Source organism: Podarcis muralis, chromosome 4 (assembly GCF_964188315.1).
Source record: "Podarcis muralis chromosome 4, rPodMur119.hap1.1, whole genome shotgun sequence".
Classification (NCBI taxonomy): Eukaryota; Metazoa; Chordata; class Lepidosauria; order Squamata; family Lacertidae; genus Podarcis; species Podarcis muralis.
Genome location: NC_135658.1, coordinates 17876544 through 18015574, shown reverse-complemented (window position 1 = coordinate 18015574; position 139031 = coordinate 17876544). Strand labels below are relative to the sequence as shown.

At 44.6% G+C, this 139031-nt stretch overlaps 8 protein-coding genes and 8 non-coding genes across 24 annotated transcripts in view; 12 read left to right on the top strand and 4 right to left on the bottom strand.

Annotated features, from left to right (window-relative positions):
• Positions 1–17874, top strand: part of LOC114595292 (transmembrane 4 L6 family member 1-like) — a 23969-nt gene extending 6095 nt beyond the window's left edge. Inside the window, exons 2-6 of the mRNA XM_028725596.2 lie at positions 168–350; positions 8459–8524; positions 12888–13033; positions 14321–14501; positions 16111–17874. Of these exons, the coding sequence (XP_028581429.2) occupies positions 180–350; positions 8459–8524; positions 12888–13033; positions 14321–14501; positions 16111–16131 (585 nt within the window). The 5' untranslated portion in view covers positions 168–179 and the 3' untranslated portion in view covers positions 16132–17874. The remainder of the gene's footprint in view (positions 1–167; positions 351–8458; positions 8525–12887; positions 13034–14320; positions 14502–16110) is intronic.
• A 5350-nt stretch (positions 17875–23224) lies between these two features.
• On the top strand, positions 23225–30951 carry LOC114595630 (high-affinity choline transporter 1-like). Its single transcript, XM_028726069.2, has 7 exons — positions 23225–23634; positions 24563–24718; positions 25357–25505; positions 26287–26430; positions 27229–27382; positions 27650–27867; positions 30348–30951. The coding sequence occupies exons 2-7, from the start codon at positions 24586–24588 to the stop codon at positions 30852–30854; spliced, it is 1305 nt and encodes a 434-aa protein (XP_028581902.2). The 5' UTR covers positions 23225–23634; positions 24563–24585; the 3' UTR covers positions 30855–30951.
• A 4363-nt stretch (positions 30952–35314) lies between these two features.
• VSTM5 (V-set and transmembrane domain containing 5) lies at positions 35315–47118 on the top strand. Of its 2 annotated transcripts, none has more exons than XM_077927001.1 (4): positions 35315–35710; positions 38980–39312; positions 41712–41795; positions 44880–47118. In XM_077927001.1, exons 1-4 carry the CDS (start codon positions 35620–35622, stop codon positions 44921–44923), a joined length of 552 nt encoding a protein of 183 aa, XP_077783127.1. In that variant the 5' UTR covers positions 35315–35619; the 3' UTR covers positions 44924–47118. The 2 variants fall into 2 exon arrangements, with proteins under 2 accessions (XP_077783127.1, XP_028581901.2); XM_028726068.2 differs by having other exon boundaries at positions 35321–35710; positions 41658–41795.
• MED17 (mediator complex subunit 17) lies at positions 46527–57511 on the bottom strand. The gene is made up of 12 exons (XM_028726067.2): positions 57073–57511; positions 56089–56255; positions 55411–55627; positions 54334–54470; positions 54166–54250; positions 53650–53802; positions 53151–53281; positions 51199–51383; positions 48988–49125; positions 48490–48607; positions 47347–47506; positions 46527–46943 (listed from the first exon to the last, which is right to left on the bottom strand). The coding sequence occupies exons 1-12, from the start codon at positions 57317–57319 to the stop codon at positions 46735–46737; spliced, it is 1947 nt and encodes a 648-aa protein (XP_028581900.1). The 5' UTR covers positions 57320–57511; the 3' UTR covers positions 46527–46734.
• Positions 57512–60271: 2760 nt separating this feature from the next.
• On the bottom strand, positions 60272–71226 carry BKGD (beta-keto-L-gulonate decarboxylase). The gene is made up of 9 exons (XM_028726061.2): positions 71078–71226; positions 69313–69407; positions 68787–68885; positions 67038–67111; positions 65447–65548; positions 63363–63539; positions 62386–62535; positions 60975–61091; positions 60272–60658 (listed from the first exon to the last, which is right to left on the bottom strand). Exons 2-9 carry the CDS (start codon positions 69368–69370, stop codon positions 60485–60487), a joined length of 951 nt encoding a protein of 316 aa, XP_028581894.2. The 5' UTR covers positions 69371–69407; positions 71078–71226; the 3' UTR covers positions 60272–60484.
• Positions 71227–71273: 47 nt separating this feature from the next.
• Positions 71274–84986, top strand: TAF1D (TATA-box binding protein associated factor, RNA polymerase I subunit D). Of its 3 annotated transcripts, none has more exons than XM_077927000.1 (13): positions 71274–71375; positions 73372–73781; positions 74476–74651; positions 75417–75474; positions 76878–76939; positions 78937–79090; positions 80051–80096; positions 80627–80729; positions 81946–81979; positions 82927–82994; positions 83781–83837; positions 84367–84438; positions 84830–84986. In XM_077927000.1, the coding sequence occupies exons 2-6, from the start codon at positions 73419–73421 to the stop codon at positions 78950–78952; spliced, it is 675 nt and encodes a 224-aa protein (XP_077783126.1). In that variant the 5' UTR covers positions 71274–71375; positions 73372–73418; the 3' UTR covers positions 78953–79090; positions 80051–80096; positions 80627–80729; positions 81946–81979; positions 82927–82994; positions 83781–83837; positions 84367–84438; positions 84830–84986. The 3 variants fall into 3 exon arrangements, with proteins under 3 accessions (XP_077783126.1, XP_077783125.1, XP_077783124.1); XM_077926999.1 differs by having other exon boundaries at positions 78922–79090; positions 82940–82994; XM_077926998.1 differs by having other exon boundaries at positions 78922–79090.
• On the top strand, positions 78521–78594 carry LOC114596663 (small nucleolar RNA SNORD5). The gene has a single exon (XR_003706605.2). It is a non-coding gene; the product is annotated as a small nucleolar RNA SNORD5 (small nucleolar RNA).
• LOC114596659 (small nucleolar RNA SNORA40) lies at positions 79706–79831 on the top strand. The gene has a single exon (XR_003706602.1). It is a non-coding gene; the product is annotated as a small nucleolar RNA SNORA40 (small nucleolar RNA).
• Positions 80180–80318, top strand: LOC114596651 (small nucleolar RNA SNORA8). Its single transcript, XR_003706594.1, has one exon. It is a non-coding gene; the product is annotated as a small nucleolar RNA SNORA8 (small nucleolar RNA).
• On the top strand, positions 80804–80937 carry LOC114596652 (small nucleolar RNA SNORA1). The gene has a single exon (XR_003706595.1). It is a non-coding gene; the product is annotated as a small nucleolar RNA SNORA1 (small nucleolar RNA).
• LOC114596650 (small nucleolar RNA Z40) lies at positions 82565–82639 on the top strand. Its single transcript, XR_003706593.1, has one exon. It is a non-coding gene; the product is annotated as a small nucleolar RNA Z40 (small nucleolar RNA).
• LOC114596656 (small nucleolar RNA SNORA18) lies at positions 83583–83713 on the top strand. The gene has a single exon (XR_003706599.1). It is a non-coding gene; the product is annotated as a small nucleolar RNA SNORA18 (small nucleolar RNA).
• Positions 84138–84257, top strand: LOC114596654 (small nucleolar RNA SNORA32). The gene has a single exon (XR_003706597.2). It is a non-coding gene; the product is annotated as a small nucleolar RNA SNORA32 (small nucleolar RNA).
• Positions 84987–86966: 1980 nt separating the features above from the next.
• Positions 86967–130101, bottom strand: CEP295 (centrosomal protein 295). Of its 6 annotated transcripts, XM_077926994.1 has the most exons (31): positions 129981–130076; positions 129551–129676; positions 125250–125382; positions 124325–124525; positions 123186–123310; positions 121524–121617; positions 120641–120775; positions 118823–118963; positions 117151–117334; positions 115594–115743; positions 113009–113233; positions 111714–111820; positions 110046–110255; positions 109469–109584; positions 108339–109356; positions 105570–105747; positions 104940–105092; positions 104366–104581; positions 102590–102696; positions 101547–101694; positions 101116–101352; positions 99398–99531; positions 98835–98979; positions 96084–96742; positions 95557–95730; positions 93397–93517; positions 93202–93288; positions 89346–89546; positions 88774–88873; positions 88085–88184; positions 86967–87289 (listed from the first exon to the last, which is right to left on the bottom strand). In XM_077926994.1, the coding sequence occupies exons 3-31, from the start codon at positions 125355–125357 to the stop codon at positions 87245–87247; spliced, it is 5619 nt and encodes a 1872-aa protein (XP_077783120.1). In that variant the 5' UTR covers positions 125358–125382; positions 129551–129676; positions 129981–130076; the 3' UTR covers positions 86967–87244. The 6 variants fall into 6 exon arrangements, with proteins under 6 accessions (XP_077783120.1, XP_077783121.1, XP_077783122.1 ...); XM_077926995.1 differs by lacking the exon at positions 129551–129676 and having other exon boundaries at positions 129981–130101; XM_077926996.1 differs by having other exon boundaries at positions 93397–93514; positions 129551–130077.
• LOC114596658 (small nucleolar RNA U2-19) lies at positions 101990–102073 on the bottom strand. The gene has a single exon (XR_003706601.1). It is a non-coding gene; the product is annotated as a small nucleolar RNA U2-19 (small nucleolar RNA).
• A 76-nt stretch (positions 130102–130177) lies between the features above and the next one.
• Positions 130178–136650, top strand: CMTR2 (cap methyltransferase 2). The gene is made up of 2 exons (XM_028726060.2): positions 130178–130403; positions 132147–136650. Exon 2 carries the CDS (start codon positions 132166–132168, stop codon positions 134446–134448), a length of 2283 nt encoding a protein of 760 aa, XP_028581893.2. The 5' UTR covers positions 130178–130403; positions 132147–132165; the 3' UTR covers positions 134449–136650.
• The last annotated feature ends 2381 nt before the right edge of the window (positions 136651–139031 follow it).

Sequence of the window (139031 nt, the reverse complement as noted above, 5' to 3'; positions counted from 1 at the left end):
TGTTGACAGCGCCTCACTCCTGTCAGCAACCGCGGTGCAGCATTCTGCACTAACTGCAGCTTCTGGATCAAAGGCAGCGGAAGCCCCATTCTTCATTTTATAGGGATCCACTTTTATGCAATGCATCTACTCAGCCTTCTCTTTTCGTTCCCCATGTCCTTCCTAAGAAGAGATACAGGATGTGCGCTGGAAAATGCTCCAAATGCATTGGGATTGCCCTCCTGCCTCTGGCTGTCTGCGCTATCGTCTCCAATCTCCTCCTCTACTTCCCTAACGGAGAAGTGTTGGAACCACGCAGGATCACGGACCTGGTCTGGTTCTTCCACGGTATTCTTGGAGCTGGAATATTGGTAAGGAAAAAGCTTGCACTGTTTCTCTTATTCATGTTTTCAGCTTTATGTGAAACGAACCTAAAGGGAACCTAACGCAGGGCAGATCTGAACTAGAAAACAATATTGATTTATATATATAAAGAGAGAAATAGAGAGAGAGAGATGATAGATAACAATTATTTATTTGGTTTTTCAGATTAATTTTTTGCAGTCACATATCCAACATACAACATAAAAATAAGATTCCAAGGAATCTCCTCCCATTTGTTGGTCCTATTGTTAATCATTTCCTCCTGAATCTTTTATGATAATCCGAATCTTTTACCTCTCCATTGTATCCAAAATTCACCATTAAACTACAAGTGATATTCCAAACCTATTAATGGTTTTAACTGTTTACAATGGTCTTTACGATAAGTTACAAATTTTCCCCATTCTATATTAAAATTTTGGTCTTCCTGATTTCTGATTCCTTCGGTCATTTTAGCCTTTTTGGCATAATCCATCAACTTGATCCGCCATTCTTCTCAGGTAGGGACTTTATCTTCTTTTCATCTCTGGGCTGATAACATAAAACGGAGTTGAATGTATGTTGGAAATATAAGGAAACAGAAGGCACCTTTTATCATATGTGATGGAAATGTAAGGTGGTAAAAGAATTTTGGGAAATGATATATAATGAGTTGAAAAAAATGTTAAAATAACCTTTTCTAAAAACAAACAAACAAACCCAAAGACTTCCTTTTAGGAATTCTAGGTGCTGAAATCCCAAGGGAGCAGAAAAGTCTATTTATGTATGTGACCATGGCTGCGTGGATGTTATTGTCCCAGAAATCGATATTGATTTTATACTTTATGCAAGATGTAATGATGACCAGACGCGGGTGGCGCTGTGGGTTAAACCACAGAGCCTAGGGCTTGCTGATTAGAAGGTTGGCGGTTCGAATCCCCGCGACGGGGTGAGCTCCCGTTGCTCGGTCCCTGCTCCTGCTAACCTAGCAGTTCAAAAGCACCTCAAAGTGCAAGTAGATAAATAGGTACCGCTCCGGTGGGAAGTTAAACGGCGTTTCCATGCGCTGCTCTGGTCCACCAGAAGCGGCTTAGTCATGCTGGCCACATGACCCGGAAGCTGTATGCCGGCTCCCTTGGCCAATAAAGCGAGATGAGTGCCACAATCCCAAAGTCATCTGCGACTGGACCTAATGGTCAGGGGTCCCTTTACCTTTACCTTAACGATGACCACCAACTTGAATGGTTTCAAAAGTGGGTTAAACAAATTAATGGAGGATAAGAATGGCTACTAGCCATGATGATGATTAATAAAAGAATACACACACACCCCTTTCGTTTCTAGAAGAAATACTTAGGTTGTTTGTTGGCTTCTGTCAGTCTTGAGAGACAATAGAGTGCGCCTCCGGGGGTGAAGTCAAACTGCTGCGTTAGCAGCACTGAAGTGAGCTCCTGGGGCTCAAGCCTGGGCAGTGTGTATGGAGGTCTGGACTGATGTCAAGACCACCCTCTTGGCCTCACTGATGTGGTCCAAAGGAAAGCAGAGCAATACATTTGGCACCAGCTTGGCTGTAGGAGTTGCCAGAAGGAGGCATACAGGACACCATCCAACCATCTTAGGGACTCCACTCCGAATTTGTGTAGGGTTTACTCCTTAGCCTTTTCATCTCCCGAAGATATCCCGCAAGGCAGCGGAGGTTTAGGTTCAGAATTTCCATTCTCCTAGAGGGGAACCTTCCCAGATTGATGAGCCCCCATCTGCCCCTCACTTCTCGCTGGCCGTTAGAAGACCGTTAGAAGGACAAAGGCCAGAGTTGTGGGTTTGTGAACTGAGTTAGAAGCAGGAAGGAGGCTATGAAACCGAGGCTGAGGCTATGAGAGAAGCAGGGAGGAAGAGGACAGTCTGCCGAGACCCAGCCGCCCCATGTGATGAACTGGCTCTAAGGCATGAGTAGGCAAACTAAGGCCCGGTGTCCGGATCCGGCCCAATCGCCTTCTAAATCCGGCCCTCGGACGGTCCGGGAATCAGCATGTTTTTACATGAGTAGAATGTGTCCTTTTATTTAAAATGCATCTCTGGGTTATTTGTGGGGCATAGGAATTTGTTCATTCCCCCCCCCCCAAAAAAAAATAGTCCGGCCCCCCACAAGGTCTGAGGGACAGTGGACCAGCCCCCTGCTGACCGTAGCTGTCAACTTTTCCCTTTTCTTGCGAGGAATCCTATTCGGAATAAGGGAATTTCCCTTAAAAAACAGGAAACGTTGACAGCTATGCCCTGGACGGGAAGAAAGAGGGAGCGGTGCGGAGCAATAAGGAATCTTCATTAAAAGAAGAAGAAGAAGCTTTGTGCGTTTGCATCTAATCTTGCCCCTTTCTAAAATTTATTTATCGGTTTGTGGTTATTGTTTTTTTGGTAAATCTACCAAAAATTAAAATAAAACTGGAAATAAGAGGTTATCTTAGGACAGCGGAGGGCCTGTGTGCCAATCACCCTATTTCTAATAGGAAATGTTCTGGGTGTGGGTGGTGTGACAAAAATGGGGGGTTGAGGAGGGGCAATTGGGGTGGGGAGTGAGAAATGCCCCTATTTTCATGTGAGGAATGTTGCAGGGTATGAGATAAGAGACATATGGGAGGCCACAACCAGCCCCCTTCAGGGAAAACAGCTGATTTATGATGCGTTGCTTTTTAAAAGAAGCACCCAAATGTCATCATCAAGGGAAGGCATGAGCAGAGAGGCAGTGCGGTTTGTGTTCTCAGTCAGAATATAACTTCTTGGGAAACATTTAAATAGAAATAGCCTCAGGTCAGATTGGTTGGCGTCAGACATGCGCATGAAGAACAGCGAAGGGGGAGGCGCTCCCATCGATCTTCCAAATACCGACAACAGCACTTTGAGAGTAGATATTGACCCTTAATGCAGACTGCTGCAATTAAAGTTTATGTTTCCCCGTGAAATGACATATGCGCTGACCGTTGGCGGGTTGTTCATTCCTGCAACCACCGTTGTACTGTTTGCATTTTGGACACCATCGGTTGTTAAATAACGGCTGGTGTTTTACTGCTGCTTCCCTGGGGAGCCTTTTAAAACGTTTACCTTCCTCATGATTCCAGAAACAAGGGCTTTACTCTCCATTCATCACTAGAATGAAAACGAAATGGTCACTGAACACGCTACATCCAGAAAAGCTTGATTCAAATCCAGAAGAGTATCTGTCTGTTAAGGCACCATTGCTTATTTTTCAGGGCTACTTTCCCCTCACTGTGTTTATAGCTCTTTTGGTGCTGGTGTCTTACTGTAATGAAAGCCAAAATATTGAAGATTGCTTCCCCATCTTGCATTGTACGATAGCCTTTTTGAAAATTTGATGTGAGGTTAACTTATCATTTGGGGCAAAGCACATATTGATTTAAACAAATCCGTCAACGAATGGCTCAAAAGCAACTGGTTAGTGGATTTAAACTCTTAAAATGGCAACAACTGTTAGTTGGAGGGAATAATAATAATAATAATAATAATAATAATAATAATAATAATATACACTGCCCATCTGGCTGGGTTACCCCAGCCACTCTGGGCGGCTTTCAACACACATAAAAACATAAGATAACATCAAACATTAAAAACCTCCCAATACTGTACAGCGCTGCCTTCAGATGTCTTATAAAAGTTCTGTAGCTCTTTATCTCATTGAAATCTGATGGGAAGGCATACAAATGGTTGTTGTTGGAGGCTATAAAAATGTCCCTTAAGCAGATGGAAGGTTTTTTTACGGGGGGAGGGTTGTGTGAGGAAAAGTGACTCACGTAATCAATATTAAGAAGTGCTTAAAATTCCTGGGTCAATTAGGAAGTTGAACCAGAGGGCACCATTCTGGGCTGTGCTAACTGAACAACCGAGAACATCTCTCCATTATGCCAGCCTTCTGGCAAAGTTCCACTTTAGCTGCAAAAGATAGAGAGAGTGAGAGAACAAATACACCATGTCCTCTATGGCACACAATTGTCCTTGGAATGAGGCTAGATAAAATAAAAAGCAAATGTGCAGATTGTGCAGAAGGGCCTCCAGGAATTAGTTGGCTTTGGGTGTCGCAAGAAATGAGAGGGGGAGCACCAGTGGGTTGCTGAACTTCCATTTTCCGCCACCAGTTCCCTTCTGCAACCGAGATAAGAAACTTCAGCAATATCCTTAAAGTCTCAGGTGTTCTGAAATGGAGTGTCTGGCCTAGACTTGATGTGGTGTTATGGTTAGAGTGTTGGGCTATGACCTGGGAGACCAGGGTTTAAATCCTCACTCAGCCTTATAAAAGCTCATTGGGTGACCTTGGGCCAGTCAATAATTCTTAGCCTAACTTACCTCACAGGATTGTTGTGTGGATGAAATGGGGAGATAGAGAACCATCAGGACCACCTCGAGCTCCTTGGAAGAAAAGGTGGTGTTTGTGTGTGTGTATTAGCAAATCAAAGTGGTGCACATAACTCTACTCATTGATGTATTCAGTTTCCAGTTAACCCTCCTCACCCCCCAAATGACAATTTATTATGGGCTCTGTGCTGTTCATGCCTACAAGTTTTGTGCTATGTCTACAGGACGTCACCCTCAGCGAAATGATATCATTTCCCTATTTAATCCAGATTTACACCTGCAGAAGCTCTTCTGGTGAGGAGAAAGAAACAACCAACAAAATACCATATTTACTTGAAAGTAACACACACCTCTTTTTGGCCAAGCGACGTCGCAAAAATTAGGATGTGCAGTAGATTTGATGGCGCATTTACATCTGCCGGCGAATACTTTTTTGGTTTCAAGGTTTTGAAAATCTGAGGTGTGTGTTAGATTCAATGGCACATTAGAATTCATGTAAATACAGTAGTAAATCTGAATTAAGGGGTGGCACCATTTTTATGTGAACTTGCATGCACAAACAGCACCACAGCTACAATAAACTGCTGCATATGTGGAAGTGTCCTGTGATAAATTGTTACAAAACCGCTCTGGAAATTGGGGCAGGGAAGTGTAGTTATGATGTTATAGGCACTACCCAATAGACACCTTCCACAGAAGATCTTTCCCGCATTCAAGCGAAACCACTCTGAAATCCTTCAGGGCTGTTCTTGTCCCATCCTTTGTTGTTGTTGTTGTTGTTTAGTCGTTTAGTCATGTCCAACTCTTCATGACCCCATGGACCAGAGCATGCCAGGCACTCCTGTCTTCCACTGCCTCCCGCAGTTTGGTCAAACTCATGCTGGTAGCTTCGAGAACACTGTCCAACCATCTCATAGAATCATAGAATCATAGAATCATAGAGTTGGAATAGACCACAAGGGCCATCGAGTCCAACCCCCTGCCAAGCAGGAAACACCATCAGAGCACTCCTGACATATGGTTGTCAAGCCTCTGCTTAAAGACCTCCAAAGAAGGAGACTCCACCACACTCCTTGGCAGCAAATTCCACTGTCGAACAGCTCTTACTGTCAGGAAGTTCTTCCTAATGTTTAGGTGGAATCTTCTTTCTTGTAGTTTGGATCCATTGCTCCGTGTCCGCTTCTCTGGAGCAGCAGAAAACAACCTTTCTCCCTCCTCTATGTGACATCCTTTTATATATTTGAACATGGCTATCATATCACCCCTTAACCTCCTCTTCTCCAGGCTAAACATGTCCAGCTCCCTTAGCCGTTCCTCATAAGGCATCGTTTCCAGGCCTTTGACCATTTTGGTTGCCCTCCTCTGGACACGTTCCAGTTTGTCAGTGTCTTTCTTGAACTGTGGTGCCCAGAACTGGACACAGTACTCCAGGTGAGGTCTGACCAGAGCAGAATACAGTGGCACTATTACTTCCCTTGATCTAGATGCTATACTCCTATTGATGAGGCCCAGAATTGCATTGGCTTTTTTAGCTGCCGCGTCACACTGTTGGCTCATGTCAAGTTTGTGGTCAACCAAGACTCCTAGATCCTTTTCACATGTACTGCTCTCAAGCCAGGTGTCACCCATCTTGTATTTGTGCCTCTCATTTTTTTTGCCCAAGTGCAATACTTTACATTTCTCCCTGTTAAAATTCATCTTGTTTGTTTTGGCCCAGTTCTCTAATCTGTCAAGGTCGTTTTGAAGTGTGATCCTGTCCTCTGGGGTGTTAGCCACCCCTCCCAGTTTGGTGTCATCTGCAAATTTGATCAGGATGCCCTTGAGTCCATCATCCAAGTCGTTGATAAAGATGTTGAATAAGACCGGGCCCAAGACAGAACCCTGTGGCACCCCACTAGTCACTCTTCTCCAGGATGAAGAGGAACCATTGATGAGCACCCTTTGGGTTCGGTCAGTCAGCCAGTTACAAATCCACTGAGTGGTAGCATAGTCAAGACCGCATTTTACCAGCTTCTTTACAAGAATATCATGGGGCACCTTGTCAAATGCCTTGCTGAAATCAAGGTAGACTACATCCACTGCATTCCCTTCATCTACCAGGCTTGTAATTCTGTCAAAAAATGAGATCAGGTTAGTCTGACATGACTTATTTTTCAGAAATCCATGCTGACTATTGGTGATCACAGCATTCCTTTCTAGGTGCTCACAGACTGTTTGCTTAATTATCTGCTCCAGAATCTTCCCTGGTATTGATGTCAGACTGACTGGGCGGTAATTATTTGGGTCCTCTCTTTTCCCCTTTTTGAAAATAGGGACAACATTTGCCCTCCTCCAGTCTGCCGGGACTTCGCCTGTTCTCCAGGAATTCTCAAAGATGACTGCCAGTGGTTCTGAAATCACATCTGCCAGTTCTTTTAATACTCTTGGATGCAGTTCATCTGGCCCTGGAGACTTGAATACATCTAGAATACATCTCGTTCTCTGTCGTCCCCTTCTCCTTGTGCCTTCCATCTTTCCCAACATCAGGGTCTTTTCCAGGGAGTCTTCTCTTCTCATGAGGTGGCCAAAGTATTGGAGCCTCAGCTTCAGGATCTGTCCTTCCAGTGAGCACTCAGGGCTGATTTCCTTCAGAATGGATAGGTTTGATCTTCTTGCAGTCCATGGGACTCTCAAGAGTCTCCTCCAGCACCATAATTCAAAAGCATCCATTCTTCGGCGATCAGCCTTCTGTCCCATCCTTACCACTACAAAAATGTCTATTTGCAGACAAGAAGAATAACTATCAGACCCCGTCCGGCACTCCTGTTTAGAATTCTATCGCTTGCCTTCAGCTTGATTTCTCATTTCTCAAGCATGTCAGCTGCCCTCAACACTGAATACAATTTTGTCTTGGCAAAAGCCTTTGCGTGGCTATTCCCTCCCCCTCCACAGATGGAATAAATGAAGACACAGGACACCAGAATTTTAGGTTAATGGGCGAAAATGGCCACAACTTTATTGATTACAGGCAAGAGTGGTATTGGCTTTAGGCATTGGCCCTACCAGACTAACCGGTCTAACCGGTGAGGGTTAAGCACCAACAGGGGGAGCCACCCGAGATGCATATCCCTAGGCGCTCCCCGAGGGGTTACCGCTCGGAGGCGCGCTTTAGGCCCTAGCCTCCGTAGGTTTCGGACGAGGCGACGCCCCTCGGAGTCCTTTAACGAACTACCCTCCAAGCCTTGGGGGAGGTGATGGCGTTCCTCCCCCCCGATCTCATTTGCATGACAATACCCCGGCCAATGCCTACCGCCAAAACCCAGGAGTTGTGACGTTTTGCTACGAGGTAGGCGAAAAAACCAAGTGGCTTCAAATTCCAGCCAATTAGCCAAATGGAAAAACTCCTACCAGGCCCCTTGCGGCGACCAGCCGAAACCCATAGCAAAGTCAAGGGCGAACCTAAAGGGCGGGTGGGTGGGAAACCGCGTCGGGTAAGCGGAGAAAAGGGGCGAGCCAAGGGCTGCCCCGACCTTAAGTGGCCACTAGACGGCCCGCCCCCGCCGCCAGCCCATTGGCTGGCGGTGCGTGGGGATGCAAATTGAGGGAATCCCTGGCTCCCGCGAGGCTGGGGCCAGCCCCGCGGGAGTTTGGGCGGGGTCGTGAGCCCGCAACCCCCCCCTCCTGAAGTTCGGTAGTGGCATTGTTTGTTTGGGTAATAACAACTACTGCTTTCTCCCACCACCATTTAATGTGTGCTTTCCTTTTCCTCCAGGTTTTCTTGCCAGCGTTTATGATATTGGGTGCGGGTGAAGCCAAATGCTGCGCTAACAGATGTGGGGTAAGCAAAGCCTTGTAAATTGGGGGGAGAGAAATGCCCCTTTCTGTTTCCCCTTCGCCCCAGTTTCTCCACATCATCTCTTAGTCAGCATTCCATGGTCAATGAGAACAGTCGGTCCTCGCTGGGTTGTTTTGAATTCCCTTCCCCTTAATATTCTTCTCTACTTCTTCAAACGCTGGGTGAGTAATACAGAATCTAGAGAGAATAATGAAATTTAAAGAAAAATCACCTATGAAATTTAAAGAAAACCGAGGAACTTAAAGCAAAGCAATACTTATAATGGCACAAACTAACAGCTATATTGACAAAGCGATCAGTTGCAGTAAGTGGCACAGTTAATATAGTCTCCTCCTTACTTCCTCCAGCCAGCCAAGAGATTTTCCTATCAGGAGAAGGATGAGTGCCTCCCCACCAGCACATGCCCCCCCCCCATCCTGAGAAAACCCCTTACCCCCCCTTTAAATTATTTGGTATACAGTCATACATCGGGTTTCAGACGCTTCAGGTTGCGAGATTTCGGGTTGTGCACTGAGCCAAACCTGGAAGTACCGGAACAGGCTACTTCCGGGTTTCGGCACTTGCACATGTGTAGAAGCGCTAAATCGCGCTTTGCACATGCACAGAAGCGCCAAATCGCAACCTGTGCATGCGCAGACGCGGCGCTGCAGGTTGCGGACGCTATGGGTTGCAAACGTGCTTCCTGCATGGATCACGTTCGCAACCCGAGCGTCCACTGTATTTACAAAAATAAAAACGCACACCAATAAATAAGTTTTAGAAAGGGAGAAGATTAGACCTGGACACACAATTCTTTTTATTAAAAAATAATAATCCTTGCGCTCTGCTCCCCTTCCCCCCCCCACCCAGAGCGGCCCTGCCCTCTGCCCATGGGTGTAGCCAGAATTTTTGTTAAGGAGGGGGGGAACAGGACTTCTGTTATGGGGGGGGGCACAGCCAACGTGATTGGTCAGTTAGTTAAGTATTTCTATTGTTTAACTTGATCTAGGGGGGCAGCTGCTCCCCCAGCCCCCCCTTGGCTATGCCCATTTCCTGTGACTGCCCCTCGGAGCTGCTAAATGACAGCAGCAGCTTCTCCTCCTTGCCTGCTCTCCAGCAGCTGCTTTGAGCTGCCCAAGGCAGGAGGCCAGCAGCAGCAGCCACGGAGAGGTTATGGGATGTTTCCTTGCTGTTGCTGTTGCTTGGGACAAGGGCCAGCTCGTTTTCCTCCTTGAGCCTGGCGACGGCAGCAGCGCTGGCAAGGGAAATAGGGGCATTCTAGGATCCAATCAGAATCTGGTATGGCTTTTGTAATTCTAGGACTGTCCCTGGAAAATCGGGACACATGGAGGGTCCGCGAGAGTACAGAAAGATGATATATAAGCAGCAGGCAACAAAAAACAAGAAAAGTTGCCTGCGGATCATCTGTACAAAAATTACACACACACAAACACCATATACAGTGGTACCTCTGGATACGAACGGGATCCATTCCGGAGCCCCGTTCACATCCAGAGCAGAATGCAACCCGCGTCTGCATGTGTGTGGGTCGCGATTCGCCGCTTCTGCGCATGCGCATGACATCATTTTGACCGTCTGCGCATGCACGAGCGGCGAAACCCAGAAGTAACGCATTCCGTTACTTCCGGGTCGCCGTGGAGCGCAACCCGAAAACGCACAACCTGAAGCAACTTCAAGCCGAGGTGTGACTGTACATACCGTAAATTTCGCTCTATAACACGCAGATTTTTTCTCCTAAAAAGTAAGGTGAAATGTCTGTGCATGTTATTGAGCGAATGTGTGGTCCCTGGAGCTGACTCTCCGGAGCTAAGGGGCAAAATAGGCAAAAATAAGGCAAAAATAAGATCGGGTGGCGGGCGGGCGGAGGGAAGGCGGAAGCTGTTGCTTTCCTGCATTCTGCCTCAGGGTCTTACTGCCCACCCGCTTCTGTTGCTGCGTTTGCTCAAACTCAACAAAGAGCAGGGAATCCCCTGCCCTCCTGGCAAGCAGAGGGTTAAGGAAATGATCGAGTCCTTCCGTGCAGGCTCCAGCCCACCACCTCCTCCTCGTGCTCTAGGGACTCGCAGGCAGCTGAAAAACACGCAAGTGGGAGAGAGAGAGAGAGAGGGCTGGCTTGGGTGGGGTGGAGGGGACTTTTGCTTTACAATGGTAGGTTTCTCATTTCTTTTCCAAAAGCAGAGAGCCCTGCCCCCAGGCCCCCTCCAAATTACAGCTTCTCCAAGCAATGTACTGCTGGAGGGAGACAGTATGCTTGTTTGGAAGAGAAACCCTGCTTCCCTGCTCGTAAGTAACAGCAGGCTGGATTGCAGAGTGAGACATGGAAATCTCTGGATTTATATGCTGTATATCAAATATCTTAATCTATACTTTCTAACGCGGCAGGTAAATCAGAATCTCCTGAGCCAGGAGGATTATGTGGGGGAGGAAGGGAAAGGAGAATGTTAGCCGCTTTGAGACTCCTTAAAGGGAGTGAAAGGCGGGATATCAAATCCAAACTCTTCTTCTTCTTCTTCTTCATCTCTCCTCTCCCCTTCATTAAAAGCCTAATACTCTTCTTTGAAGAAGTATAACGTGAGAATGTTTTTTATATATATTTTTTAAAGTTCATTTCCTCATTGTGCGCTATACACTGATAATTGCTGCCACAATAACAATTGATTGAAAATGGAATTTAGTCCCCCCCCCATAGAGAGCTGTTCTTCAAACGTTTAGCCTTAATACAGTGGCTGATGTAATACCCTTCTGCTTCACTAGGCATTTTATATAGGGACATTAAAATTGATTTTCTACATCTTGGCAGATGAAAAAAAGTGTGTTACATGCCCTATTGCCCAAAAGTGTGCAAGCACAGAGCAAAGGTTGCAGTGACAGAGGTGGCCAAAAAAGAAATACCGTAAATAAAAAAGAAATCATACTTCGTATATCCTGTCTGTTTTATCCTTAATAGGGACTTTTATAAGCATGGATCCACAGGATCTTTGCATTGGGTCACCCCAAATTCACCATCAGATAACATAGCATGTCCATGGCTACAGCCTGCACCAAAAAAATCACGCACCCACTGTTGCCTAGGGTCGCAGTGGTGCAAAAACGTGGTTACAAAGCATGGATCCACATGGATCCTCAGGATTTTTGCATTGGGCTACTCCAAACTCACTGTCAGATCACATGTCTGTGGCCACAGCATGAACCACAAAAATCATACATCCACTGTTTCATTTAGAATATTTTTTTTCTTGTTTTCCTCCTCTAAAAACTATGTGCGTGTTATGGTCTGGTGCGTGTTATAGAGCGAAAAATACGGTATATGGTTTTTTAATTTCGGTTTGTACCGCATATGAAACACAGAACACTTATAACAGCAGACAAAAATTAAAAGATAAAAACAAAACTGGGCACACAGAATGAGTACATTTGCCTGTGGGTTAAAATGAAGTCGAAGAAAAGACTATTGGTGTGAGATCAGATTATCAGTGTACGCTTTTTCATATTGATCCGGAACTGGGCCAGGGTTTGGACTTCTCTATATTTTGCATAAATTTCATTACTTGTGTTCATAGTCTGATTTACCACAGTCTGGGAGGAGGGATAGCATACGCAAGGGCCTTTCTTCACCAGTGGTTCTTTGTGCAGGCACTTTTGATCATTTGACTCTCTCCAAGGCCTGTTTTTCTAAACGTGTTATGGTTTCGCTTTTGTTTTGCTTCCTCGCTGTTCTTCATGTTGGAGACGTCTTGTTCTGGTGATAGCACAATGCTTCCCTCTAATCTCATCCTTCAGAATGCCAAGGTCTCACGTAGGAGGCTGCCGCCTAGCACAAAACTGCAATCAGTTCACTCAGAGATGATTCAGAGTTGCATATTGAATCTATCTTTGATCCATCATGGCTTCTTTGCTGTGTGCCTCAAAGTTGCCCGGAGGGTTCCTCCAGAAAACCTGTTTATTAAGCATCTGTCCTGATTTGTTTGCAGTGAGATGGGACGACGTTGGTTAGTTGACGAGCGTTTGCTCTCGTTATCCGCTTGCAGACAGGTTAAATGACTGTGTTATGTCACAGCAAATTTTACCTCACAGTGTTTTCTCATAACTTTCCTTATCGCCCGCCCAACTTTTGGGGAAGCTGCTTCATTGAGCAAGGTCTCTCAGTCAAGTATAATTGTGCAAAACTGAATTTGAAAATGTGGGATGGAATCCCACCTGAGAATTGCAACTGTCTGGAAGTACCTGTAGTTGCTGGTTCCACGGGCCTATCTAGGTTCAGGTGAACAGGCAGGTCAGGTCGATATTACATACACCTTTTGGAGTTCCAAACGGCTTTGATGCTAATGTGTCTATTGCCTTCCAGATGGTCCTCTCTCTCGTCTTTGCTGTGCTTGGAGCTCTCGGTGGACTGTACTGTGTGATCATCTCATCCTTGGGGTTAATTAGCGGTCCTCTCTGTGATATTGGTGACGAAGTATACATCTACCCTTTCAGGAATGACAGCTTAGTGTGAGTAAAATGGAGCCCCTCTACCATCAACATCACCACTGCAAAGTTTGTTCAAAAAAATGGTATATACCGCGGCAGCAAGGACATAGCTGCCGGGTTGCCCAGTTTCCCCCTCTCCCACTCTTCTGTCCACTTTCCCATTTGCTGTAGCAAGGGGTCTGTTGGGGGGGCACAACACGCTTGATGGAGAGGGCAGAGCCAGGAAGCACAGCCTGCCCTCCCTTCCCCCCAATATGATGACAACCATGTAAGCTGCAGATGATTATAAAGGGCCTCAAAGTAAGAGCTGGAAACCGTGGTTTGGAAGTGCGTTTTCAACTTGGAGGCAATCTTATGGTCACTATAGTTTGCTGTCTTCGGATGCAACAAGAAACTGTGGAGGTTTCTTGGAAACCAGGAAGAGAGAAAACTAGTGTGCTTCAGGAGTGAAGGGGAATATGAGAGCCTAAGCCATGGAATATGAGAGCCTAAGCCTTTGGGATGCAGGTGGCGCCGTGGCTTAAACCACAGAGCCTAGGGCTTGCCGATCAGAAGGTCGGCAGTTCGAATCCCCGCGACGGGGTGAGCTCCCGTTGCTCGGTCCCAGCTCCTGCCAACCTAGCAGTTCAAAAGCACATCAAAGTGCAATTAGATAAATAGGTACCGCTCCGGCGGGAAGGTAAACGGCGTTTCCGTGCGCTGCTCTGGTTCGCCAGAAGCAGCTTAGTCATGCTGGCCACATGACCCAGAAGCTGTACACTGGCTCCCTCGGCCAATAAAGCGAGATGAGCGCCGCAACCCCAGAGTCGGCCACGACTGGACCTAACGGTCAGTGGTCCCTTTACCTATGCCACCTTTTAGGCCAATTGCCTCACAAAGTGATCATAGTCACAACCCATCAATAAACAATTGCTTTATATATAGATTAAAATCCTGTAACACTTTATACCAAGTTCCCCATGAGCCATGCCTTAAAATGAACTAAGACTGTTAGGAAATTAATGCTACACTAGGAATTTGGTTCATTTCAGACAAGCCATAGTTAAGATCAACTATAGTTTCTTGGGTTCAGATGATGTTGCAAGGTGTGGTTAATTAAAAAGGGAAGGAAAAGTTTCTGAACTCCTCTTCCCAGCTGCACCGGGGAAGCGGAAGGAGTCTGTGGACCAGATGGAGGCTAGACTTATTCCTGTTATGATAAACCATTGTTTACTATAATTCCTGAATGCAGCCTTTCAGTCTGATGAAGGAAGTATTTCTCAGCTGAAAGTTTGTAGCAAAACTCAATTTTGACCTCTCCCTTTGTAGGGACAATTATTTGTTTAACCAGACAACCTGGAGCATCTGCAAAAAACCCGAAAATATCATCCTTTGGAACATTGTGTTGTTTTCCCTCCTGCTGGCAATCGGCCTGGCTGAAGCCACCCTCTGCCTCATCCAAGTGGTCAACAGTCTCATCGGGTTCATACGTGGCTTGAGGGAAAGAAAGGTGAGTGCACGAGAGAAAATTGGGATGCGCACTTCAGATCTTCCCGCCTCCAGTAAAGTGTAGCAGAATGGGGGAAGATAGAAGAAAAGGCAACGCAAGCATTACTGGGCATAGAATATATTCCTTATAAAACAGTTGTGCGAATGAGGTCTAGAAAACCATGAGCTACATTTGAGAGAATGAACTGGTTTATGAAGGAACGAAACTGGTCGGCCATTTTGTATTTGGGTTTTAGCTGTGAAACGTTTTCTTTCCACTCAGGTCGGATATTGGGAACCTTTGGCCCACCTTTGCATGGCTACTGCTACAGTTACCCATTTGTATTCAATGTAGGTAGGTTGCACAGTGGTACCTCTGGTTGCAAACAGGATCCGTTCCGGAGGCCCGTTCGCAACATGAAAAGAACACAACCCGTGTCTGCGCACGCGCGGGTCGTGATTCGCCTCTTCTGCGCATGTGCATGTTGTCATTTTGCACGTCTGCGCATGCGCGAGTGGCGAAACCCAGAAGTAACCCTTTCCGGTACTTCCGGGTCACCACGGGACGCAACCTGAAGCAAACGTAACATGAGGTATGACTGTGTTCCTATTTGGGGGAATCTCAGGCCTCTAGGTCAACTGTGGCCCTCAGGCCTCTCTCTTAGGTCTTAGGACTCTTCCCAACCTCTCTCCAGGCCTGCCCCTCCTCATCCGTGCTCTAGGCCCTCCTGACTGGAATGTGTCTTTGAACAGTGATAATTCCTCTTGGCTGACTGGCTGGAAGACAGGAGTCTGTGTGTGTGTGTGTGTGTGTGTGTGTGTGTGTGTGTGTGTGTGGAAAATGGCCTACTGTACAATGATAAAATTGGCATGGTGGGAGGCAGCAATGCTTCTGAATACCAGTTGCTGAAAACCACAGGAAAAGATTGTGCTATTGGGCTCGAATCCAGTCACTTTTATTGTATATAGCCAAAGGCCTTTACAATGGACGACAGGGAATAAAAGGAAAACTTGCTGCCGGCACAAATTTGGCTACCTGGAGTGTAATATATAGATGTTTATCTGCCAGGAGTTGTGCTCGAATCCTGCTTGCATGCTTCCCACTGGTACCTGACCACTATAAGAACAGGATGCTAGATTTAGATGGACCATTGGCCTGACCTGGCCTGCTGTTATATAGCGTAGGGTTGCCATATTTCAAAAAGTGAATTTTGAAATAGTTTTTTAAAGGAAATTCCCCCAAAGCTTCCAACATGTGTTGCCATACTTCCAGATTTTCCAGGACATTTCAGCGCTTTCCGTCCGGACCCTGCTTCTGACGGCCGAATCCTAGCTATGTCCAGGAATTTCCGGGCATATGGCAACCCTAATATGGTGGTTCCCCATAGCTTGGGTGCACAACCTGTATCCACCAGAACCGTGTGTTCTGTATTGCAGGCCCAAGTTCATGGAACTCCTTTCCAGTTAAGGTCAGAGATGTCTCCTCCCTATTGAACATCTGGGACCAAGTGAAGACTTTTATTGTTGTTATTATTTAAACTAAATTCTGAAAAAGTAAAATGAAACTATGCTATCCGATTGCGATCTTGACTTATTTTGTTAAGAGAACTCATCCTTTCGCTTGCTTGCAGACGGATATTGCAGGAATGTGACCAGCCTACGAAGAAGACAAAAGACAACCAACCAACAGCCAACATGTGTAAAGTCAGGATAGTGTGTGTTGTATATTTATAGCTGTGGTGGGGAGCCTGGGGCCCTCCAGATATTGCTGGACTCCCAACTCCCATCAGCTTCAGCCAGCATGGCCAATGGTCAGGAATCATGCGAGTTGCATGTAACCTGGGAATATCTGGAGAGTCACAGGTTCCCCACCTCAGATTTATAGGAACCAGAAACACAGCGGATTCTTATAACCACAGAAAGAATCCCAAAACGTTCTTTTTTATATATAAACACTATATAGGTAGGGGGAAAGGTTGTGTGTAATTTATTTAGGACTTTTCTGAGATTATACTAGATGGACCACTGGCCTGATCCTGCAGCCTATCCTATGGTTACCAGATTTTTTTCAGTGAATCTGGGGACACTTTTTTTTAAAGCTGAGTAGCAACAGGGAGTCAGTAGTGGGGATGGTGAGGCAAAAGACCCTGGGCCCAAGCACACATGCATATTGTATAAAGGTGCAAAGCCCTTCTTTCGCACCCTGTGAAACATAAATGCGCAGAGTTTTTAAAAAACTGGGCAATGGCTGCCCACCCGCGGCTCCTGAGCCTCCCCTGATCTGTCAAAACAAAGGGAGGAAGGGGGCAGGAGTTCGAGGGAGACTCAGGAGTCATGGCCGAGTGGCACGCCATTGCCCAGTTTTTAAAAAACTGAGCATTTATGTTTCACAGGGTGCGAAAGGGCTTTGCACCTTGCCCGGCAGAGAAACCGCACGCCTTGCACCCCTCCTGGGCGACGGCCACCCACCTGCAACTCCTGAGCCTCCCCCATCAGTCAAAACAAAGGGGGAAGGGGGCAAGAGATCTGTACCGCCGGACGTCCCCGGTTCCCCTTCAGCAGTGGCAGCAGCAGTCAGCAGCTCGGAGCCAGCCAGAGCCAACTGCGCTACCAGGCTGGCTCCGGACTGCTGAGGCTGCCGCTGCCACGTTTCCCAGGGATAGATTTGCAAATCTGGAGACATTCCAGGGATGGAATTTGTCCGGGGACAGATTTGCAAATCCAGGGACTGTCCCCGGGAACCGGGGACGTCTGGTAACCCTAGCCTATCCTTATGTTCTTGTGTTTCATTTATTCCATCTCCCTTTTGAGAGCAAGCAAAGGACAGGTGGGTGTCCTGCCCTCCCAACATAAATCCTGGTTCCACCCATTGGCTTTTAGCAAATAAATTATGCTGTTCGATTCAGACATGCTCCTGTGCCATGTGGAATAGCAACATGAATAAAAGGCCCCTTACACTTCTGGGTGCAATACAAAGAGAAGCCAAAGTGCCCCAGAAATATTTAATCTTCTGTCCCACATGCAGATTCTACAGCTATTATTATAAATGAGCTAGTTTTTGTTTACTAACCATGCAAACAAAAATCATGCCCTGTTCCTTCTCCTTCTCCTCCTCCTCCTCCTCTTTCTCTCTCTCTCTCTCTCTCTCACACACACACACGGTGTTTTACATCACAGTCAGAATCAGGATGCTTCACTTGACAGTAGAAGTTCTTATGTTCTTAGGTGCCTGAGATTAATCCCAGGAAAGAGAGAGATAGAGATAGATGTTTATGGTGTCTAGAATGGACAAACAAATGATGTATATTCTGAAACCTTACAATTTACCTTGTTTTAGAGATGCGCGCATGTAAACCAGTCTTGTTTCTTATCTGGGCTTCCGTATATATCATGTCTTGCCTGTAAATATTAAATGTTGTTGTATTATTATTTGAGGCATGCTTCTTTTATTAGCTGGAAGAACGACTGGCTAAAGGAGGCTGCATGGCAGAGTCCGCTCAGGCAGGCTTGCACACGTATCTAGTCTTGAAAACCACATTTTGCTTCATATCCATTTGCTGCAGGACAATTACATTCTTCCTCAAAGGAGATTGAATTTTAAATTCCTAAACAGTGGCAAAGTAGGTTAGGCTGAGAGTAGAGACTGGCGATTTCATTTTTCCAATCTCTAATTCACTTCTTCATGTTTCCACATCAGTTTGCAAATTCTTCCTTTTTAAAGTCTTCGGTAAGATTCATCATTTTAGTGTGAATTGGGACATTTTTATGCAGTTTTGCCCAATGTACACATTTTTTGCAATGCATTTTTGTACCTTGTTTTCACTAATATACACTTTGCCTTAGTACATACATTTGCATACACATTCCTTGGTTGGAGAACTGCATTGCAAAATTCGGAAAAGTGCTAACTGCAAAGGATGAGCATGTTTTGGTTTGCATCTTGTTTTGTGAATTAGGCGAGTGTGAATTACATAAGTTCACATTTAAATGTGAACTAGATCAAATTGCAGTTCCCTAGCTGAAAGACATTGACTTGCACAAGGCCACCCTAATGCTTGACCTCTTCGCTCTTCGCTCTCCCTCTCCCTTTCTTTCTCTTGTATGCTCCCCCCCCCCCCATTTCAAAGCACGTTCCTTCTAAGTTTAAATGTTCTTTATTAATTTGTATCCACTCTTCCTAGCAACAAGGAAGAAATTCAGTTCAGTTCATGAACCTACCTGATTTGTACTTCCCAAAACAAGATACAAACGGGAATGCAACAAAATCCACGCGTCTCTGAATTCTGCAGTGCAGCTCTCCAATAAAAAGAGACAGAAACAGATTTGTATTAAAAGGAACAAATGGTGCTGGAGGAGACTCTTGAGAGTCCCATGGACTGTAAGAAGATCAAACCTCTCCATCCTTAAGGAAATCAGCCCTGAGTGCTCACTGGAAGGACAGATCCTGAAGCTGAGGCTCCAATACTTTGGCCACCTCATGAGAAGAGAAGACTCCCTGGAAAAGACCCTGATGTTGGGAAAGATGGAAGGCACAAGGAGAAGGGGATGACAGAGGACGAGATGGTTGGATTGGACAGTGTTCTCAAAGCTACCAGCATGAGTTTGACCAAACTACGGGAGGCAATGGAAGACAGGAGTGCCTGGCGGGCTCTGGTCCAGGGGGTCATGAAGAGTCGGACACGACTAAACTAAACAACAACAAAAATTAGAAAGCGTGCATCAAAACATAATGTTGAAAGTAACATTAAAATGCATCATATTGGAGAAATGGTTTGCAACGAAGTGTACACAAGGAGAAATGAGCTCTAAAATGGAATGTAGGATGCTGCCTTGCACCAAGTTAGATCACCATATCTTAGTATTTCGCACAATCATTGGCAGTGGATCGCCAGGGCTTCAGACAGGAGCTGAACCTGGGACCTTCTGCATAAGCAAAACTGTAAGCAAAGCATCCCCCCTCCCCGCCACTGCCCACAGATTCAGGCCCCCTCCCTGCCCCCGCTGTAACCCCTGTGCTGCCACCTTGCCGCCACAACTAACACAGAACACAACTACTTTATAATGGGGCATCCAGAAAGTATAGCACCATGCAGCTGCACAAGAACATAAATCACTCCCAAAATATAATTGCAAACCAGCCTCTTGCATAAAATGTACCTTAAATATGCCTACAAACTCAGTGAGCTTGCTTTTGCCAGGTAATCTCATTTACCGTATTTTTCCGTATATAAGATGAGGTTATTTTATTTCAAAATTATGCTAAAATTTTTGGGTCCTCTTATACACGGGTAGTGGAGAGGTGGGACGGGCGTTTGGTGGCTGCCGCGAGCAGGAGATTGCCAGCGGCTATTGGCGCTTGCTTTCTGCTTGTGTGCCGAAGATTGGTGGCTTCGTCGATGTGCGTGCGATTGGCTGTGGAGGTCCTGCGGGTGAGCGGTTTTCAGCACCCCCCCCAAAAAAGCTCAACAACTCCCCCCATTTTCTCAATTTGGAGTCCCCAAAATACATGGGGGCGTCTTATACACAGAAAAATACGGTATGTTAGGTCTATTCTGAGAAACTCGCATCTCCTCATCAACTCAAAGAAACATTTCTCTTTTCTGAGCTTGATAGTATTCTGTGCTGTACACTGACATGTTTAAAAGTTTCTTCGATTGTCCTTGAATCTTCCTGCCACGCTTGCCATCCAGTGTGATCTGCAACGCCCTTTAAGAACCACTGCTCCAAGACCCACAATGCCAATGCTGGATCTTTTTTGTTTGTTCCATTAATCTCTCATTTTTTCCTGGTATTTAAGGACACGCAAGCAGAGATTGTTTAGTCTGTTGAGAGAGAGATAGGCAGGGTCCTACTCCAACGTCATAAACTGCTCTGCTCCCACTTTGTGCACACCCCAAGTTAGTCCTTCAGATAGCAGCAGTTCGCCAGTGGAAGAGTTTGCAGAAGGTTCGTCCGACAAGACACAAGCGTTTTGCTGCTTGAACTTGGCTCCACTGCCGGAAACTCACAGCTCCTGATAGCTGGAGAAGATGGCTTTGAGCACAAGCGGCTTGGTGGCCCTAGTTGCCTTTTATGCTGTTACTTTAGCAACTGGAATATGGGCTTCCTGGAAAGCCAAGAAGCTGAAAAGCAGGAAGCCCAGTGAAGTGGCCATGGTGGGAAACAGGAAAATGGGGTTTTGCCTTGGACTGTTCACCGCTACCGGTAAGTACCAATTTCCCAAAAACCAAGGAGGTTGTGGATTCTCCTTCCTTGGAGGTTTCTAAGCAGAGGTTGGGTGGCCATCTGTCATGGATGCTTTAGTTGAGATTCCTTCATTGCTGGGGGTTGGATTATAAGATATTTGGAGTCCCTTCCAACTTACAATTCTAATGACTCATGGTGTGAGGCATCATGATGTTATAGATGGGCTTTGTCATGACACAGGATTGCCAGTTTTTAAAAGGAACTAACCTGATATCTAGGCAGGGTCCATAAATGTGGCTGGGTGATTAAGTGGCCCAGGAAAATGCCAAGATTCAGAAGGGGAAAGTCAGAGTTTTCATGTTTGTGTGTGCGTTTTTGTGTCCGTGGTCTTTCCCAGCGTTAACGGGGAGATGCTGGAGATGATACATGAGAACTTTGGAATGCAAAGGGAGTATTCTACCACTGAACTACTGCATCTGAGTCTTAGGTCTAGAAGTTTTTTTGCAGCAGATTTATTTTAAAGCACTTCTTTCCCAAGGTTATTTATTTATTTATATTTCAAAGTTTTTTTTCCAGTTATACAAAATAAAGTGGGGGGGGGGGAGAGAAAGAAGAAGGTGAAATATATACTAATATAGCAGGTTTTTGTTATTTTTAAGCACTTCTTTTCCAAAAGTTTTTTTATTTACTAATTAATATTTTAAAGTTTTTCAGTTATACAAAAATTTTATATATATATATATATATATATATATATATATATATATATATATATTATGCATATATGATTATTAATAACCTGCTATATTCTGTATACACTTGTTCCAAATATCAATATATTTATCCAAACAAAGCCTGCATCTATAAGCAATCAGTTCATATGTTGTGAGTGCTGTCATGTCTTCAATCCATTGATTAAAGAGGGCCATATTTTTGTTTTTCCAGTTCATCAATATCAGTCTTTTGGGCGTACTTAGAACACAGAGAATAGGGATGCAGGTGGCGCTGTGGGTTAAAGCCTCAGCGCCTAGGACTTGCCGATCGAAAGGTCGGCGGTTCGAATCCCTGCGGCGGGGTGCGCTCCCGTTGTTCGGTCCCAGCGCCTGCCAACCTAGCAGTTCGAAAGCACCTTCGGGTGCAAGTAGATAAATAGGGACCGCTTACCAGCGGGAAGGTAAACGGCGTTCCGTGTGCTGCGCTGGCTTGCCAGATGCAGCTTGTCACGCTGGCCACGTGACCCGGAAGTGTCTGCGGACAGCGCTGGCCCTCGGCCTCTTGAGTGAGATGGGCGCACAACCCTAGAGTCTGTCAAGACTGGCCTGTACGGGCAGGGGTACCTTTACCTTTACCTTTTACCTAGAACACAGAGAATCCATTTTCGTTGTCTGTCCACTTGTCAACTTCCATATAATAAGTGTATAATTCGAAAGAATATTTCCTTCTGAATATTTCAAGTTCTTCCATACAGTTGTACACAGTTCAACACTTTCGCCCAAAACTTAGTGGGAATAGGACACTGTAAGAACACCATATTTCCAAGAGGCATTATCCTCCAACAAGGAGCTGCAATCGACAGTCCTTTTCTATGCAAAACTAATGGAGTCCAATAGATTCTAAATATTATTTTCTGTTGTGTAAGCCTTAGTTTAAGATCCATCGGTGCCTTTGCTATGGAAGCTAAAACACTGTCACGCTGTCTACCTGGTCTATAGGAACACCCAAATCTTTTTTCCCAGTTGTTTCTTACAGTCTGCATATCAAACTTATTTATTAATAACAAATATCTGTAAAAAGTAATTGCCGGTTTTTTTGTTTCAAAAGATTTGGACAACTGTTCTAATACCTCTGGTGTCTCAGAGGCTTTAAAAGCAGCCAATGCAAACACTGTTTTTTATTTTAATTAGTTTTTATTAAAGATTTTATTGTGCTACGAAACAAACAAATAGGGAAAAGTACCATATTTTTCCATGTATAAGAATAGTTTTCCCCCCTAAAAAATAATGTCAAAAATTAGGGGGCATCTCATACATGGGGCCATCTCCCCTATTTTCTTAAATCTGAGTCCCCCAAAATACGGGGCGTGTTATAGACGGGAAAGTATGGTACATCTTTTGTCTGCACTTTCAATTCATAGAGTCTTTTTCGCAGTTTGTTTACATGCAGCGAGAGACGTTTTTGTCATGGACCTCTTGCGATTGGGGAAAAATAGAAGGAGAGAGGGGAGAGATGGGGGTGTTGTTCTTTGTCACAAGACGTTGTAGCTGCAGATATTGCTATTGGAATGCATCTGACGGGTGATAATTATCTCTTAACGTATAAAATTCGTCTTCCTCATCTATCAGTTGATCCAAAGTCATTATTCCATCCAATTTTTCCATACATGCCATCTTTTTCCCAATTTTAAAAATGGGATTCCCCCACAAAGTCAATTTAGCGTGGATCAAATCTGTTTTTTATTCGGCATTATATTCCATATCTTTCTAACTGACTTAATTGTGTCAAGAGTTTCCTTAATTTTAAAATATTTTGATCCTAATATCATCCAACCAACCAAAGGTGCTATGTATGCATATTCTCATGTAGCCACTTCTTTTCCAAAATCAATCAATAAACAAAACCTCTCGTCAGTCTGAAAGAGAAAATATTACAAAAGAGGCTTTCATTGCCAGGGATTGAGGCCTGAGATGTCCTAAGTGCAATGTAAATATTCTATCACTGAGACATGGTCCTTCCCTTATTCAGGGCCTTATAGAAATTGGAGCTAAAGGCAGCACAGCACAGCATTTATTTTTAGCTGGGATGTCCATTTTGAGGGAATTTCCAAGTTTAAGTGTGTTCTCCCTGCTTTCTTTCAGCCACGTGGGTTGGAGGAGCATATATCAATGGCACTGCTGAAATTGTCTACCTGCCTTCAAGAGGACTCGTGTGGGTCCAAGCCCCAGCAGGATTTGCTCTGTCTCTCCTTATTGGTAAAGTTTTCAAAAAAGCTTAAATATGTAACTACGGTGGTACCTCGGGTTAAGTACTTAATTTGTTCCAGAGGTCCGTTCTTAACCTGAAACTGTTCTTAACCTGAGGTACCACTTTAGCTAATGGGGCCTCCCGCTGCTCCACGATTTCTGTTCTCATCCTGAGGTAAAGTTCTTAACCTGAGGTAGTATTTCTGGGTTAGCAGAGTCAGTAACCTGAAGCGTATGTAACCCGAGGTACCAGTGTATTCCATCCAATAAAAATCAGTACTGGAAATGATGAGAGCCTCGTCCAAGGGGAATGCTGAAGTTTGACTTTGGTTCACATTGTTTCCTCACAAACTGCCGTTGTCGCACATACGAAAAGTCTCTCAAGGAGTAATCCAAACACAAGATCCGCTGGGATGAGGGGGTTTCTGGATAGGTGGATCTTGGGCTGAATCTGGACTAAATTTCCCTATCTTGGGCCAGCCATAAATACTTCAGTGCAAACCCTCCATCTCTGATCCTGTGAAGCCCAAGCCAGGAAAATACCCCAAAAGAGGTGCTCCAAGGGTGTGGCAGAGGCAGGGCAGAGGAGGAGACACCCCCTATTTCAAACTCCTTTCAGCTCAGCCACATGACCTAGCAACCCAGCAGATTTCCATCCAGCCATCTCTGAAGGTCACTGTGATGACTATTCCCAGGTCAGAGTGCTGGCCCAGGTGTGAGGAGACCCCGGTTCAAACCTCCACTCAGCTATGGAAACTTGCTAGGTGATTTCAGACCAGTCACCTTCTCTCAGACTACAGGATTGTTGTTAAGGATGAAATGGGAAAGAGGAACCACGTGTGCCACTTTTAGCTCCTCGGGGGAAATTTTGGGTATCTAAAAACACTGCTTCCGCCCAGATGACAATAATAATTGCAATACAACTGCTTTTCAACAGGCGGGCTCTTCTTTGTCAATCCAATGAGATCGAAGAAGTACGTGACAATGATGGATCCACTCCAAGAAACATACGGGAATGTGATGGCAAGCCTCATGTTTATTCCATCGTTGATAGGGGACATATTCTGGTTTGCAGCTATTCTTGCTTCCTTAGGTAACTAAATATCTCTTGCTTGTCTTAGGGACTGAAGGCTTGTTTCAGTAAAGCAGGAACTGCTTTAATTACGGCCCATGAGTCCGTGCAGCCCACATTTCCACTTCATCCAATTCAAATGTCTACGGCTGGGGAAAGATAGATGGAGTGATTTGCCCTAAGTCGGATCAGGAACCTCAGACCAGGTGGCCCAATGTGGCCCTCTAGATCTCTCTCTCTCTGGCCCTTGGCACTCTCTCTAGGCCACAACCCCTCCTCAGCCATGTCCTGCAACAACCCTACTTCCACCCTGAGGAATAATCAGAACTGAACTCCACATCTGGGAATGTTCATAATGTCTAGAGCAGCCTTTCCCAACCTCTGGCACTCCAGATGTTTTGGGGTTCAAAGGCCATCAGCCCCAGATGGTGTGGTCAGTGATCACAGTCCAATGATTGGAACTGCAGACTAGTAACAACTGGAGGGCATCTGGTTGGGGGGGAACATCTAGTCTAGAAGAACGTCTCTCCCTGTGTTAATGCTTGTATCTCTTAAGGAGCAAATCTGTCACTTGTGTTGCACACTAATATAATGATGTAAGGGAAATGGTGTCGCATTAAATTTCATACTGTAGCTTAACATTGTTCTTTTTTCCACAGGTGCAACCATGCAGGTCATTTTGGATATCCATGGTATTTTAGTCATTATTATCTCTGCATGCACGGTTATAATCTATACTTTATTAGGTGGCCTGTACTCGGTTGCATATACAGATGTAATACAGCTGGTCTTTATAACAGTCAGCCTGGTAAGTCCCAATATTGTTATTTTACTACTCACTTGAAATGCTGGTGTGATTTTTTTTTAAAAAAAAAACCCATAACCATATTCTACACACATGGGGCTTGGTCGCAGTCTCTGCGAGGCTGTGATGGGTACAAAATGCTAGGACAAAATTATGAGTCTGGGGATAATCTTTGCCTGCAGTGAATCTGAGCACCATCAAAGTGAATGAGCGCTCTCTCTACATGTGTGGAGCTGGAGCTTCAGGTGTGAGCAGGAGTTTCTATAAGCACACTAGAGCCAGTTCTGTATAGTAATCATCAGCAACCAGCTGCTTGTAAGATCAAATATTGTCTGTGGGTGAGCAGCTATCGACCCATCACTCACCTATGTCCTCTGTTTAATGGATTTTGGCAAGAAGAAGTGGATATTTTATTTTACTTTCCTCTTTTCACTTGTGGGTAACTAGAGAGCCAGTGTGGTGTAGTGGTTAAGAGCGATAGACTTGTACTCTGGTGAACTGGGTTCACTTCCCCGCTCCTCCACATGCAGCTGCTGGGTGACCTTGGGCTAGTCACACTTCTCTGAAGTTTCTCAGCCCCACTCACCTCACAGGGTATTTGTTGTGGGGGAGGAAGGGAAAGGAGAACGTTAGCCACTTTGAGACTCCTTCGGGTAGTGATAAAGCAGGATATCAAATCCAAAACTCTTGTGGGTAGCATATTTTGCAAACCAGAGCTCAAGGCTGGTGTCCTTGTGGGAACCTGGTGGGGAAATAATTCTGATGTTTCTCTTTTTACCTCAAGTGGGTTTGTATCCCCTTCGCCCTCATGAACCCTGCAACGAAAAGCATTTCCTACACTGCTGGGCACAACGTCTTCCAGGCATCTTGGATTGGAAAAATGGAAGTGCAGTATCTTGGAAGATGGCTTGATGACTTCTTATATTTGGTAAGAACTGCTCCCGAGGCACATGGAGGGCAAGCTGGTGGTGCTTGCTGTTTTTATTACATTCTGGCCGGACCGTAGAAATAGTTGTATTGGATGAGCTGGGAAAATGTATACCATGTCTGCAAAGGAAAAACACCCCTTCACAATTTGAATCTGAGTCACATCTGAGAACGGATTTCCAAGCGGCTTCCTGTAATGCCCCCATTACTGGTTACACTGATAACTTTGAACTGCCCTTCTCTTTGCTCACGTTTGGTCCACAGTGAGTGGGGGAATTAAGGATTTGGCCCTCAGGCTAGTATTGCCCCTTTCTATTTATTTATTTCTGTGGTTTTCTTTTTGTAAATAAAATCGGGATTAAGGGTTTTTCCTCTCAGGACGGTGGAGGGTTGTTTGTGTTGCATCCCCTTTGTGAAGTGGTGGTGGCACTCGCCCTTCTTCTGATAGGATATGCTTTGCAGGGGAGACAGACCAAAAAATGGGGTGGTGGTCAAGGAGGGTCAGTTGTTCGGGAGTCAGAAATGTCCCTACTTTCACCTGAGGAATGTTGGAGGCTATGAGATTGCCATTTATTGCTGAATAGATTCTAAGGGTTTTCCCTTGGGAAGAAACAAGGCAAGAGGGAAACCACTTGGAACCACATCAAAATTGGGAGTGAGCCCTTTGTCGCTCAAACAAGACTCAGTTGGAACGGAAGGCCACAAGGCCTAACAGCACTTGGATTGCATTGCCTTTGGGGCTGCCTATATGTGGTGGGAGGCTGACTGATATGTTCATAAGCTTCTGCTTCTCTTCCAGGTTCTTGGGAGTATCCCGTGGCAAATCTATTTCCAGCGAGTTCTCTCGGCTTCTTCTCCAAACGAAGGAAGGCTCATCTCCTACTTTTCTGGACTGGGGTGCTTCATCATGGCCATCCCTTCTGTTGTCATTGGGGCTGTCGCTGCTTCCACAGGTAAGATTAGCACGCTCCATAACACCACCCGGAGGATCGCAAATCCTCCCTGACTCTTCTGGGGAGAAAGAAGTTGCTGCCTTGGATGTGATGAATTTTAGGGACAGCCAATTTCGTTCAAAGACACGCTGTTCCCAACCTAGCCTACTCTACCCATTGGTAAAAGTGACAGGGAAGACTTCCTGTTCCTTTGCATGAGTTAACCCTCATCCTGAAATATGATCAAACCTTTTAACATACATGACGCTTCTCTGTTTCCTTTCTAAGACTGGAATCAGACTGCCTATGGCCTCCCCAGTCCCAACGACAGAGGAGAGTCTGCCCTCATCCTCCCACTGGTTCTCTACCATCTGTGCCCAACGTATGTCGCCCTTGGTGGCTTGGGCGCCCTGGCTGCTGCTGTCATGTCTTCTGGAGATTCTGCCTTGCTCTCGGCTGGTACCTTGTTTGCTCACAACATATACAGGAAAGTCTTCAGGAAACATGTGAGTTGTTGCGAATAATATCGACACCAGCGGGCGGAGGGAGGTCTGTGGGGGACGCAAGTGTCTTCACTATATTATTTTTGGTGCCTGCTAAAAAATTTGTTTTGTTTTGACAAGCCCACCCAGATATGTAGAATGTTGATTTGTATTCAATCTGTTTTTAGTTTATCACGGATTTTACGATACGATCATCTTTATTGTCATTGTCCCATACAGAACAACAAAATTGAAAACAATCTACATCAGACATTCAAAAACCAACAAGCCTGCTATCCAAACTATCCCAACCTGGTTAGTCCCTAAAAACTCTGATACCCCATAATTTAATACAATATACTCACATAGAGACTACATTACACTGCGTTTAAAATCTCTACACTGATTTAATTGTTGCTTGCAACTGTTTCTATAAATAGTTTTATTGTTTTATTCCTTTCATAAATTGCTTTGAGGGTATATATATATATATATATATATATATATATATATATATATACAATCAAGCAGTGCATACATTTTTATGAAATAAAATTAAGAAAATTAAGCAGAATTTTCCTCCCAATGCAAAAGAGAAGCATGGTTTTCCCACACCTGGGGAGGAAAAGGTTAAATCCTTTCTCCATGTCTGCTCTGATGCTGCCAATTGTCCCTTCCCCCACCCCATGATATTTGTATTAAAAAACGAAAGAAACTGAATGTTAAATGCAAGGCTAATCTAGGTTCTCCCTATAAGAAAAGAGAAACTTGAAAGGCCACAACAGAAATGTGCACTGGAACATAATAAAATTTAAAGATAGGAAGCCAGTAGTTACACAGAGTTACACCGCACAGAATGATCACAGGAAATAGATACATAACATTTCGTAAAATGTATTGCAAGGCTCCTCATCTCATTATCTCATTAGCTAAAATGACTCTTGGGGTTTGTGGTAAGCAGTTGACTTTACCAGAAAGAATATCGCAGAGACCTTTCTTTTAAAACGAAATAAAATTCTTAATTTAAGGGGTTTCTGGAAATTTCCAGGAACCGGTAACAACAGGGTTCAAGGCCACCCCAAATCCCAGAAAGACAATTTAAATAATAATACAGTGGTACCTCTAGTTACGAACTTAATTCGTTCCGGAGGTCTGTTCTTAACCTGAAACTGTTCTTAATGAGAGGCATGCTTTCGCTAATGAAGCCTCTTGCTGCTGCTGTGCCACCGGCACACGATTTCCAATCTCATCCTGGGGCAAAGTTCTCAACTCGAGGTAACTCTTCCAGGTTAGCGGAGCTTGTAACCTGAAGCGTTTGTAACCTGAGGTGTTTGTAACTTGAGGTACCACTGTAATAATAAGTGATACAGTGGTACCTTGGGTTACAGACACTTCAGGTTACAGACTCCGCTAACCCAGAAATAGTACCTCGGGTAAAGAACTTTGCTTCAGGATGAGAACAGAAATCGCCCAGTGGCAGCGGGAGGCCCCATTAGCTAAAGTGGTGCTTCAGGTTAAGAACAGTCTCAGGTTAAGAACAGACTTCCAGAACGAATTAAATTCTTAACCTGAGGTACCACTGTATTGGTAAAAGTTACCCAGCTTAGTGTAGTCATGTCAGACTTAGGACCTAGCAGACCACCTGAACTCAGCTATGAAGCTCCCTGGAGTGACCTGGGTGGGCCGGTCGCCACGTTTCGTCCCCCAGCCTACCTCAAAGGGTTGTTGTACGGCTAAAATGGAGAGGAGGAGAGTCATGCACGCCACCTTGAATTCGTTGGAGGAGAGGCGGCTGTAAGAATAACGGAGGACGGCAGGAGGTTGGATACAGAGAGCTGTGCGTGAGCAAGCTTCGCAGAGCCTCTTTTTATTAGCAGAAGTCAACAATTGGAAACAGTAGTGAAATCACTCTGAACATGACGTATTTCCATCTAAGCACATTTCCAGTGTTATCAAATACAGTGGTACCTCAGGTTAAGTACTTAATTCGTACCGGAGGTCCGTACTTAACCTGAAACTGTTCTTAACCTGAAGCACCACTTTAGCTAATGGGGCCTCCTGCTGCCGCCGCACTGCCGGAGCCCGATTTCTGTTCTCATCCTGAAGCAAAGTTCTTAACCTGAAGCACTATTTCTGGGTTAGCGGAGTCTGTAACCTGAAGTGTATGTAAGCTGAAGTGTATGTAACCTGAGGTACCACTGTACACGTGTCAGCAGGTGTTTCCCTAAAATGTTCCCCGATACTTGATTACATCTGCGTCCCCGGTCATGCTCCAGCCAAGCGTTATGTCGAGTAACCAAATCTGTGAGAGGAGAAATGGTCAGGGGGAAAACACTGTTTGCTAGCCAAGAGGCAAGAGTTCAGGGAGAGCGGGAGACCTGGGCACACTGCGGCATGCCGGGTGCGAGGTGTGCCTCAGCACAGGCGGAGCCTTACCTCCACAGCGGCTTATAAATGTAATAGCACCTAAACCAATAATAAAACACCTATTTCTTTATTTCCAGGCGTCAGAGGAAGAAGTGCTATGGGCGATGAGAATGTCCATGGTGATCTTTGGGATGACGTCCGCAGGTCTAGCTTTTCACTCCCATTCCATTTATGACCTCTGGTTCCTGAGTGGAGAACTCGTCTACGCTCTCCTCTTCCCCCAGCTCTGCTGCGTCCTCTTCATTCGCAACACCAACACTTACGGGTCCGCTGCTGGGTTCTTCTTGGGCCTCCTGCTGCGTCTCTTGGCGGGGGAGCCTGCCCTGAACATCCCCCCGGTCATCCATTACCCAGGATGCTCTCTGGTGGACGGGGCCTACGTCCAGCTGTTCCCATTTAAGCTGTTCACCATGCTGCTATCTCTGCTGACCATCGTCTCCGTCTCGCATCTGTCTGCCTTTCTATTTAAGGCCAACGTCCTTCCCCGCAGATGGGATGTTTGTAAGATCGTGCGAGCTGACAGGGTGGTCATTTCCTTACCCCAGAGGCGTAAAAGAGTTGCCTGTGCCAGAACAGAGTTTTGAGCAAATGGGAGACAAATTGCATTGGTATTTTACCCATGATCCTTCTTGAAGGATCCTTAGCTCTTTGAATGAGGCCATCTTTCATGTTGTGTGATTTGTTGTTTGTTGTTGTAGTTGTTGTTATTGAAGTCCATAGTCACAGCAAAGGGCCCTCTCCCATTGTGGCACAACCTCCAACACCTTTCTTTCTTCCTAGTCCTGTTAATCCAATGTCTGGGCTCTTTCTGGAAAACATGAATCCTTTGAAGCCCTTTAATTGGTGCTGCAGCTACAGAAACTCCAGCGGGTGCAGAATGCCGCGGCGAGACTCCTTACAGGGTCCTCGCCGCGGGATCACATTCACCCGGTGCTATACCAGCTGCGCTGGCTCCCGGTGGAGTACAGGATCAGGTTTAAGGTGCTAGTTTTAACCTTTAAAGCCCTATACGGCCTAGGACCCTCGTACCTACGGGACCGCCTCTCCTGGTATGTCCCACAGAGGACCTTACAGTCTTCAAATAAAAACATTTTGGAGGTCCCGAGCCACAGAGAGGTTAGGCCAACCAGAGCCAGGGCTTTTTCAGCTGTGGCCCCAATCTGGTGGAACGCTCTGCCACAAGAGACTAGGGCCCTGCGGGACTTGACATCTTTCCGCAAGGCACAGTCTGACCCCCTCCTTTGCCGATCCTCGTAGAACTCTGGCCCAGTAGTTGCCATTTGACTTTGAATTGATTTTAGAATACTGATTTTAGAATGCTGTGTTACTTTTATTGCTGTTAGCCACTCTGAGCCCAGCTTCGGCTGGGGAGGGCGGGATATAAATTATTATTATTATTATTATTATTATTATTATTATTATTATTATTATTATTATTCGATCATTTAGTTGCATAGGGTGTCTTAATTGATTGGTTACTTTTGCCAAATTTGTAGCCCTCAGTGTAATGGGGAGGGGGGAATTCCAATTCTGAAATGCATACTTTATCAACACTAGGAGTGAAGCATGTGTCCTAATTTACAGAGGACGGTCCTCTATTTGAAGGTGTTGCCTGAAGGGTTGACATTTTAAAGATTCCCAAGGAGGGACAGCAGGAGGAGCTCCAGAAAGCTACAATTCCCAGACTGGCTTAACAGTCAATGCCTCTTCACAGGGAACTCTGAGATTTGTAGCTCTGAGAAAAGGAACAGGAATCTCCTAACAACTCTCAGCACCCTTAGCAAACTACAGCTCCCATGATTCTTTGCAGGAAGCCATGTTTAAATGAATGGTGTGAAAGTGACTTCAGTTTCTAAATAGCAGTTGCTCAGCACAAATAATAAGAGAGATCAGTTGCCTCAGTGCCTTCTGTTTGTGATTTCCAGATACTGGACTTGATGGATCTTCCTTCAGAAACTTGATTTTCTTTTTGTATTAATAAAACGCATGATATAAAACAAGACCGGCTTTGATGGTTTGATCACCTCATATTGCGCCTCTGATTACGTTGTCTTCCATATATTTTGCCGTGTGTTTTACTGTTATTTGCAAGCCACTCTGAGGCACTTGTGTAAAGTGACTAATAAGCCCCCAACCTGCAACAGCCAGCCATCATTCTGTACCCACAGAAATTAAAATTTTGCAGTGTTAATTTCAGAAGGTACATATTTCCATTCACAAGTTGTGGAGGCTTGTCCATCTGAAAAATCTGTTGGATCTGAAGACTCTAAAAGCAAATATAAGACATTCTTTTCATGGTCTACTTTAAAAGCCCTATGGCAGGCTTCCTCAACCTCGGCCCTCCAGATGTTTTTGGCCTACAACTCCTATGATCACTAGCTAGCAGGACCAGGGGTCAGGGATGATGGGAATTGTAGTCTCAAAACATCTGGAGGGCCGAGGTTGAGGAAGCCTGCCCTATGGTTTGACCAGCCTCTCTCATCTCCTCATGCTTTACTTCAATGTCTACATTAACTAAAGCTTCAAATGAAAATTCTAACTCAACCTGGAAGCTAGGCAGTGTATATCAGTGTTATAAGTCTGTAGTTAACTGATTGTATACCCTAAAATGTTCCCCACAATCTTTTGCCATGCAAAGGGATTTGATTGCTGAAATGAAAGAGGCTCTTCAGAAAACAAGTTAACATGGAAAGGGATTCCCTTAAGGTAAATAATATGTTGGGTATAGGGAAGGGGATAGATCAGTTATATCTAATCCTCTACACACACACACACACACACACACACACACACACACACACACACGTGGGTTAGCAAACAAAAGAAAAATGACTGGTGCCTGTTTTAACAAATGCAGGACTTGTGCATAAAGAACCCCAGTAGCATACTTTAAACCCCACTGTTAGGCAGGTTTAGTGAAACATAAGAAGAGGCTTTTAGACCTTCTTTTAATGCATTCCAACTACTTCAGGCAACTGGTTCCCTTTACCCCTCCTGCCAAGAAACAGACTACATACTGAAGTAAGTTTAAAATATACTTTACTTACAGTTATACATTGTTCTTATCAGTAATAAGAAAATGCAGGTAAATGTTATTAGTGGAAAATGTACATCAAAGAATGTTGAGGCAACTACTGAAATTGTTCAACTTTTTTTTTAGAAAAAAACACAATGCTGTTGAGCTTTTTTTTTTAACAAAAATGCCAAAAACTGTTATTTTTCAATTGACTTGCCTTTGAAATCCCAGTAATGTCTGCAAAGATGCGGACGTATAACAACCCTAGGCATGTCTGCCTCTGTCACTTGCAGCAAGAGACAGAGACAGAGAGAGGGAAATGGAACAGGAAATGAGCCTTACTTCCTCTCAGGAGGAGAGGAGAGGCAACACCACTGAACCTTCTCTAACAATTTAGAACTCTGTGATCCATAACCCTTTCGCATACTAACTTGCATTGTTAGGTTTGATTTCAAATCTCCCACAGATAGATACGTCTAACCTAAAGCATCCTAAAATTGCCAAAACCCACCACACCATTTGAAGAGATACGAAAAGAAACAGAATTGTAACCTTTGTGCAAAATTTCCGAAAACCCTAATGCGACATATGGCAGATAAGGAGTGTTGCAGCTCCTGCTAAGCCGGTACTCCATTTGTAAATGCCTTTTTGTTCCATTATTAATGACTTTCGGTCCCACTCTTTATAGGAACTTGAAAAACCACAAGAGACTGCAGGAAAACTGCACTCAGAGTGATCTTGAAAGATGGATCTCTGTTTACAAAGGCAGACATGCAAAGGAAAGGGGCCCTTTGAAAACTGTGGCTCTTAATCAGCAATCTAAGTTCAGATTTCACAGCAGAGACGGGCAACCTTTTGTCTGTTGAGACTTGAGCGCCACATTCCCTTGGGGGGCAATATGTTAGGAGGTGCATGGTAGCAGAGGCAGCTGGATCAGGCCAATGGCCCACCCCAGTCCAGTATCCTGTTCTCACAGTGGCTGACCAGTTGCCTGTGGGAAGCTCACAAACAGGACCTCAGCGCATTAACCCTCTCCCCTCCTGCAGTTTCTAGCAACAGCTATTCAGACGCATTTATGCCTCTGAAAGTGGAGGTAGAACATAGCCGTCATGGCCGGTAGCCATGGATAGCCTTCTCCACCATGAATTTGTCCAATCCTCTTTTTAATCCATCCAATGTGGTGGCCATCACTGCATCCCATGGAAGCGAGCTCCATAGTTTAATTATGCGCTGCATGAAGAAGTACAGTGGTACCTCAGGTTACAGACGCTTCAGGTTACAGACACTTCAGGTTGCAGACTCTGCTAACCCAGAAATAGTCCAACCATCTCATCCTCTGTCGTCCCCTTCTCCTTGTGCCCTCCATCTTTCCCAACATCAGGGTCTTTTCCAGGGAGTCTTCTCTTCTCATGAGGTGGCCAAAGTACTGGAGCCTCAGCTTCATGATCTGTCCTTCCAGTGAGCACTCAGGGCTGATTTCCTTAAGAATGGATGCGTTTGATCTTCTTGCAGTCCATGGGACTCTCAAGAGTCTCCTCCAGCACCATAATCCAAAAGCATCAATTCTTCGGCGATCAGCCTTCTTTATGGTCCAGCTTTCACTTCCATACATCACTACTGGGAAAACCATAGCTTTAACTATATGGACCTTTGTTGGCAAGGTGATGTCTCTGCTTTTTAAGAAATATCAACAACCAAACAGTCCTACTCCCTGAAATTAGACCTACTGAAATTAATGGGCCTAACTTAGTTGTGCTCTTTCATTCCAATGGGTCTACTCTGAGCTGCATACGACCCTATGGCTGTTTACTCAGAACCAGAACGAAGTCCGGCTCAGTTTAGGGTTTCCCTCAGAAGTAAGCCCGGCTCAGTGCAGTGTAACAGGCAAAACAGAAACCAGAGGAATTATTCATCCGCTTGTCATGCGGCAGAGCCGGCTGAGTGGCTCATTTCCTGAAAGGAACATTACACTGCTTTGCTGCTGCTGTTCTCCGCCAATTGCATCCTAAATCAATATCGGAGGGAGGGTTAGATATTTATTTATTTTAAGGGCGTGAGAGCCGAGGCAAAGAGCCAGCCTTCACCTCACAGTTCGGTGTGGGTTTTCCGAGGGAAGGCTCTGCGTCTGAGGGAACGCAGTGAAACCTGAGGGAACCTGCAGAGACTGACACCACACAGCCCCTCCGGTATCCGATTGTTTGGAACAGGGGATGGAAGAGAAGAACAGGGTGTGGGACGGACAAGACACACACGGGCACCCCAATCTGGATTCTGACATGCGGTTCTCCAGACACTGGATTAAATGAAGGCCGGCAAACGTTTCCCTTCTTCTGATGAGGCCTCTTGGCTGTCTGCAGAGCGGCAGACAAGACGTACGGCTAGCAGTCGCCATCCTCTGCCTGACGGCTGGCTGGGCTCTGCCGAGTAAGTGCTTTTCGGCTCCTTGCAGTCCCCACACCTCTTTCCACCGCCAGACCAGGTTGTGGTGCCAGGTGCATTGTTGAGTTCGGGTCCTGCGTGCAGGTTTGCCACTGCTTGGCTGTTGTGAGAATGGCATACTGGGCTAGATAGGGTCATTGCTCTGATCCAGAAGAGCCCATGAACATCCTGGTGCCACAGTGGCCAGACAGACGCTTGTGGGAAACCCGTGAGCAGGATCTGAGCATAAGAGCCCTCTGCTCTCCTCCTGGTTTCCGGCATGTTCCTTGTGTGTTCCTTTCCTAAACAGTCTCATCACTTCCATCCCTGCTGCCTCCCTGTTTGGTGTGTGTTTGTGTGGTTCAAGATGCATCTGTATGGAATGGTTTTTTTAAGACCTTTCGAAGTTGCTTCTGTTGTTTGCGGGAAAGAAGGACAGATTAGTGCCTTTTGCTAATAATCCCCAACTAAGCATGCAGCTCCTAAAGCCCAGCACTGCTAGAGGGGGGAACTTTAGCCTAATAAATTGTCTTCCTCCATCTTCTTTGCCTTCGGCTCCCTTCTTCCTTTGTGGCGAAGTGTAGGCGTTTGCTAGGCTGTGGGCCAAAGCAGGCATGGCAGGTCGCTTAGATTTAGAATAATAGAATCGCAGAATTGCAGAGTTGGAAGGGACCATGAGGATCGTCTAGTCCAACCCTCAGGAATCTTTCGCCGAATGTGAGGCTTGAATCCATGACCCTGAGGTTAAGAGTCTCACGCTCTACTGACTGAGCTATTATCTGGGGTTTTTTTCATTTAAGGTATTTGGGCTTGGTCTGGAAAGGAACACAGCCTGGTGTTCTCTCTCTCTCTCTCTCTCTCTCTCTCTCTCTCTCTCTCTCTCTCACACACACACACACACACACACACACACACACACACACACAATCTCTCTGCACACTAGAGTTATTCCTTTGGGCATCTGGAGTCCATATATTACATATTTTCCAAACTGTGTACAGGTTAAGAACTTAATTCCTTCCGGAGGTCCATACTTAACCTGACACTGTTCTTAACCTGAAGTACCACTTTAGCTAATGGGGCCTCCTGCCACCGCCGCACAATTTCTGTTCTCATCCTGAAGCAAAGGTCTTAACCCAAGGTCTGTAACCTGAAGCATCTCTAACCCGAGGTACCACTGTATGTAGTTATACATGGTTGTATGTGTACCCAACCACAGTACCCAACCAGTCATTTGAGGCTCTGGTTGCCCCTACCATTGGACAGAGTGAGGCAAGTGCTTCAGGTGGCAGATGTTGAGGGCAGGCAGCAGTGGTGATACGCTGGAGAACACATCAATTTGTGCCCCATGGCCTGTCCTATGGACTGGCTAGCTTGCTGTCCTCAGGTGTGGTTGGACATAGGAGACCACTTCTAGGGTCTGAGGTCCCTCCCCCCCCTAAAATATTTGAGCAAGCTGCCCCCCCCCAAGCAGATGGGCATTTCCATTCAAATGGTGTGCCTCATGTGATAACATATACAAGGCGGAACTTACCTCCCCCACCCCAATATTTTGTTCAAGTTGGTAGAGCATGAGACTCTTAATCACAGGGTTGTGGGTTCAAGTCCCACCCTGGTAAAAAAAATAAAATCCTGCATTGCAGGGGGTTGGACTAGATGACCCATGTGGTCCCTTCCAACTTCACGATTATAGGATTCTAAGTTGGTGGAGGGTGCTGTCCCATTGCCAGTTTTGATGTAAAATCCCACCACCAGTCTGATCAGCATCTGAATCAAAATCCCCACCTCAGGCAGAAAAGTGCCCTGTTTGAGGCTGAAGCACACAGGTGTATTCATCACTTAGAAACATAGGGAGCTGCCTTATACTGGGGCCATCTGTGTTCATCTATCTCAGCCTTCTCTGTTCTGATGCCCTCCTGACAGCCCCAGCCAGCATGGTTGATAGTCAGGGACGATGGGGGTCAAATCTATGTTGGAAATGTAAAGAAAAGGAAGGGACCTTTTACCATATGTGGTGGGAATCCAGAGAGATTTAAAAAAATTGGGAAATGATATACAATGACTTGAAGAAAATGTTCAAAATGACATTTGTAAAAAAAACCAGAAGCATTTTTGTTAGGGATTGTAGGACAAGACCTGCCAAGAAAAAGAAAGACTTTATATATGTATGCTACAACAGCGGCAAAAGTCTTGATAGCACAAGGGTGGAAGAATGAGGAAACCCCGACAATAGAACAGTGGCAAGAGAAATTGATGAACTATCCAGAACTGGCAAAACTGACATGTAAATTGTGAGATAAGGGCAACTGTGACTTTAAAGAAGAATGGGAACCTTTTACAATCTATTTAGAAAGACAACAAAATGAACTGGATTCCTTGGCAGGTTTTGAATAAACATACACAAATTTGTTGGGTTGGCGCTGTGGGTTAAACCACAGAGTCTAGGACTTGCCAATCAGAAGGTCGGCGGTTCGAATCCCCATGACGGGGTGAGCTTCCGTTGCTCGGTCCCTGCTCCTGCCAGCCTAGCAGTTTGAAAGCACACCAAAAAGTGCAAGTAGATAAATAGGCTGAGAGATAGTGACCAGCCCAATATCACCCAGAGAGCTTTGTAGTTGAGTGGGGATTCGAATCCTTGTCTCCCTGGTCCTAGATGAATGCTGTAAGCCAGGGTTTCCCAAACCTGGGTCTTCAGCTGTTTTTCTTTTGAACTACAACTCCCATGATCCCTAGCTAGTAGGACCAGCAGTCAGGGATGATGGGAACTGTAGTCCAAAATCAGCTGGAGACCCAAGTTTGGGAGACGATGCTCTAAGCAATGTTTATATGCCACACTAGCTCAACACGGGACGTGGGTGGCGCTGTGGGTTAAACCACAGAGCCTAGGACTTCCTGATCAGAAGGTTGGTGGTTCGAATTCCCATGACGGGGTGAGCTCCCGTTGCTCGGTCCCTGCTCCTGCCAACCTAGCAGTTCGAAAGCACACCAAAGTGCAAGTAGATAAATAGGTACCGCTCTGGTAGGAAGGTAAACGGCGTTTCCGTGCGCTGCTCTAGTTCGCCAGAAGCGGCTTAGTCATGCTGGCCACATGACCCGGAAGCTGTACGCCGGCTCCCTTGGCCAATAAAGCGAGATGAGCGCCGCAACCCCAGAGTCGGCCACGATTGCACCTAATGGTCAGGGGTCCCTTTACCTTTACCTTTTAGCTCAACACAGACAAGGCCAATCCAGCACCTCAAAAAAGGACGACTTTCACCTTTGCTTTTTTTTCCCAGCCCAAGGAGGAGAAGCATCGTTGCTGGTCTCACAACCCAACGTGAACACCACGGTGGCGCAGAACGTTTTGCTGTCCGTCGCGCACACCTTCGGGGGCTCCCCCGTCATCAAGTGGACCCACACGTCTCCCAGGGGCACGTCCAAAATTGCCGAGTGGAAACCGCGAAGCTACGCCAACATATCCAGCAGCTACGTAGACAGAGTGAAGATTTATGACAACGGTTCTCTTCAGCTGCTGAACGTCGATATCAGAGATACTGGTTATTACTTAGTCACGGTGAGGGAAGAGTTTGGGATCACCATCTATGGCACCATCCTGTTGAATGTTTATGGTATGAAATGAGAGGATTTAATATTTTCTCTAGGGCCGACTGCTCGCAACCCGCTCTTCGGCAGGAGTTGGGAGCTAAAGCTGGGCTGAATATCCCCATCCCACAATTTCATAGGAATGCTTGGCTCATGCAGAAATGGGAAAGGTGATAGTTGGAGTTTTTTCAGGGGGCAGGCAAACTTTTAAGACTGTGGCAAAGGTTTCCCTTCTTTCTTTATTTTACCTCTTGCCTTGCCACCCAAAAGCAGGTAGGTCCCTGGTCGCCACAAGGTGTTTTTTTCACACATCCAGGTGAATATGAGTTAGAAGCCTCTTGCAGATCTTCCCTGCTCAATGCAGGGGAACTCAGGAACACAACGCCCACGGATAGATCATTCACCTGTTCAGGTAAATGTCTGAGAATGTGCCAAGAAGCTGCCATCTGGCTAATAAATGAACAGATATTTATTTATCTAGCAAATTCATTGCCACCAAATTACCAGCAGTGGTTCAGGGTTGGGTCATTGTCAAATGCCATCATGGATCATTTGCTAAATGTGTGTTGTTGTTCTTTTAAAGGTTTATTGGATGAATAGATGTATATTCTTTGATTCAAGGGGATTGCCATTCTACCTCTTGTTATCCTGATTTTGGAGCCCTAAGGCATTACAGCAGGACAAACACGTAATGGGAAATAATTAAAAGCCTGATAAAGATCAGGTTTTCAACAGATAGAGGATGGTGGTCAGTGGCTTTTCCTTCTCTGTGTGCTGTCTGCCTTTGCCTTTCTCATTGCTGAGGGAGACTTCAATGAAAGCGAGATGCAGCCAGGATCTAAGTCAGACCATGGCAACAGAAGGTAAAGTCCTGGGGGAGAGTAACCTGTGCCAGGTTTGTGGCCCCGTTTCTGAATGCTTCCCACATATCAATCCCCAACTCCTCCCTGAAAGTAAACAATGAGCATGGGATGGCAAACACTTTCTATTTGCATAGGGAAACATTTCAGAATGCAATTGCTTTGACTGCCCACCTCCACCAAAAACCCAAAACAGATACAGCGCATTTCTATATCATTGCTCTACTGCAGGGGTAGCCATCTCCCAAGAGACTGCGATCTACTTGGGGGTAAGTTGTTAAGCTTTTTTTTAAGGAGGAGGAAAGCCCCATTTTTTTAGAAGAGAAGAGCAGGGCAAAGTTGTTGAACTTTTTTTTAGGGGACCCAAAGTTGTTGAGTTTCTTTGGGGTGAGCCAGTGATCTGCCAGTGATCTGCCACAGACATCCAGTGATCACAATCTACCTGTTGGACATCCCTGCTCTATTGCATAGGTAGAGCAAACTCGAGATAAGTCACAAGGGTGATTGATGGCAGCGGCAGTGGGGAAATTTGGAAACAGAGAGGTCAAAAAGCAATGAGGGCTTGGCAGAAAACAAGGCTGAGCTGGGATCCTGCCAGACAACCTGTTTATTCAGCATTCATCCTGATTTGATTGCACAAAGTTTGTTGTTGTTGTTTAGTCGTTTAGTCGTGTCCGACTCTTTGTGACCCCATGGACCAGAGCACGCCAGGCACTCCTGTCTTCCACTGCCTCCCGCAGTTTGGTCAAACTCATGCTGGTAGCTTCAAGAACACTGTCCAACCATCTCGTCCTCTGTCGTCCCCTTCTCTTTGTGCCCTCCATCTTTCCTAACATTAGGGTCTTTTCCAGGGAGTCTTCTCTTCTCATGAGGTGGCCAAAGTATTGGAGCCTCAGCTTCAGGATCTGTCCTTCCAGTGAGCACTCAGGGCTGATTTCCTTCAGAATGGATAGGTTTGTTCTTCTTGCAGTCCATGGGACTCTCAAGAGTCTTCTCCAGCACCATAATTCAAAAGCATCAATTCTTCGGCGATTAACCTTCTTTATGGTCCAGCTCTCACTTCTGTACATCAGTACTGGGAAAACCATAGCTTTAGCTATACGGACCTTTGTCGCACAACGCTTATGCCATGGTTAAATGGCATCTGATATTTACTGAGCATTTGTTTGTGGGGAGGTTATTCAACAAGGAACATTCCCCCTGATTTGCTTGATTACACTTCCTCCCATTAATCATGTGTTCACCCCACACTTCCCAGTGCACTTCACTGTCACTTTCCTAGCTGCAAAAAGGTGTTGTGGTTTTTTTTCTTTTCATAGTGCATTTGTTGTGCTGGGGCGACAGAAGACGTTAAACCCCTTTAATTGTGCAAACCTAAATAAAGGCTATGCACCTGAATCTATCCCACAGCATAGCGATAATCTGGAGGCACCCCTCAGTGACTCGTGATTTATTTTCCAAGCGTCCTAAGTCAACTTCCACTGTGTTGTCTGTCTCCCCTTCTCCTTCAGAGATTATCTATGAAGACCTGCATTTCGTAGCCGTCATTTTTGCCTTCCTCACAGGTGTGTCTGCCATTCTAGTCTGCCTCATGTGGCTGTGCAATAAATTAATGCAGCTGTTTCAGAAGGAGAGGCACCGGATCAAAGGTAACCTTTGCAGCAGCACGTAAAGGAACCAAATAATCTTTCACTTGCTCCAACTGACCCTGTTTGCCAGAGATAGCTCCTGATTTTTTTGGGGGGGTGGGGGGTTGCTATCCATTCCCAGAAAATTGTTGTCTCTTTGGAGGATGCCTTGTTGAATTGTTGTTATTGCGAGTTGCAAACATTGTTCTTCAGCAGGAATCGCAAACCAGCGACCCTGCAGTTGGAGTCCAGCTCCCATCAGCCCCAACAAACATAGCAGTGTTGTAAACAAAATCTGCCTTTCCCCCCTTATGGGGTACCCAAGAGCCCGTATAGAGTCCTTACGTGGGTTCCCTATTGGTAGGAGAAAATAACAGAGGCCAACCAGAGAATATTGAGAAGCAAAGCAGCTAGTAAGCCTGATCTTTATTGATCTATTGCAACAGGGTGCTCCCCTCACACGCAGAAAAGGAGGAGGACCTCAAACAATGGCAAGCAAGGCCTTATTTAAATTCCCTGCCCTGGAGCTCAAGACCACCCCTCCATACATCATACATACATCACAGAAGGGGTGTAACCCAAGACCACCCCCCACAAACATCATACCTACATCACAGAAAAGGTGGTCTACAGCAGAAATTTGAATGTTGTTGTTTTTCCTGTCTGCCAGGTTATCTGATAATGCCTTATCCAATTGCCTTTCCTGGTAGTCTGTCACCCTTTGAGATGGTGATTTCCCAATTCCTGAGAGAATGGGAAGGCTCCCTGACCTCCTCCCTCCTTGCAGAGAAAACATTTGGTTAGTTTGGGAGTCAAAATGGTTTCAGGTCGGTCTTCCTGTGCTGATCTATGTACATGCTTGGTTGGTACATTTATGAACATTTATTATATATATAAAACACCTTAAATTTTATTATTACAGCAGCGATCAGGAATTACAAGAGTTGTAGCTCATTCCTCTTAAGAAGAGTTTAGCTCCATGGACATTAATCTGGAAAGCACATGCATATTTCTTTAATGCACATCTGTAACTTTAAAAATACATGCGCATGAGCGCTAAAGCAACTAGTGCCACTGGCATCTTACACACTGCAGCAGCAACAGCATAGTTTGAACTCTGATCCTACTCAGAGACAATGCTGAATGCATGCCAGGCAACTTGCATGTATGCATACTTCGACTCTTAAAACACACTTGCAAAAGATGCACATCTTTTACAATGCACCACCCTGGGAATGTGTCTAAGGGACACCGGGACCCAGGGACGCTCATCTACACCTAGATCTCATGTTGAATGCCAAAGCACAGTTACACACGAGACAGCTGCAACAGTATATTAAACAGCTGTGACATTCTTCCCCACCTCTTGAGGAGGCAAGAGTTCCTTAGCAGGCAGATCAATGTGGAAAGAGTGCCCTGAAAGTAGGACATTAAAAAAAAATCTGCCCCGAGTGTAAATCTGGGTATACGGTACAGTCAAACCTCGGTTGTTGAACATAATTCGTTCGGCTTCCGAAATGTTCGACAACTGAAGCATGGCTTCCAATTGGTTGCAGGAGCTTCCTGCACCCAAGCGGAAGCTGTGTCGGATGTTCGGCTTCCGAAAAACGTTTGAAAACTGGAGCATTTACTTCCAGGTTTTCGTCGTCCGGAAGCCGAAACATTCCAGAATGGAGGTGTTCGGGATCCGAGGTTTGATTGTACCAGCAACAGTGCTGCAGTATTCAGACTTAATCTCCCCCCACCCTTCTTCGGTTTCTCTGTACCTTGTTTGCAAACTGCATTATCTATTTGGCTTGAAAGATCTTCAGGTGATTTCAAGCATGCAAAGACATAGACAAACACAGCAGGCTGTTTGCTTTGCAACTATGGCAGTGGCAGCTGAGAACACCTGCGGAGAAGAAAGGCCCCATTGTGCCAGAGCCCTTGTGCAAACAAGCCGACTTGTCATATCCCTTTCCATGGAATGTCAGAAGTTGCCTTAAACAGGAGACAAATCTTTTCCAACTGGTGGTAGCAGCTCTCCAGTGTCTCAGCTAGAAATCTTCCACATCACCTACAGATATTTTTTTTAAAAACAAGAGATGCTAGGACCTTCTGCTTGCTAAAACAAAGTACACTGCTACTGAGGCACGCCCAGTCCATTTAAAACCACAGTCCCTTCCTCTTTTGACATGTTGCAGTCCTGCTTCCTTTGGCTCTTGTTGCAAGGCAAGACCGCAAACCCTCCTGCTGCCCAGTTCTATAAAACATTATGAGCTTCCTATCAGATTTTGTGAATGGGACAACCACAACTTCCACCATCCTTGACTACTGCCCATTTTGGCTGAGGCTGATGGGAACTAACTTCCTTGCTGAGTGAAAAGAGCCTCTCCTTTGCATATAGAAGGTCCCCCTGGTTTAGCTTCATTAACTCCAAATTTTAGGATCCCATCCAAACCTGTGCCAAAGTTCTGCAGCCATTTTGCAGCAAAAATCCTGTGTTTTGTAGTGCCCCCCCAAAAAAACCTGAGTAACTGATACATCAAACCGAGGTTTTTAGTTAAGCTTTTCCGAATTGCTTCAAACCGGAGTCAAAGTTTGGCAATTATTTTTCAGTGAACCCTGGCATCTGCCCATAGGGCTGGGAAAAGGGCAGTGCCTGGAGAGCCATTGCCACTTAGCATAAACGATACTGAGCTGACCTGACTCTCCTACATTCCCCCTCCCGGCGACTCCATTGCCTTTCCATGTTCCATGACTGGCTTTTCTCCATACAACTGATACCAGAGCAGACCTGGAAAAGGAAGTAGGGATATCAAGAGAAACAGCATCTGCAAAGCTGCTGCAGATGTAATGCACACACTTGACATCACTTGACATCTTTGGTACTGAATGAATGGCTCACCATTACAAGTCTTGGTTTAATTGGTAGAGATTTCGGAGAGGTGTAGTATAAACATGGGCCCTGTTTAGGGGAGATTATGCAACACTAATGCCCTGTTTGCAGCAAGTTTCCACTGTGTTCACAAGTTGTATGCCATTATCTCTTAGCTATATTTTTATTTTGGAACTGCTCCTTTCCAATCGATCCATTCTCAAACTACGTTCTCCTTTCATTTACAGCAAGCGCAACTGAAGAGACCGAGCTGCAAATGATGGGGTGTTAAATGTGGAACGGTTTAAACCTACGAAGCAATTTTCTACCTCAAAAAGAAACACTAGTAAGAGAGGAGACAGGCATCCAGAAGACACAAGATGTATGTTTCTTCTGTTGTAAGACATTTCCTGAACCAGAAAAGCAAAGATTAATTGGAAGCCGATCCACAGACGCTGTGAGAGATACTGTGGTTTCACAGTATCATAATTTACAATGGACAGAACATGTAAAGAGGACAGAATGCTTCTGTTGTTTCAACCTATATCAAGAACAAACACTTAAACTTTGCATTGGCAAATATCATGACGACGTGATTGAGGACTTCATGTGCTAAAATCTGCACCCACGATAGTGGACAATCTTGAACGTGCATAGGTAGGAAAAAAATACAGCCTTTTAAAGAAGGTGCAACTGTTTATTAACTTATTACATTTTAAAAACATATTAAGGTAGTAGTGGGCAACTCACATCAAAAACGGTTACCAATGATTGGGTGATTAATTTAAAGACTAAACCAACATTATAAGGATGCTGAAGCCCAAGTTCTCTCATTGACCTTTTGAAGTTAGATGACAAGATGAGCATCCCATTTACCTTTTTCCATCCCTCCTCTTTTCTCTGGCACTCAAGACGGATCATCTCATTTTGTCCTCACAATCACCTTGTGAGGTAGGTCAGGCTAAGAGTGATATGGCTCAGTGGGGATTTTAATATGGCTTTCTAACTTCTAAATACAGTGGTACCTCGGGTTAAGTACTTAATTAATTCCGGAGGTCCGTTCTTAACCTGAAACTGTTCTTAACCTGAAGCACCACTTTAGCTACTGGGGCCTCCTGCTGCCGCTGCGCCACGATTTCTGTTCTTATCCTGAAGCAAAGTTCTTAACCTGAAGCACTATTTCTGGGTTAGCGGAGTCTGTAACCTGAAGTGTATGTAACCTGAGGTACCACTGTACAGTACTGCAGACACTATGCCACAAGCTTGCATTGATATTTTACATTTAATTCCCTGTGCATGTATGTCTTTGGAATGACAATTGCATTCCAATAGAATGGTTAAACTCAGTGGTGCTCACAACTGTCTTTAGCTGTGGCTGTTGGTGAATGTTTCAGGAATAAAACTGACAAATAAGCTGCCTTGTTAAGTGTTTTGATCATCATTAATAAAGTGTTATTACCTGAAAATACATTTTCATTGGTTTTAGGACCGATACATCACACAGAGCCCATCCGATCTAACCCCCACCTCCTCAGATTCCCTCTGAATTTAGTGGCACTTGCTCCTGAATTCAAGGTGGGATCAATAAGAGCTTGTAAAGGTTTTCTTCCACTTTGCAATCTTTCGCCTTCACAGGTGGTGTGTAAAAATCAAATCTAAGCCTATATTCAGCAGTTATCAAGAGTCACAGATGCAGATATGAGCACTGCAGAAGTAACTACTACTATGGCAAAGACCTCCTCTAAATGTATAGAAATGTTTCAGCCCGTTCTGGGCTGCCCTTGCTAAGCTGGGCATAACCACATTTTCTACGGAAGCAGTCCAGGTAACCCCTTTGTAAAGATGGGAGCAAAGCTGAGTTCCATTTTACAAACATCAAGAACTTGGGACTCGGGCAAGACAACGGCACAGTTTAATTCAATATTCAGAAATGGCAGGAGAAGTTGCTTCCAGAAAGGAAGACTTTTGATATTATTCTGGGGGGAGGAGAAAAATGAAATTAATGGCGTTTCACAGGTTATGCAACTTGGCAACTATCAGGAGTGTAAGAGAGTCATTCCCTTTTGTGCCAAAACAATAGTCCTTTTTGTTTCATCGCTAGGCCTAGGAGCAGGGTGTCAGGGCCGCCATGAGGAGTTCCATTTTGTACACAAAGTTGCGTCCTTCCATTTTGTTCCATTGAACCTCTTTGAATGGGCCACGAAGGTTGTTCCATTTGCTGTCTTGAAGCACGTCACTTTTGGGGAGGTCTTTGCACTGGGAGCGTGGGAACTGAACCATAATCTTGCTGCCGCTTTCTGGACCATTGCGTACTGCAGAAAACAAACGCAGCAACACAACAGCATTAACTATGCACCATTTTGTAAAGATTTTAAACTAAAATTGTAAACCACCCTTTAACCCAAAGGTTCCCGTGGTGACATAACCCATCTGTTAAAATATGCAAATAATATATAAAATGAAACCAAATAAAAAATATCAGTCTGGTGATTGTGTCTTCAACAATTCTTAGGAACCACATAAGTCCTCATTAAGTCATACTGTGCCATTGTTGGCTTTCCAATCTGAGTGAGTTGTGGGGTTTTTTAAAAAAAACCTTCAGTGTAACAATGCTGTATTTACTGTACTGGTTCCTTTAACTGCTATTTCTTTCCTTTTAGCTCACATGCATGCAGCATATAGGTTCCCAGCAAGTTTTAATTCCCAGCACAGTACCTGAAATAGAATAGTCTCCATTTGGTGATGCCACAGTTATGGCTGATGCATTGCCAATACTCTCCACTGGGCCCAGACCCACGTGATTACCAAAACTGAGCACATGCCATCCCATAACTTTGGCTAACTGCTGGACTGCATGCACTTGATGCTGTGACATCTGAAATAAAATTTTACAAAAAGGAATGGGTGAATATTTCAGTTGCGTTTCCCCCCCCCCCCTTAGCTCATGCCTCCTGCCACATTCTCTCTCATTACTCTTTCAAAACACAGCTATTTTATTAGGTACTGTAACATAAAGACACATCTGCATTTAATCTACAGCAGTTTCCACACTCAAGAGTCACCAGTGCAGAAGCTCTAGTACTAAACAGGAGTGAAAGACATTGAGAGATGTCAAGTGACACAGTACAGCACTTTTTGGTTGTCTGTGACTACGAGCAAGCCATCCTGACTCAGATGGAGGCTCCCAAGGCAAAAAGGATAATTTAACAGAAAAGTATACTTTCTAAAAGGGATGCGGGTGGTGCTGTGGGTTAAACCAGAGCCTAGGGCTTGCCGATCAGAAGATCAGCGGTTCCAATCCCTGCGACGGGGTGAGCTCCCATTGCTCGGTCCCTGCTCCTGCCAACCTAGTGGTTCGAAAGCACGTCAAAGTCCAAGTAGATAAATAGGTACCACTCCGGCGGGAAGGTAAACGGGTGTTTCCGTGCGCTGCTCTGGTTCCCCAGAAGCGGCTTAGTCATGCTGGCCACATGACCCAGAAGCTGTACGTCGGCTCCCTCAGCCAATAAAGCGAGATGAGTGCCGCAACCCCAGAGTTTGCCACGACTGGACCTAATGGTCAGGGGTCCCCCCCCTATACTTTCTAAGCATACTACTGGTAGAATCAAGCTGGCTCAACAAGTTCGGACTACGAACTTTGGACTGAAAACAGGTCCCTAGTCACAGACATCATTTCCCTGTTCTTGCTATTTGCCACTAGCACAATATTTTGCAGATGCAGCATGAGAACTTCAAACGCCTACAACTGTATTAAATCTACATCTGCAATCCCAAGAATTCCATTTTAAAAAAGAAGGCATCCAAGGTCCTGCTGCAATCACACGCCCACCACAGAAAGGCAAGATTCCTGGTTTTTACCTGAGAGAGAAGAAAATCTTGTAACTCTTGTTCTTGGTGGGATAGCGTAATTACTCTTCCGTCTCTATGCACTACTCGGATCTGCTCAACGCCAATATTTAGTTGCAGCTGAATGGACCTTTGAAAGCAATAAGATATGAGCACAACTGGAGTTTCAGGGTGGAGGAACAGGGGTCCCCTCCATTGCCTGAGAAAGTCAAAAGCATAGCACTGCACCACAGTTAAAAACCAATCCTTCAACAGCAGCAATCCTTAAAAGCAGAGTGAAGTAGAGCACTATTGTGAATAGGGAAATGATCTTTCAATTCAGCAAATATGCATTGCAAACACCATTGGGAATAGTTCACGCTTAACGCTCCCTTTTTCAAAAAGGCATTTCAGCCTCTAAGTTCTGGTTATTGGGGAATGACCTCCCCAGCTGGGTATTTACAGAGACATCCAAATATTTCGTCCACCAAAGGAGCAAGGTGCAAACATTTCCCCCCCTTTCACACTCACTTGCATATCTGCTCATAACCTTGAGAGGTGATCAGGACTTTGACACTTGATTCATAGACATCATTGATGTTTGACCAGTGCGCCTGAATTTGTGGATCCTCAATACGGCTGGCAAGACTGTCGATGGTTCGAGCAGTTCTGAAAACAAAAGGAACAAGGTCCCAGAAGACTTGGAGGCACTGCATTTTTATACTGGTGAGGAAAAATAATACGCTCTGCCTGATCAAATTAGACATCAATGCCCATAAACATAAACTGATATTGATAATATTTCAAGCCTGACACATCTCAAATGCTACCGAGACTATGATGCCTAACTTTAAGCGAACCTTACGTTGCACATCAATGTTTTATAGGTATTCCTGAAGACACTAGGAGGCATATATTATTCAGCACATTGATCGGTTGAAGCTGCACGTCTTGCAAAACAAGACAATAAATGTAGGAAAAAGACTCAGAGCATTGCAAGGAAGACAGAAACAATCACCAGTAAAACATACATACACTGAAAAAAAGAACGAAAAAAGAAGTGGGCTTTTCTGCAATCAGCTTTCCTGAAGTAACATTAAAAGGTAAAGGGACCCCTGACCATTAGGTCCAGTCGTGGCCGACTCTGGGGTTGCGGCGCTCATCTCGCTTTATTGGCCGAGAAAGCCAGCGTACAGCTTCCGGGTCATGTGGCCAGCATGACTAAGCCGCTTCTGGCAAACCAGAGCAGCGCACGGAAACACCGTTCACCTTCCCGCTGGAGCTGTACCTATTTATCTACTTGTACTTTGATGTGCTTTCGAACTGCTAGGCTGGCAGGAGCAGGGACCGAGCAACGGAAGCTCACCCCATCGCGGGGATTCGAACCGCCGACCTTCTGATCGGCAAGTCCTAGGCTCTGTGGTTTAACCCACAGCGCCACTCGCGTCCAGAAGTAACATTACCTTGCAGGTAAAACATATTAGGTTTGCTCCCTCACTTTGTTTTTTATTCTATTTTTATCCTACCCTTTTCCCCAAGGGGCTCAGGATGGTGTTTCTCTTCCCAGCCATTATATCTTCACAACAACCCTGCAAGTTAAGTCAGCCTGACAAGCTTTTCCTGGTCCCCAGTCAGCTTGTGTGGAGATCTGAAGCTGGCTCTGCCTGGGTGCAGTCTGACATTCTAACCACTAAAGCGTACTGGCTAAGACTAGATTTCCCTGAACAGATATCTGGACCACCCAACATAATTGAAATGCTACCCACTACTCGTTGCATTCTCTCCTGAATTGAGCCCCTTTCCCGAATCAACTCCGCTCCCTTTTCAATTCTCATTCCATGTTGTCCCTGGAACATCAGTCTGGCCATCGACCAGCAAGTCTCTCCCAAGCAGAAGAGCCATCATTTGGACATCATTGTGCACTGATCTATATAGCATATACGTAACACTCCATATTAAACATGCTGAAAAATCAGTGTGGTCCATCACAGACAGTGGACAGTCTTACTTAATATGTTTATGAGAAATGGATTAAAAGTTCTGCCTGTGATAAACAGCTTCCTATAGGAATCATCTGGGAGTGCAGTCAATGCTCTGTTTGCTGATGAAAGGAATCCATCTGCGGAATTGGCCAAAATGACAGGAAGAATCTGAGAACAGTGGGACCAGAAGTTCATCAAGGACTGGACTAAATTTGCAAATTATTTGAAAGACAATTGCAGTCAATCAAACACATTGGTAGGATTGCAAGAAGGAAAGGTATAAAATTCACTGCACAGAAGAATAAAAAAATATGATGCTTTGATGTTTTTGATTTGAAAGCAATGGTTAAGTAGTGAAAATGCAGAAATTTGAAACGAAAGATAGAAAATCAGAAGGAAGGTTTGAAGAAAGTCATGGCCCTAAAAAGCCAAATTGTATAAGAGGAGAGATTGTAATGGAAAGCATTATTGTAAAGTTAATAAAAATGATATGGCAAAAGAAAAAAGAAAAGAATCCATCTGTGGAATGGAGGAGGGGGATGGTTCTTCATCACCCGCCAGCCTGCTGTTCTCCCCTAAATCTTCTCCTGACAAGAGCTGTTATTCAGCAACATCTGCAGGGCCAAAGATTCCCCGCCCCTTCTCTGAAGAATTCCTTCCATAAATTGACAGAAAATATTGGATGTAATCCCTGCTGCACAAGCGAAGCGTTCAGGCGAATTAACTTGCAAAGCGCTCTCCAAAAGATGCAGTTGCATACCTGCGTCTCAGAAAGATGTGTTTTGCCTGCTTTATAATCTTCTCTAGCAGCCCCTCGCTTGGTTGCAAGGAATTGATTTCGTTTTTATCAAAAGCCTGAGGCCCCGCTAGTCTCATTCTCTTATGGCCAAAAGGTGCACTAGCTGGGTGAGGCATCATGGTGGAGCTCAGGGTCTGCTTGTGAAACTGAGGAGGGAAAGAAGTTGCTATAATGAAGCCAAGAGAACAAGCGAATTCTCGTCTTAAGTCAGGAACTGTGCAAAGACCAACAAAACAGAACTGTTTGCCGAGTAACAACTGTACACAACTTGATTAAACGATCTTTTTTTAACTATTGAGAAAATACAAAAGCAAAAAACACACCATGATTTTGTATCAAACAATCAAAATTTCTCCTGGGTTTTGTAAAGCTCAAGAATACTGGCCAGGAAAGGGAACGCAGATCTTGAAAGCCATTTCTCAGGAGAAGTACCTAGTTCTTCTCTTTTTGATGTAAAGGAGACAATTAGAGATTGTCTCCCCCTTCCACCTGGGAGAGGGAGTGATCATATGACCTAGTGGGGATTATTGGGTTGTATTTGTTTTTATTATGTATTTTTTATATTGCAATTTTTATGTTGAGAACTGCCCTGAGATTTATGGGTACAGGGTGGTATATTAATTAATTAACCACCCTGTACCCATAAATCTCAGGGCAGTTCTCAACATAAAAATTACAATATAAAAAAAATAAAATATACATAATAAAAACAAATACAACCCAATACAACCTCATCAGGAGGTCTAGCAATCAGAGACTTATCCTGAAATCCTTCACTGCCTTACCTATGAACAAAGCTCTCCACTATAGTTTCTGAATGTCTTCTGTCTTTTCTCAAGTTTGCAGGAGCACCTGCTCTGTATCGGCTATGTCACCCTGGAGCAGCTCTGGGGAGCCTACAGTCCTCCAAATGTTACTGGATTCCCAACTCCCATCACACCCAGCCAGCATGACCAATGGTCAAGGATGAGAATTAGTAGGTTCCCCACTGGTGAGCTTGAGGTTATCAGCAAACAATGACACTCAAAGGAAATCGTTCTCGGAAGAACAAGAGCTTAAAAGATATTTGCTTCCCAGAGATCTATAGTTTTAATTCCATTCGCTTTCTTAGATCCTCATGCACGTATGATAAACCTCTCCGTAGATACTCAAGTACATCACATGACTTCTCTCTCCGTATTGCAAAAATAACAGTGCCTTTCCTCACCCCCAAAGTCTTTGATGCTAATTCTTCCTGTAATGCATTTGTAATTGTACTCTGGGGAGAAGTTCTCAACCATACATGGAGATCAAGGAGGGCTAATGGAATAAAAACCATAGGGAACAATATTCTGTCATGATTAGAGGCAGACCCACAAGTTGCCACTGAGATAATAAAAATGCTTCTCAGGAACCCATCAAGAAGCTGTTCTGCAAATGGAATATGCTCTTAATTTTTTACAGTCTAAAAGTTCCTGCTACCGAAAACAGAATCCACAATAGAGGAAGGGAAGAGTTAGTTGTGTGCTGGTTCCAGCAATCGAAAGACACAAATCCCATGCAATCATTTTGTTTTCATTCCCCACTTCAATTGGCCTTGCAAGAAGATCTGCTACAAGTCCCACTCAACGATACTGGGTGGGACAATGTTTGCTGAATAATGATGATTGTTTTATCTAACTGGCAGCATTGTGAGAAAAAGCAGCACAGCCTAGGTTGTTGTTGTTGTTTTTAAGAAGCCATGGTGCCCAGAATTAGCCCCTAAAGTAAACATAGCCAAGATACTACCACCCTTCCAAAAAGAAAAAAACATTTAGAGGAAATTCTACAGCTCTTAATGCAAATATTACACACCCTCTTAGCAGGCAATTAAAACAACAACAGCTGCTTTCTATAAGTGAGCTAACAGGAAGGACAGAGCAAGCTGACATTACCTCTCTAATCAGCTGGTGCAAATTATGCTCTAGAACGTAAAGATGATCCTCTGGACTTTGCTTATCGGAAGCAGATTTCTGGGATTTCTTGTCATCTGAAGAGTGACACAAGGAAATGGACAGCTGCAAGCCTACATAATGAAATGGGGCAGAGAGAAAGCATGGCTTGGTTTTAACATATAAGAGCACAGCAACACATACAACATATCTAGATATATTTTTCTCCATTTGTCCTACACATAAACTTGCTGATTTCTTACATATAAGACATAAAATTAGCCTATGGAAACGGGAAAATGCTGGCAGCTTTGCCTGGATCAGTCCATACAAGCAAGATGATAGTTCTGGGTATCTTTTGCACAGATTAGAGCCATGCACCTGCAAGAGTCTTAAGACTTCAAAGTTACTGGGTTAAATGACACATCTTTTGAGATCTGCTCTCTACACGCATGCAAAAAACTGCCAGATCCTTCATTTTAATTTGTCTCGGAACTCTTACCTGGAAATGGCTGGGAAATTATTTGGTTCTTCACAACTATGTGGGGAATCTGAGATTTAATTTGTACAGCTTCTCGAGACAGTTGAGCAAAGATTTCTTTACACAGCAATACATTCTGTGCCGTCTCCAGCTTCGTTTGCCAATGCAGAGCTCCTGAAGGAAAGGAAGGGGAAAACACCATTGTAAAGTTGAGAGAAGCAGCTATATTTATATGGACAGTCAAAGTATTATACAGCCTCAATGATGAGAAAAAGATGGCTGATAAAATGTGCACACAATTTGAATTTTCTTAATACAACTCAAGTTGAAGACAATACATATCACCGATGGAGCTCAGTGAGGGTGGGTGAAAAAGAACACATTTAATTTCATGTCTAGCTCTTTGAGCAGAGTATTATGAATCAGTGAAGATATTGGGCTTTTCAAGAGTAGGTTTATTTTTTAATAGCTCTATTCGGTTTTCATGCTTACACAGTTTTTTGAGACATACCATTCAAATGCAGACCATAACTATACCTGGCTTTGATTTCAGAAGCGGCCTTTTAAACAGATTTACTGTACCCAGATCCCCTATATCGGGTGCTTGCTTCTGGATAGACACCTTTATTCAAGAAGAAGAAAAAAGGGTCATTTTGTATTCAAAGAACACACTAACAAAATGTTAAAAACAACAACTGGGTAAACCTTTATATAGGCAGATCCCTCTAAATCACTTGGGATTTGAACATCCAATGGACAGTAATCTTCAGGAATCTTTTTATCCAAATCAATGTCTGTGTTTTTTATGACCTCAAATGTACCGTGATGAGGAAAGAGAGACCCTAAAAGTAAAAATAGTTTAAATGTTTTGGTATTTCTTACAATGTTCATGCCACAATAATAAGATCAAATGAAGTACATACATGCTAGCTTATAATCTGTAATGTTTTAGACAACATATTACTACTCTATGCAACAAATAAATGCTATCACAAGCTACCAATGTTCAGAGTACTGCATTTTTCTTCTATGTCATCCTAGTATTTTTACTGAAATAGTAACATTTTCACTGAAATAGTAACTTTAATTATCCCAAGGAAACAGAGCGTACAGTGTTGCTCATTCACAGAAATCCTTACAACAACCTTGCAAAGTAGGTCAGTACTATTATCCCCAAATTGTAGACTGGGGGAGGGATGGGGGGTGGATGATGCTGAGAGACAGTGGCATGCCTAACAAATTCATGGCAGAAACAAGAATTGAACCGGACACTATCTTAGGTATAGTTCAAAGCTAAGGAGGTCGGTACAATACAGGGGTTGCCAACCATATCTACTACCTAGCTCCTCAGTTGCCAATATGTCTTTCTCCTTCTGCTCTATGCTTCTTGATAGGGCCAGCCCTATTATTAGTGAGTCAGCTGCCTCAGTGACAAGCTCTCCGCTAGCCGATTCCTTCTGAGCCTCCATGCATTCACCTCTGCTAGAGAACAGAGTTGTACACGTCCCCTAAGCTAGCCTGCTGCCTTCAAGTGCAGTGGAGGATGCTGTCCTGTTGCTCATGTTGAAGAAAGATCCAACAGCCACTCCAGGCAGTTTCTGTACATGCAATGTAGCGGGTGAGGCACCATCTTGTTCTTCGCCTCAAGCAGCAAAATGTCTTGGGCAGTCCTGCTTCAACTCAGAAGGAGGAGATACAAAGCTCTATCATGCATGGAAGAGGTGATCAAAAACATTATTATTAGACTCAGCAAACTTTAGACCAATCCTTTGCCGACCATACCTGCACTTTTGTAGCTCAAGTCCCCAAGGATCTTATCCCCGACCTTCCTCAGCTTCCAGTGCTGCCTCAGTCTTAGTAACTCAGAGTTGAAGTCTCTCTGTCGCTTATTTTCCTGGCTCTCTGCAACCGATTTAGATAACCTTTCTGCTCCCTTCAGAAGAATTTGGGCTGCTCCAGCTAATGACTTCTTCTTGGAGATCAGCTGCAAAACTTGATTCTAGAAATGAGGAAACAGAACTGCAGTTTTATTTAAATGTGACCCTATCTGTCGACACCAGGGATGGGGCAACCTGTGTCCCTCCAGATGTTCCTGGATCACAACTCCCACCATTTACAACTAATGGCCATGCTGGCTGATACCGGTGGGAGTTGGGAGTCCATCACTATCTGCAGAGCCACTGGTTCTCCTTTTACATTATAAAAACAACGAAACAAAACTTCAAGCAGAAAGGAAACTTATATTGTGTCTTCTAGGCAACAAATCCAATTTCAGCTTAAAAGCAGGTGTGGACAAATTCTAATTCCTTCTTGAAAAGGAAACTACTTCATATTTGACAATGCAGCCCACAGTTAACAATAAATACAAACAGAAACAAGTTATGAAGTTTAACCAAAATGGAACAGTTCATCTTTCCCAATAGTTTTAATAGTGGCCTGGACAGAACAGGTGGGCTGTACCTGCTTTTGGGTAAGTGGTTCTTGCACAACTGGATCCAGAGTCATAAATTTTTTATCCTTGACAATGCTGAGAACATCATAGAGCACGCACATCTCTGTCAAAGCGCTTCTCAAGTTATTCCTCACTGAATCCCAGGGCCAGAGCGAAGGCTGGAACTTTACCAAACCTAGAGCGCACAAATGAAGGAAAAACACAGGATGTCTATATACTATTGCTGGAATCATCGAGAGAGCTATTCCTTTACACAGGTGCTGCTATAACTATGGATAGAAAGCTACATGCCATGGAGTTGCATCCCATTCGTGAAGGGTCAAAGGTCAGTGGTAGAGCATCTGCTTTGCACGCAGAAGGTCCTATGTTCAATTTCTCACTAGCTCCAGGTAAGGCTTGGAAGAGACCCACCTGAAACCCCAGAGAATTGCTGAACCGTCTAGGAAGGAAAAAAAAGTATGTTGGGGGCTTGGCTACACCTTCACTAGATTTGGATTCGCCTGAGATTTCTACAAGGGAGAGAACACAATTAAAAAAAACGTGATTTCTCTACCTGCAGCCTGAAAGCGGCTCGGTGTTTTCGTTTTGATCGCACCACGTTTTGTGTTCTTGCTTTGTATTTTTATGCCCTTTTTAAATGTGTTTTTTTTTGGGGGGGGAGGCCTATTGGGTTGTTGCTTTTTATTTTTATTGTGTATTTTGTGGTTTTATATCTTGATTTTATTCTGTGAACTGCCCTGAGACCCCTGGGTATTGGGCGGTGTGTGTGTAAATTAAATTTTTAAAAAATGTGGTGGACCGCCCCTCGATCTTCAGAGGAAGGGTAGCATGCAAATGCAATAAATGATAATAATAATAATAATAATAATAATAATAATAATAATAATAATGCTTCAGGCTCGGGCATGGCAGGGGGTTGGACTACCTGACCCTCAAGGGTCCCCTTCCCAAGTCTACGATAGCGGTGGCGACGGACAGGCCTCGCTCCCTACCTTCCTCCTCCTCGTCCTCCCCTCCTGCGGCTCCGGGCCACTCTCTTCCCCCGGCGGCCGCGGCGGGCTCGTCCTCCTCGGAGCCGGAGCTGCCCTGGCTGAAGTCGATGCGCTGCGCCAGGCGGGCCAAGTTCTGCGACATGGAGAGCGGCTGCAGGTAGGTCTCGCTCCCGTCCAGGCCCACCTCCTGAACATGCTTCTCGCAGGCCGACTCGATGCTGATCCGCACCGCGGGGACCCCCGACATCTTCGCCTCAGCCTAGGTTCCCCTCAGAGGCTCTGCGTTCAGGTGTACGAGAAGGCCTCGCCGAGCATGCGCGTTAAGGGCTACGGTGTCTGCGGAGGGACAGGCCAGAGCAGCGACTCAGGTTTCCCTCCTCAGCGGCTGTGTGTCTGTGTGAGAAAAGATCCCGGCTGGCCTTACCGAGCATGCGCGTTAAGGACTACGGTGCCTGCGGAGGGACAAGCCAGAGCCGCGACTCAGGTTTCCCTCCTCATCGGCTGTGTGTTTGTGTGAGAAAGATCCCGGCTGCACTTGCCGAGCATGCGCGTTAAGTGCCTGCGGAGGGACGCGGCTGAAGCAAGCGGTGTGCGTAAAGAGGAAAAAGGAGTTCAGGCTCCCCCTTGTGGCCGCTGGAGGTTGCTCCCGGAAGAGCACGGGATTCGAAAGGGGCGGGGATAGAATGGAGACGGGGGGGGGGGCACGCGAAACCAGCCTTCCCCAACCTGCCGCCCGCTGGATATTTCAGACTACAACTCCCATCAGCGAGGATCATTGGGAGTTGTAGTTTTTAGCATTTGGAGGGCACCGGGTTAGGGAAAGCTGAACTAAAGCGTGTGGCAGCAGTTATTTATGAGTAGCTTTTACATGCATCTTTTATTTATTTGCACGCTTGCTCTGCACGGAAAATTATACTTGCTGGGTTTTTGTTATGTACTGAGTTGAATAGGATCCAAAATGCAGCAGTCTGATTGGTCCTAGAACAATAGGATTCAGAATGCAGCAGTCTGATTGGTCCACAGGAGCCACCCAAGCCAGCTCCAGGTGGAAGTGAATCTGCAACCTGATTGGCCTACAGGAGAATCCCGGAATTAGCCAATCACATGGGGCCCATTGTGTAAATAATGTATATAAAGCAGACATTCTGGGGGAACTTCCATTCCTCCTCACTTCTATTAGCTGAATAAAGAGCATGAAATCCACTCTCGACTCCCAGTATATTTCAGTTTTCCACACTCCAAGTCAGGAATGGGGAAGCTGCCTGCCTTGTTGGTGTTGGGCTTCAGCGCCTATCATCTGATCATCTGTCTGTGCTGGCTGGTGCTGATGGGAGTGGAGTCCAACGACACCTGGAGGGCTGCAGGTCCACCCATCCCTGCTCCAAGCTCCACAACTCATCAGAGACCTTGGAAGCAGGGTTGCAGCAGGTGCGCAGTGCAACACCACCAAGGTTTATTATGGAGCAAGTCCCGCACTGAATTCCACAGAAGATGCTCCGAGACAAGCATTTGTAAGATTGCAGCTGTATGTTACAAGCCTTGTGCATGCTAATTCGGGGGGCCCGGTCCTGTAAAACTCCAATCCAAAGTTCCTTTCGGTCATATGTAGTTAACTACTAAACCCAGGAGGGCTGAGTCAGGTCCCCCCCCCCCCCAAGCAAATTTCCCCTTGTTGGCAAAAAGGAGCAAAAAAGGCTCCCCATCAAATGGATAATTTGATAAGCAGAAACAGCTGTTTTGCATGGGGAGGGCTCTGTGTGTCCTGCGAACATGGCTGTGGGGTAGCCACACTTTGCACTGCTAATCAGCTCCTAGGGGGTAAAAAAGCTTAGCCACTCCACTTTAAGTAACATAAAAATAACTCGCTTGAGTCTTTGAGGTGCCATCAGGGGCTTACTGTACTAGCACAGCAGAGGTTCCTACACTGAACAAGAACTTTAACAGTCATAAAGCTGTGCTACTTGCAAGGAGAAAATTGTCTAAACAAACCGAGTGCAGCAGATGACTCAGAACTGCCACTTTCCAACCAGCTTTTAATTTATATGCATTGGGGGTGGGGGAAAGAGACGTTTACCTATCCTGCCTGGAAAAAAAACGGATAGAATAATAATAGATTCAAGTGCAATTTTAAGATGTTTCATCTGGGACAAGAAGTGCTAAGAAAAAGCGTCACACCCAAATGAAGCACCCATGGGTGAAATGGACAATTGAGTAAATAAGAGATATGTGTGGTTTTTGTTGCAACCAAAAGTCAGGACGAAAACAGAGAATAAATTCAGTGCTCCGGTCCATCTTTTGGCTCTCTTGCTAACACAGCAATGTGAGTCCCATGTACAAGTAAACCCCACTGAATTCAATAGGGCTTAAAGTAGACGGTTAGGATTATGCTGTAAACTGGAGACTTGCCCAAATAATAATAAAAAGTGTGTTTTTCAGATCTCTGTGTGAATCATTGAAGTTTGCCGTGCTCTTCTATGTGGCTGGGGAAACTCAGCCAGATGGGTGGGGTATAAATAATAAATTATTATATAAATTATTATTATATATATATAATAATAATAATTTATATGTACTTTATATATAGTGTACTTTATATATATATATATAAAGTACACTAGTCTATCTCCGCTCCATGTATTTTCTCTGCTGCATCCAAATCCTGTTTGGGTATGGTCACATCATTTCTGTGCAGCAAATCTGTAGGATGAGTTACTGAGGGATACGGCTGCAAGGACGTGTGGCTGAGACTATCATGAGGGAACCTTGCACTTTTGAATTCGTTGGTGTTAAAGCAAGGGAGGTTTGGCAACTGGCAGCCTCAGGCCCAGACCTGTCCATTTGGAGGTGCTGCTTGCTCCAAGAGACGATATCACCCTCTCTTTCCTGAAGCGGCTTTGGGCAGGAGGCAGGCAGGCTCCCAAACAGAGGAGAAGGGCTTACAGAAAACAACCCTTACCCCTGATCTCTCTCCCCTCCACCCTCTCAGGTGTTTCAGGCACGGACAAAATGGCAGTATATGTGTCTGTGGCAGCTGGACTTACTCAACAACAACAAAAAACAATGGGGAAGAACTCCTCACCTTCCACTCAGGGGCCTGTTTGTAAAAATGGTTATTAATAAAAGAAAGGAAGCTGAGAAAACAGCTGGTAGAGACAACCCTCCCGGCAATTAAGTAACTGACTCCAGGTGTTCCTTGTCATCAGATTAAATTCAGCTGTATTTCCAATCACCCATTAATTACATGCCATCCCCCCTCGAGAACAAGCAAAATAAGTGCTATCTTCCTGTGGTTATTGGAGTCCATCTTGTGACTGACATTTCATTTCGGTTAAAGGCAAATTTCTACCAATTTGCCAGACTTCCTGTTCCTTGGCCGAGCTGGCTTCCCGCTGCAACCTGACCCCGTCTCGCTTCAATCCCGGCCAACCATGTGCGTCTCTTTGGGCTTGTCAATTCGGAAGAGAAACTCGGCGGGTTGAAAATAGCCCAGGTACTCGACGGTCTCTGGGGTCGTGTCCTGGTGGTAGTGGCCTCCCTCGCCATGGTGGCTGAAGCAGTGCGTGTGCTCGAGGCGCAGATCAAAGCCCTGGGGAATACAGGAAGAAGTAGAATCAAGCTCAGGGACAAGGCCATGCCGCAGGCCCAGCCCTCCGTTATATGCTTCCTTATAATGAATTTATGAAGAGAGAATCAGAAAACAAGGCAAAGCACTGCCCAATTGCTGTGCTGTAACAATTCAGATTGCAGACAGAAAGCGATCTGCTGGAACACTCCGCACTGGGGTTGGTTGTGACCACCAGTAATGTCTGAAAGTCTGTGTGGTTAGACAAGCCAACATCCCCCCCCCCCCCGGAAGAACATACCCAAGAGAACTCACGCCGTATGCCAACAAAGTGACTTACTGGATCATGGGAAACCAAAACGGGTTGGCAAATTAGCGGAGCCTTCATTTCATAAAACTTGAGCCAGTTGTTCACGTCCTCGTCCGTTTTCAAAGGACAGGCAGAAAATTCTGAGGGCTGTAGGGAAAAGACATCTATATTTAAGGAATGAAAAGTTGGGAATGTTGGAGCAAAGGTCAGCCTGGTAATGTCCATCAGAAAAATATCCTACATCTCACCATAAGGGGGAAGACTGGGCCCAGCCGGTCTACCTCTTTTTCCAGGTGCAAAGTGTTGATGAGGAACTTCCAAGACCCCTGCTCTCTCTCCTAATAATACTACTACAGTACTAATAATAATTTATTATACCCTGCCTATCTGTCTGGGTTTCCCTAGCCACTCCTTGCAGGGTTGTTTTTTTAACTTTAAACCAGACTTAAACTGGCCAGTCCTTCAAAAAGAGGACTTTCTTCTTACAGCTCTTTGAAAATAGGGAGCTATAAAGTAGGACACAGGGCCATCCTGCATAGTAACTATGGTTTGTTTATTGCCAACAAACCACAGTCTGAAGCCATGGTTTGTTGTTGACTTTCAAACCTTGATTTATTTCAACAAGCGACTCCAGCACCCTTCCTTAACTGCGGTTGGTTTGGGCGCCTGAGACACTCACCATGCGGCTGCAAGTTCAAATTGCATACAGCAAACACAAGTTTGCAATTCAGAATATTTTCTACGTGCATTTTTCCCTCCTATGCAGAAACCTAGACCTTGTTTATCATGGCAGCTATACTGCTGTTGTATACTCTCAAAGAACAAGGGAAGAGAACCATTACTTATTCCATCTAGTCCATCAACTTCATCTGCCATTATCCAACACTTCAGTGCTTTCAGTGGACTAGTTGGAATTGGCGGAAAAGACTGGCAAGATCCGAGACCAGGGAGAAGAGTTGGTGGAAGAAGACTGGGAAAAGTTTAAAGATTACTTATAGAAATATTGTAAAATTAATGAGTGTTAGAAGAATGTTGGAATGAAGTTATATGGCTTCAGTAGAAATGTTATAAGGAATTAAGTATAAATAGGTTAATAGAGTATTAAAGGAAAATAAGGTTAAAATGTGTTAAGATAATTATAGGATAGAAAACGGGAAGATGGAAAGGAATTGCTGAAATAATTAATAGAAGTGGAATACAAAAAGGGAGGTGTGAGGAGGCCGTGAAAATATGGGAAAGAAAGATGAGATATTGGAAGTTTTTTCTTTTTTTCATGTGTTTTTAAATTGTTTTTGTTTTGTTTTGTTAATCTTTATGTAGTGTTTTTGTATTGTAATGTACTGTTTTTTCTTTTTTTTTTGTAAGTGTTTAAATTGTTGTAAAAGGAATAAATATTATTATTAAAAAAAAAAGAGAGAACCGTTACTTATTTATTACTTACCATAATATGAATTTTTGCTTTTCCTTTCTGGATAACGAATGTCCCTCCCAGGCCAACTGGCTTGTCGCCGTAATATTTTTCTAAGGCTTTCCTCATGCAGGATATGAAATTCTGCTCACCAGTTCTTCGATTTGCTTTCACTTCAATGACCTTAAAAAAAAGGAGAGAAGCTGTGTTTATATTATGGGCACTAATCGGCACGAAAATGTTGATTATGCAACTTTCAATTCCTGTTTTGAAAAAAAGCAACACAGCATATTTTAACATACAGCATAGCTCTCAGTAATATTGTAAGAAGGCTTCGTAGCTACATAAACTTTCCTAAACAGCAAGTACTGTCACTACCTCACCAACAGCAATCCTGTCAGAGCAGTGCTATCATTTGCCTGAAACCTTCAGAGAGAACAGTTTCCTTTAACACAACTCAAATGAATTTATGATGGAGGCTATTCACCACAAAGGGGCGCGGGTGGCGCTGTGGGTTAAACCACAGAGCCTAGGACTTGCCGATCAGAAGGTTGGCGGTTCGAATACCTGCGACGGGGTGAGCTCCCATTGCTTGGTCCCAGCTCCTGCCAACCTAGCAGTTCAAAAGCACGTCAAAGTGCAAGTAGATAAATAGGTACCGCTCTGGTGGGAAGGTAAACGGCGTTTCCGTGCGCTGCTCTGGTTTGCCAGAAGCAGCTTAGTCATGCTGGCCACATGACCCGGAAGCTGTACGCCGGCTCCCTCGGCCAATAAAGCGAGATGAGCGCCGCAACCCCGGAGTCGGTCACGACTGGACCTAATGGTCAGGGGTCCCTTTACCTTTACTCACCACAAACCTCCACAAACCAAGCTTCTCCAGAGTTTCAGGTAGGGTCTTTCCTAGCTGTACCTAGAGATGTTAGGGGCTGGATCTGGGACAACCAGCAAGTGCTCTCCACCTTCAACTACATGCAAAGACTGTATGCGTTAAAGTCAGTGAGACCATATACCTTGCCAGGAAGGCCTTCACTGGCGTACAAGTTGGCCAGCAGCCCAAATTCACAATCCTTATATTTGGAGCTGTACTGTTCCAGCAAGCACCCACCATCCTCCAGATTAATCTTGGCCAAGTAACTCCGATTGACAGCTGGCTTTTTCTCGTTTTTAGCTTGAACGATAGGGATAAGCTAGAGAGAAAGAGAGAGAGAAAATTAACTTTCCTGAATGGATCTGCTCTGTTTATCGGGCATCGCGATCAATAAAAAGAACCACCCACTGAAACTCCAGGTTAAGGTCTCTTTAAATGTAGAATGTACTATTCAGAGGAAGGCAGAGGTCCTGAACCGTGCAGTCCTATATGTGTCTGAACAGAAATAAGTCATGTGAAGTTCAGGGTGGGTGGGGCTGACCTGCTGATACAGTCGTACATACACGGAATACTGCAGTCCGGAGTAGTGTCTGGGTAGAAATCGGCAAAATTACCGTATTTTTCGCTCTATAACACGCACCTGACCATAACACGCACATCGTTTTTAGAGGAGGAAAACAAGGTAAAAAACATTCTGAATGAAACAGTGGATGTATCATTTTTGTGCTTCATGCTGTGGCCACAGACATGTGATCTGATGGTGAATTTGGGGTGACCCAATGCAAAAATCCTGAGAATCCCTGTGGATCCATGCTTTGTAACCACGTTTTTGCACCATTGCAGCCCCAGGCAACAGTGGGTGCGTGATTTTGGGGGGGCAGGCTGTAGCCATGGACATGCTATGTGATCTGATGGTGAATTTGGCTCACCCAATGCAAAGATCCTGAGGATCCATGTGGATCCATGCTTTGTAACCACATTTTAAGTGGGGAGGGAAGGAAAAACACAGAAGGGACAAGGAGCACGAGAGGGGTGTGCAGAGAAGCAGCTGGCTAAGAATGCAGGAGAGGGGTATAGTGGGAGGGAGGAAAGGAAGGCAAAAGTTTCCCCCCACTCACCCACCCAAGCCAGCCAGCTCGCGCTCTCTCTCTCCCACCTGCATGTTTTCCGGCTGCCTGATATATATTTTAATTGCCTTGACAGAAGAAAGCATTTTAACTGCATTAAGAACTATTTAGCAGCGAAACCTAAGCTTTGCCATCCCTTAAGAGGTACAGACACTGTAATCTTCCAGATCGCATGAATTTACAGGCAAAACACTGTTTAAGGATTTCATCCTTTTAAATGGAAGAAAGCATATCTGAATGCTGTGTGTCCTCAAAAACAAAAGCAGGAAGTCAAATCAGAATTTTAAGCTGAACCTGTAATCTCTCTTCCCTTCACAAACATTGTTCCCTCCGGAGCATGGAGAGGAATTAGAAGGAAGGACGCTCTGCTTTCCCCTCTGCTTGCCTGGAGGGGAGGGGCTTTCCCTGCTCTTTGTTCCGTTTGAGCAAACACAGCAACGAAACAGAGGAGGGTGGGCAGTAAGACCCTGAGGCAGAATGCAGGAAAGCAGCCGCTTCCTCTTTTCAGGTTTCCCTTCTCCGTGACTCGCGATTTGATTTTTGCCTGATTTTTGCCTCCACTTGCGCCAGTCGGCTCCAGGGACCACACATTCGCTCAATAACACGCACCGACATTTCTCCTTCCTTTTTAGGAGAAAAAATCTGCGTGTTATAGAGAGGAAAATACGGTATTCAGGGAAAATCCAGGCGCATGGCAGTCCATGTCGGCGGTGTTGTTTTAGCAGATTTCCCTTAAAAATAGCTCAGAAATGTCAACTTTGGACAAAACTGAAAAATATGACAACCCTACTCTATTTTGATCCTTTTATTGTGCCTATTTGCTTTTAAAGCTTGTTGGTTTTATTTATTTAAACAATTTATGTACCGCTTTATCACAGTAGTCTCTCATCAGTTTACAAGGAATTTTAAATAGGTATTTTAAACAATTTCACAAAAGCTGCTTAGAGATTTTTTTATCCTTTATTAAGCAACCGACATACAGCTTGTTTAAGGAAATAAAGGAAGGCATGTTTTTAACGTCACATGCAGCCCTCTCAATCATTAGACTGGCTCTTTTGATCGAGTCTGGCATACATATTAAGAGCTAATATTTACCTACCTCAGCGTTGCCTCCGACAACTCTGGACGAAGCCGCTCCGGCTCCGAGAAAGAAAGCTCCCGGTAGCTGCATTTCCTTTGCAATTGTGTTCAGGTCATAAACCTAAACAAGAAAGGCGTGTTGGGTTTTTCACTAGAATTGCTGTTCTCCGTTGGATAATCTATGCCCGGGACGTGCTTTGAAGGCACATAACAGAAGGACCATAAGCTCAGTGGGAGAGCGAAGTCCCACTCAAGAGTAAGCCCACTTGGACATACAGTGGTACCTCGGGTTAGATATGCTTCAGGTTACATATGCTTCAGGTTACACACTCCGCTAACCCAGAAATAGTGCTTCAGGTTAAGAACTTTGCTTCAGGATAAGAACAGAAATTGGGTTCCGGTGGCGTGGCAGCAGCAGGAGGCCCGATTAGCTAAAGTGGTGCTTCAGGTTAAGAACAGTTTCAGGTTAAGAATGGACCTCTGGAACGAATTAAGTACAGTGGTGCCCCGCAAGACGAATGCCTCGCAAGACGGAAAACCCGCTAGACGAAAGGGTTTTCCGTTTTGGAGGTGCTTTGCAAAACGAATTTCCTATGGGCTTGCTTCGCAAGACGAAAATGTCCTGCGAGTTCCTGCAGGGTTCCCCCCCCCCTTTCCCCCAAGCCGCTAAGCCGCTTATCAGCTGATCCGCTAAGCCGCTAAACAGCTGATCCGCTAAGCCGCTTAACAGCTGATCCGCTAAGCCGCTTAACAGCTGATCGCTAAGCCGCTTAACAGCTGATCGCTAAGCCGCTTATCAGCTGATCCGCTAAGCCGCTTAACAGCTGATCCGCTAAGCCCGCTAAGCCGCTAATAGCGCTAAGCCGCTAATAGCGCTAAGCCGCTAATGGGCTTGCTTCGCAAGACGAAAAAACCGCAAGACGAAGAGAATCGCGGAACAGATTCTTTTTGTCTTGCGAGGCACCACTGTACTTAACCTGAGGTACCACTGTATCTAACAAAGTAATATCTAACAAAGTAAATCCACCAGCACAAGCATTTCTCCTTGCCCAATGGAACTTGCCCTCCCCGCCTCCTCTCTCCATGCTCCCTCCCACCCAAATATGCTCTGGAGCAGGGGTTGGAAACCTGAGGCCCACGGTGGTGGTTTAAACGGCCCCCGAGCCACCCCCGAACTGAGCCGCCCAGTCGGAGAGTCCCTGCACACTGCGCTAAACCAGCACAGCGCGGAGCAGGAATTTGCTTCCGTGGTGTTGAAAATCACATCTGCTGCGCAGATGCCGACACCGGAAATTGCGTCTGCGCAGACGCGATCCAGCCCACGGAGCGATCTCCATGGGAGTGAACCGGCCCAGGTGAGGTAAACCTTGCTGACCCCTCCTCTGGAGAGTTCAGGGAACCCCCAGAACAGATCTGGGGTCATGGGGAGCACATAGCGAGAGGGGAAGTTCCATTACACAGCTGAAGTCTGCTTTCTTGGGATGTCATGCACTGAAATTAATGGACCTAAGTTAGTCATTATCCATCAGTTTCAACGGATTTTGAGTACAACTCACATTAGATACAAATCCCATGTTTGCAGGCAGATCTATTATGTGGCCACAACTCACCTTCTCTTTTTGTACAAGAGGCAAAAGGTATGGAACGCCGCCCACGTCGGCGATTCTAGGCTTGCCACAAATACCTGTAAGGCGACCAAAAGAGTTTAGTTTCTTCAGAAAGCGAGGGCCAATGGTGGGGAGACCAAGAACATTTCAGGGGCAATATGCTCCCTATCAGCAATTTAGCGCCATTATGAATCTGCACTAGCCATTGGGGGGCAAATAATAAGGAAGGCCGCTGCCTCTATGCTCTGCTTGTCAGGGTGAGACTCCATCAGGCAAGGCCTCCTTCCACCTGCCTTGCTCCACCCTCCAGTCTCTGCTTCTCATTTTGTACTGTATTAGGTTGTGCACTGTGGTTTGCTGTGCTTTATTGACTGGAGTTTAGAAATTACTTATTGTAACTGTTAAGAGTGGATTTCTGTTTAATTTTGAAATGCTGATATTTAATAGTGGTCCCGGGTCCTAAGGAAGTTAGATTAGCCTCAACCAGAGCCAGGGCCTTTTCAACACTGGCTCCGGCATGGTGGAACGCTCTGCCTCATGAAACCAGGGCCCTGCAGGATCTGATTTCTTTCCGCAGAGCATGTAAGACAGAGTTGTTCCGCCTGGCCTTTGGCTTGGAGCCAATTTGATCCCCTCCCCCTCTTTCTTTTTCCTTTCTCCTCCTGTGATGAGGCTGCATTTTAATATTTTAATGTTGTATTTTAATCTTGTTTTTTAAGTTGTATTCATTCAACTTGTTTTTATTATTGCTTGTTAGCCGCCCTAAGCCCGGCCTTGGCTGGGGAGGGCGGGGTATAAATAAATATTATTATTATTATTATTCATATTTAATATTATTCTGTATTATTTTAATGAATGTTGAATGTTATTTTATTTGCGTATTGTATACTGTATTGCGCATATTGTCTTATTTATATGATGATAGCCGCTCTGAGCCAGGCTTTGGCCGGGATACAAATATAATTTATTATTATTTGGCCGGCAACTGCTGGACCTAGTTTAGTAGAGAAAACAGATCACTAGTATAAAATGCAGAGGCTTTCTTCTTCAAGCACAGCCATTAAGGGCTCCATCTTCTCCCAACTTTGAGACAATGATAAACAAAGGAATCTCGAACTTATGACATGTTTGCAGCATAGGACCTGCCTATGTTATATCAACATGCCCACCGCCCCCATTTCAGGTTGTATCATTATGTAAATCAGTGGGGAGCTTGTGGTCTGCAAGGTGTTGTTATACTACAACTCCCATCAGGCCTAGCAAGAACACCCAATAGTCAGGAATTATGGGAGTTGTAGACCAGTACTTTTTTAATTTTTTGGGGTGGGATAGGGACTTCCCTATCCCTGGAAGTATCAGTAGGCTCAGAGGAATCCTGGAGTGTTTTGGAAGTGATTTCTTTTTTTAAAAAGAACCCCCCCCCCAAGAAAAGTGGTTACACTCAAAAACATCCCAGTGGGGACCATGGACATAGCTAGGGGGGGCAGCTGCTCTCCCTAGATCAAGTAAAACAATAAAACTACTTAACTGAGGTTCCGTCCCCACACAACATAAATGCTGTCTGCACCCAAGATGGGGACTAGATATGCTCAACACAATGAGGATTAATTTTTTGAAGAGGGTAAGGAGACAAAAGTGGGAGCAGGGGAAGAAGAGGAACGCAATGGAGTATCCTGGAAAAGGACGTGGCTGGCTGGCACCTTGAAGAGAAGTCCTCTGTGAAATAGACATTTCATAGATTTCACTAATTACCTTTAGCAGGAAATGTAAAGGGTTCTTTAGTCAGATCAGGGCAGTCCACCACAGAAACCTGAACATCTGCAAAGTTTTCTTTAAGTCCATTTTGCAAAACTAGGAGAAGGTAAAGAGTGGATTATTACTGTTGTCTTTAGAAATACTTAGGACAAGCTTTTTCTGCAATGAAACGAAACAAAAAGCACCAACTTAGCAAGGCAAGGATATTGCATTAAAATGCGCACCCAAACGCCTTCTGGGTGGTGCAATAGTTGTGCAAGAAAGTTTAGTTATTTGTTGCCTCTTCTCATTAGGCATAGATATGGGACTAGTGGAGAGAGAAAGGTTTTTCTCCCTCCCTAGAACTCTTGGACATCCCAAGAAACTGCATGTTGGAAGAGGCAGGACAGAGAAAAGAAACTACTACTTCATGCAGCTCATCGTTAAACTATGGAACTCACTTCCACTGGAGACTCCAGAGGTTTCCCCTCCCATTTCATACGTCACAACATTCCTGTAACATCAAAGAGTCAAATCTACTCACCTCCAACAAGTTCTTCCAGGCTAGGTATATGAAAAGCAAACATCTCAACATTGGCCATCTTTTTCTTATTTCATGAAGCAAACTCAACAGCTAAGCTGTGGAGAGATCAGAGTACACCCTAGAACAGCTTACAAGGTCTGTTAATGAACACATAAGTTTAGTGATTAAATACAAGCTGTGAGTGTTTGCACAGGCTTTTTACAATATACCTTTTCAGTTACTATTTGGGATACAGGCAACGCTCATGTTATGTGAGGCTGCATCCTGAGTAACTAGAAACCTAGCTGTGCAAATAGTCCATTTTCAAGGCTGCACATTTCCCAAGCTTTCAACGTGTCTATTTTCCCCAGCTGCTCTCTGAAATCTTGTTCCCTTTCCATTCTCTCTGACTAAGAGGGTTACGAAACTCAGCAGCCTGACACTGCTCCATTAATCATACACCAAATAAAAGAACACCACATTGCTGGGTTTGCATTTAGCACCAAAATTACCATTTTCTTCCAACCACTAATTTATACAAACCACTATCATGTTCTCCCATTTGCAGCTTTGCTCAGACGCATATCCTATTAAATTCAATGGGATTTACTTCCAGCTAAATGGGATTAGGATTGCAGCCTTAGCCTCACACTGAAAGGATAGGGGCAGTAGGCTAATTTCTGACACACAAAAATGAGGAGAATAGCACCTGGACATTTTGTCTTGTCTCAGATTCTACAAATTAGCATAATTAATGTAATCTAGGGGTTGTGGTTCATGGGATGGAGGGGACAACATCGTCACCTGGATGCCCCTGTCACTCACCCAACAACTGCCTTATGTGGTTTCCTCAGCATGTTTCTGGGACGAAGGTTGCAGTTATCCATTAACAAGGCAGTGCAAGCTTAAGGCCTGCTCAGAACTCCTGGTTCCTCTGAGTTCAGTGCAAACCTGCATAGGTCTACACAGAGGTAAGCCTCGTTGTTTTCAACAGAGTTTGCTCAAAGGTCCGTATAGTTAAAGCTATGGTTTCCCCAGTAGTGATGTATGGAAGTGAAAGCTGGACCATAAAGAAAGCTGATCACCAAAGAATTGATGCTTTTAAATTATGGTGCTGGAGGAGACTCTTGAGAGTCCCATGGACTGCAAGAAGATCAAACCTATCCATTCTGAAGGAAATCAGCCCTGAGTGCTCACTGGAAGGACAGATCCTGAAGCTGAGGCTCCAATACTTTGGCCACCTCATGAGAAGAGCAGGCTCCCTGGAAAAGACCCTGATGTTGGGAAAGATGGAGGGCACAAGGAGAAGGGGACGACAGAGGACGAGATGGTTGGACAGTGTCCTCGAAGCTACTAACATGAGTTTGACCAAACTGTGGGAGGCAGTGGAAGACAGGAGCGCCTGGCGTGCTCTGGTCCATGGGGTCACGAAGAGTCGGACACGACTAAACGACAACAACAAAGGGAGAATGGGATTTCAACGCTAACCACAACGTTGTAGAGTTGGAAGGGATCCTAAGGGGCATCTAGTCCAAATTAACAATTAACAAATTGCTTAAGCCCAGTTCCATGTTGCATGGCTGCAACTCGCTCTAGGCACCTCGGGTGGGCAAGAAGTTAAAAAAATGCTGACAATAGTTAGCAAAGCGCCTGGGTTTGCAGCCTCGCCTTACAAACCCACGCCCAATTCCTGAGGCAGTCTCAATGAGCAAAACATGCATTGCATTTCAGCATGCATCCCCCCCAACCCGTGCAAACACCGCGCCCCATGGCTGCTTCAACTTACAGGAATGCAAACTTCAGCTCCCTGCTCCCGTCTCAAGTTCCTTTCTCTGACTGCCTCTTTCCTAGGGCAGCGTCACCTGCCCCTCGTCCAATCACCTCGCAGCTGGAGCGCCGCACCCAGCCACGCCCATTTCTGCCCGTCGCCGCTCTCAAGATGGAGGCTGCTCCTTCCAGCGCATGCGGTCCCTTCCTCCCATCGGCGCCGAAAACGAACTCTCGCGAGACCTGGGGAAAGCCCAGAGTACTTAAGCGGCCCGGCGGCGCTTGCGCGGCCTTGTTGAACCGGTAAAATAGAGGAGGTGGGTTGCGGCAATCGGTCGGCATCGGCTCGGTTGGCGGCCTGTGGGGAGAGAGGCCTGTTGGGGAAAGGTTTAGGGGCGCTTAACGTAGGATGTGGGTAGGATATTGAGGGGTGAGGGGGAACTATAAAAGGTGAAAGGCCTGGTTCCCCCCCGCCGCCGCTTTTCCGTTGCCTTCAACGGTTAAGGATGGGCCTGGGCTAGTCCTGGTTGGTAGTCCGGGGAGCCGAGGGCAGGTTAATGGTCGAGAACAGCTTTAGCACATAAATAAACAGGGTTTGGGAGGCGATCCGTGTTTACTGTTAAATCCTGACTTTTCTCCTAAAGGGCGCAAGGTGGTGATCGTAGAGTACCTTGACGGGGTGTAAATGATAAATTATTTTATATTCACAACAATCCTGCGAGGTGGGCTAGGTGGAGAGATCAGTAACAGGGCCAAATCATGGGAGTAAACCATGGACGTGTGGCTGGGGATTTGAATGCAAAGGGCTGACCTCGCTGTGGCACCAGGCTGACTTAAACAAATTCATTGGATTTAGCTGGCCCACCTCTTAACATAATTGCCTTGGTAAATATGTGGAGGATCAAAAAGTGCTACATTATGTATTTATAATACGTGTATGATAAGTGTCTGACGGGCACTTGAGGCAGCTTAAAAATAAAATAGGAACAGCTGAAAATGGGGGGAGGGAGGGAAATGTTATTGGAATTAAATTATGATCTATTAACAACGTACAGGTAATGAACATGTTTTTCTATTTTATAGAGGATGCTATGCAGATTTAATTTGTGAAAATCCCACTGGATATTATGGGTGGATTTATTTTGACCTCATCAGAGCATGCTAAGAGCCTCTGTGATTATATCAGTAAAGTACCGATATATGTGCATCTAAATGTGTATAATTAGGGACACCTTTTCAGTAACTGATGCTTGGGTACTTAAAGCTTTTTCACACCTTTGTGTTGTGGTAACTTGATCAATTGGTAGCAAAAGATAAATAAGTCTAGATTAAATGCATTTTAAATGGCTAAGAAGCCTGTGTTGGGCAAATGGATAGTGTGAGATTTCTTTGAAAATACAACCAGACTTGTTTTAGGGACTGAAATCCTGAAGTTGCCTTAATAATTTAGCGAATAGTTGATGTGCGTACCTGACTCCTAGTACAAACTAGAAACAGAATTTAGCTGATATTGCTGAAGGCAAAAACTCAATTGTTGAGCAATGCTGAAGACCACCAGCAGTCACGCTTCCCAAGACTTGATACAGATGCCAGCATGCTCAATTGGAGTTTGTTCTGATGAGCACCCAGATTTCGGAATCATGGTTCTTTTATCTTTTTTTTTTTTTTTTTTTTTGTATGTAAATATATCAAAAAAGTGGCCTACACTGAAGATGGTAATTAAGGTTAGAGTCTGATTAAATGGTTTCTGTATTTCAGATATAACCTGTAAAAGATAAAACCTGTTCACTGTCCTTCAGCTTTAATCAATTCTCCCTCCATCTGTGTAAGGGCTTTGCTACTTATATTAATGCATTTCCATCTACATTCTTCTTTTAGTGAGACCCCATGATAAACTGTTTCCTGGCCGGCAAGGCTTTCTCCATGGCACCCATATACTCAATCTTGCCTTTTTGCCCAGTGGGTCTGCAGTATGACTGATGGTGACAAGGTCTGCAACAGTAAAATGATAAAATAATTAAAAGATCAGAAGTATGTAAAGTTGACAAAAATGGGAGTAGATAGACTGTAAAACTGTACAAGAAACAGTTTAGGAAGAATCTACCTTGTCCCTGTAGGCTTATTGAAAATGAAGGCTGCAACTTTTCCTAAGCACTAATAGGAAACACAACCCCATGGGCTCTGGAGGTGAGGCGTCACTGCTGTAAGTGCACTCGGCTGAAGATTTTCTGTATTAGACTGGTATGCTCTGATCTAAATAGATTGACTAAAATACCATCGGAGAGCAATCATTTTCTTTCATTGTTTCAACAGGAGTAACTGGTTTGCATTCACTAAAGCCCTGAAAGAAAGTGAAAGCTATGCTGTCAGCAAGTCTTGTTGGTCAATCTCCTGAGAGTCCATCTGGCAATAAAACACAGAATGGCTCTCTCAAGCCTAAGTTGCCCAAACCTAAACTTGACCTCAGAGCCCTCTTTGACTACTTCAGAAGGAAGCAGCATCTGAAGAGTAGAAAGTGGAGGCCAAGCGCCAGGAAGAAGAAAGTCGCAAAGAAGAAAACTGCAAAATGCAAGGAGCGAGAAACATGTGAGAGGAGACAGCAGCCAAGAGTCCCAGGAAAGAAACGGAAAAAGAAACTTACTGAGAAAGTTGTTAATTTTCCTTTTGTGGAGAGACTGTACGGAGTGAAACGCATTCCCTTCAGAATGGTGTGTCTGTATGAGGTAAGTAGCAGTTAAATTAGAGCAGAGGTTCCCAAACTTATTTGGCCTACCGTGCCCTTTTCCAGAAAAAATATATTCCACGCACCCTTGGAAATTTACCTTTAAGTGAACAGACAGATTCAATGACAAATTTGCATTCTTTTATGTATGTATATTTACCTACATCCTGCAACATAGTAAAGAAAGATGATGTTATAAAATAAGACACCTTGAAGCTTGAAATTATAAAATTGTTAAAATCAACCAGAGTAACATTCACAATATACACAGAAATGAAATAAAAATTATGAACAACCTTAAAAATAATCCTAATGAGAAGGATGAAGCTAGTACGCTGCTGTCAGTATATTGATGTTTGGATCTACTTTTGTCAGCATTTTTCAATCACTGCAGTTAGCAGTTTGCAGTAGATTTCTTTTTTAAGGTAACCTGTGTTTGTGTTTATTTGGAAAATGAAGTTTGGGAACTTGGGGAAACACTGATTTAGAGAAAGCAACTATATACAATAATGCTCTGGTCTTTCGTACTTAATAGTGTAAATAATTTGCTTCCTGAGTAAGAAGCTTGATTGGGAAAAACTGCTTTGCAGTTGAAAGAAAGCCTCATTGGTACACTGCATAATAAATCAAATTTGTGGGCTTTGAGAATCTTTTGTCCTGGTTTATGTTCATAGAGCAAATTTCTTCTCCCCCAGCAAGCAGCTTTAAATGGATACTTCAGATACATTGAAACGCTGAAATTGGAGAAGCTCATGGAAAAATCTTTGACGCAGTTGAATGCTGTGGATGATCTAGAAAACGAAAGTCTGGAGACAAGAAAGTACAAATACGTGGATGAGGATGAACCTCTTTCTCCCATTGTGGAGACAAAGTATGTATAATTACGCTTTCTAAAGCTCTGCGTCACATCTGTGCACTCAGTAGAAACTTGAGTGCAAGGGAAGAGTTGAAAATGGGAATGCTGATCTACGTCCTGCTAAGCCATCTTCCTCAACCCTTGCTTGTATCAATAGTTGATTGTTCACAGCACTTAGATTATACCATAGAAAGCATACTCCTATAGACACACCCGGAAATTATACTTTGAAAGAAACAGATAAAAACCTATAAATCTCTTGAGAATGTGTCTTGACATGTGGCACGCTTTCAGAAACATCAGGATTGCAATGTTGTAACATGCTTCCTATTTAATGAATGTATTCTTGCAGATTTTACAGGAACACACATTAATTCTTTAGTTTCTCAGTGGACGGGAATAAAATCCTTCCAGGTTCAGACTTACTACAAGATGCAGTCCTGAAATGAAAAGGTTTCAGTAACAGCCTGTAGACCCAGCTCGGATTAGGTGGCAATTGGGCCAGTAAGAAACTGAGTGAGCATTGTGCACTGGCAAAGAGAATTATGAATTCGGGTCCCTCTGGGCTGAACCACATCTCTCTGCCTTTGGCGCCCCATTTACAGTAGGGAGGATAATACTGACACCTTGCACTCTGTATAGGGGAGTTGTAGAAATTATAAGCAGCAAATGCACAGGAAGCACTTTGAAAGCTAGAAAGCGCTATATGAATTATTTGATGTTTCTCCTATTCTCATATACAACTTGCATACAAATAACTGGGCAATTGCTGTATTTCAGTGGAGATGACCAAACTGAGAGTTCTGCAGATAAAGAAGAAATAGGTGCCAAGATAGTGGTAAGTCTTCTCTGACTTAAGTCAATCACTTTAACTCTGTGGTTTTCAACCAGTGGACTGCTGCTCCCTGGGATGCCTTGAATTATTGTCAGGGGTTCCACAGGCAACACTAGCCTCCTTCCCTCTTTCCTCCTCTCCCTGTCTCTGCCTCCCAAAGGCTTGCATAGCTGTTTGTTGCAGCAGCCCTGGCTACAGGCTCCCCAGGTGAATGCTGCCTTTGGGACTGGTTGGGGTGCTGGATGCCAGGAGCTGAAGGAGCATTGGAGTAAGCGATCAAGTGGGCTATGAAGCTCAGCCAGCCATTGCTGTTGGGTATGGACAGACAAATCCTAGGCCCCTGTGGGGCAGTGTGAGGAGGCACCTCTCTTTGGGGCAGGTGGGACAGAGGCTGCCCGGAGGACTCCCAAGGAGAGGGGAAAGGAGGCTGAGGGAACACTCCACAAGGGAGGGTGTTTGAAAAAGGGTGAGAGACTGCCAGCTCTGCAGGCAAGGGGTGACAGAACTGGGCTTCTGGGCCCCACGGGTGCCACAGAAACAAAAGTAGTTGGTCAGGAGAGGCGTGGACTCAAAAAGGTTGAAAACCTCTGCTTTAACTTGTGATGATCTGCAAAACGCATAAGCTGCATTTCTTACTCCACTTAATTTGAGAACAATGAGATTTCAGACCAATCATTTTGAAGGCTGTGCTTTCCTCACTCTTGCATGCAGCAACAATACTTCTCATCAGGACGTCCTGATCTTTGACTTGAGTGGTGCTGTGTGATTAAACCCTTTCCCCAACCTGCCTTATTTCTATAGCTTAGCTGGCAACAGCATCTGTGGGAGCTGGAACCCATACTTTGTTTAGTGTCTTTCAAAAGTATCCCCTTTAAAAATGCCTTGAGACTTGTTTGCCCCTTCTTGGCCTCTCCTGTGATGGGCACATGCTCTTTAAGCATGCTCACATTTAATAGGGTACAAGGACTGGACATTCCCTCCTGTCTTCTGAACAGAGAGGCGCAGAGAGCAGCTTTTTGTAAGCAAGTTGTGGTGAGTGATGTAGGTGCATCCCCCATTTTATGGTTGTCTTCTTCAGCTCTTGCATGTGGCAGCCGTTTTGTTATGCCATGCTTCAATGGTAGCCATTTTTTAATTTAAAAAAAACCCATGGGTGGTACTCCACACTAGTCCTACTCAGTGTAGACCTATTGAAGTTAATGGACATGACTAACTCAAATTTATTTCAGTAGGCCTGCTCTGAACAGGACTCATTTGAATAAAACCTCATGCACCTAGGATGTATGGTTCTATAATTATGTGTCAGGAATTAGCTTTGTAACGAGAAACTTCTGTATATTTGGTTGATTTGATCTCTATTCACATGTTTGTGTGTTACACTTACCTTGCCTGTTTCTTTGCCATAGGAAAACAGCTGTTTCATACTAAGTAGTGAAATTCCAAAGAAGACACGCAAGAGGAAGTCAAAGTAAGTGGGCCTTTTTACAGAATATAGCAAAGAAAGTAAGGAAGGAAATGAGCAAGAAGCTTCAGTAGTGGATGCCTTTAAATTAAAATGTTAAAATAACATGTCTTCAGACTTGGGCATGTTCTCACTAACCGTAGTTTAAATCAATCACAATTGGAAGCTGGAGATTCTGATCTTGCTGCTGCAGTAAGGTGGAGAGTGCATGCACACAAGACTGGTGCCTCTTCTGCCTAGATTCAAGTTGTGAGGTTTTCTTGCTTTACACTAGAGTAGGAGGGTAGTGATGGAGTTCTTCTAGACAGGCTATTAGCTGTGGTCATAGGTTCCTTTAGCTAAGGGCCCCTTTAACAAATGCTTTTGAGGCAGGTATTTCAGCAGCACTACTGTTCATCCCCTTGTTGACTTGATTCCAACAGGGTTTTTCTTGCAGATCTTACGGATAGCTTTTACAGTTGCAAGCTGCCTTGCTGAAAAGGTGGGCAAGGAATCTGTCATGGGGAGTTGACAAATTGCAGTTCTAGGGGCTGCCATCAGTGTATTGTTAAATATGTTGCCCCATTAACTAGGTGCAAAATCCAGCTTCATTGGACTCTGTAGTGTTAGCGAACATTCTTTTTTAAAGGGAACTTTTGTGTGCTGGGGTATTTTTTATTATGAACCCAGTAGGACTTCAGGAGAGTGCATGGGATTGTGGCCTGAGCCAGTTAACAGCTAAATAGCTTCTGTGTAAATCTCATTACTTGAAAATGGCAATCAAACTATTGCATTACCTTAGTGTGTGTTGCTTACTTGGGGCTTTCTAAGTTTCCTAAAAGCAGGAGTTGGGCGTCTAATCTAGCAAGATGTGATAACTGGGTACTGCTCTTGGTAAGCTCTTCCCATCCCCAAAGTGCTTACCTGATCAGCCCCTTTTAATATGCAAAGCATGCACAGCTTATATGCTGCACATGTTCCTATCCTAACATTGCTTGACTTGATGAGTTACTAGATCTCAGCACAGTGTAGTAGCGTTTATCATATTCCATATACCTCATTTTAATCTAGAACAGTGGTTTGTTCTGGAGTAGTACCATCAGTGCCAGCAATCTTTTATCACCTGAAATGAGCGCCCTGGCATGAGGTAGTAGGATATAAATTTTTGGTGTGATTGTACTATTTTTTGTATTTTTTAGTAGTAGTATTTTATTAATATATTAATATATTACCATGTACATGTATGTGGCACTTCACAAGAACAGGTGTGACAGAGCCCTGCCCCCGGGAACATACAATCTTAAACAGACAAGGGAATGTAGGGAGGAGGAAAATTAGGCAGGGGGAGAACATGTGAATATTTCATTTTCCTGTACTTTGACTTTGCTGCAATAAGGTGTAACGATCCAATTGAGATCTGAAGAAATGATCCAATTGAGATGTGAAGAAGAAGAACCAGATTTTTTTGGGGGGGGGTCCTAAATAGGAATGAAATGGAAAAAGAGGGCAGTTGGGTGTTGGTGTTCAAACCATGTGTATATTAACCAAGGACTTGACTGAGTAATCAATAAAGTGGCATTCATAAGTGATTCTGGATTCTGCACAATAGTTCATGTGATGACTGTTTTTCAGTTCAACTGCTGAGTGATTCAGAAATGAACTAAAACCTAACACTGACCAGAACTGAGTGCAGAAAGTGTTGCTTTGAGTATGCTTTAAGCACACAAATGGAATGCATGTACATCTGGCAGTGTTGGGGGGCGGGGGGAGATGCTTTTAGTAAAAACTTCAGGGGGGGAAACGCCGCCTGAACAAAATTTGATAAAATCAGCACACAGCATCAGAAATGCATTTGAAGATGCCTGTAACGCTAATGTCAAAGATCTTAAATTGAGTCTGTAAGCCTGAAGAACCACTGCTAGTCAATGCAGATGGCACTAGATACATCAAACTATTTATGAGGCAGTTGAAGAGAATGCAGCCAAAGCTAAAAGTTTATGTATGTTTGACATGTGTTCCTCCAGCACTACCAGGAACTGAAGCTACTAATAGCCATAATAAGCAATGGCTCTGAGAACATATGGAAGCAGCATTTGTCCATGGCAGCAAGGAAGATGACTTCATCCACATTGGTTCCTATAGTTTGCAGCTAGCCTTGGATTTGTTCTGCTTCACCAGGTATCCTTTTTTCCTTCACCGGTCTTTTCCTTAAGAGTGGCAAGAGCTATAGGAAAGCACAACACTAAACTCCTTAACTGGCCATGGTTGGTACATCTAAAGAACCATCCAAAAATTATGCTTGGCAAGAAATTTTAAATGGAGTCCCTGTATTTGCCGAAGGAGGCAGCTGTGCCATTGGTGTGTTCCTTGGTAACATATTTACTATGTTCCATTCAGTGTTAAATGTCCACATTTTAAAGATTTATGTGGGTCTGTGTTTTCACATGCTTTCTTGACACTGGGAATGGGACCTTGCCGCTGACATGAACTGTAAACTTGTGAAAAGGCTACTGGAAGCAAAATCTAGTGTGGCACAATACGTTCCAGAAGCAGTTTCACCATAAAATACCAACCTTGCTTTTTCACTTGGCCTTCATCCCAACTGGAAAAGGGGGGGTGGGATGCTGGTTTGGCTGATCGTAGTTTTGTGTTTGGAGAATTGTGTGTTTGAAAAGGAATTTGGATGTTTGTCTGAATTGGTGATGACCTAGAGCAACCTGAAACTTTCAAGTAGGTAATAATAAGTTTAGACATTTATGCAATGTTTTTTCTACCTTGAGCACTTTGCTTATCAGCACAGCTTCGGGTTTTGGCTACTCTCATAGACAAAAAACCATGGAGTCAAGTGCTAAGAATAAATCCTTTTTTGCAACCCATAGCTGATCTGTATTGGCTGTGTTACTAATAGGAAGGAACATGACTTGTTAGTCCCTGGAATACTGTACTTTTTGCATAGGACAATTTGAGTTTTTCTGATATCCCATAAAAGCTCTTTATCTCAAAGAGGCCACAGGCAATTAGAGGATATAGTGGGGTGGTAATTCTTGTCAAATAGTGTTTGGTCACTATTTTGAATATTAGTAAGAAAGTTTGAAATAAATCCATTTCTAAGACTGCATTCCCAATTATTGTTTTCAGTGTTCTAGACAGTGACGGATAGGAAAAATCCCGGCTTGCAAAAGAGGTATGTTAAGATCCATTCATGTTCTGCATTGTGCTGTGTACCAGTTTGGAATGCATCAGGGGGTAGAGGAATAAATTGATAAGTGCACTGTATGGTATCTGCATCCAGCAGTCTGTTCCTGATGGCATGTTCAAAAAGCAGTGCAATAATAATTCAGCATATGGCATCGTTGGTTCTCAAGCAACTGTGCTTGCTAAACCTGGTATTTTTGTTGAGACAAATTACATCTGTTATTTGAAGGATTTATAAAGTATGCAGTTATTTGATTCTAGTTTATTCTATGTTCTCTGGGTGGTTCTTCAAAGTTCTCCCATAAGCACAAACAAAAGGAACTTTTTGCTTTTGGAATACATTGTCAAAATACTTTTGGACTGATGGCTGAAAGCAGGAATCTGCATGCCTTTGGAGCTATTTTGGGTGGCATTATGGATTTGGTTTTCCTAAATCTGCCCATAGAAATGTGATTACAATCACATAATAACTTCATGTACAAGCTAGGTTCTGATTCAGTATAATTTTGTACTGTTTAGTGCATGGAAAAACACTGGAAAATGCTTTGTATCCTGAACCATCATGAAATGGTCCAATTGCGATGTGATGTCTATCCATCAAAGCAGCAGCTTTGTGCTAAAGGTAATGTGACTTTGATTTAAATGTGATGGTAAGAAGTAGTGCTGGGGGTTGGTGTTTGCCAATTTAACATGCTCTGCCTTGTTGGGTATACAAAATGTAGGCGCACTTCATTGTGCCTGAAGTAAGCAACAAGGCTACAGAAAACACAGGTTATGCTTCCATCCTTGTAAGACAAATTGCATTGGTGACAATGAGACCTGTAATAAGCTTACTCTGACATCTCTGCTAAATTGTGGGTGGACAATCTTGGCCCTTGGCCTGTTTTCATGTGGCCCTCTTCAATCAATTCAGCCATGAATAGTATCCTACCTCCTCCCCAGCAGGCTGATGGATGTGGCGGAAGTGAGAGAGAAGGGTTGTCAGAAAGAGAAACCTGGGGTGGTTTTGTCCATTAGGCTCTGGCTTTAGGCTCTGCCCACTAACAGCAGATGAGTGACAAGTCCTGAAGAAACAGCCATTCACAGAAACATTGCCCACCTCTGCTGAATGGAGATAGAAAGTAAATAGGCTTGCTTTAGTGACAAAATCCATTCCAGTATTAGCAGGCCACGTTCACAGAATTCAGAGGAGGGGGGAAATGAGTCATTTTGTCCCAAGCAGGGCAGTATACTCAGCGGCTCCCTACAGATGACACTTTACCTTGCAGTTCAGATTGCACTGACTAGAAGAGTGTACTTGGTGGTGATCTACCATATTTTTCGCCCTATAGGGTGCACTTTTCCCCCTCCAAAAATGAAGGGGAAATCTGTGTGCGTCCTATGGGGCGAATGCAGGCTTTCACTGAAGCTTGGAGAGCAAGAGGGGTCGGTGCGCACCGACCCCTCTCGCTCTCCAGGCTTCAGGAAGCTATCAGCAAGAGAGTTCCCGCAGGGCTCCCTAGGCTGCGGATAGCAGCCTGCTTCCCAGAGCGCAGGGAGCGCTGAAGCAGAGCGCCCCGTGCTTCGGGCAGACATCGGGCAGCCCCACAAGCTCGGGGGACAGCGGGGAGGCACAGTGCCACCATCCCGCTGTTCCCTGACCTGGTTTTGGGGGGGGAATAAAGGAAACCCCCCCCTTTATTTCCCCCCAAAAAACTAGGTGCGTCCTATGGGACGAAAAATACGGTACCTTGTTTACAGCCAGGATACATGCTTGAAGTGTTAAACTTTCATGGCAATATATTGGCCCATAAATGAAGTTCTATGCTGATTTTTTTAAAACCCTCTCTTTTTTAAAGGAATCCAGATAATGAACACCTGTTGCCTAAATTGGTAAGAAACTATTATGCCTGAAACATAAACATGGCTAGTAAAGATATATTTCAGCTTGATGATGTTCTAATTATTGGTTGCTGCTTGCCTAACCTGCTTCACTGTATAAAGGGAATTATGCAGATATGTTCCATTCCATCTCTCTGGAAGAGACGGAACTTTAAAGGCACTATCTGTGTCAAAGTGATCATATTTTTCACAGTAGAAGCTATGGGTAAAGATAAAGGGACCCCTGACCATTAGGTCCAGTCGTGGCCGACTCTGGGGTTGCGCCGCTCATCTCGCTTTATTGGCCGAGGGAGCCGGCATACAGCTTCCGGGTCATGTGGCCAGCATGACCAAGCCGCTTCTGGCTAACCAGAGCAGCGCACGGAAACGCCGTTTACCTTCCTGCCGGAGCGGTACTTATTTATCTACTTGCACTTTGATGTGCTTTCAAAATGCTAGGTTGGCAGGAGCAGGGACCGAGCAACAGGAGCTCACCCCGTCACAGGGATTCGAACCGCCGACCTTCTGATTGGCAAGTCCTAGGCTCTGTGGTTTAACCCACAGCGCCACCCGCATCCCTTAGAAGCTATGGTAAAGAATTGTTAATGATGATTGGCAAGATGTTCAACTGCTCTGAAAAGAGTGAATGATAAACAGCCATTCTGAACAAACAATAGGAACAGCTAGTCCAAATTAAGAACGTAGGCTGCTGGCTGTTGTATTCTTTGCAAAGGAGGCTTCCTGGAACTTTGATAGCCAGGTGACAAGTGGGACCAATGAATGTACTGCTGTGTAGCTGGCTCTCAGTTCTTGCCTGGAAGCAAGGCAAAGCCCTCATTTGCAAACCGTATGGTGAATAGCATGAGGAATCTCCAGGAAGCAGATTCTGCTGAAGCGTCGTTGGGATACCCTAACAGCTTTTGCTTGACATGTGCTCTCTTGTGGCTGCAAACTGGCAGCTGGCTCTTTCAGGTAGAAAATTCAAATGGCATGAAGCTGCTCTAGTTTGGAACAGAAGGACATGGAGGTATGTGACCTTATTTTAGCTTAACATATGGCCTAGGGCAGGGACAAGTGCAGGCCCTTGAGACTTTTCCTAGACTGTACACCTCACTAGCCCTTTCTTTGTGCTCCCCTGTTTCTGGCTGGCTGGAGTGTGTCCTTGAACTCTTGATATGCTTGCCTGCCTGGATAGAGGATAGGGAGGGAATATGTAGAAAGGAGCCTATAATACAAAGGTAAAATCACATTTGTTCTGGCATGTGGCCCGCTGACCCTGGGGGAGGAGGGAATATAAATAACAAACAATATGCAAGTACTTTATGGTTTTCCAGTATAGCTCAAGTTGGCATTGCAGCATTGGAATCAAGGTAACAGAATGTACATGTTATTTGATTATAGCTGTACATCTCAACAATGTATTAACTAAAACGCAAAGTTCTGGGAAGAAAATAATTTGCTTTGTGTGTGGAAAAAATGGACAGAAACATGTGACACCTTACCAGCCTAATAGTAACAATGTATTATTTGTACCCTGTCCATCTGACTGGGTCACCCCAACTACTCTGGGCAGCTTCCAACATATATTAAAAAATATAAAACACTAAACGTTAATGTTGAGGTCTATCCCGATGCCACCTTGCCGTAGGTTCCTATCGTTGGAAATACCTCACAGAGGAAACTTGTGGTTTCGCTTTACCCACTAAACTGTATGTTAGCTTAGTGGGATAAAACTGCAAGACAGCAAATTATTGGGTACTTGCAGCTCTCACTGTGTGAAATTGAGCATTAAGAAATGTCTGTCTGTCTGCAGGCATGGACTTGGTTGATAGCATGTGATGCAGCTTGGAAAAACAATCAGCTTGAAAAGGTAATGTTGCCCTTAAGTATTTGTTGTATTGTATTTCTAACCAAGCTGTATTAAAGAAAACGTTGGCCACAGTAACAGACAACCTCCTGTTTCTTCATATTAAATATAATATCCAGGCAGCGCTAACATGCGCAATGACCCAAAATGCAGTTCCTGTGTAAATGGGGAGTTGCCTGTATACAAGGCTATTGGGAACTGTAGGTAATGCTTATTTTTAGTCTTTGACATCTTCCATCACTTGTGAAACACATGTTTCACAATACCACAATTTTTAAAAACACTTTGGGTGGGTGTATTACCTGGTCTCTACCAAGGCTGCTAGGAAATATCATTTCTGGTATGCTGTGGACGTGACCATAAAGTAAACTCCTCCAGATTTTTATTGTTGCTATGGTAGCATCAAATCTGTTGGAAACATCTTGACAGAAGCTAGGAGCATGTGGCCAATAGTTTGAACCACTGCTGCAATTCAAAGTTGGGTTTCCTAGAGCTACTTAATCCTAATCTTGTGCTAACATTTGTTTTCCAGTGCTACTAGACAATCTACAAGCCTGAAAAGGAATCTGCAATTTAGGCAAATAAGCTCTGTCTGGTGCTAAAGGTAAATATTATAGGTGCTGTTTGAAGTGCTTGTTGCAAGGTCACTTCAAAGAGGGCTGTATGCTGTTGAACAAATGGCTCTTAACGCAATGACCTAATATGGAAATCCTTTGCAGGATGTAAGGGGTACTTTATATGTACTCTGGTCTATCCCAGAGGAGACATGTGCTGGAATCCACTTTAGGCAGCTGCTTTGCAGGGAAATTTGGAGGTGGCATTGGTTGAATTTTGGTCTCCCCAAACGGACGTTTTATGGAAAGGTCCATTTGAGTTGAACTCTTAAATCACTGAAATTGGAGGAAGTACACCTCCAATATTAACTATGGGGTGGTTGGAAGGGAATGAAACCACGCTGGTTTTATAATGTATTCACTATTTTTCTACACATTTAGGTACCTTAACAGCTGGATAGAAAATGGAAGAACACGCCGGGGTGCTCTTTTGTCAGACAGCTTTTAAATTACACAAATTGGTGTTTTTCTTAAAGCTTCAAAAGTGAAACTTATGGAATTCTAAAATGTCTGCCCAATAAACAAGTCCTTGCTGGAATGATGTGTTGGTTTGCTGTATTAATGAAGCTTGTGCTTATTTGAGTTCGTTCCTGCTCCCTTTTCTTTACAAATGCTGGACTTTTCTCACACTATACAACCCATTTGACCACTCCATGAGATTCTGGGATCACAGTGAAAAGCTGTCTCAGATTATTGATCTACATGTACAATGCAGGACTGATAAAACTATCTGAACGTGGCCTGCTGTTGGACACAGCAACATAACCACTGTGCTTGGAACTGGCTTTATCTACCTGGAGTTGCAGGAAGGGTCATTTAGTCCAACCCCCCTGCAATGCCAGAATCTCGGCTCAAAGCATCCATGTCAAATGGAGGTTTTTAAGCAAAGGGGATGGCCAAGGAAGGCGAATCCACAACCTCACATGTATCCACCTTCCCTTGCTGCAGCTATACCAAGAAGGTGGAGACCGATGGGCTATCACATGGGTAGGCAAACTAAGGCCTGGGGTTCGGATCCGGACCAATCGTCTTCTCAATCCGGCCCGCGGACAGTCCAGGAATCAGCGTGTTTTTACATGAGTAGAATGTGTCCTTTTATTTAAAATGCATCACTGGGTTATTTGTGGGGCACAGGATTTTTTTCCTCCCCAAAATATAGTCCATCTGCCCCCCCCCCCAGGTCTGAGGGACAGTGGACTAGCCCCCTGCTGAAAACGTTTGCTGACCCCTGGCTAGCATATAAAGCACCCTGCCAAGCAAGCCCTGTCTGTAGTTGGCCCAGCTGGCAGTGGGCCCCTGGGAAAGAGCAGAAGCTGCTGAGGATAATACTTTTGACTCCATACGTGTTAAGCCCCACTAAGAACACTTACATGCTGTGGCTCTTAAGACATGCACTTCAAGAGAACAGTGAATACTTTGCTTAAAGCCCAAAGCAAGTACAGTAGTGGGCCTTCTTAATTGATCTGTTTACTTCTGGTAAAATTAATCTGTTCCCTCCCCCTGGCAGCTTGTTTCCATTTTGTCTCTAGCCCTTGACAAGAAATGCCCCTCATTTCAGAGTACCATATTTTTCGCCCTATAGGATGCACTTTTTCCCCTCCAAAAATGAAGGAAATGTGTGTGCGTCCTATGGGGCGAATGCAGGCTTTCGCTGAAGCCTGGAGAGTGAGAGGGGTCGGTGCACACTGACCCCTCTCGCTCTCCAGGCTTCAGGAAGCCATCCGCAAGCCGTGGGATCCCGCGGGAGTTCCCCCCCGGGCTCCCACGGCTTGCGCAGCGCTGCTTGCACCCCGAAGCCCCGGCGCGCTGAGCAGTCGCGCCGGGGCTTCGGGTAGCTGCGCAAGCCGCGGGAGGGCTCCCACGGCTTGCGGATAGCAGCCTGTGCTGGGGTTGGGGGAAGCTCGGGCTTCCCCCGCCCCAGCCTAGCGCCCTGGGGGGGAAAATATTTTTTTCCCCTTTATTCCCCCCCAAAAAAACTAGGTGCGTCTTATGGGCCAGTGCGCCCTATGGGGCGAAAAATACGGTAAGTTGTCATGAAATGACAGGTGGTTATTTCTACTGATGGGGCTGCTCCAAAGAACCCAAATCTCATTTCCATTTTCAGTAATTCTGGGTTTGGGTGCTGCTTGGGGCTACTGTCCCGAGATGCCAGACAGAAGCAGGTCCCTACTTTCTCTTGCAGCCTGTCGACTGGTGGCAGTTCCAGTGTTAGAATATCCAAAGGGTAAGATGGGAGCTGTTCTTAAAAAGTAGTTGGTGCTTGCATAGCTGCTTTTGGGTTAAAGCCCCATTTCATGTGCTGGTCATTGCACACTGAAAGCCCAAAGTGAATTAGAAGACAGCTACAACTGTGACTCTCATTGTTCTGCCAATGACTTGTAACTTTCTGGTGGTGGTTTAACAAAACCAAATGCACTAAATTAGTGCAGTATGTTTTAAGTTTCATAGTCCTCTTTTAAAAGTAAGAAAGTATTTCCTTTCAACATAAGTTTTCCCTTGCTAAAACAAGCTCAATACCTAAATGTTAAAATTTTATTATAAATAACAAAGTGATACAAAAGCGTGGGGGGGGGGAGCATGTGAAGTTAAAAAAAAAACATTCCTTGATTTAAATAGTCATAATTGTAGAAAATATGGCAATTCACCCTATACAGCTTTGGCCATATTGGCAAATTATCCAAATTGAATGTAATATATATAAGGCTGGCACACCATATATTTACAAAGGTGACCTTGAGTCGTTTTTTTACTTTGCAGCGAAGAATTAGTCCACCTGGAAGTCCCTTCTGAAGCACATTATTTTTTTGCTGCTTTTCTGGCTCTTAGGTTTTCCAATGTTTTCTGTATTGAGATGGGAGGAAAAGTCAACTGTCAGCTAGGGAGTCAGCAAATAAGATGCACATAACCCACTCAATGGGTTTCAAGGATGATCAATGAGCTCTTTCCCCTAATAAATAGCTCTAGATTATTTCTCAATTTTAACTTAAAAGTCATACATATGCTTGCAAAAATCTTAAGATTTCACAGAAGAATAATGTAGCACCAGCTGCTTTTTCATTTCAGTGCATACAGCTTAGGCCCTAAATATCTTCTCCCCTATGGACCTGCCCATCAGTTCCATGGGGCCCTCTTGACTGCCACATTTTGTACATGTAGCATTCTTGAGGCAGGTGCCCTGATTGTGGAACTCACTCTCCCTTTGAATACAGCTGAGTTTTCAGCATCAACTGAAGACCCTTCCAATTGTTCAGGCCATTGTGAGCTCTGCTGATTTTGCTATTACGATTATTTTAAACACTGCTTGTATTTTCTGCTGTCATGCACTCTGGGATCACTCCTGCAATAAGCAGGTAAGAAATACCTGGAGGCTGAATGGTTTCTCTATTCAGCCTTCCGGACTCCCCAGGCCACCCCCCAATGTGCTTTTGCCATGATGGAGGGGAGTGCAGGGTACAATCCTTGTGTGGCAAAAATGTAGGCTACTGTACAAAGGCAACCTATTGCTCCACCCACTTATTGCCCTGCTTACCACTGATATTTCCCTCCCTCCTCCCCAAAGGTTGTCCAAGAGAGAATGCATGCCTTGGGTTGAAAAAACCCTGCTTCAAAACCACATGGAGTTTGCAAGCATTTTACCTTTTGAAATGCCTTTGCTCTTTCCCGGTTTTTGGCATAGTTTTCTCGTCGCTCTCTCTCCTGCTTTCTGGTTTTCACTTCAGCTAGATTATTATACAACCTGCCCAAAGGTTTTAAAAAGTGCACATTAGTTTACTCAAAGCTCCATATAGTTAAAGCTATAGTTCTCCCAGTAGTGATGTATGGAAGTGAGAGCTGGACCGTAAAGAAGGCTGATCGCCAAAGAATTGATGCTTTTGAATTATGGTGCTGGAGGAGACTCTTGAGAGTCTCATGGACTGCAAGAAGATCAAACCTCTCCATTCTGAAGGAAATCAGCCCCGAGTGCTCACTGGAAGGACAGATCCTGAAGCTAAGGCTCCAATACTTTGGCCACCTCATGAGAAGAGAAGACTCCCTGGAAAAGACCCTGATGTTGGGAAAGAAGGAGAAGGGGATGACAGAAGACGAGATGGTTGGACTATTTCTGGGTTAGCAGAGTCTGTAACCTGAAGTGTCTGTAACCTGAAGCGTCTGTAACCTGAGGTACCAACTTGGGTGTTTTTCAAATGCACCCCCATGTTTTTGTTTAGGGGAGGGGAAAATCAGTCAATTTCTCAAAGTAAAAGGGAGGCCGCCTTCAAGCAAAAATCAAGTAGCTTGGTCAGCTAAACTAGTTCGGTTTCTGCCCAATGTGGCTCCCATAATACCTTGAAGTGCGTTGGTACATCTGTGCTTCTGCTGCCTTCCTGTCCTCTGCGGAACACACTTTAAAGTCTTCTACTTTCTTCATATGTACAGCTGCTGCACCTTGGAGTTAACCAGAACACACCAGAAAGTTTAACATAAAGTTCATGAGACCACATTCAATAGGCAGTGGTTTTCCCAGAGCAACTGTATTTTTTTCATTCACAATGGAATAGGAAATGGACTGCAGCAATGTTTGAATTTTAACCCACACTGAACAAAGTGGGGAAGGCATAACAACAGCCTGCTGGATCTGACCAATGGCCCATCTAAATCCAACATCATGTTCTCATAGCAGCTGACCAAATGCCCATGGGAAGCAACCAACACTCTCCCCAGCAACTGATAAACTGTTCTATAAGGACCCAGGGTGAGCGGAATACTTTGTAAAGCATCTCTTAAGTGGTTGAGTATTTCAAGGGGAAAAGGCCCCTTAATAACAATAACTATGAGAAGAAAACATATCGGCTTATTCCATTCCTTGGTATCTCTGTCCCCCTTTCTAAAGCTCTGAATGGCTTGCTAATAAAATTACCAGGAGGCGACAAGTTCTCTCTTGGTTTATGAAGATGTGCTTCTTTCTCTTGAGATGCCTGAGCCGGAGGCTTTTCAGAACTTCGCTTTCTGCTTTTGATCTTCTCTACTCTTTTACAGGATCTCTCAATGAAATCTTTCTTCCGCCTGAAAAACGCTTCCTGCAAGCTCTCGGTGGCAGACGTGAACTCTGGCAACAGTGCTGTAGGGGAAGGAAGGTGAAACCTCTACTCATGAAGTTATCTGAGAGACCTTATTTCATTTACCATATATCATGCGGGAGTACGGTTTTTAGTACATATCCACGAAAGCTTTAAAACTTTCACAGATCTAATTATTGTATCTCGGCTTACTGAAGAAGAAAATGTGGCGAATTGGTTTATTACTTTGGCGCGACCCCCGCTAATGGATTTATTGGTCCCCCATTAGCTCCTTATGACAACCAGCTGCTGGGTCCGGCAGCGCTTCCCCTGCGCACGCTCTCAGTCAGCTCCAGTCACGCCAGTAGCAGAGATAGCACAGCGGTGAAACTGTCACGTCCTTCACTTAGCCCCCGGCTTCCAGACAAACCACACACAGAGTCCAGGTTTGTCCTTTTCAGCTCTTTATTCCGACATTCTCCCAGGAATCTCCTGGGCTCCTTTCAGCCATTACCGGCTACGTCTTTCTCCCTCAAAGACCAGAGGAGAAGAGAACAGAAACTCCTCCCAGACTCCTCCCAGCTTCTACTGCTGACGTCTGAATGTTGAGGCATCATGGGAACTTCTTAACCAGTTAAGTTCCAACCTTAACACCCCCTCTATGCCTCGCATTCTGACAAGACCCTTTTGAGTTCAACACCTTCCCCTTTGCCTTGTGCCACTTCCCGGCATCTTTCCCAGGCACCTGTTGAACCCCTTCAACATTCCCAGAATCACACTGTGCGATACTTTTCCACGCACCTGTGACCTGATCTCCTACTGACCCTTTAGGGCCAGCAGTTGTGTCTTCTCCGTCAGACTTTCCCCCCTCTGACTTGACACCCTGTTTGTGAGCTTTCTCCATTACCGGAGATGAAGCCTCACACCTGGACACTCCTTTCACAACCCTTGGAGATGCCCAAACCTGCCCTGAACCCTGACCCTAGACTTGGTCCCCATCACCGGGTTTTGAACCCTGATTCTGGACCTGGTCCCCGTCACCGGGCTCAGCCACAGCCTCCCTTCTCCCTTGAGAAGACTTTGCACCCGTCACCTGGTGACGTATTCCCTTTTCCATGAAAAATTCCTCCAGAGCAGACCCAGTAAACTGTGACCCTCGGTCGCTCTTGAACCCTTGCACCTTGGTGGAAAACTTTAGTTCCACCTCCGCAACCCAATCCTGGATCAGTTGCGCCGCCTCCCCCTGTGATTTGAGAGAGAGACACCAGCCAACCTGGCTGTGGTCATCTGTCAGCGATGGCACATACCTGGCCCCACCCAGACTCTCACACTTCCTGGGTCCTGACAGATCTGTGTGTGAACAAGCTCAAAAACTTCCTTGGCTACCCTCCCAAACCCGGGAAAACCAAGCACCTTTACACCTTTGCATGCCCTGCACCCTTGGGACCTCCCACATTTCCGGAGTTTGTACCCTTTTGTGCACCTGTGCAATTTTTGCACATCTTTGGGAACCTTAGCACACTGCACCTGTGCTTTTTCCAGCATTCCCACCACCCTCCAGAGGTGTCTCCAGAACAAAGAAAGTGTTCTTGCTCTTCGCTTTTGACCCGTTGTCGCCCCCCTCTGAAAATGGAACAGGTGTCATTTTCAAAGCACATTTTTTGAACCCCTGCGTCATTAGAGCAGATACAGATAACCGACAACAATTCAGTCCCGGCACAACGTAGATCTCTGGCTCCTCCTGTAATGGAGAAAAACACGTTAGCCACAGCAGAAACCGACTTTTTCATTCCGTCTGCTAAACAATTGTTCCTGTTGAAAACAGCCCTGCAGTTCCGCAGCCTATCAGGTGCTGCCTGATAGCAGAAACCAAAACACCCAGCGTGTCACCGTGTCCTGGCTGGAGTTGTTCTCCACAGTTGCCATAGAAGCAACAAACGTCCCGCTGCCTCTGTCCTGGCAGTGTCCAAAACCGCAACATCCTGCGTTGCTCTGAAGACTGGACTTATCTCAGAGTTCCCAGACACCTCTGCAGCACGTAACTCCCGCTGCAGCAGATGGCTGGCCTTGAAGTCTGTAGCTGTGTCCTGTTTCCCAGGCTTCGACTTTCGACGCAAACATCTCTTGGCAGCCTTTGGAAAAAGAGGCTTTTCTGTGCTTTTACTGCTCACCGCCCCCCCCACTGCTCCCAGGGCTCCCAGGACGCTTTCCTGCACCCCCAGTGGTAGGTAAAGGACTCCCAGCAGCTTGCCTCTCTCCAAGCTCCTCACGCAGATGTCGAACTCCAGTGGAAAATCACTGCTCTTGGGCTCCTCCCGCTGGCCTCCTTCTCCTTCTTCCGGAAAAGCACTCCTTGCCAGCTTTGCCCCCTCTGAACCTCCACTTCATTCCAGCACGTACAGTGGAAAAACTTTTCGAACGTGCCTTTGGAAAACGTCGCCCCCCCCACCTGCTCAGCAGCACTCCTTGTGGCTAAAGCATCAGGGACAGGGGCTTCAGCCGTCTCTAGGCTTTTGTATTCCTTCTCCAGGGCTCTGGCCTTTTGCTGAAGCTTCCCAGCAAATGCAGCACAGTTCCAAGTGCCAATAGTCCCTTTCGCCCCCCCTCTGGGGCCCACAGCCCTTCCCAGCTGTGTACCGGCTCTCACGAAGGTGGTCTGCGCCATCTTGCCTTCTGTTCTGAAGCAGCCATCTCCCGGCCCTTGCTTTCCGCCTCCAGCCTCATAAAACTCCCTGGAGCACTAGCCAAGTGGCCTCTGGCTTCCTGGCACCCAGAACAGTAGACTTCAAATCAGCAGCCAGATTGCCCAACTTCTTAAAGTGAGCATGGAATGTCCTCCAAGACCTGGCAGCCTGCCATCCTCTTCCGTTCTCCCAAGGGGCCCCAAGCTGTACTTACGGACCAGTTTCAGCTCCTCTGGCTCTCCCTTCCGTGGAGAAACGTTTCCTCAGCAACACAGGCAGCCACTTTGTGTCTTTCAGCCAGCTGCTTTTAAACTCCGCAGCTCTCCTTGCCTTTTAACACCAGGCAAAAAACTCCGCCAAACTCCTGCCGTATTTCTCTGCCTTCGACCGCAGACTTCAGACGCATTCCGGCAGCCTCTTGTGACAGTTTTACAAGCGGTAATTACCCATAACCTGTGGCGAATTGGTTTATTACTTTGGCGCGACCCCCGCTAATGGATTTATTGGTCCCCCATTAGCTCCTTATGACAACCAGCTGCTGGGTCCGGCAGCGCTTCCCCTGCGCACGCTCTCAGTCAGCTCCAGTCACGCCAGTAGCAGAGATAGCACAGCGGTGAAACTGTCACGTCCTTCACTTAGCCCCCGGCTTCCAGACAAACCACACACAGAGTCCAGGTTTGTCCTTTTCAGCTCTTTATTCCGACATTCTCCCAGGAATCTCCTGGGCTCCTTTCAGCCATTACCGGCTACGTCTTTCTCCCTCAAAGACCAGAGGAGAAGAGAACAGAAACTCCTCCCAGACTCCTCCCAGCTTCTACTGCTGACGTCTGAATGTTGAGGCATCATGGGAACTTCTTAACCAGTTAAGTTCCAACCTTAACAGAAAATAATTAGACTAAAACATTAAGAGACCCATCTCACCAACCAGTTTCTACAGATTGGAGGAAAATGCAACCAAAGGAGCCAAAAGCATCTAGACTGGGATATAATCAGTTAATTCAGAATGCACTAAAAACAATGTTTTATTGCCCACAAGAAGGCGAGAACATGTCTAATAAAGGCTTTGCAGAGGACAGCTCTGTGCCTTTCTGGTCTTGGCATGGCCTAGCAGGATGCTCTCCTGAAAAGATGGATAAATCATTAGCTAAGCATCCACCATTCTTTTCCTGACGTAAGCTGATACGCTGCCTCAGCTCTTGTCCTTTTGCTGAAGCTACTGCACACCTACCTTCTTGTCTGGAGCTTTGACAAGAATCCTCTTGGGTGCTGCAAGCTGCTAATGGATAGTCAGGCTGAGAGCAAATGGAGTTGTCCACTTCTGAATTTAAAGGTAAAAATTCTCTGTTCTGCTAAGAGAGTAAAATTGGCTGTAATAAGTAACGTGATGATTGTAAATTTTAATGTCACTTCATTACGAGGAATAAAGTACTACTACAAACGGAATTGCAAAAATTTAAAAACCAAATAGAAGTAGAAATTGTGTTTTAAATTGGAATTCACGGGATTTGAGATACGAATTTGATCTCAAGCAGTGCGATGATTCTTAACACAGAGGACTCCAAGCATGTACAGAACAGCCAGAGAATTGAAGGGGCACAAGAAGCCACAGTTGACGTCGCTTTCCAGTGGCTTTGCTGGAGGAAAAAACTTACTGGGGGAACCTATAAACACCACAAATATTGTGTGTGTACTGGACACTGTATAGCAAAGGCTCAAAGGGTGGAATAGACACACAAGCACAGGAAAGTGCAAAGAGATGGATTTGTCTTAGCAGCTTAACTCCCACAAACAGCAAAAGTACGGAAGGCTTGAATGCCCTTCCAAAGGATTCTGAATTGGTGGGAATGACTACTCCTCCCCTCGCTCTGTCATTCCAATCTGTTGTTTAATTTTAATGAATTCCCCCGGAGGAATAGCAATGCCGGAATCTGTGGCCCAACTTCTCACACTCCCGCAGCTGGCTACATACACACAACTGTGCAAAAGTAGTGCATGCTCTAGTTATCTCCTGCTTGGACTATTGCAATGCACTCTACATGGGGCTACCTTTGAAGGAGACCCAGAAACTACAACTAATCTAGAATGCAGCAGCTAGACTGGTGACTGGGAGCGGCTGCCAAGACCATATAACACCGGTCCTGAAAGACCTACACTGGCTCCCAGTACATTTCCGAGTACAATTCAAAGTGTTGGTGCTGACCTTTAAAGCCCTAAACGGCCCCGATTCTATATACCAGAAGGAGCATCTCCACCCCCATCCTTCAGCCCAAACACTGAGGTCCAGCTCCGAGGGCCTTCTGGCAGTTCCCTCATTGTGAGATGTGAGGTTACAGAGAACCAGACAGAGGGTCTTCTCAGTAATGGCACCCACCCTGTGGAATGCCCTCCCATCAAGGAAATAAACAACTACCTGACTTTTAGAAGACATCTGAAGGCAGCCCTGTTTAGGAAAGTTTTTAATGTTTAATGCTATATTGTGTTTTTAATATTCGGTTGGGAACCACCCAGAGTGGCTGGGGAAACCCAGCCAGATGGGCGGGGGTATAAATAATAAATAATTATTTTATTATTACTATAAAAACATCTCTGTGCACTTGTCCACAGGTGGTTGCTGGGCTGGTGAGAAACGTCCAAAGAAGGAGAGAGGCTAAGCTCAAAGAAGTTGCTAAACAGGACAAGAACACACCTATGCAATCATGCACACACTTAAAACACAATAGGCTAAAGACTTCTCTAGCACACTCCCTCTCTCTTCCGTCATACATCTTTATTATAAACCACATTTCTTCCAAAGCTATGCTAGATGTGTGCTCAGATTGCACATATTTCCATGCCCTTTTTAAAGTTCAGTTTATTAGCTAGGATCTTGTTAAACCTAAATATCTGAAAGACTGTCTCCTTCCCTACAGACCCTCCTGGTTGTTAAGGTCAGCAGAGGGGGCCCTCTTGGTAGTTCCACCTCCTTCAGAAGTTTGGATGTGGTGGCCCAGAAGAGGAGAGGACAGTCTCTGTGGCGGCTGTGGAATTCCATCCCCACAGAGCTGCTTCTGGCTTCTTTATTATACAGCTTTTGGCAAATGCAGAAGACACACCTCTTGACCCCAGCTTTCAACATCTGAGACAGGTGGTTCTGGACACATCTCTGAATGTAATATGTTTTAACTGTTTTTAATCCTGAATTTTAAAATGTTGTAACCCACCCTAGGACCTGCTGAGGAAGGGCAGGCAATCGGTTTGTTTGTTAATAAATGAATAAATGCTGCAAATTCAAACCATGCTGTAATTTAAATTTCACGGATTATCCCTTTTTGCAAACTAGTAAAGACAACAATAACCTCATCCACAGAAAATGGGTCTATTGGGGAGGGGGAAGAACCAAAATGTTTACCATGGGACAGCTTATTGCTTCAGAATGATCAACGTAAGACAAGTTTTCGGTTTTCTCCTTTATGCTCTCCGCTTGTCCAAAGAATTCCAAATCTGATTCTGCAATGCTGATGTCATTGGAGCTTATTAGAGTCAACTCGGGTTCTTCCATAATCCCTTGCCCTGTATGTGTTTCCTAGAAATTAAAATGACAGAATGCTATGTTTTGGATGTGCACGATTTAATATAATTTGCACAGACATCACACATACCAATATTGTTGCAGCACTTGAGATGCCAAGCTACCTTGACATTTAGCTCAATATTCCTTTACATCTGCTGAAAATTCAAAAACCCCAATGGAAGCTTAGGTGCCACAGATGACATTTCAGAAGGTTCACAGGTAAACCGCAGACCTTGTCCTGGCTCTCTGTGATTTAGGTCAATGCTCTACTTTCATCAATATGCTAAGAAAGGCATGATTTGGACTGATTCAGACTAAGCCCCAACTTGAAACCACATGCTACTTAATAGTTTTAGTTCACTCACCCAGACTGGTACGTTTCTTGACAAAGAGGAACGTGAACTTTCAGCCTGCGTGGCAGTCAAATTTGGTTGCTGAAACGCATCTGGCACTCTGCCAGTTTGCTGCACAGAATTTTGCACAGGGCTCACTGAGAGCTTAGAGTTCATTTCTGGAGTCAAACTCGGCATCGTCTCTGTTATTAGAGGACTCTGATCTCCCATAGTTTGCAAAGTACACTTAGAGAGATCAATTTCTACATCCTCATTTATAGCTGCCTTTTCTGTAACTGTATTACACTTGCTGTCAGTTGATGCAGTGGGTAATTCGGCAAAATACAGGCTCTCTTCTTTTGTTGACATGTCTTCTTTCTCCGACTCTGTGGCCCCAAGATCACTATTCCTTGTTCCATTATCTGGAACTAGCTGATAAAATGAGCCTCCATCTTCTGCTAGGCTTGGACTACGGAAGTTTTCAATGGAAGAATAAAGGGTGGTGATCTCATCATTTCCCTGCTCCTCACACTGTGTGCTCTCAGGTGCGATATAGATACTGCTCCCGTTAGTTTTACTCATTTCAAGGTTTCGTTCGGACTCCGCACTGAAGGATCCATACTTATCACCACTTTGTGGAAACTCTCTTAAGGAAGATTGCAGAGGTAGGTGTTCAACCGCTTCTTCAACACCTGGAATGGAGAAACAACAACAAAAAAAAAAATCTAACCTGGCTCAAAGCAGAACTGAATTTCAAGATGAGGTGGGGTGATTTTTTTCCTTTCTTCATTAGAAACACAGGATGCTGGTTGTAGCTTAGTACAGTGGTACCTCTGGATGCAAACGGGATCCGTTCTGGAGCCCCATTCACATCCTGAGTAAAACGTAAGACGCGATTGCGCATCTGCGTCTTGCGTTTTGCCACTTCCACGCATGCACATGACATCACTTTGAGCATCTGCGCATGCGGCGAAACCCGCAAGTAACGCACTCCGTTACGTCCGGGTCGCTGCAGAGCGTAACTTGAAAACGCTCAACCTGAAGCACATTTAACCCGAGGTATGACTGTACAATACATGATTTGCATGCAACAGATTGCAGGTTAAATCCTGGTGTTTCCAAGTAGGGCTGGGAAAGATTCCTGGAACCCCTGAAGAGCAGCTGCCTGTTAGTGTCAACAGTAGGGAGCTAGATGGGCATATGGTCTGACTTTGCATAAGGCCAGACTACTTGACTATACAGCCAAATACTGTCTACTCTGGCAGGTAGCGGCTTTCTAGGTTCTCAGGCAGAGGCATCTTTCACATCACCTACTATCTTAACCTTTGACTAGACTAGAGATGCCAGAGACTGACTTTCTGACTAATCACTGAATTATAAGGTAAAAAGGTAAAAGGTAAAGGACCCCTGGATGGTTAAGTTCAGTCAAAGGCGACTATGGGGTTGCGCCGCTCATCTCGCTTTCAGGCGGAGGGAACCAGTGTTTGTCCACAGACAGCTTTCCGGGTCATGTGGCCAGCACAACTCAACTGCTTCTGGCGCAACGGAACAGCCGTTTACCTTCCTGCCACAGTGGTACCTATTTATCTACTTGCACTGGTGTGCTTTCAAACTGCTAGGTTGGCTGGGACAGAGCAACGGGAGCTCACCCCGTCGCGGGGATTCGAACTGCCGACTTTCCGATCGGCAAACCCAAGAGGCTCAGTGGTTTAGACCACAGCGCCACCCACTCAGTTATAGCAGTTCCCTTATAAAGCTCTCTCTAATAACGAGAGAAGACTGTGAGGAAGCTGATTAGCCAGACAGACTGTCTCTAAATGCCAGGCGCCAGTGTCACGGAAGCTACAGAACATCAACGGAGTTAACAACTAATCTTATCAAATGCTCATACCAGCATGCTAAGAATGTTTACCATTATTATGTCTTTGGCACCAGATTTACTGAGAAAATCAATTAAGAGTTTCAGCCAAGTCAAAAGATTTCAAACCCAACTGAACCACTTATCCAAACTTAAAGGATTAATAGAAATAGACCAGACTCTACTGAAAGACCCCCAACCTGATGATGGATTCTATTAACCAAGTATACACACCATGGGAGCGGTGAGGAGTTCCCGCAACTGCACATACATATATCGCTTGGCGCTTCCAGCAAATGACTATTTGAAGAACGCTTTCTCGCAACCGCTCCTACATACAGTGGTACCTCTGGTTGGGAACGGGATCTGTTCTGGAGGCCTGTTCACAACATGAGAAGCACGCAACCTGAAGTGCCGTATCTGCACAGGTGTGTGGCGCGATTTGGATCTTGTGCACATGCGTGAAGCACGATTTAGCGCTTCTGCGCTTGTGTGAGTGGCGAAACCCAGAAGTAACCCTTTCCGGTACTTCCGGGTCGCCGTGGGACGCAACCTGAAAAAGTGTAACATGAAGCAAACGTAACATGAGGTATGACTGTATATGGCTTTGTGCTTCCAGTGAACGACTATTTGAAGAACGATTTGGTTGCTCCAATTGTGTAAAGTAATACTTACTGCATACACAACCGGTATAGTAAAGAGAGAGACATTAGTTCAGTCTATGTTTATGAGTATCTCCAGGCTTGGTTATGCACATTGCACTTTAGTTTGGTTATTGTTTAGTAGGTTTATGAGTTTATATACCTATTCTAGTAAAATTGTCCTTTATATTCATAAGCCAGTTTTTGGTGTTGCTGGTTTATCAGATTCTATTAACCGGCAACCAGAACAGTTTCTGTCCTGTGAAGACCAAACATAACAATTACCTTGACTCTGCTCCTTCGCCTCCTTGTCACTCTGTTGCATTGGTGGAATATCACTTAGTTTTCCTGTACTGAGAAGAGAAAGGTTGTTGCTTCCTTCTTCCAAGCTGGAAGCTGTTAATTCGTGGCTCTTCAATAGAGTGGAATTCTGCGGACAGAAAAATGTGTGCAGGCAGAGAGAGACCAAGTACGTGATGAGAAATTTAAGAATTGAGACATTCAAATTTTACCTTCAAGTAACATATCTGTTAAATGACAGGCCAACTGATAACATCCACTGTGGAATCTGACATGGCTATGCAGTAATCTGAAGATAATTCACATTCCCACAGAAGAAGGCTATGTGAAGATCTAACCTCTAGGGGTAAGGTGCGCTAAAGCTTGTCACCCACCAGGTAAGGAGGAAAGGAATCTCCTGGACTTGCCCCTATGTCCCCTGAATTTTGTAAGATTACAAACTGCTTCAACACTATAAATACCAGACATGGTTTTATGTGAGAATAATAGCAATCAGATCTAAACTGTAATAACCCCTGATGTGTAGGAATAAACACTTTTTAAAATACCTTGCTTAGGTTCTTGCTGTTCTGAGGAAAGGTTGAGAGCGTATCAAAGTCAGGTCTTGGTTCCAAAGGCTTAAAAAGCTCACGGTGGAAATTTGGAAAACTTCTCTCAAGGTCAGTAGTGTCAACTGCTAGATCTTAAAAAAAAACAAAAAACAAAAGGTTAAAAGGAAAATCGACTGTTGCCAAAACAGTATGCTTTACATCACACATCAAACACACTGGCAATGAGGCAGCATGTGCATTTAAAAATCAACGGCTAAACACTCTTTAATGCTTTCACATCTTCAAAGATGGTCTTCTGGGATAATCTCCACTCAATCCAGCAGTCTCAACAATTAAAAAGGTAAAGGGACCCCTGACCATTAGGTCCAGTCATGGACGAATCTGGGGTTGCGGCGCTCATCTCGCTTTATTGGCTGAAAGAGCCGGTGTACAGCTTCCAGGTCATGTGGCCAGCATGACTAAGCCGCTTCTGGCGAACCAGAGCAGCACACGGAAACGCCGTTTACCTTCCCGCTGGAGCGGTACCTATTTATCTACTTGCACTTTGACGTGCTTTCGAACTGCTAGGTTGGCAGGAGCAGGGACCGAACAACGGGAGCTCACCCTGTCGTGGGGATTCGAACTGCCGACCTTCTGATCGGCAAGTCCTAGGCTCTGTGGTTTAACCCACAGCGCTACCCGTGTCCCTTTCAACAATTAAAAGGTTGCACCAAATGGTCACAATCATTTAAAAATATGTATTAATTTATCATACTTAACGCCCTTAATCCTGTAGGATTAAGGCATGGTTATTAAAACTCTTAACACCCCAAACTATACAGCAGGATTGGGGAACCTGTGGCCCTTCAGATGCTGTTGGGAGTACAAACACTCATCACACCATTGGCTGTCAATCAAGCTGGGTGGGGCTGCTGAGAGTTCTAGTCCAACTTTATCTGCAGGACCACAGGTTCCACATTCTGTTATACAGCAAAAACATTTCCATCAGTACACAGCAGCAACAGCCGTAATACTCAACCCTATGCAATCTCTCAAAGGCCTGAATTTAAAAAATGTGTCTTAAGTTGATGCCAGAAAATTGTCAACAAGGAAGACAGCCATACTTCCAGGAGACAGAGTGCCATAACCAACCAGTAAGCCCTTATACCCCATATGGGGGTTATAGTCATTGATTGGCAAGACTATGGGCTTTCCCCACAGCTCTCAAGGCTCCAAGTCACAAGGTGTAAAGACTAAGGAGAATCAACCAGGTCAGCACCTCATCCCACCCATTTCTCCCAATCAGGGTGACCAAGGTGGTTTTCTGCGCCAAACCCAGAACTGAAGCCAGGTTGAAATGGATATAGAGATGCATTTTTAGTATAGCTATTGACCAACAATACAAACCACAACAAGAATGGAAAATCCAAAAAGGAACTAGAAGCAGAAGGGGGTGGGGAGGTTATATCAAAAAAGAGGTTCACGGAATCAACATGTTGCAGACTCTACTGGTCTTTGTTCCGTGAAATTCAGATAAACCTCCTATTTCTCACGCTATCAAGCTATGGTATAGTATTATGACCTTAGCCATGCACCTTTGTCCAGCCCTATAAAGAAGAATATGTTGCTTGGACAACACACAGGACAAGAAACAAAATTAAGTTTTTAAAAAAATACAAATTCATTCCCTCTGAATACTCCTGAATTTGCTATTTTTCACCTTCTACTAACATTACCATGGGAAGAGACGTTGCTTAAAGATGACCAGCTGAAATCTCTTGTATATTTGTCTATGATCTGTTGAATTTTACGTCGATCCGAGTGCAACACTTCTCCAAACAGATGGGAGCCAGGAGCTTCTGAAGGATCATCCTGTTTACACAGCAGAGAAACCGAAGGATCCAAAGCAGTATTTGCTTTCTCTTTCAAAGGAGAACTGAAATGACCCGGTTGTTTCCTGCCTGAATGAGACTCTGCAAGACATAGCACAACCATGCTCAACTTCATAAAAAATTCCATGCAAATCAAGAAAATAAATGGTTCGATCCATAATTAAAAGAGCTGTGCAACTTATTCAGACTACTCCACAGCACACTTTCATGTCGGACACAGCCATGTAAACAGAAAAAACCCAGTCTATTGTATTACAGTTTGTAAGAAAATGTACCTGTATTGGCAAGACTTCTATCAGGATTGGAATTGGCAATGAAGCTGGTAGCAGAAAGGGAAGATGAAGCGAAATAGCCACATGCTACCTGTTGTGTAGATGTCTGTGGACTTAATGAAGAAGGGCACCATTCTGTAGAAAGTGTTACCTAAGGCAATTAATACATATGAAATATAACGATTATGAATTCCAGAACCCCAAGCGCTCGGAATTGCAACGCATTTTGTTCTGAGCTCAGGTCAAGTGTAAAAACCTCCATGTATTCAATTGTCAGTACACATCAGGCTCATCATTGCTCAGTAAAGCCTCTCTGTCTCTCTCATTCATTCATTCATTCATTCACTCAAATTCCACTCACTCATTCACTCGTTCCATTCACTCATTCGTTCAACAGTAACCATACATCACAAATCACCATGCTCTCAATTCAGACTTGTATTGCTTCCCAGAACAGTTTACAAATCATGCACCGCACAGACCAGCTGATCTTTTTGGCGCTCAGATTTGGCTAATTCTCATCACAGAGTCACTGAGTAAGAGGCTCTCAGAGGAAAAGTGAAGCAATGCAAGACACAGTCATGCTTATTTACTAATGGAAAGTGGTTTGTGTCTTTTTCTAATGTTATGCAGTATAAGAGATGTAAACGTCAGGTTTTTAAAATATAATGCCTTGTTTTCCAGATTATTATTTTTTATCGTCAAGGAGAATTAAATGACAATTTTAACTCCACAAATAAGGGAGGCAGACTGCACAACTGGTGCTATATTCAGCAGTGCTGCGTTCCATTTAGTATTTTGTCGCCAGAAAACTTTTGCAAAACAAAACTAGATATGAAATTTAAAGAAGAAGAGCGGAGCTTTTCAGAGCTCCCTAAAGCAAAACCAAGAATGAACAGCGCTCACATCTGAATGCAAGTTTGTAATTAACAGTTCCAATTAATAATATTTTTTTTAAAAAAACCCCACAAAGATTAGAGAAAAGGAAGCAAGCTTGTTTAAAATAAATGCTGTGTATTACACGTTAAAACCCAGTGATGACTAACCATACAATCAGGTGTAAATGAAGGATCAGGATACGTAGCTATTATCTTTCCAGTATCATCAGAGCTTGGTAAGCCCCGATCTCTAAGACGGAGTTCGTAGGAGTGGGCTGAACACACAAAAATAAAATAAATCAGAATGACAGAGTAGGAAAACAGCGAGCATTTATGAATCTGAACAGGTGTTATTCCATAAGCCATTCCCACTTCTTCATTTCTGCCCAGGTTTGCTTCCATCTATCAGAGAGTACATGCTCTGCTCCCATTTCATATGTTGCAATCTCACCTGCATACAGAGAGCACGTCCTTCATAGACTTTGTTTGGAAATGCCAGCTACTGCTCTGCAGAACAGGAGTGCTCTCAGGGACTTGAATGATTCATACCAAGACAGAAAGAAAACCTAACTTATTCAGAGCTGAAAATGTTCTAACAACCATTTAATACATTATGGCGTTATCAGTTTGATTTTAGGGGTGAAAATCAAGGTGCTGCTTTTGATAACAGGTCAGTAAACGGCTTCGGCTCAACAAACTGCCATGTTGTTGATCAGAAGTCCCCAAACTTTGGGGGCCTGGGGGCACATCTGGAAAACTAAGAAACTGCTGCCACTGTTGCAACATGGTCTGTTTTATGAGGAAGGACATGATATAAATTGGTTAAATAAATCAACAGAAACAAAAACAAACCCATTTCACAGACGAACCCCTCTCCTAAAACTGGACTAAACACACATATCAAAACAAATAAAACACAGCTAACAAAACAGGCAACACCATTTCCCCAAAACAATGCCCCCCCTCCAAAAATCTAAAAGGCGCTTTGAGACCTGCGAGAAGAGCTAGTGGAAGAGGACTGGAAGAAATTTAAAGACTATTTGCAAAAGCATTGTAAATTGTATGAATATTAGAAGGATGCAGGATATGAAGATAATATGGCATTAGTGACATAGCTGAAAGGATTATGCAAAAACTGGTTTTTAAGAACAAAGGTGAATTTAGAATAATGTTATGTCAAACTTAATTGATAAGAAAGGGAAAATTTGGAGACATAATAGTTGGAACGTATAATATAAAATAATATTTGAAAGAGGGTGAAGTATTGTTGAATAAGATTTTGTAAAAGGGAACACAGAAAAGGGAGATGTGAGGAAGTCTGGAAGGAGGGTTATGAAGATAACATTTAAGAAACTGGTTTTTTCATGTTTTTATTTCTTTTTTTCATGTCTTTTTTCTTCTAATTTTTATGGGTTTTTTTTTACTGTACACTTTTTCTTTTTTGGTTGTTTTTGATTGATTGTGATGATGTATTTTTCTTTCGGTTGTGAATGTGAAGTTTGCTTTATTGTCTAAAACTTTAATAAATATCTTTTAAAAAAAACAAAACAAAAATCTAAAAGGCGCCTTTTAAAAAAAAACAAAAAAAAACCTTGATTTTTTTTTATGGGGCAAGCGGACCTAACAGGCACCAAGAGGGGTGAGTGAAGGGCACTGTGTTGCCATCAGGTGCTATAATGGGGACCAAAGGAAGCTCTCAGCTATATTACCCATGCACCAAATTGAATCAACTTGTTATGGGAGCTATTGTGCAATGATGTAATGGCCTCCCCTTGGAGCTTAGGTGTTCTTCAGAAGCAGTGCCATGGCACATTAGCTTTCCGTGGATCTAATATAAAGCAGACACAATATTTGGCTCAAGCTAATATTAGCATCATTAGGTTTGACGAGGCAGATTGCAAACCAAAAGGGCCCCCAACACATCCAAAAAGCAACACTTCTCACCCGAGTCACACAAGCCACCGGCTTCCATCGCTGACTTTTCACACCATAATTCATTGAACTGCATCTCACTTTCATCAGAACTTGGTTCTTGGCCATCTGCCGTAATTCTTAATAAATCTGTTTCTTCATGGAGATCTTCATCTAGACTGATGCTGGACTGCCACTTATGGGCCCTTGAAGCCAGGCAAGTATCTCCAGTAAGAGGTTCTCTGTAACCTGCAAGTGTCAGTTGCCAATTGTTAGAAGTAAAGACCAATACTTGGCCGAACTTTTAAAATACCTTATTTCAATTAGAAGATTAAAAAAGGATCCCTTTTGACAGGAGCTTGATTCGGCTGCTGCGCAGCCCTTACAGATTTTGTAGTGGCAATACCGTATTTTTGTAGGTTCCTTCTGCTCTAAGCACTACTTAATGAGAGGACATTGGATTTGTTTGCCAATCGTTACCTTGGAATTATGCTCCGCAATTTCTGACAAGTCTAGGAAAGGTTAGAAGCTTTGGGATTTTACGGCAAGAGAGAATGAACCATAGCATGTAAGAACTTCTGATCGACACCACACTTTTACAATTTACCTGTAGAGGAAAGTCTGCCACTCCGTGGTGTGTCAAGTTCTGGTATAACGCTAAGTTCATGCTGTTCCAAATCGAGCCCTAGCTTTATTTTTGACAAAGGCGGCTTTGAAAGTCTCCATGTCTGTTCTCTTCCCCAGGTGTCTTGAAATCGCTCTGTAAAGTAAAGGTAAGTTCAGGTGACCTGCAACTGATATAGCAGCTGGAACACTGAGCTACAGACTAAAGAGATACCCAGTTAACATTTCACTTCTACTCAGCCTGAGGCATGTCATTCTCTCAGCAATCCAAGGAAAACAATACTTACCTTTGTTCCATGGCTGGGAAACACTATTACCCTACTAGGTAGGTGCCTGCAGGCATCAGGTTACACCTGGGATTCTGATCCCCATTTTTGAAAACCTGTGTTTCACTTAAGGCATGAAATAGGTCTGAGTAGCAATCAGGCTTTCCTCTTTTAAAAAATGGGATCAGCCAGTTCATTCTAGAATCCCTGATGAAGAGTTCTGGGGAGCTCGAAAGCTTGTGCATTATATTTTGTTCCAAGTCTTAAAACAGATCAATTTGAAGGAAGAAGAGAACTCAAAACAAGACACAAAAGCAGGTTAACCTGACATATCGAAAGGTGCTTACCAATCTGTTCATTTGGACGAACACTATGAAACAAAATGTCCTTTTCAGAATGACTGCTCATATCAGCAATGTGAATCATTTCTTGGTTGCTGTCTTTTGCTCCTAGTGTTGGCAGCAGATGGAAGTCATCAGTCTCTCGCTGCTCTGCTATATCTCTGCATGTGCTGGACTGTCCTGCCTATAAGTAGAAATTAAGAGTACCTAAACACAAGCATTCCCCCCCCCCCTGTAAGGCATCACACACATCCAAGAGAGGATTAGATATTTAGAGCAATTCTATGGTTGCTTACTTATAAGTTCTACTGTGTTTAATGGGGTTTACTCCCAAGTAAATGCGCACCAAATTGCAACCTATACATAGAAATGGAGCAGCCTTATTACTAATCCATCTACCCAGGAGTGTGTCTGCCAGAAAGAGGCTAGATCCTTTAACTCAGGGGTGTCAAACTCAAATTCATCGGGGGGCCGCGCCATCAGTTTGGTCACCCTCAAAGGGCCGGTTGTATCTGTAGGACTATGTGTCCACTCTTTATTATCATAAATTATTGTCACTGCATTCAATTATTACTTTTTTTGTAATAATGTGGACGGTCCACTTTACATTTATTTTAAGGGTGTTTGGAGTGCGCGCGCACGCCTCTCTCTCTCTCCCACTCACCCCCCCCCACCAGCCACCCCATATTCCCAAAGAACAACTTGATCACCGGCATCGTCGGTCCTGGAAAGGCTGGCTGTGCAAAGATGGAGAGGGAGGCGAAATGAAAAGGAAGGGAAGCCCCGGGCTGGTGAGATCCAGCCCAGAGGAGAAGAGGACGCCTCCCGCAGGGCGAGTTTGCACGCTGGGAAGGATCGGGAAGCAATAGCAGGACGTGCGAGGAGAGAGGGGCTTTCGAAGCCACCCACCCTGGGAGCGGACTCTCCTTTAAAAATAAATAAATGATGACGATGGATTCTTAACATCTGGTGGGAATTTTATTTTCTCTCTCTTCCTGCTTTCTCCTCCTCCCGCCACCAAGCTCGCCGCCGCCGCCACCATCAGCATCTCTTTGCATTTGATGTGCGATTCTGGGAGGGGGGAATGCAGAGGAGTTGGAGGCAAGGCGAATGGATATAATAACGCGGAGAGTTTGGTGAGGAGAAGACGCGGGTGCTCCGGTTTGCTGGCTTGCTCCTGGCTGAAATCAGAAATCCGATTGCGCACTGGGTTGTAATTGAAAATCTAATCAGATCCTGGGATCGGCAAGGGGGGAGAGTGTGAGAGCAGCGGGGGGGGGGGCAGAGAGGGAGAGGAGAAAAGAAGAGCCCCAAAGTTGGCGTTTCTGAGAAAATAATTTCAGATGTTGCAAGGGGACGCGCCTCGGGGGAGGGCGGAGGGGGAGACACGGGAAGCGCGGCCGTGGGAAACCCCGATGTAACGTGGACACACATGGATCTGCTTGCAGAGAAGGAGCCGCTTGGCCGGAGCTGAGCAGACGTAACAAAATCGTGTTATTAAACCAAACAGCGGCCGTTTCAGACAGACGGGGCTGCTGCTGCTGCTGCTGCTGCTGCTGCTGGTGGTGGCGGCAGCAGCAAGGGAAACCTTCCGCAGAAACCAAAAACGCTTCTCTCCCACCAAGAGGGATTCCAAGGTGGCTGAGGATTGGAAGAAAAGGGGAGTTTGGGGGATGGGCGGGGAGGATCCAGCATCCCCGGAGAAGAGCCAAGGCTGGAATAAAAAAGTTTCTCCGAGGAGAAAGACTCCCTCTCCGCGGCGCGGAGAGACCTGACCTTCCGCTTGCTCTTTTTGAGCAGTGAGAGGGAGAGAGAAGCCAGCTGCCCCCCTCGCTTCGGCCCCCGACGAAGAAGGCGCAAGTTGAGGGACGCGGGGACATTTGAAGCAGCAGCCACGTCCTTAAGAGCGACGGGGGGAGGCGAGTAGGGAGCCGCACCATGTAAACTTTCTTATGTAAAAAAAAAAAAAAAAAAAGCGGGAATAAAAGGTGAAGGCTGGCGGCCGGCGGCGGCTACACGGGCCACATGAGGAGGTCAGGCGGGCCGGATTTGGCCCGCGGGCCTTGTGTTTGACACCCGTGCTTTAACTAATTATTAAAAGTTTTGAATCTGGGATCTCCAAATTGCAAAGGATGCACTCCACCACTGAACTGCGCATGTTGCCTCTTTTCCAGGGACTTTCAGTTATGTTCATAGAGCTGATTCAGAATAAAAAAAGCTAAGATTAAAAAATGATTGCAAAAATTCTCTTCCATTAATACACTGAAGAAGGGAGGAACATTTTCTTTTAAAACTGTAGCAAGAATAGAGCTAATGGGAAGTGTGTGGGTGAGAGAGAGAAGCAGAAATATTTTCTGAGGCCTGAAATAGAAGCATTCATAACTTTGAGGGGAAACTGGTATTTTCTCCCAAAATTATAAAAGCTGTGCTTTTAAAATATTGTTACAGCCAACTCACATTGCTGCCACAGTAGTTGTTTGAACAAAGGCATTTAAAATTTAATATACCAAAATTATATGGTAAATTATACTCTTCACATACTTAAAAACAGAAATATTTAGGATACTTTTCAGTGCTTCCCAAAATATCACCCCCCTAAAAAACAGACTTCATAATTTCCATAAATTGTACATCTCTAGACAAGAGTTGACTGAAACGATGGCAACGAAAGTGCAGCTACTCAAAGTTTAGGAAAACAAATCAGAGAGAAGTTCTCATTCTGAATTATTCTGAAGAACAGTCAAAACGTTTTCACGCCATGTATTTAAAGCATACCTTTTTAATAAACTCCTTTAAAGCTTCCTGCTGCTGTTCCATTTGTTGTTTCAGCTGAGTATGTTTTTTCATGAGCAAGTCCTCTTGTACCTTCTGCCGAGAAAGAAGAGCTTCCCTTTGCTTATCTAGCTGCTCTTGTAGTTCTTTCAAGTGTTCTTGCTGAGCTTGAATGCTCTCAGAGGAAGACATCATTCTGTCCCTTAATTCCACTATATCAGAATAACCAGGCGTGGGTCCACTTCCATTTTTTAATGCGTAGGATTCCTGGGTCTTTTGACTCTCACTAGAAACAAAGGAAAGCACAGACGAGAGGGGCCGCAAAGGAGGGAGGTTAGCTTGCTCCAAGGTTGTTCTTGTCCAACTTTCGGGAGGTTTGTGCTGGTGCTTTAAGGTTGCTGGCAGGAGAATCTTCTCCGCTGAAGGTGCATGAGACGTCTGTTTATCGGACCAGAGTGTTTCTGCAGACACAGAAGAGCTGCCCACAGGGAAAGTGAATGGGGCATGCTGTGTTTGAGCCACCGGCTGAGTTGTAACAGAAGTGTCCTGTGACTTAAGCGTTATTGATTCTGGAATGCTGTGAAATTCCAATGACTGTGCTGAAGGTGTCTCCACTGCGCCCAGTTCTTCTGTCTGTTGGCGTGAACCGTAAGCCTGTGGCAACTGAAAAAGCCTTTGACCCTCCAGAGTACATACATGCCTGCTGCCCACATCAAACCGCTGTTCTGTTCCCCCCTGCTCTGATGTTCCCCCCTGCTCTGCCAACATCCAAGGCGGTTTTGAATGCTCAGTTGACTCTTGTACAGGAGCAGTCCCAAATGGCTGGTCCGCTGCCAGATTAACTCTTTGCAAACCACGATATCCTTGTAATCGTGATGGCGCGTCGGGGACAGAATCTTGCTGTGCAAGTCTGTTAGCAGGACCTAACAATGACGCAGAAACTGAGCGGTATCTCTGTTTCAGCTTGTTCTGATACTCATGCAGACGCTTCCTGGCTTCTTCAACCGAGACTCTGTGCATCCTAAAAGAGACATATATTTATATATTTGAGCAGATAATACTTTTCAGGAGCAGAACTGCCAAGATAGCATCAAACAGGTAGCCAGGAATCTCTTGTGTTGACAGAAAAATACCTGTTTTGGATTAGAAGGCGTTGCTGATAGTCGCGAATCATCTGTATATGATCGTCCTCTGTATGATCACCCTCTACAGAACTGCCGGCTGCCTGTAGCTCTGTGGCTCTTTCAACCTAAAGAGAAATTAAATGAAGAAAATATCAAGCACTGTGCAAAAGGCAATCACTTGCATCAGTTCTGTGGGGAACAGTCAGTTTCTGTTTCAAAGCCAACAGGAGCCACAATATGACAATGTTTACTGAGGTGGATTTTCTTTGAGGGTAGCCATATGCTTTACATGTATGGTGTGGATCCACCCTTATAAATACATCCAAACTGGGGGTCATGATTTGTTTCACTCCAAACAAACCACGATCTTAAGCAAAGGCTTATGATTGGCTTACGAATCATGGTCTCTTTGAGCAGAATCAACCATTTCAAGGGAAGAACTGCAGTTTGTTGCTCCTGCTCATTAGGTAGCAGGAGTGATCTTCATTTTCACATGGAAGCATCATCTATGGCTTAGTATGATGTGAACAGGCACAGAATTAGCAAATCCAGCATTATGTCAGACAAAACAACTTTTCTCCTTCACCTTATGTTGTACTTCCTGCTGCTGGTGTACAAAGGGGACCCTAATATTCACTTGTTCCATTTGGGATTCTTGATCTTTCACTTCTTGCTCTTTTTTAAATTCCTGCTCCTGGCGCTGCATCTGAGCCTTCAGAAAATCAGCCTCCAGACGTTTTTTCTGCTGTTCAATTTGCTGAAGCAATGCCAACTGCTGTTGCTTTTGGTGCTCTATCTAGTCAAACGAATAGCAATTCCGTATGTCAGTTACAGAAGGAATCCATGGTACACAATGAACCTCCCATTAAATAAATTCTTTGACAGAACAACATTTATCACAAGTATTAATTTAGATAAAATATAGAATCACAAAATAGTTACTCATCAAGAGATTCTTGCAATTAGTAAAAACTACACTGCATCCCTGTAATTAAACTTTCTATGGAAACAATACTGAGAATAAATAATAACACCCATAAATTTACAATACAGCTTTGATTTGTATGATACTACAATCATATCATAGTGATCACAGATGTCTAAGAAAAGGAAGAGTGAAACCTGGAAATAAAATTGAAGTTAACTGGACATTTAAGACTGACTTCTATACATTCCTGGCATTGTGACTGTCACAAGTTTGAAACCATGCAAGTACAAGCTTACATTAGCAATTATTCTTGGCTGTCAGAAGGAAAGAAATGAGAGAACTCTATCAATTGTGTAGGTTTCCATTCCTCTCACCCCACAGAGTAGAGCAGGGATAGGAATCTCAGGAAGGGCAGGGGGGGGAGGCACGCCACACACCCCTCCCAAACCATCCACTTGTGCGTTGTTGCCTTGCTGCAATGTGCCCTTGAACTCTGATAACTACTTGCCTGGAGGATGGAGGTGCCTGTGTAGAAACTAGGGTACTTTACAAAGGGATATTTGCATTCATTGCTCCACCCACTTTTGCCTCTGACCCTGGAAGGCTGCCCAGAAGGGAATGTGAAAACTCAGGCCAAAAAGGTTTCCCATCCCAGATGTAAGGTAAAGGTAAAGGTACCCCTGCCGGTACGGGCCAGTCTTGACAGACCCTAGGGTTGTGCGCTCATCTCACTCTAGAGGCCGGGAGCCAGCGCTGTCCGCAGACACTTCCGGGTCACGTGGCCAGCGTGACAAGCTGCATCTGGCAAGCCAGCGCAGCACACGGAAACACCGTTTACCTTCCCGCTAGTAAGCGGTCCCTATTTATCTACTTGCACCCGGGGGTGCTTTCGAACTGCTAGGTTGGCAGGCGCTGGGACTGAGCAACGGGAGCGCACCCCGCCGCGGGGATTCGAACCGCCGACCTTTCGATCGGCAAGCCCTAGTCGCTGAGGTTTTACCCACAGCGTCACCTGCGTTCCTTTCATCCCAGGTGTAGAGAATAGTTAAAGCTATTGTGCAGGTCACTGTGGGAAGCAGCCGGGTGTTTTTGTGTTTCTTACTTTTTCATTATCCTGACGTTTAGCCTTAATTGTTCTTGAAATGAGTTTTCTGACATTCAGTTTCCTGTAATTTGAAATCGAAACACTACTGACTTAAGTGCCCCATCTTATTGGTGTTAATTCATATTCTGCTCTTCATTATTCACACAACCCCAGAGGGAAGGACAACACTGGCATATCAGAACAGAACTGCCGCACTGCTGTAGACTGAAAAACAGTTATACCTGGTTTTGTCTTTCTGCTTCCTTTCTGAGTTTAGTTGCTTGTTCTTGTGGGTGATCTAGAACTACATTTCCAGCAACAATACTTTGGTCCAGTATCTGTGGCAGTTCTAAGTAGACACACACAAAACATGAATATGTAGTAGATTAAGGATAGTTACTTATGTTAGACCCTGAGTCATTTTATATAATTTATTCATTTAATTTCTATGCCACCCTTCATCTTAGATCACAGGGCAGTTTACAATATAAACACACAAAAAACACAGCATAGCCTTAGTTCTTTTGATAACAAATTAAATATAAAGTCATCTTATAATTTATGACAGTCATACTGATGCCACCACTGCTGGTCAGCTTCCGAAGAGGTGTTTCAGCTCACAGAAGGGGTTTGTGCCCTCACTCTGTCTCCTATCTAGCTTTTTTTTCTTCTTCCTGCTGGCAGGAAAAAGAGTTATTTGAAGGAGTGTAGGAGTAATTCTGTGTCCAGGGCAGCTGCCTACCAGCTCCATCTGGTACGCAGGCTGAGATGCTACCTGCCCATGGACTGTCTCCGAGTGGTGCATGCTCTAGTTATCTCCCGCTTGGACTACTGCAATGCGCTCTACGTGGGGCTACCTTTGAAGGTGACCCGGAAACTACAACTAATCCTGAATGTGGCAGCTAGACTGGTGACTGGGAGCGGCCGCCGAGACCATATAACACCGGTCTTGAAAGACCTACATTGGCTCCCAGTATGTTTCCGAGCACAATTCAAAGTGTTGGTGCTGACCTTTAAAGCCCTAAACGGCCTCGGTCCTGTATATCTGAAGGAGCGTCTCTACCCCAATCGTTCAGCCCAGACACTGAGGTCCAGTGCCGAGGGCCTTCTGGTGGTTCCCTCACTGCGAGAAGTGAGGTTACAGGGAACCAGGCAGAGGGCCTTCTCAGCAGAGGTGCCTTCCTTGTGGAACATCCTCCCATCAGATGTCAAGGAAATAAGCAGCTATCCATCCTATTTTTAAAAGACATCTGAAGGCAGCCCTGTTTAGGGAAGTTTTTAATATTTAATTTAAAGCTGTATTGTTTTTAACATTCGTTTGGGAGCCGCCCGGAGTGACTGGGGAAACTCAGCCAGATGGGCAGGGTATAAATTTATTATTTTTTATTATTATTATTATTATTATTATTATTATTATTATTATTATTATCATCCCCTTTGGCTCACAAATTAGTTTCACAGTTCTTTGAATCCTGATCATCATCATGGTCAGTTTTAATTCCTAAGTGCAACCCCCCCCCCCCCGGCACAAACATACCCCTGGCTTCAGAGACAGGATCACTCTTTGGTTCAGGCTCAGATTCAGAGTCGTATAATCTTCTCTCTCTACTAGAAATTGTTCCAGATTCAATTGATTCAATTTCACTTGTACTTTCTGGTTCACTTCCTGTTGTCCAATGGTCCTTTTGGTTCCTGATCTTGTTTAGCAATTTTTTAAGAGCCAATTTTGACTGAGGCTCGGGTGGCTTTTCAACTTCACTACCTAAAATAAACAAACAGTACACGCATGAGCAAGAAAACCAAGGAAGCTGTTCTTACAAGAGAGTAACCCATGCAACTCATGGTTTGGTGCGACCTTCAAATGCGGTCAATATGTTAAGGCCTGGCATCACTGGACAGGACCTGCATAGGCCAGAGTCACTTTCAAGTGACGAATATACAGAGGAGGGCAACCAAGATAATAAAGGGTGTGGAAGCTAAGCCTTTGGAAGGACGGTTGAGGGAAAAGAGGAGACTGAGAGGGTGATATGACAGCCATCTTCGAATATCTCTGGGCTGTTACATGGAAGATGGAGCAAGCTTTTATTCTGCTGCTCTAGAGGGTAGGACCCAAACCAATGGATTCAAATGGTAAGAAAAGATGTTCTGACGAGACATAAGGAAGAACTTTCTGACAGTAATAGCTGTTTGGCAGTGGAAACAGACTATTTTGCAAGAAGATGTACAGTGGTGCCTCGCAAGACGAAATTAATTCGTTCCGCAAGTCTCTTCGTCTTGCGGTTTTTTCGTCTTGCGATGCACGGTTTCCCATAGGAATGCATTGAAAATCAATTAATGCGTTCCTAGGTAAACCGCCTTCAGACCAGGTCCGGGGACAGACTGTCCCCGGACCTCTTCTGAAGGCTGGGGGGGGGGGGGGACAAGGGCTTTTCTTCCCACCCCCAGCATTTTAAAAAACCCTGGGACAGCGGAGGACTTCTCCGCTGTCCGGGCGATCTTAAAATGCTGGCGGGCGGCATTTTAAAATCGCCCCGGGACAGCGGAGGACTTCTCCGCTGTCCGGGGCGATTTAAAAGCCCCTGGGAAGGCAGGCAGGGGGGACAAAGACTTTCGCCCCCCGCCCGCCTTCAGAAGGTGTTCCCGCCCCCCCCGCCCGGCTTCGCAGCAGCGCTACGAAGCCCGGCGGCTGGGGCAGGTGTTCCCGCCCCCCACCCGGCTTCGCAGCAGCGTTCCAAAGCGGGGTGGCTGGGGCAGGTGTTCCCGCCCCCCCACCCCGCTTCGGAGCAGCGTTCCAAAGCGGGGTGGCTGGGGCAGGTGTTCCCGCCCCCCGCCCGGCTTCGCAGCAGCGCTACGAAGCCCGGCGGCTGGGGCAAGTGTTCCCGCCCCCCCCCCCGCTTCGGAGCAGCGTTCCGAAGCGGGGTGGCTGGGGCAGGTGTTCCCCCCCCCCACCCGGCTTCGCAGCAGCGCTACGAAGCCCGGCGGCTGGGGCAGGTGTTCCCGCCCCCCCACCCCGCTTCGGAGCAGCGTTCCGAAGCGGGGTGGCTGGGGCAGGTGTTCCCGCCCCCCCGCCCGGCTTCGGAGCACCGGGAGAAGCGATCTCCCCGCAGCCCCTTGCTTCAAAAGAGATCCGGGGGCAAACCTCTTTTGAAGCAAGGGGCGGTGGGGAGAAGCGATCTCCCCGCCGCCCCTTGCTTCAAAAGAGAAGACCCGCTGTCCCCGGGGCAAGCTTCGTTTTGCGAAGCAAGCCCATAGGGAAATTTGTCTTGCGAGGCAACTCGAAAACGAAAAAACCTTTCGTTTTGCGAGTTTTTCGTCCCGCGAGGCGTTCGTCTTGCGGGGTACCGCTGTACTCTGCATGATGGGAGGCTTTTAAGCAGACAGTGGATGGCCATCTGTTAGGGATTATTTCGCTGTGATTTCTGCATCGAATGGGGTTGGACTAGATGACCCTCTGGAGTCCCTTCCAGTTCCGAAGTTCCAGTTCCACAGTTCCGAGGTTCTGAATTTTGAACCGATTACAAACTCATGAAATGGGTTGAAGCTACCAACACAGGTCATTCGTTATTTCTTGCTACAAATATGAAATGTTTCAGTACTCTACCCTGCCACATGCACTCTTAATCTCTGGCGCTAATAATAATAATAATAATAATAAACTAATAATAATAATTATATTATTTATACCCCACCCATCTGGCTGGTCTTCCCCAGCCAGCCACTCTGGGCGGCTTCCAACAAAATATTAAAATAGAGTAATGCATCAAACATTAAACGCTTCCCTAAACCCATAAACCTAATACACCCTTAGACTTTGCAGTGCCACCAAACTGCACATTCCTCCCCAAGGTCACACAGTTAACAGACAATTCTGAAACCACTGAGCAGGATCCAACTCAACCCACTGAAATTTCTCAAGTTTACTGATTCAAATAGGGCTACTCCAAGTATGACTAGCATTTTGTATCACCCAAGAGTCATATGCCAGGGTTTGGCAAGATATGCATCAATGTTTCTTTCTATCCTTATCATTTGACAACTGCTTTATACCATCTTATATCCAGTAGTGAATATACCTTGTTTTCTAAGTGAATATTAATTAATAAGAATCAAGTTTTCTCTTACTACTTGGCTCACTGTCCTTCACCTCATCCGACAAACTTGGTGGCACCTCAAACACAGAACCTGGCTCCTGGGAAAGTTCCAGCTCATCATCTTGAGATCTACTTGGCAAGGGCTGTGGGTCAAGGTGCAAAATAAGGTCTCCTTTCATTTCTGTGTAAAAAAATTAGACCATATGAAACCAACACACAACATTCTCTACTGAAAATTCCAACTACAGAGGAGGTGAGCAGCAGACATTTAATAATGTTTTTTTAATCACACAATGCCAAGGAAAGTGAAGCCATGAAGCAAGGTATTCAATTACACTAAAGACCAATTCAGAAGAACAACTATTTCTCTTACCACTAATGACTATCACTTAACATAAATTTATATTGCAGTGAAGCAACATGTAAGGAAACTTCAGTCAATAACAAGTTGCAACATGGGCAATATGGATGCCAGAATTCATTGTAAATATCACATTTGTAACAAAAACGCAAAAGTGACACCCATCTAAGAATCCTTAGAGATCCCCAAATTGAAACGATTTTTGAGTTTAAACCAGTACATTACAAACAAAGTACACTACCTATGGTAGGGAAAATAAATAAGTTATCTGGGATGCTCGGTCCAAAAAAGTCCTGTATTATATATGTGAAAATTAGTTCACTGGGGGGTGCAAGCTGCAATATGGCAATTCCAGAGCAGCCCTAAAGTAATCCTAGGAACTGAGAATATTCAACTGTAGGCCAAAGATGGAGAATCTGTGACCCTGCAGGTGTTGATGGACTGTCAGCCCTGACCATTAGTTATACAGTAATACCTCTGGTTGCGAACCGTCCTCCTTGCGAACGCTTCGGGTTACGAGCTCTGCTAACTCGGAGGTAGCTGCTCCCGGTACCGAACTTTGCCCCGAGATGCAAGCAGAAATCACACACCAGAGGCGTGCAGGCAGTGGGAGGCGCCATTCACGAAAGTGCGCCTCAGGATAAGAACGGTTTCCAGTTACAAACGGACCTCCAGAACAAATTAAGTTCGTAACCAGAGGTACTGGTTGGGACTGAAGGAACTTTGGAATCCAACCTAAACTGGAGGATCACAGGTTCCCCATCCCTGCTATAGGCCTAAAGTAGTATTCCCCCAGTCTGTGCTGGTGTGGAGCTTTCAATGGAAGATGAGCTTCTGTGCAAGACCAATGGAACTGGCTTGGGACTACAAAGATGATTATATCATTGATCTTTCCAAAGCAGTAGTTTTCTAATTTCCTGTTTCTCCTAATCAATTTGTCTAGTCCCCCCTGAAATCTGCCACAGATAAACCAATGAACAGCATTGTGTGTATGCCAAAGTATGCATTCAGATTATGGGATGCACTGGCCAGGCCTGCTGGGCTTCACCACTGCCCTTTGGAAAATGACTGTGCAATACAGAATATGCTTAACCAATGTAAAACATAACAGTGGGCAAGCTTGTGTCTTTCAGGGAAGACTGCCTGACATTACTCCAATCTCCAATAAGCTGCAAAGGAATCTCTGGGTTCCCCATAACAGTCCAAAAGTCACTTATAAATACTTACTCCTGTCTCCAGTATACATGTCTTCGAAGGCACACTCCAGCTCTCTCTGCCATTCTTCCCTGATTTCCACACGCTTGTAGGGCGGCTGAAATAACTGGGGTGGCATCTGGGCAACAATCTGTCTTCTGCGTGCAAGGTCCATATTCTGCATATGTTCAAGCTCTTTCATTAGCTTTTCCCTGTCCTTTAACAGCAGGGAAAAAAATGTCCTATTAATAAGCTGTCACGCAAGCCAAGACAGTTTATTTGACACAGCAAAGATACTTTTAAAGCTATGATGATGATTGCTTTATGTTGGGTACTTTCCGAAGACTCTTAGTTAGCAGGTCATAAAATTAACTTTAGAGGAGCGGCACTTATTCATGTAAATTACACTCTGCTGGGCAGACAAGTTTGAATATATGCACGCGCGTGCACACAAACAGTAGGCAGGGAAATGGAAGCTATCCATTTCAATAAGTACAAATGATGTTGTTGAGTTTTCTGCTAAATATACCGCTTTAAAAGCAAGCTGCAATTCCTTTAAAAAGGGGGACTGTAATCTACTGCACATGATTTATAGATCAAATGCAGACATTTATTAGTCATACTTCATTATCAAACGTCAGCTTCATTTGAAGATATTAAGTGTATAATTTCAGAAGGCATATTTTGTTAATTACCACTTAAAATGAAATATTGTTTCCTTTCTCCTCAACATCAGGTGCATTAAAATTCCATTAAATATTCTGTGAAGACAAGCCCACATTATTCCCCCTTAGTATCCTAGCTTTCTAGTGCATCTGCTGAATTAATACAGCCACAAGAAATAAATCTCAAATGAATTTTTTAAACAAGTTACAGAGCAGAGAGAACAAGGGTTGGGCTTTTAATATGTCAAACACCTCTTAGTACCCACTAGAAGTCGGGCCTACAGGATAACCCCCAAGTAAGTGAAACACTGGAAACAAGTGTGTGTATTTTACCTGCTTTTTACATTAGCTTTAAAGCCTTCATGTTTTTTTATAGACTATTGTGATTTTCAGCACGGTACACTTTTTAATTATTTTATTATTCCACATTGGCTTGGGTGCTGAGTTGGCAGAGAGGGGAACTGCTGAAAACTGAGTAGAGGCACCTTTCTGGAAGGCTTTTATGGAAGAAGCAAGAATGAACTCCTTCTGCAAGCTTCCTTCTACTCACTGAACTCAGGATCCGCTCCTTTATATCTTTGTGTAACTACACCAAAATAGGTAGCTACATTCTGTGAAAGTAGGTCATGCTGAAAAGAATTCTAGCTGTATTGAAGTTCAACTCTGAAGTACCTGCACAGTGCAGTTAAAAAACAACAGCCCTCTTCTCCCATATATTAGAATGCTTTGCGTTTCATCAATCTTACGCCCACAAATGCCAAACCTTACCTATCCTGAGGCCTGAATTACTTCAGCGTGGCTTTCTAAATGTTCAACTATATTTCATCTTTGACAGTGGAAAGAACATTGCACACCGTGAACCTAGAAACTGAGGATAAGCACTACGAACGCTTTAAGGGCTTGAACTTTAAACAATCCATTATTTCAGAATCTTTCTGGAGAAAGGTTAGGTGATTGTACTTTGAATTCATTAAATATACAGTGCCCAATTTGCTATTATTACTCATCTGATGTTGGGAGAATGTTCCTACTTTGCTTACCCGTGCAAGACGGACCATCTTCAAGGCATGCTTCCCTCTTAGGCGAGCTTTTTCTTGCTGTTCTCTCCTCTCTCTCTCTACATTGCTTTGCAGTCCTTCCTTCTGCTTGGCTTCCACCTTGGCAAGTAACCGAGCATCTGGCTGGGAGTCAACCAGCAACAAGTTAGGAATACCAAGTTCTACGGTGCCTCAAAAGACTATACCCAGAAGTATAGTTTTGTAAGTAAAAGGTTAAGGGACCCCTGACCATTAGGTCTAGTCACGAACGACTCTGGGGTTGCGGTGCTCATCTTGCTTTATTGGCCGAGGGAGCTGGCGTACAGCTTCCGGGTCGTGTGGCCAGCATGACTAAGCTGCTTCTGGCAAACCAGAGCAGTGCACGGAAACGCTGTTTACCTTCCCGCCGGAGCGGTACCTATTTATCTACTTGCACTTTGACGTGCTTTCGAACTGCTAGGTTGGCAGGAGCAGGGACCGAGCAACGGGAGCTCACTCCATCGCGGGGATTCAAACCGCCGACCTTCTGATCGGCAAGCCCTAGGTTTTGTGGTTTAACCCACAGCACCACCCACATCCCCAGGTAAAAGGTACTGAACCCAAATACATTTGGGACTAACTTCCCCACCCAACTACCCAAGACTGGCCCTCAAACAATATGTCAAGTCTCTGTGATTTCAACCTCAATTAGACAGTAAACTATAAGGAAATAATGTACTGTTCAGTCTGGCAACTGATTCAGTGGCATGGCCTAACAGAGCAGCAACTGTGTGCCCTACTAAGGGCAACAGCTCTGCAGAATGGAAAATAATTCAGTAAATTGTGTGAGGTGTGGGAGGACTGCAGAATATATTGGGGACCTCCAAAGGACCCCATAAGAAGAGCATGCCGTCCCTGCTTCTGGTTTAATCAAATGAGAAACTGCTGCTAGAGTTAAACACAAAATAGTGGGAAGAAGGAAACAATGAGAGGCAGAGAACACATGAACTTAAGAAGAGCCTGCTGAATCAGGCCAAAGACCCATCTTGTCCAGGACCCTGTTTGTGCAATGGCCAACCAAATGGAAGCAGCACTCCCCCCAGTTGCATACCATGTTGAAGTGGTGCTTCCTTTTGTGTGTCCTGAATTTTCAAATATTCCACTTCATTTAATGAGGGAAGGGGTTGCAGTTCAGCAGTAGAGCATCTGCTTTCATGCAGAAGGTAAGTTCCATTTCCCACAGACATGCATAGTAACAAGGAAAATTGGGTGAAACAAACTTATTTAAGGACTTGCTATTTAGGTTCTATGATACAGCCCAGGCATAGGCAAACTCCAGCCCTCCAGATGTTTGGGACTACAATTCCCATCATCCCTGACCACTGGTCCTGTTAGCTAGGGATGATGGGAAGCGTAGTCCCAAATATCTGGAGGGCCAGAGTTTGCCTATGCCTGATACAGTCGAACATAAACAGCATGCACAAAAATTGTCTTCATTTTCTTTTGCAAATAAGGCTATGCTGCATCAACAGTCTCAAACTTTTACAGGTTTTCAGTAAGAAAAACTCCTGTTTTAATACTTGTTTTTTCAGGAATGACATACGTTAATTTCAAGTATTCCACTTATGAATTCCATACCCACAAGAAAAAAAGTGGCTATAATCCAGAAGGACACTGGGATTCCAACTGTTGAACAACAGAAAGGCAAATATTTGTGCTTCCCAATGCTTAATGCTGATTGTCAATTTTCCACAACAGACAGCAAAAATTCAGCAAGTGCTTCTGGAATACTGCTACTGCTGTTACACAAAGTATGCCACATGCAAAGTAAAAATCAGTCACCTGGTCTATGTTCATTTCTCTATCTACATATGGTTCACAGAGATGATGGTGAAGATCACAGAGATGATGGCGAGTAATCGAAAAAGTGTCAGTATCACAGACTTTGACTGTAGAAACACTCTTCAACTCAATATTCTGAAAAGTTTGAAGAAAAAAATTGTTTTAATAGGAACCAAGAACATGAACAGTACAAGGTCACCCATTACAAACAATGTAAAACCCATCTAAAGACAGATGTCTCCAAACTCCCACCAAAACTGACCAAAGTGAGATAGATTTAGGCATGTCTGTAAGAGGGACTCCACATTTTCCCATATACGAGGCTATAAGATTATATGAATATCTGTGTGTCATTATTCTTATACTAATGTTTGGGTTCCCCCCAAAATTGAAGTGCAGTGTAGCTAGAGATCGGCACAATAAATACTAGGAGTGTGCACAGCTCTGTAGGAAGGTCAAATAAGAAGGCAAATATAAGTGATTCAGGAGTTCTCCCCATCCCAAGTCAAAGCAACATATCAATAACCCTGGGTCAAATCAGGATCCCAGCAAAGCTTTTGTCACATTTGTTCCGTATACCTCTCTATTTTCCTAGGCTCTTCATCCTTCTCTATACCCATGAGCTTTGCAGAAATAAGGCTATCCAAAATGTTGTCTGTGGAGCACTGAAGAGCTCTGGATTGTTTTTGTTACTACAGCGGAACCTTGGGTTGCGGACATAATCCGTGACATAATCCGCAACTTCTAGGCCTCTTAAACTTTTTTTTTAAAAAATTAACTTTTTAATTATTATTTTTTTTAAAGGAATGCATTAGTCCCTATGAAGAGACTTTTAATCAGCTAGGCTCCAACATCTTTTAAAGTCTCTGAAAAGAATACTCACTTCAAAAGGGGGAGGGGGAGGAGGCGGTAGGCTTGCAATTTTAGCAGCTCTCTCTTTTTCGACATCCAACGCATTCTTCCGTGCATTTGCTCTCCTTGTTTAGAAGGGGGAAGGCAAGAAATAAGACATTCAAATCAGATTTTGTGCATGGCTAAATCAAACAAATAGTAAACATAATCAATATTTTTATTAGTTGGCTATATACTGAATTTCAAGGATAATAAAACTAAGAGGCAGCAGGCTGTTATCCAACTCAGTGACAAGTGTTTTTTAAAAGGGTGAGAACCAGAGCAGAATGCAACTTCCCACAATACCCTGCAGGTTATTTTGACACGCATCCCTTTGTTACGTTGTCCTTCCAATTCCCACAAAAAGGAATAGGCTGGTCTATACCACATGTTTTGGGCTACAACTCCACCAACATGGCCAATAGAAATTATGGAAGTTGCAGTCACAAACATCTGAAGGGCAACAGGTTGGGTAAGACTAGTCTGTAGACAAGAGCCAGTAATGGTAAGAGTGTCAGACTAGAACCTAGGAGACCAGGTTTCAAGTCCTCACTCAGCCATGAAGCTCACTGTGTGACCTTGGGCCAGTCACTCACTCTCAGTCTAACCTATCTCACAGGGTTGCTACAAGAATAAAACGGGGAGGAGGGGACCTACGTACACCAATTGAGCTCTATGACAAAAGGTGGGAAAAATAAATGCAATAAATAAATGCACAGCTGTTGCAGTCCTTAGACCAAAACAGAAATCCAATGCTGTTAGGACAGTAATTCTATGCACGACTGCATGCAAGCCTCAGTGACTTCAGCATGTCATAATGCAGAATGAAAACACATAGGATTGGGCTATAGGAGTATCTTTGCACAGCACAAACAATGTATCTCAGGAAGTGGAAGTTAAAAGGAGCCATGGAAGGAGAGGAAGGGAAGTCCATCAATGATCGTTGGTTTTTTTTAATGTAATAGAATATGTAATATGTAATTTTCTTTTTGCTATTACTTTTGGGGTTGTTGTTTTTTGTGTGTTGAAATATATCAGAAATGCAAAACAAAACAAAACCTCCAAAAAACAACTGTAATATTCTTCAGAAAATGCAATTCCTAATAATTACTGAGAGGTTCTGCCAAAAGTACGAGTAAGTGGAAAGGCACGTGCTAAAGCAAGGTATCCATTCTGAAGGAAATCAGCCCTGAGTGCTCACTGGAAGGACAGATCCTGAAGCTGAGGCTCCAATACTTTGGCCACCTCATGAGAAGAGAAGACTCCCTGGAAAAGACCCTGATGCTGGGAAAGATGGAGGGCACAAGGAGAAGGGGACGACAGAGGACGAGATGGTTGGACAGTGTTCTCGAAGCTACCAGCATGACTTTGACCAAACTGCATGAGGCAGTGGAATACAGAAGTGCCTGGCGTGCTCTGGTCCATGGGGTCACGAAGAGTCGGACATGACTAAACGACTAAACAACAACAACAAAGCAAGGCAGCCCCGTGCCCTCCCTCCTTCTGCTGTAGCCCCAACTCAAGAGACACTATTGGGCTGTGCAGGGGGCTGGAAAGCTTGAAAGCATGAACCCAGGTGCAACCCTACATATGCATACATGCAAGAGACTTTGAGACATTAAAGCAGTGAAGGTTCATTTTATGTACAATTTACCTTGTTTGCTCCCTCAGCAACTTCTCTTTTTTATTTTTCTGCTCCTTTAGCGCTTCCTTATGCCTCTTTTCTGCTCTTTGTTTCCTTTCCTTTGCCAGCTTGGCCAGAGCCTCCAAATCCGGTTCCTTTGAAATTAAATGTATATGTTGAACAATTGTCATAGAAACAAATTAACATCAGAATTTTAATTCAAACAGCTTAAAAGTGTATCTAAGACGTCGGGTAAACTTCCCTTTTGTGCAGATGTCATGACCTGTTTTTGTGCCAGCTTTTAAGAGAAAATGTTTGCAGGGGCTCAATCTAAGGAGTAATTTTGCCATCAAAATGTGCTGTGGAGCTAGTGTTAGCTCTAATGGCTGCCTTTCCACCAGGACTGGGTCTATACTCATTGCTATTGAAGCAGGACCCACCAGAGCAAAGCTACTGTATCAACTTATGAGTAAAATGGAAATTTCTAATTCCATTGAAAGTTTTGGAATTTTACTCTAATACCTTTTCTTTGTCTCTATAGATGGTGCTATGTTAAGTACTTGCTTCACTTTAAGTGGACGTTTAATGATCAAAATGTTGATGGCATTAATATTTTGCACTGATAAAAGAGCAAGGTTTATTCTCAGTATGGGAGCATCTTTGTAAATATCAGCGTTCCACACCATTTCCCCATTCATTCGCTTTCAAAGGTTCCAATGATCATTACAAATTTCAAATCCACTAATTTGTCATTAGCTGCCTCTTCAATATACAAGTTGAACAATTTCACAGCTCCACTTATCCTAGGATTTAACATACTTCAATTATCAACATATTAAGTAGTGCCACCCCCCGTGACAAACAAAACTGAAGTCTGCAGCACAGCTGTGTACTACCTTCATTTTACACCTGCCCAACATTTAACTATTTGCCTTATTTTGCTCTATTTGCATGTTTGAATGTATGGCACATAAATTCATAGAGTCTGAATTTCCATATGTCTTCCTTCACAAATACAGATGTAAGAAAAAAGCAACACCTGCCAACTTTGTTTTATTAGTACACGATTACATATATATTAGTAAAATATACAGCTTTTCTAATTTCAGTTGAGTAGATATTTGCAGAAAGTCTTGGTTGCTATAGTATCACATCCATAATTTACCTACATTTTCCTTTGCTTGTCTATGCCCTTCTCCTATAGCTCTTAAGCTTGACAGATAAAGCTTTTCCAAGGCTCGAATCTTTTCATCTTGTGCTCTCTGCCACTCTGCTTTCAGTTCTTCTGCCAAGTGATGCAGCTGCTCATCTCTTCTCTGCTTAACATCTTGCCTTATCTGCAAAGCAATATTCTTCTCCTGCTCTCTAACCTGGAGGGAAAAATATATTTGTTGATGATTTTATATTTTGTAGAGGACTGTAGACTTCTTTTTAAATTGTTATTTTACTTGAATTCTTTGTTCACCATACTTAAACCCACTTGCTTTACTATGCTAGACCGTTATCTGCTTCTTGACAAATAGGACACCTGTGAAATGAGGGCCAGCAACAAGGAAATAGAACAGGCATAGGCAAACTTGGCCCTCCAGATGTTTTGGGACTACAACTCCTATCATCCCTAGCTAATTTGACCTTGTGTAGCTGACACCTCAGCAACACTGTAGTCAAGTTCTCTCTACCCTTTTTTCCTCCTGAGTGGGAAAGTATATGTGGCTGAAGGGCTCTGGTGTCTTGGTGACACAATGGACAGCTCTTCTCTCAACCATGGAACCAGAGAGGGGGGCAAGAATTGCCATACAACTGAAGATAGGATCCCCTTCCATCTCTGCAGCTCCCAGGTTGGGGCAAATGCTACAGCTTGTCAGACTCAGAATCAGTCTGCTCCCATGCAGAATGAAAATGTGGAAGCCTGCAGATTCAATTGTCTAATGCAGGGTTTCCCAAGCTTGGGTCTCCAGCTGTTGTTGGACTACAACTCCCATCATCCCCAGCTAGCAAGACCAGTGGTCAAACATGATGGGACCTGTAGTCTGGAGACCCAAGCTTGGGAAACCCTGGCCTAAAGGAAGGCCATTCCCAACAATGCAAACACACCTGCTGTAGCCTTAATTTCCTTCTCCTTTCATGTTCTTCTTTCAGCAGCTGAGCTTCTTCATTAGGACTAAGTCTAAGTCCCACAGCTTTGGCCACTTTTCTTTTCATCTTTGCAGACGTGTGATGTTCTATTCTGCATTAGCAAAACAAAATACAACAGGAATAAACTTCGTTTCACTCTAACTTAGTGAAGATAAAGCACAAAATTAACAGGTGTCTGCAACAGGAACCAAAAAGCTTATTCTCACAGCAATAATTATGTTCAGGTAAGACAACAGCATGGGCAGGAAATGAGACTGAGATTAATCAGCTAACCTTCTGTAGGCATACCTGCCTTCCTCTATCTACCAATCCAAACCAATCCAAATAACTTTATTGTGGGTAGTGGAGAACGCTGTCTGGCATTGGCACCACCTGACTATAATTAACATGAACAATGTGCAAGTCATAAGAATGAACTAACATTAGTTTTGAGCCATTTCTCTACAGCCATCAATGAAATTAAATTCTAGTTCTTTTTTTTACCCAATACATATTTAGCCCTCTTCAATATGGCATACAATCTTCTAAGCAAATGCTGAACGTTTTAGCCGTACATCCTTCTGCAAGCACAACACCCATTCACTTCACGAATAGCGTATAAAGAAGACTACTTCCACCCTTTCAAATGGAATGCTTTTAAAAGTAATGAAGTGTGCACAAAAATAAAAGAGAAAGTAAAATGAATGGGGTTTGATTACTTGTCACCATGCTTTTCAGACACACTGTCATCTTGTTTTCAAATTTCTCACCGCAATCAAAATGCTGTTCTGAAGAACTGAGCTAAAGCTTTCCAGGAGAGCTGAAAATATAACAAGCAATATGAATGCACCTCAAGGTCACGCTGCCTTTGGGGCATATTCCCTCCATACTTCAGAACTCACACAGATATGTAATTGCTCTGGTGGATAAATGGGCACAGGATTCAGCTTACATTTTTCAAAAGCAAAAGTGTATCGCACAAGCTGCTTCAAAAGAAAAGCACCACTGAGGGTTCATAAGGCCTCCAGTGGGTAGAATTTCATAAAGTTTGACCAACAAGCAAAATCTTAAGATCTTCCTTAATGCATCTTTTACCCATGGTATGTTCAAACAAGACTGTCTTGGGAGCTTTCTAACCTTGTGTAAAAAAAAAGAATTTTAACTATGTAAAAAAGGAAAAAAAGAAAAATGAAAAGCAGACATTTGCATTGAAGTGACAAATATCAATACAATGAGGATTCTCCAGAACATAAGTCTTCTCTGACTACAGTGGCTTGAGGCAAAATAGCTTTTTGTTTTACTGCCCTAAGGCTCCAAAATAAATGACAAAAACCCCACGCATTGACAGTTAACCTGCCCTTGCTAACACTTAATCATATTCATGCAAAATTAGCTGTTGCTTATAAAACATTTCAAAATGAAGAGAAACCTGCTTGCTGCCTTAGGGCATGTTGCTATTCTGAGAACAGCAGCCACATCAGAGCCCAGCATTTCCAAAGCCCACCCAATGCTATGAAGGGTAAACAGTCAAAAGTCACTTACACTGTAGAAACTCACAGAGCATCTTCTATAAAATGGAAAACAGTTCAAAGAAAACACAGTTGGGGAGGAGGGAGAGCATATTTAAACATGTTCACAGTGAAGGGAGCTTAGCTTAAGAGAACTAATAATGCAATCCTCAACAAACTTGCTAGAAAGTAAGCCCTGATTAGTTCAGGGTGACATACTTCTAAATAAAAAGCATAGGATTGCACAATGTATTTGTGGTGTGCATGCTTATTTTTAACTAAAATTAATTTCCTTGTTGAACAGGAACCAATTCTATATCAGCCCTGGAATCAACATCAAGATATAGTTGGGACACCAGTAAGATTGGATTCAGGAACCCCAGTTTAAAAATCATGCTCAAGGCTAATTCACAATGTTGCAACAAATGTATGTTATTGATCTAAGGCAGGAATGAGGAAAGCCTATGTCTGCCGAAGTGTTCTTGGTCTAGAACTCCCTTATCCGTAACCATTGGCCATGGTGATTGGGGCTGACCAGATGATCCCTAATCCTGATTTGAAGTATTTTGATCTTGCCTCTTGATCATGATGCTTAGTGAAATCACTAACAATATAAAATCACAAAAAGCAAGGTAAGAGCAGTTAAAACAATTAACAATTGAAAGAAACAACGAAAGATGTCAGAGTAAGAAACAGTGCTTGGTTTCATTAAAAGCTTTGGAGAACAATGTTTTCAACCTCTTTCCAAAGGTCATAAGGCATAGCCCCCCCCCCAAGATGGAAAGAGAAAGGGTATTTCAAAGGCTTGGCACCACAACCCAAAAGGCCCCATTCGTTTCTGACATCTGGGAACAGTTTGCCTTGTCTTATTCATGCCATAAAGCAAGAAAGCATGACACACGCCCTACACTATACAACACAATCACAGTTTATGGCACATGTATGAAAGTATTTACAGGCAACTAACACTGGTGTACATACAGCAAATCTGAATTCCTCATGAGCTGCAAATCAGTTATTAGTGATGAATCCTTGTAAGTCTTTAAAATGAAGTGAGAAAACTCAACATAATAAATAATAAAGAACCATGTCTGGTTCAGAGGCAGAGTTATGGAGCGGTAGAGGTCAAATGTGACTAGTGGATGCAGAATTGCAGAATTGGGAGTTTGCAAAACAATAACACCTGCCCGCTCAACCCCCAATTTACACTGGGCATACTGTATAAGAATATACTTCATTGGTACTGTGCTGTTTTTCAGTGATACGTTATCCCCCAAGTATTTTCTCTCATTGCTATTAGCCAAGCATCCTTGGAAAAGCTATTCCCTCTCAAACTGAGGTTTTTGTGAGGGCAAAATAAGCAAAGAATAGCAAATTAACATTCAGCATCTATATCAAATCTGAAGCATTCTAAAAGCTAATTCACATATATTACACAATAGTAAAGGTAAAGGGACCCCTGACCATTAGGTCCAGGCGTGACCGACTCTGGGGTTGCGGTGCTCATCCCGCTTTATTGGCCGAGGGAGCCGGCGTACAGCTCGGTCATGTGGCCAACATGACTAAGCCACTTCTGGCGAACCAGAGCAGTGCACAGAAACACAGTTTACCTTCCCTCCAGAGCGATACCTATTTATCTACTTGCACTTTGACATGCTTTCGAACTGCTAGGTTGGCAGGAGCAGTGACTGAGCAATGGGAGCTCACCCCATCACGGGGATTCGAACCGCCGACCTTCTGATCGGCAAGTCCTAGGCTCTGTGGTTTAACCCACAGCGCCACCCGCGTCCCTATATTTCGCAATAACGCTACACATATTGAAAACTGTTGAAGAAACTGTTTACTTAGTATACTCTTCTCCGAGTATACTAAGATTTAACGTGAATTCCTACATGTATTAACAAGTCTTATGGTACCTTAAAAATTAGCAAATTTATCGAGATCCAATATATGCTACTGTTTAAATAAAGAGAAGTAAAGACTCCCAAGGTGCCCTAAAAACAGTGCATTAAGTACTAATGCATTTAGAATAGTATGGTTCTTCTTGAGGGGCATTTGATTGAATGGCTTTGTTCAGAAGTACATCCCACAAACCAGTTTATGAAGCTGGAAACCAATTCTGAGCTGGTATATTCCTTCCCACACCCCGCCACACTCCTCTCTCTCACAGGGCTTGTTTTAAAGCAGAATTTCCGGCGACACACAAACCAGCATAATGTTAACTAACCAGGATAATAAGCAGATTATCTGACACAAAACAGGGTTTGAACATAATCACCCATTCCCACCACCCTTCTGAGTAATACCCCTCCCCACCCTCTCACTATATATAAGGGTCTTCTGACTTCTGTTTCAGTGTACAGTCATACCTCGGGTTGAATACACTTTGAGTTGAGCGCGTTCGAGTTGCGCTCCTCGACAACCCAGAAGTAACGGCGTGCGTTACTTCCGGGTTTTGCCGCTTGCGCATGCACAGACGCTCAAAATGACACCACGCACATGCGCAGAAGCGGCGAAAAGCGACGCGCGCGTGCACAGACGTGCCGTCGCTAGTTACGTTTACTTCTAGATATGAACGGGGCTCCGGAACGGATCCCGTTCGTATCTAGAGGTACCACTGTATCAGAAGAAGTGTGCGTGAACATGAAAGCTCATACCAATAAAAAACTTAGTTGGTCTTTTTTTTCTTTTTGTAATAGGGAACTTCAGTTTAAGGCAAAGTCAGGATCTCTGCCCCAAAACAAATGTACAAGGAGAGGGGCGAATTCTTACCTCTGAGTGAGTCCTGCTACTTAAAAATGAAATTGGGCTTCACTGTAATTTTCTGAACGTGCTTTTGAGATCTCCTCCTCTTCGCTCCTGTGCAGATTCCTCCAATAAGCTTCCATGGGTCACAACCTACTTTGCCAGGTACTTAAAGTTAGTCACCTAACGTGGCGGACGTGCAGTTGATTACAATGTGCCGATTCATATTGGGCCGAAGAGGGTAGAGGAAGAGCTGAACATCGATCCCCTCAGCAGATTCCCAACTGCTCTTGTTATGCTAGCCGTAAACACTCGGATACATCACTTCATGCATCTGATAAAAAGTGGCCCGTGGCTCATGAAAGCTTACTTATTCAATTTATTGCCATTTCTCTACAATATTTATATATTATTTTTCGGGCGGGCCTCACAAAGCGGCTTATGCCTCCATACCTACGTTGGCCTTAACGCCGCCCGCGAGGTTCTTCATTAAAACGGACTCTCCGAACAGCCTCGCCCCCCTCACAAGAGTTTCCGCCTCTGGTCGCCGCTGCCGACGTCACATCCGCCGGCCCAAACCGCCTTTCCGCCCCGCCCCCCACATGCCTTCTCCGATTGGCCGGTGGGTGGAAACCGCCCAAGCCGCGCGGGAAACCGGGCGGGCTCTCGCGACAGGGTGGTAGGAGGAAAGCGTTCTGCGCGTGCGCGGCTGGTCCGGAAAAGGCGAGAGGAGAGGCGGTTTCACAGTGCGGACCCGAAAGGGAAAACGACTAGAGCCTCGAAGTGCGCCTGCGCGGAAGTGGAAGGCGCGTTCTCCCGGCTTCACCCATAAAGGGAAGCACGCATGCGCAGCTGTTGGCGAGGGTTTTCAGCGTAGGGGGTGAATACTTTTAATTACACGGATAATGGTTTGGTGTTTTTCCCCCCCTCATTCGTCATGGGTATTGATTGGAGATCAAAAGGAGATCCTCTTTGAATGCATGGTTGTAGCGGAAGGGGCGGGGTCGAGGTCTTGTCCGCGTTAATGAACGTACACGCATACTTTGCTGTCGCTAGCTTAACGTGCGAATTACAAGAAGCGTGTGCTCCTTGGATATGTGATGCATACCTGACTTCTTGCTTCAGTGGCTTTCAAAAAACAACTTCATTTGCCTTTGGGAATTGTGTCGTGTAGTTACATAGGCCCTGAGTGCTTGTCACAGAAATCATGCAGGGGGCGTTTTGCCAAAACTGGGGTGCAGATTTGGACTATTGGTGGTTGTTGTTTAGTCGTTTAGTTGTGTCCGACTCTTCATGACCCCATGGACCAGAGCACGCCAGGCACTCCTGTCTTCCACTGCCTCCCACAGTTTGGTCAAACTCATGCTGGTAGCTTCCAGAACACTGTCCAACCATCTCGTCCTCTTGTCGTCCCCTTCTCCTTGTGCCCTCCATCTTTCCCAACATCAGGGTCTTTTCCGGGGAGTCTTCTCTTCTCATGAGGTGGCCAAAGCATTGGAGCCTCAGCTTCATGATCTGTCCTTCCAGTGAGCACTCAGGGCTGATTTCCTTCAGAATGGAGAGGTTTGATCTTCTTGCAGTCCATGGGCCATTAGTAGAGCCTGTTATTGCTATGCCTTGACTTTCTGGCTCTCTAGTTGCTGGGCTACAACTCCCATCACACGCCAGAGGAACGGCCTGTCAGCAGAGCTTATCAACCATTACTAAACGTCCCCCTCCTCGAAAACCCTCTCCCGTATAGCTGCTTTACAATGCCCATCTAGCTGAGCACTGTGTATACCAGGAGTGAGGGGCTTCAGGCCTGGGGGCCAAATGTATCCCCCACCCCTTTATTTGATCCTCAGAGCTTTCCCCACTGCTCACTTCACACCCTGGGTTTCTTTATCTGGAATGTGGTCTTGAAGTCTGACATTGCCTCCTTGTCTGATATTGGGTGGAGGATAGAGTAGAAACCAGCTTACAGTACAAAGGTAAAGTTTACTTTTGATGCACTGCCTACTTCCGCCTCTGGTCCTACCCACCACAGCCATGGGGCCCTCCAAAAGTCGTCCAGAAAATAATGCGGTCCTTGGGCTGAAAAAGGTTCCTCACATATAATTAGAAGGTACTTGAAAGTATCAAATAGGCCTAGGACTAGAATAAGAATGTTGTGTAGTAATATGGATTTAAATTAATAAGAAAAGAGATGAAGATAGTAAATGGAAGGAGTTAATTGTATTAGAAAGATGATATTGGAGAACTGTCACAAAGGTATCACAATGAAATTCAGTTAGCGGGGATTTGAGGAAATCAGATAACAATGAAAGTTAATTTGGATTTTAGAAGTAATAAGTGTTTTTATTTTTTATTTTTAGTATTGTAATGTGTTTTGTGTCTTTTATATGTTATATTTGTTATAAATGTGGAAAATTAATTGAAAAAAATTGGGGGGGGAGAAAGAAAAAGGTTCCTAACCCCAGGTTCATACTGACACTGACAGCGACTCCTCTAAATTTCAGACAGGAGATATTCACAGCCCTACCTGGAGATTCTGGGGATTGAAGCTGGGATCATCTGCATGCAAAGCAGGTGATCTCCCCTGAGTCCTTTCCCTCCTCATTTGGTTTTCTCCTCTTTTCTCCAGGGTTTGTCTCGGTCTGAGAATGAACAAGCAGAAGAAGGCAGCATATGCTGAGCAGACCACAACCCTTGACAAGTTTGGTTCTGATATCATTGCTGAAATCGAGAAGCTCTTTGGGAAGAAGTTCTCGTATACCAAACCACCCAACAATGAATGGCAGCTGCCGGATCCTAACCAGGCTTTTAGCTGCGATCACAAAGAGTTCAGTTCCCTTGCCTCCTTGAAGGATTCCCTGAATGAAGTCAAAAACCAGCTGAGCGACAAGAAATTAGATGAGTGGCATCAGCACACATCCTTCACCAACAAAGCAGGGAAGATCATTGCTCACATCAAGCAAGCCGTAAATGCTGAATTGTGTACCCAAGCTTGGTGCAAATTCCATGAGATCCTGGGCAGCTTCTCTCTCCTCCCAAGCGATGCTCTTCAAAATGGCGAACTCAACTCTGTCCATCTCTGTGAGGCTCCTGGCGCCTTCATAGCCAGCCTCAATCATTACCTCAAGTCTCACCGCATCCCTTGCGACTGGAATTGGGTAGCTAATACCTTGAACCCGTACCATGAAGCAAACGATACCCTGATGATGATTATGGATGACAGGCTTATTGCAAACACTCTGCCCTGGTGGTATTTTGGCCCTGAGAACACGGGGGATGTGATGACGCTCAAACATCTCACGGGACTGCAGCAGTTCATCAGCAACATGGCCACCGTTCACCTGGTCACATCCGACGGGAGCTTTGATTGCCAAGGAAATCCAGGCGAGCAAGAAGCCCTGGTTTCCTCTTTGCATTACTGCGAAACGGTCACGGCTTTAATGACCCTTGGCCTCGGGGGCTCCTTCGTTCTGAAGATGTTCACTCTGTTTGAACATTGTTCTGTTAGCTTGCTGTATCTGCTGAACTGCTCTTTCGAAGAGGTTCACGTGTTTAAACCAGCCACTAGTAAAGCTGGGAACTCTGAGGTGTATGTGGTCTGCCTTCACTATTTGGGCAGGGAGGCCATTCACTTGCTCTTGTCCAAGATGATGCAGAACTTTGGGACGGACATGGTCGAGAAGGCCCTCTTCCCCCAACACTCCATTCCGGAATCTTTCCTCAAAGTCCACGAAGAGTGCTGTTCGTTCTTCCACAGGCACCAAATCAAGACCATTGCTGAGAACCTCCGACTCTTTGAGCGCATGGGCGAGGTGGAGCAGGCGAGGCTGAACGCTTTACGGGATTGCGCCGTCGAGTTCTTCTTGAAGCGGTTCCAGATGAAACCTATTGCCAGAAATAACTGGCTTGTGAAGAAGCCCCGTGCGGGCTGTAGCATGAACTCCAAATGGTGTGGGCAGAGGAACAAATACTTTTGCACATACAATGAGAGGAAGATTCTGGAGTCTCTGACATGGGAGGAGAAAGTGGCCAAGGGCTGTCTTAATCAATGGGCTGAAGAACATTCCCTCGGTAACGTCGGGAAAAAATGCATCTTGGAAGGGGCTTCTTGCAGCCTGGAGTGTCAGTTATGGTACATCTTGGAGGGGCGGAGGTTGCCAAGAGTGAAGTGTTCTCCCTTCTGTGATGGTGAGGTCCTGAAGAGCCTCAATGAAGCTCTTGAGAAATCTTTCGTTGGCAGGGCAAGCGTTGGCGCCCTCAGAAGCCTGGCACAGCAAGAGTGCCAATCTTGCAGTGTTCTTACGGAGTCACTGATACTGTCTGAATTGTCTGAACTGATGGAGGTTCCAAATGAAGGCTGCGTTGGCCAAAGAAAGTGCTTGACTGTAGGCTTCCCATTGCTTTGTGATGCCAACAGCCCATCTGGCTTGGAAGTTAAACGCTTGGAGTCTGCATCACTCTCAACGTTCAGCTGTTCGTTGCTTCACGACGGGGAACCAAAATACCAGCAGCAGCTCCTGGAGTGCCTTTTGCGTTCGTTCCCAGAGCTTCAGGAAGGGGACGGTTTGCTCCTGCCCCTTCTTTCTTGTTTTACGCGCTTCACTGCTGGCTTAGTTTTCATTCTGCACAGTTGTTTCCAGCACATCTCGTTTGCTTGCCCAACCTCATCTCATCTCTTAGGGGCCAGCGCTGTACTGCTTTGTGCTGGCTACCAAGGTCTTCCAGATCCGGTTTTCCAATACCTGCAGCAGCTAAAGAAGCTCATGGGTGTACTGCTTGACTCGGACTCCCCGCAGCAAGTGTTGCAGTTTGTGCCTATGGAAAACCTTCTAAAGGGGCAGTTGCTGGAGTTTCTGTGGGACCTAAATACCGCCATTGCAAAGAGACAGCTGCATTTGATTGTCCAAATCGAGCAACAGCAAATGACATGACTTTTCGTTCAAAGCCGCAAGTTGCCACCCCCTTTTTCACCTATCTGCTGGGGGGGGGGGATGCTTCTTTTTAAACCACAGGGAACCCTTTTTTAATATATGGTATTTTGAGACAATAAGTTCTCCTCTGCTGTCCTTTGTACTTTACTATCCTACTGCTTTAGTCTCTGTTTATATACAACTTGTGAGGCCCTGGGGAAATTTTCTTATACAGGAGCCACAGCTGTAATGGAAAAATAGTCCTTTTCTATGCCTAACTCTGACTTATAAGTTGGGACCAAATCTGCCTAGCTTAGTGCTTCTTCAGAAGTGGCACTGGCTTCCATTAAAGGTGCCTTCAGCTGAATTGGAGCAGTACATAGCTGGGAAGTGTATGCTCATTGTGTGGCTGCATGCGCAGAGCAAATCACCTGAGTCTTTCCCAACTGATCGTTGCCCTTTGTGGAGAGCAGCAATAATAATAATGACCCATTTGACAGAGTTGCCCCATCTGATATCACTTGATAAAGACCTGTACCTGCTTGGCTGGTTCATGCATCTGACAGGTGCTTCTACGGTGGTATTAGAAATTAAAGGCATCCCTTCCACTAGACTCGCCTGGATTTTGTATATCTGCTTCAAACACCCCTTTTAACTGTGAACCTAATTGTGCCTTTTCAGTGCTGTTGAGTGTTTCAGCATATGTGATCTTACGGTAAAACATTTAACCCACTTTTCCAGTTCTCCAAGGCCTTTCCACTCCTGTCCTGGATTACCCTTCTGCGTTTCTCTAAGAACAGACCCCAGGGTCATAGCGGGGACAGAACTCAGGTGAATGTGCAGGAAGAGCTTCTGTTATGAACATAAAAGTCACAAGATTGAGTCATCAGGAAAGTCCCTGTAGACTCTTACTGTCTGTCAGACAAAGGCGGGCCTTTGTTCTTCTTCCACCTCCCCTTTGCAATACTAGATAAATGGAATTCTGGCATTGTTTTGGTTTGGGAACTGCCTGTTTAATGTGGGATAGTGTGAATCTTGGACGTATTTTTCCATTTTTCATGGTTTCAGTTCACCCTTTCCTCATTCGGGCGCAATGAGTGTGTTGTGATGGCTCAGAGCTGCAGGATCGGATCCTAACCACGCTGTGAGCAGCTGGTCTGGAAGAACATTGGCCAGCAAGGGGCTGTTCAGGCAGTGTTAGCATGTGAATAACAAGCAGCTATTGAGTATCTGTCAACCAGCGAGAGCATTCAGCTGGCTGAAACTCCCAGTGCTGTTATGGAAGCTGCATGCAGCCTTTCCACCTGAGAAGTTGTATCTTCTGCACAACTGCCAAACAAATACCTTAAATTAGGATCCCTTGGGAGGTTCTCCTGTGCAAGCCCTACCAGAGCAGACAGGAGCTGTGTAGCTCTCCTTCACTACGAGGCTAGGCCGTCACTTCCTAGTAAACTGTGCTCCTAATGTGCCTGTGGCCTTGAGCTAATGTCCGTATCCAACCCTGCCATTGTACAGTGAGGATAGGCCTCCTGGTTGCGCAACAGGACTTCCCCTTCCTTTTCTCCTCCTTGCAGCCTCCCACGTGCCCCAGAAATCTGCTCTAGAGGGTTGGGGGAACCCTCTGAAGCAGATTTTGGTAGTGCTGGCTGCAGGGTGAAGAGGAGGAACACTCTGCATGAGCAGTGTTGAGTGCATCATGGTTGCAGAGGGAAAGCGAAGATGTGCAGTTTCGCCACTGTAAAATGCATCCTCTCCCTGCCAGGTTACACTTCTTTTACTTTTTCCAATAACTAAGTTATTATTGGTCCACAAGTGTCCACAATCTTGTAGCTCAGGCTCTCTCATTGACCTTCTGACGCTTCCCCCATTTTCCAGATACAAATTTTCCAGAGAGAATTGTCATTCCTTTTCACCTGTGAGTTCAATGTAGTGTATTTTGAGGAAACTGGGTGTTTCCAGATGTGCTTGGTAAGATGGATTTGGTAAAAAAAAGAATCTCCAGATGTTGTTTTTCCCTTGATCTTTTATTTTAAAAAAATCTTTATTTTAAGCTTCAAAAGGATGGTTGACATTGTTTTGAAACAAATGGTCGGCGCCTCATGTTGCTACTTTGATTTGGCTACTCTTATTTCTATTTTGAGCTTTGTAAATTATGAACAGCAAGACAGTTTGATCTAGAGGAAACTAAGAAAAAATGATTTTGAAAATACAATTTTTCTTTTATTTTCTGTGTTGTGTGTGATTCTTCTTGAAGCGTATACTTTTTTAAAAAAAATACACCTTGTTGTGGCTGTGAAGAAACACCACACGTTTGGAAATTGCTGAAGAAAAGTAGAACTGATTGGGTTATTGCAAAAAAAAATAAAAATGTAATAGAAGTTTCAAAATAACTTAAGGTTTTTGTGGGGTTTTACTCGTTATAAACATTTTGCTTCCAGTTAGTTTTAGCCTGTAATGTTAACTCTATCTGAGAATAATGCTTTCTGCTGACCCAGTTAATATTTTTGCTGCGCTCAAACTGGTGTCCACATCAGGCAATACTGATGGACTTCTTAAATTCAGTTATTCGCATTTTCCATTGCAATCTGAGATACATATTTTTAAAATCGTCATTAGAAGTTGTAGGCATTCGGTGCAAATTTCTCCAAATGGAAACACCTTTGTTTGCAATTTTGACTAATGTCCACATTAGGAGAGGGTCCCTCTTTTTTCCTTCTTCCTTTATTCTCACGACAAGTTGTGGAGGAAGCTAGGCTGAAAAGAAGTTGTCCCACGTTAAAGGAATGTGCATGAGGCCTGCGTGGAGATCTGCTTGTCATTTGTATCCATCCTTTTGTCCATTGTGGAACTCAAAACAGAATAAAAAAATTCCTTCCAGTAGCACCTTAAAGACCAACTAAGTTAGTTCTTGGTATGAGCTTTCGTGTGCATGCACACTTCTTCAGATACACTGAAACAGAAGTTGCCAGATCCTTCTATATAGTGAGAAGGTGGGGAGGGGTATTACTCAGAAGGGTGGTGGGAATGGGTGATTGGCAGATAGCTGTGATGAGCCTGTTGACGACTCTTAACGACTGCAATAGGTCTTACAGGAAAAAGCAAGGGGTGAGAAGGTGAAAAATGGCTTTGTCATGTATAATGAGATAAGAATCCAATGTCTTTGTTCAGACCAGGTTTCTCCATGGTTTTAAGTTTCGTAATGAGTTGCAATTCAGCAGCTTCTCTTTCCAGTCTATTTCTGAAATTCCTTTGTAGTAAAACAGCTACTTTGAGATCTTGTATAGAATGTCCTGGGAGATTGAAGTGTTCTCCTACTAGTTTCTCTGTCTTGTGAAAACCAGTAGGAGAAACCAGTAGGAGACTCCATTCCATTCCCCTGATTTTCTGTTCCCCTTCTCTCTAATAGGGAGCTAGCAACCACCATGCTTGCCAAGTTTGCACTGCCTCCATTGAGCAGTGTGGGTTCCTCCTTATTTTTTTTCTAGTTCTGTAAACTTCCGGAGTCCCCCAAACCTGCTGCCACTTCCCTTTTGTCTGTAGGTGGTGCCATTTCCGAGACCAAAAGATTGACCCCTGGAGAGTCAGGTTCTCTGTGTCTATATAAGCAGAAGTCCCATTTGAGTCTCTCATTTAAATTGCTTCCTGTCCCCTGTCTCCAGAGCAGGTGGATCTGCACAGCAGTCAAGTATTTTAGAGGAAGGTAAGAGGCTGGGTCTAAATAATTATGTTCTCCATCTCTGGAGATTAGCTGGAAAACTTCAGATGCCGCAAGCATATGCACAATTATTTCACACAGACCACGCTGTGCATCTGCCACGTGCATTTTCAAAAAGAACCCTACTACAATCGACCTGAAAAGCCCGGGATGCCGCACAGCAGCCATAAAAGTGATGCTCCTTCAATTATAACGATATGCATAATTATCTGCAATAAATAGGCCAATTAGCTCTCAATCCACTGTGCTTGCAGCTGCTCGGGAACCTCGCTTGAACTATTGTTCCTGGCAATGCGTCCTGGCGGGACTGACAGGCTTCCAAATTTAGAGGACCTGCTAGACGCAGTTTCGAAACCTGTGTCGAGAGCAGATGTTCGCTGCCTAAGACTAATGCACAATTACCGTATTTTTCGCTCTATAAGACACACTTTTCCCTGCCTAAAAAGTAAGGGGAAATGTGTGTGCATCTTATGGAGCGAATGGAGGCTCCATGGCTTCAGCGAAAGCAACGTGAAGCCTCCGGAGCACAGTGGGAGTGCTCCCGCTGCACTCCGGAGGCTTTGGGAGGCTATCCCTGAAGCCAGGAGAGCAAGCGGGATCGGTGCGCACTGACCCCTCTTGCTGTCCTGGCTTCACTTCGCTGGAGAGGCACTGCGCAGCTTTCCCTCTCTGCACAGAGCCCCTTCAGCGAAGCGAGAGGAGAAACGGGCTCCATTTCTTCTGCCACTTCACTGAAGGGGCACTGCGCAGAGAGGGAGAGAATATTTTTTTTCTTGTTCTCCTCTAAAACTAGGTGCGTCTTATGGTCGGGTGCGTCTTATAGAGCGAAAAATATGGTATCTCTCCAGCTTGGTGTTCTGGGTTTTAAGGAGCTGCCCTGAATCAGTAA

What these genes read in the sequence shown, in the direction of transcription:
- LOC114595630 (XM_028726069.2), top strand. Translation starts at nt 24,586, where the DNA reads ATGAGATCGAAGAAGTACGTGACAATGATGGATCCACTCCAAGAAACA. An exon ending in AGCTATTCTTGCTTCCTTAG is followed by an intron (nt 24,719 to 25,356) that starts GTAACTAAATAT and finishes TTTTTTCCACAG; the next exon opens with GTGCAACCATGCAGGTCATT. An exon ending in GGCTGTCGCTGCTTCCACAG is followed by an intron (nt 27,383 to 27,649) that starts GTAAGATTAGCA and finishes TTCCTTTCTAAG; the next exon opens with ACTGGAATCAGACTGCCTAT.
- VSTM5 (XM_028726068.2), top strand. Translation starts at nt 35,620, where the DNA reads ATGAGGCCTCTTGGCTGTCTGCAGAGCGGCAGACAAGACGTACGGCTA. An exon ending in GGCTGGCTGGGCTCTGCCGA is followed by an intron (nt 35,711 to 38,979) that starts GTAAGTGCTTTT and finishes TTTTTTTCCCAG; the next exon opens with CCCAAGGAGGAGAAGCATCG. An exon ending in CATCCTGTTGAATGTTTATG is followed by an intron (nt 39,313 to 41,657) that starts GTATGAAATGAG and finishes CTTCTCCTTCAG; the next exon opens with AGATTATCTATGAAGACCTG.
- MED17 (XM_028726067.2), bottom strand. Translation starts at nt 57,319, where the DNA reads ATGTCGGGGGTCCCCGCGGTGCGGATCAGCATCGAGTCGGCCTGCGAG. An exon ending in AACCACTTACCCAAAAGCAG is followed by an intron (nt 55,628 to 56,088) that starts GTACAGCCCACC and finishes CCTCATTTCTAG; the next exon opens with AATCAAGTTTTGCAGCTGAT. An exon ending in CACATCTTTCTGAGACGCAG is followed by an intron (nt 49,126 to 51,198) that starts GTATGCAACTGC and finishes TTTTGTTTTCAG; the next exon opens with AACTGCTCGAACCATCGACA.
- BKGD (XM_028726061.2), bottom strand. Translation starts at nt 69,370, where the DNA reads ATGGCCAATGTTGAGATGTTTGCTTTTCATATACCTAGCCTGGAAGAA. An exon ending in CCTGGAAGAACTTGTTGGAG is followed by an intron (nt 68,886 to 69,312) that starts GTGAGTAGATTT and finishes ACCTTCTCCTAG; the next exon opens with TTTTGCAAAATGGACTTAAA. An exon ending in CTTTACATTTCCTGCTAAAG is followed by an intron (nt 67,112 to 68,786) that starts GTAATTAGTGAA and finishes GTCGCCTTACAG; the next exon opens with GTATTTGTGGCAAGCCTAGA.
- TAF1D (XM_077926999.1), top strand. Translation starts at nt 73,419, where the DNA reads ATGCTGTCAGCAAGTCTTGTTGGTCAATCTCCTGAGAGTCCATCTGGC. An exon ending in TCTCCCATTGTGGAGACAAA is followed by an intron (nt 74,652 to 75,416) that starts GTATGTATAATT and finishes GCTGTATTTCAG; the next exon opens with TGGAGATGACCAAACTGAGA. An exon ending in AAATAGGTGCCAAGATAGTG is followed by an intron (nt 75,475 to 76,877) that starts GTAAGTCTTCTC and finishes TCTTTGCCATAG; the next exon opens with GAAAACAGCTGTTTCATACT.
- CEP295 (XM_077926995.1), bottom strand. Translation starts at nt 125,357, where the DNA reads ATGAAAAGAAAAGTGGCCAAAGCTGTGGGACTTAGACTTAGTCCTAAT. An exon ending in TTGCTGAGGGAGCAAACAAG is followed by an intron (nt 121,618 to 123,185) that starts GTAAATTGTACA and finishes CTTCTAAACAAG; the next exon opens with GAGAGCAAATGCACGGAAGA. An exon ending in ATGTACCAACGCACTTCAAG is followed by an intron (nt 88,185 to 88,773) that starts GTATTATGGGAG and finishes ACCTTTGGGCAG; the next exon opens with GTTGTATAATAATCTAGCTG.
- CMTR2 (XM_028726060.2), top strand. Translation starts at nt 132,166, where the DNA reads ATGAACAAGCAGAAGAAGGCAGCATATGCTGAGCAGACCACAACCCTT.